Source organism: Dipodomys spectabilis, unplaced genomic scaffold (assembly GCF_019054845.1).
Source record: "Dipodomys spectabilis isolate Male_0828 unplaced genomic scaffold, ASM1905484v1 ptg000175l, whole genome shotgun sequence".
Lineage (NCBI taxonomy): Eukaryota > Metazoa > Chordata > Mammalia > Rodentia > Heteromyidae > Dipodomys > Dipodomys spectabilis.
In genome coordinates, this window is record NW_024870852.1 from 10,782,978 (window position 1) to 10,921,916 (window position 138,939).

General features: G+C 50.6%; 6 protein-coding genes across 6 annotated transcripts in view; 5 read left to right on the plus strand and 1 right to left on the minus strand.

Moving 5' to 3' along the window:
* Positions 1-1,373: 1,373 nt before the first annotated feature.
* On the minus strand, positions 1,374-17,263 carry Sun5 (Sad1 and UNC84 domain containing 5). The gene is made up of 13 exons (XM_042694643.1): positions 17,184-17,263; positions 15,433-15,479; positions 15,186-15,260; positions 14,068-14,134; positions 13,386-13,447; positions 10,743-10,792; positions 9,673-9,707; positions 8,808-8,916; positions 4,472-4,550; positions 3,774-3,889; positions 3,017-3,184; positions 2,456-2,542; positions 1,374-1,493 (listed from the first exon to the last, which is right to left on the minus strand). The coding sequence occupies exons 1-13, from the start codon at positions 17,261-17,263 to the stop codon at positions 1,374-1,376; spliced, it is 1,095 nt and encodes a 364-aa protein (XP_042550577.1).
* A 3,161-nt stretch (positions 17,264-20,424) lies between these two features.
* Positions 20,425-34,024, plus strand: Bpifb2 (BPI fold containing family B member 2). The gene is made up of 15 exons (XM_042694764.1): positions 20,425-20,530; positions 22,782-22,875; positions 25,155-25,259; positions 26,062-26,208; positions 26,691-26,751; positions 28,197-28,257; positions 29,432-29,523; positions 29,775-29,960; positions 30,173-30,226; positions 30,705-30,875; positions 31,301-31,368; positions 31,520-31,565; positions 32,159-32,222; positions 32,537-32,613; positions 33,983-34,024. Exons 1-15 carry the CDS (start codon positions 20,425-20,427, stop codon positions 34,022-34,024), a joined length of 1,374 nt encoding a protein of 457 aa, XP_042550698.1.
* A 10,413-nt stretch (positions 34,025-44,437) lies between these two features.
* On the plus strand, positions 44,438-57,393 carry Bpifb6 (BPI fold containing family B member 6). The gene is made up of 16 exons (XM_042694703.1): positions 44,438-44,465; positions 46,508-46,619; positions 47,986-48,085; positions 49,005-49,109; positions 49,572-49,721; positions 49,867-49,930; positions 50,368-50,428; positions 51,069-51,160; positions 51,809-51,985; positions 53,214-53,267; positions 53,645-53,818; positions 54,468-54,535; positions 54,894-54,939; positions 55,673-55,736; positions 56,569-56,645; positions 57,257-57,393. Exons 2-16 carry the CDS (start codon positions 46,514-46,516, stop codon positions 57,287-57,289), a joined length of 1,371 nt encoding a protein of 456 aa, XP_042550637.1. The 5' UTR covers positions 44,438-44,465; positions 46,508-46,513; the 3' UTR covers positions 57,290-57,393.
* A 6,675-nt stretch (positions 57,394-64,068) lies between these two features.
* On the plus strand, positions 64,069-77,970 carry Bpifb3 (BPI fold containing family B member 3). Its single transcript, XM_042694770.1, has 15 exons — positions 64,069-64,186; positions 64,847-65,003; positions 67,059-67,163; positions 67,484-67,624; positions 68,093-68,156; positions 69,644-69,704; positions 70,448-70,539; positions 70,652-70,831; positions 71,464-71,517; positions 73,062-73,232; positions 73,707-73,774; positions 74,558-74,600; positions 75,417-75,480; positions 76,595-76,671; positions 77,941-77,970. The coding sequence occupies exons 1-15, from the start codon at positions 64,075-64,077 to the stop codon at positions 77,968-77,970; spliced, it is 1,419 nt and encodes a 472-aa protein (XP_042550704.1). The 5' UTR covers positions 64,069-64,074.
* Positions 77,971-84,769: 6,799 nt separating this feature from the next.
* Bpifb4 (BPI fold containing family B member 4) lies at positions 84,770-114,800 on the plus strand. The gene is made up of 16 exons (XM_042694645.1): positions 84,770-84,884; positions 85,716-85,778; positions 86,682-87,225; positions 88,568-88,672; positions 89,327-89,470; positions 92,232-92,295; positions 92,606-92,666; positions 101,676-101,767; positions 102,663-102,866; positions 104,622-104,675; positions 106,729-106,899; positions 108,189-108,256; positions 110,320-110,362; positions 110,553-110,616; positions 113,037-113,113; positions 114,757-114,800. The coding sequence occupies exons 1-16, from the start codon at positions 84,770-84,772 to the stop codon at positions 114,778-114,780; spliced, it is 1,893 nt and encodes a 630-aa protein (XP_042550579.1). The 3' UTR covers positions 114,781-114,800.
* Positions 114,801-125,904: 11,104 nt separating this feature from the next.
* The window catches only part of LOC122120408 (BPI fold-containing family A member 2-like), a 13,918-nt gene continuing 883 nt past the window's right edge, over positions 125,905-138,939 (plus strand). The window contains exons 1-6 of the mRNA XM_042694646.1: positions 125,905-125,986; positions 132,213-132,348; positions 132,991-133,098; positions 134,512-134,664; positions 136,472-136,553; positions 137,677-137,743. Coding sequence (XP_042550580.1) covers positions 125,905-125,986; positions 132,213-132,348; positions 132,991-133,098; positions 134,512-134,664; positions 136,472-136,553; positions 137,677-137,743 — 628 coding nt within the window. The remainder of the gene's footprint in view (positions 125,987-132,212; positions 132,349-132,990; positions 133,099-134,511; positions 134,665-136,471; positions 136,554-137,676; positions 137,744-138,939) is intronic.

A 138,939-nucleotide genomic window follows, 5' to 3' on the forward strand; every position in this document is an offset into this window, starting at 1 on the left:
GCTATGTCGCCACTTCCGGTTTTCTGGTGGTTTATTGGAGATAGGAGTCTCACGGTCTCTCTTGCCCGGGCTGGCTTTGAACCTCGATCCTCAGATCTCAGCCTCCTGAGTAGCTAGGATTACAGGCGTGAGCCACCAGCGCCTGGCTCCTGTTTTTTTTTTTTAAAATAACTTTTACTATTATAAAAGTGATGTACAGAGGGGTTACAGTTACATGTAAGTAAAGAGTACATTTCTTTTTGGACAATGTCCCTCTTTCCCTTGCCCTCCCCAAGTTTTTCTCTCCCATAGTATAGTTCACTTTCCACATAGTATCCAATGAGTGCCAGTGCTACATTTGTTCACCCCTTGTCCCTCCAGTTCTATTAGGACCCTATTTTGGAGGGTAATGTCACCCCCTCCCAGAGAGCTAGTCGTCTTACTTCCTGCTTGGGGCCAGAGGTTGAGTCACCTTGGTGTTCACCCCTCACTGTGGGTCATGCTGTGTGCTGGGATTTTGTGCCAGAGTCATGGCAGACACTAGCAGCAGACACTATTTCTACCATGTCTATATACTCTCAGTACTAGAAGGTGGGGAAATATATAATATATATTTGTGGGGCTTGAACACAGGGCCTGGACGCTATCCCTGAGCTCTTTCATCCAAGACTAGCACTCTACCACTTTGAGTTACAGTGCCACTTCTGGTTTTCTAGGGGTTAGAGATAAGAGTCACGTGGACTTTCCTTGAAGCCAGACTTCAAAACTTGATTCTCAGATCTCAGCCCCCTGAGTAGCTAGGATTCCAGGCATGAGCCACTGGTGCCCAGTGAAGGTAGAAACTTTACACAACCATGACAAAGATCATCCAAACTAAAATATAGTGACTGAAGTTGGGGTCCAGTGAGGGTGTGTGTCTGGCCCCACATCTCACAGCACATTATCCCTAGGATGTTAAAATACTCCAAGATAGATAGAGGAAGACTTATCTGCTGCTATAACAGTTATCACTCTGTCCCTGTCGCCCATCATTCAGGCCCCAGGGGAGTGGAATTGCTGAAGGTCCTGTGTAGGTAGGGACAGTGCTCCATTTGAAAGCATTAGGCTGTCTCCCATATAAGAGCCTGACTGCCTGGGTCTGAAGCCCAAGGCTGCCTTTGTTGGCTGTGGCCTCCAGCAAATCACTTTGCTACTCAGAGCTTTCACTGTGTGTGTGTGTGTGAGGGGAGGGGATTGTTGGCTACTGGGCACCCAGTAGGTGATCAATAATTGCTCATTCTGGACTGATGTCCAATGCTAGGCCACTCTCCCTCACCAGGACCCAGACACATTCAGACTTGGGCTGGGTTAAAGAATAAACTTTACTCTCTCTCAGGTCGGGGTTCTAGTTAGTTCTATTTGGGCAAAGTCACGGAGCCATGCACGCGCACACGGTACATGCAGGTGAAGCGCGAGTTTCCCCAGTTGCTTGAGATCTTCACCTTGACGGCACCAAAGGCCCGGGGTGGATGGTTCTGGAACGAGGAATCAGAGATGCAGCTCACCCATAGGCCCCTCTGTCTCTGGCAGAGAGGCATTGGAGAATGGAAGAGAACTTTCCCATTTCACAGGTAGGAGAACTAAGGTCTAGAGAAGGGAATGAACTGTCCCAAGGCAACACAGCACTCAGGGCCAGGATAGGAAGAAGGACAGATGTAACTGAGCTAGGGAAAACACCGCAGGCTTGGAGCCCTGGTGATGTAAGCGCTGTGAGGCCCTGAGCAAGCCCTCGTTCCTCTCTGGCCTGTCTCCCATGGAAGATGTGAGAGGTAATGGCTACCTCCCAGGACTGCTGTGAGATGAACTGTTGGTGCTGCTAGAGGCTCACCAGCCCCTGGCACGTGGTAGGCACTAAGTGTAATGCTCACCTTTGGCTTCCCCAGCCCGAGAAGCCTGTGTTTATCACACTTCCTCCCCCATACACAAAGAGGCTTGGTTCTCAGGATCTCACAGCCTGGTCGGAACCTCCCAGGGAAATGCAAAAGGGGAAACTGAGGCCTGAGAAGGGTAAAGGCTTAAGGTCACACAGGATTTATGTCTGGGCTGAGATTTAGGCCAGTGTTGCCTGGATTCCCAAGCCTGGCCAAGTCTTCCTCTCTGCATTGTCTTCCTGCCTCAGTTTCCTCACCTGTGATGAGGGGCTGACAATATGGGAAATAAATTTGGAGCCAGCAACCCCCAACAGAGGCCCCTGGTGGCACCTGGGAGGACTCTGGGGGGATTGGGGACAGGAAGGATGGTTTTAGCTGGCTGGATCTTTCTAGGGTGTTTGTTTGTTTTGTTTTTGGCCCAGGATAGCAGCAACATCATTCCAAGGCTTAGTTTCCTTTTCTGCCAAATGGCTCAGTAACAGATGTTACTGGGGTGTAGGGCCCTGGTTACAGCTACACCCTGGGCATGCTCAGTGGGTGTCTGGGCAGGTGGCTTCCTCAGGTACCTGGAGGGGGAACATCTGAATGATGTTTTCTGGCTGAAACTGGAATGCCCCCAGGAACACTTCCTCCTTGGAGGGACATTCAATGCCCTGTGGACCAGACAAAGAGAAGGTGTCAGATACAGCAGAGCTGACACTGGTGCACCTGCCAGGACAGGGGCTCCCCCCCAGGTGGGTAGCACACACTGCATCATGGACAGGGAAAGAGTAGGCCCAGGAGTCAGAGGCTGAGCATCTTCCAACTCTGCTGCTAATGTATAAAGTGGGGGTGCTTCCCTGGCCTTTCTCTGGGCCCCATTTTATTGAGAAAACTGATCATTCTCTCGACCTCCCCCCGTAAAACAGTTTAGTCTCGTCTAGCTCTGAAAAGCCTGGGACTGAATTTGGATAGCTACCTGGTGCCTTTGTTGCAAGGTGACAATTGTCCCCAACCCCATCCTTCCCCACCCTACCCCTGCCCCCTCCCACTGTTCCCCGGGCCTGTGAGAATTGGGGTGCTTTCTGAAACCACAGGTGCCCCTCAGTCCCTTAGCCAAGCTTCGCTTCATGTCGGGGTGCCCTTACATAGATGACGAAGTCCTTGGGGGCAGTGTCCTGGCAGCCGGACAGTGAGATGGTCTTGGGAATGTGTTGCAGGGTGATATTGGTCAGGTAGACCTTCTGGGCCAATCGGATGGTCACCTTTCCGTGGTCACCCGCAAAGGCCCAGCAGTTGCCTGGTGTCATGTTGGGCTGGAAGAGGCAGAGCAAGGAAGGCGATGGTGGGCATGGCTTTCCCAGCCGTGGTGAAGGAGCCAGGCCTTCCCGTCCACAGCCAAGCTCCAGGGCCATGGCCTGCTCTGAGGGCAGTGAGGGCAGAGGCCCTCCCAGGGCTTTCCTGCCTCCGATTGTTCCCCCTGGAACTCATTCATCTATAGTCAGTCATTTACCCAACACACACACACACATAGGGTCTCACAGTCATCTGACCATTGGGCATTGTGTCTGACCCCTCGACTGAGGGGCAGGATTGTGGAGGGGTGAGGAAGCTCAGGTTTGAATTCGCACTCTGCCACATACCTGGGGCCAGCTGTGTGGCTGTAGCCAGCTGACCTGGCTCCTTGAGCCTTGATACTATCCTTTCCAAAATGGAAACAGCCTGGGCCCTAGGGTGGGCCTCCAGGTTGCCATACATTAGCCCTCACCTTCCTCGCCCATTATCCCCGCCATGGTGTTGCCCCATCTCTGTCTCCCGTTCCCCTGCCCTCCTTCCCTCACCTCTACCACCAGTTTCGGGGGTCCCACCCTGCCCTGCCAGGACCCCTCTCCTGCTGTGGCCTGCCTCAAGGATCACGTCCGGGGGCTGAGCGTAGTTCCACAGCCGGATCCAGTTCCAGTAGGAGCGGGCCTTGTCGTGGTGGTAGGTGGGTGATGTGTGCTCAAAGTCGATGCTGGAGCCTGTGCGGGAGAGGGTCTCAGCCTCTGCTGGTGGCAGGACCTGCACTGACTGGGCCCTCCTGGGTCATTGGGCCCTGGCTGGATCTCCATGTCACCCTTGGGAGGTGGGAAAGAGGAGAGGCCCCCGCCATAGCAGGAGTAAGAGCCGCCATCTGGCAGGCTGTGTGTGGACAAAGCTGGGGTTGGCACGTAGCTGGCTGCTCTCTGTATACCCACTATGCCAAGCCCTCGTGGCGGGTTCCATACTCAACCCACCACGACTGGGCTGTGTGCTCCTGAAATCGGCTCCCCCAAACCCCAGGGCTCTGCTGACCTGTGCATGTAGGGAGTAGCGAGTGTGTGAGGTGCAGAGGGGCCAGGAAGAGTTGAGAATCAGGGAGCCCAACCCTCCTTCCCCCCATCCCCACCTAGACCCCAGGAGAGAAAACAAAACTGTAGCAAGAAAGCCAGCTGGAGGATGAATTTCCCTAGCAGCAGCTAGGCCATCCTGGGTAGGCACCATCCAGCTGGGTAGGCACCCAGCCTCTGGAAAGTTTCTGGGGACCCCTGGCATGGGCATGTGGGAGGGAGGCCGCCACTTACCTATTGACTTCAGGGCAAAGTCTGGCTTTTCGATGTAATCCCCTTGAATCATCTTCATTATTTTCTGGGCCATCTTTTCCTGTGAAGGCAGAGAATACAAGCTGTGTCCTGCTGTGTGTGTGTGTGTGTGTGTGTGTGTGTGTGTGTGTGTGTGTGTGTGTGTGTGTGTGCGCGCACGCGCGTGTGCGTGCGTGCACCAGAGGTCAGACTGCCTCAGGAGACATCGTTCTCTCTACCCTGCCCGCAGGGGCCATGGCTGGTCCATGCCGGCCTGGGCACCACACTGCGAGGAGACCCAGCTGGCACAGAGCCACCCTCTCCCTCACTGCGTCTTTGGTGATCATTCATGTGTGCAATGACTGGATGTCACATGGGGGTCCCAGTCTGGGAGGTCAAGGGCCGGGGGGCTCTACAATCAGGCTGATCCTTACTGCTGTGAGGTCTTGGGCCATCGGCGCCTCTGCATCTTGATTGTTTATAAGGTGGAGGTGCCAGTCCTACCTAGCGCCCTCAGTTTGGGGTGGGGATATGGATTAGAGAGATCTTTAAGGCTTCTACTATATGCCAGGACTGTGCTCCTCCAAGCCCCCATGGCCTCCCTAGGGAGTTCCTGCTAGTATCACTCCACTTAGGAGTAACAGCTGAGGAGAGGCAGAGCCCACCGCCCGCTCCCAGGCTCTTAACCCTGCATTGTAGCCTAGTTGGCGCACAGCCAGTGCCAACTACTCTTGCTGTTTAACTTCACAGTTGGGGCTGATTCTGTTTTCCAACAAAGGGTATAACAAGGCCTCCGCCCCACTGTCTTCTTTCATCGCATCTATTTTCCCAGGTGGGCGGGGGAAGTGGGGGGAGGGCTAGCAGATGGGAAAGGCAGCTCATGGAAGTCACTCGTAGAAGCCAGCTCCATGATGTGAGGGTGACATGAATGAGCCACGAGCGGGTTCTTTGGTCCACAGCCTGAGTAGTCAGCTGGCAGCATCAGCCTCTAGATGCTCCCAGGAAGCAGTGAATCCCATGTGGAGCAGCCCTGTCACCTTGCTTGGTTGGTCATGGCCTCTCTGGGCATGGGGAAGTCTTGGGAAGGTTGTCATGCAGGGCAGTGATTATGACTATTTTGTTGATGTGGAAACAGACTCAGAGAGATTGATAACCTACCTGAGGTCACACAGCTCCCAAGTATGAAGCATTAACCTTCACCCTACCTGCCAAGCAAAACCTTCAAATCAGTCTCCTTAAAACCAGTCTCAACTCCAGGAAAGCTCCCCAGTGTTCTCTACCTTCTCTGCCTCTAAGCTTGCTGGGGATTCTGGCATTGGGCCCAGCACACAGTAGGTGCTTAATGACTGCATAGCATTGAGAACATTATTGAGGATTCCATTTACATAAAAATCCAGAACTGGCAGGACTAACCTAGACGTGGGAGTTGTGAACAGTTGTTGCCCCCAGGGCTCTCCTGCCTGGGGAGAGATGCAGGGAGGGCACTGGGGCAGAACTGGTATGGGTGGAGTCACATGACCAGGTCCCCTTTGTTTTATTTTGTCATACAGCTAGGATCTTAATAAAACAAAAGTTGGAGGGCCGGTGCTGGTGGCTCAAGCCTGTAATCCTAGCTAATCAGGAGGCTGAGATCTGAGGATCCTGGTTCAAAGCCAGCCCAGGCAGGAAAGTCCATGAGACTCTTATCTCCAATAAACCACCAGAAAACCGGAAGTGGTGCTGTGTGGCTTGAGTGGTAGAGCTGAAGAGCTGAAGGATAGCGCCCAGGCCCAGAGTTCAAGCCCCACGACTGATTAAAACAAAACAAAACAAAACAGAAGTCAGAGGGTCTCTGGCCCAGCAGGTAGAGTTAGATCGGACCTAGATTAAGTATGTGTGTACAGAGAATGAATGCTAAGACTTCCTCCCTACCATTCTTTGGGGAATTCTTCACTCTAGGGTATTTGTATCAGATATTCACCAAGGAAACACATTAGTATGCATACATTAGTATGCACATATCTTCAGTCTGCATACATTATTGGCATGCACATATTGTCATGCCCACATTAATATACATATATTAACACACATCTTAGCATGCACACACTAGTATGCATGTACATTAGGAGCAGCTAGAGGCTGACGCTGGCTGCCAGCTGACTACTGTAGGCACCGTATGCTGAGGCCACACTTTGAGCTCCCTCTAAGAGTTGACACAAAGGGGTTCTAGCTGAATTTCACCTGGTTACAGCACCATTTCTGGGCACAATCAGTAGCTGAGAATCCAAGTTTGTTCCTGCCAAAAAAGGCATCATTGGTACCAGAGATGTCACATTCACGCAAGGCTGGAAGACAAAATTAGACTTGAGAGCCTCAGACAGATGGTGTTTCCCATTAAGACATCTGCCAAGTTTTTGGGAGCTGTGTGGGCAGGAGTCAAAAGAATTAAGCAGAAAACCTCTGAATAAGCCTTACAAAATTTGACATCCAGGTTTGTGTAACCAGTTTGGTGCGTGTCTGGAACACTTCATCTTCCTTATAGAAAAAGTGGGAGAGGGGACTCTCAGTGGAAGTCATAAAAAAGCATATAGCATTTTTCTATAGACGATGTCCAGAAAATATGAAAAATTATTACACATTAAGTGGAATGAAACAATATGGTGCATACTCAAGAGAAAAACTCCAGAAACTAGAAAGAGATCATAGCCAGTCCAGGAAGAGATTTTTTTTTTCTGGAAAAAAGGCAACTTTTAATTGTAACTGATCATATGTCAACTAGGCAGGCAGAGATTTTTAAAACAGTCATGACTCATATGTTAAGAAAAGGAAATGCTTGATAGTATGGATAAAATAATAGAGAAATTCACCATAGAACTAAAATAGATGAAAAAGACTCAAATGTGGATTCTAGAACTAAGTAATACCTGAAGTAGACAGTAGATTTCACAGAGAATACAGAATTATTAGTGAACCAAAAGAGAGTTCAAAAGAAAATAAAAAAACTTAGGCACATAAAGAAAAAGAATGAAAACACAAAAAACAAGCCAGAGAATAGCATAGGAATGATGTGAGACACATTCGAAAGGTTTAATGTAAATATGATCAGAATCTGAGAGAGATGTGCACATGCATGCACATGCATGCGTGCGTGCGTGTGTGCTTGTGTGAGTCCCGGGGCTTGAACTCAGGGCCTGGATGCTGTACCTGAGGGTTTTTTTTTTTGTTGTTGTTGGTTGTTTTGTTGGTCGTGGGGCTTGAACTCTGGGCCTGGCGCTGTCCCTCAGCTCTTCAGCTCAAGGCTAGCACTCTACCACTTGAGCCACAGCACCACTTTAAATTTTCTGAGTGGTTTATTGGAGATAAGAGTCTCATGGACTTCCCCTGGGCTGGCTTTGAACTGTGTGATCCTCAGATCTCGGCCTCCTGAGTAGCTAGGATTACAGGCTTGAGCCACCAGTGCCTGGCTCCCTGAGGTTTTCTTTGTTCAACACTAGTGCTCTACCACTTGAGCTACAGTTCTACTTCTGGCTTTTTTTTTTGGTAGTTAATTGGAGATAGGAGTCTGATGGACTTTCCTGCCCTGGATGGCTTTGAACTACAATCCTTAGATCTCAGCTTCTTGAACAGCTAGCATTACAGGTGTGTTACTGGTGCCTGGCTAAGAAGCATTTTTTTTTTTTTTTGTCAGTCATGGAGCCTGAACTCTGGGCCTGGGTGTTGTCCCTCAGCTCTTCAGCTCAAGGCCAGCAATCTACCACTTGAGCCACAGCACCAATTCCAGCTTTTTCTGCTTATGTAGTGCTCAGGAACCGAACCCAGGGCCTCATGCATGCGAGGCAAGCACTCTACCACTGAGCCGCCTTCCCAGTCCCAAGAAGCAATATTTTAAGAGATAGGTAAGGAACCAAAAAACCTCCCAACTATTGAAAAGATTCAGTAGGTTTAGCAACTCTTAGTCAGGTTATACTCAGGATTCTGAAGGAAAAAAAATATCTTAGAAGCTCCCAGGATAATAACAATTAGACACAAAGGACTGAAAAAATAATAGCGGTGTTGCACTTCTCCAAAGCAACAGTATAAACCAGAACATGATATTGGATTCCCTTCAAAATGTTCCAAGGAAATTTTCCTTCCTAGAATTCTATATCCAAGTGCAAGGGTATGTAGAATATGGCTGTTTTTAAACATGCAAGTGCTAAAAGAGCAAAACACACTTCTCCTTTTACTCTTTTCCAGGAAGCTACCTGGGAGATATGCTCCATAAAAATGAAACCAAGAAAGACTTGGGATACAGGAACGGCATCAAATAAAGAGAGGTCTGGAGTTTGTGGGAGGAGCAGACTAGCCAGCATCTCACCTCATCAGACATGGCTTCCATCTGCTGCAGTTTGGCAATGAGCAGGTTCAGGCTACCTCGGAGGTCCTGGATTTCCCCACTGTGATATCGAACCTTCTCCTGGTACATCCTTTTCAGGAAGGAGTGAAAGAAAACAAGAACCGACTGCTTTGTAATGCTATTTCCACCCTCAGATCCGCCCTTTGCTACACAACCTTCAAAGAATTAGGTTGTATTCTTCTGTTCTCTTGCTTGTCCTAACACCCAGCAGGTTCCGTGTGTGTGTGTGTGTGTGTGTGTGTGTGTGTGTGTGTGTGTGTGTGTGTCCTGGGGCTTGAACTCAGGGCCTGGGTGCTGTCCCTGAGCTTCTTTTGCTCAACACTAGCACTCTACCACCACTTGAGCCACAGCCCATTTCTGGGTTTTTGGTAGTTAATTGGAAGGGTCTCATGGACTTCCCACCCAGGCTGGCTTCCTGAGTAGCTAGGATTATAGGCATGAGCTACCTGTGCCCAGAAGCCCTTAGCATTTTATCTGTGATCAAAGGTGCTGCCACTTGGGTGACTCCTTGGTTATAATGTCTTCTCAGCAGCCATTACTGAGCACTGACTATGGGCTGCAACTGTTCAATACGCTTCACATTTTCTTTAAATGGTTGACTTCAAAACAAACAAACAAAAACCACATTTGACCTCAACTCACAAAATGAGTCCAAGTTCCAGAGAGGGAAACTGTCATAAGGTGAGATAGGGAGGATCTATGGGAGGTAGGACTTAAGTCCAGATTCTGATCATGCTGCCCACATTGTAAGCCAAAAGACCACAGATTCTTGCTAAAGCTGTGTTTGTAAAAATGATAATAGGACCCATCAGTAGGTTTCACTTACTTCAAGCTCTGCAGTGGACTGTTTATACTGTCATCCTGGGGTAATGAAGAAAGCAGAGATCTCTGTCAAATGGCCTAATCTGGACCCAATAGTGCTTCATCCATCTGTTCTCCCACAACCATCCATCCACTCTCATGTTTGTACTTCCATCCATCTGCTCATCATCTCCGTGCTCCAAATCCCAAGTATTCTCCCTTTAATCTAGCCAGCCAGCCAGCCCAACCCCAACCACCACGCTCCCCTACTCCATCTACAGTTTCATCTTCCCACCTTCTCTACCTTAAATCCGCCTCCCCTGTCTGATCTTCAGTCCTATATACCACCCACCCTCCCACCCATACTCTCTTCCATCCATCCATCCATCCATCCATCCATCCATCCATCCATCCATCCATCCATCCACCCATCCACCCATCCACCCATTCACCCATCCACTCATCTAGCCTGCTATCCATTCTCTCTTCACATTCTCTTCTGGACCCCAGGCACCCAACATTTGGTAGTAGCTGCCCCATGCCTCACACAGAGCTGGACACCCCCAAGGGGTTTCTAGTACAATTGGAGCGGTGGTCACAATCACTGTGAATAGTAGAAAGAAAATGTGGTTCTCTTTGGGCGTTTCTTGAGGAGGTGACATTTTAGTTGGGCATTGAGAGAGCTGAAGGAGTTCATGGGAGATAAGGGGAGAGGGAGAGACAGATCTCTCTGGGAGAGAGAGACAGAGCTCTGGGGAGCTCTGGTTGCTGATTTCCTCCCCTCCCCAGAAAAAGAAATCAAATGGCTCTCATTTCATTTACACAGAAAAGAATAATAATCTCTTTAAGTGGGAGCTTGAGATAGGGCAGTGGGCCACCTCTGGAGTAAATGATAGGACAGCTGTCCACTCTTTGGAAGTCACATTTGCCGGAGAGGGGGTTCTTGGTAGAGATCAGGATGTAGGACGAGTCAGGAATTGAGCAGAGTGCAGATTTGGGGGAGAATAAGAGGACTATGGAGGGCATATTGACTGACTGAGGTGAGACTGGCCAGTCAGTTGTGGGCCTGTGGTGGGCTCACGCTCTCACACTCACCTGCCAGACTTCCATTTTCGATGGCAAATGCATAGAAAACATCCAGAATCCTGTGGGTTACAAGAACAATGCAAGGTTAAGAGCTTGGGGCCTGTGCAATGTTGGGAGAAGTTAATCTCTCTAAATGCACTTTTCTCCCCTGGGAAAGGAGAGTAGCTATCTTGTATTCACATGATATTGTACATTAATGTGCGCCACCTACACAGGGTGGTGCGTTTCTCCTTTCACTCTCCTACCCCAGCCTTGTCACAGACTGATTGTCCAAGAGAAGAAGCAGTCTTTTCTGCATTGTGTGAATTCCAGCGGGTTGAAATCTATTATTTGATTGTTTTTTTTTTTTTTTTTTTTGGGTCTGGTCATGGGGCCTGAACTCTGGGCCTGGGCGCTGTCTCTCAGCTCTTCAGCTCAAGGCTAGCGCTCTACTACTTGAGCCACAGCGCCACTTCCGGCTTTTTTCTTTTTGCTTATGTGGTGCTGAGGAATCGAACCCAGGACCTCTGGCATGCAAGGCATGCGCTCTACCACTGAGCCATCTTCCCAGCCCCGAAATCTATTATTTGAAAGCCTTTAATATGTAACAAAATTGATGGTTGCTGTAGTATGGAGGTTGAACTCAGGACCTCATGTTCACTAGGCAAGCGTGAAGTATGTTCTCCAGTGCTTTGACATTTGGTTTGTTGCTGTTGTTGTTTTCAGATAGGGTCTCATACTTTTGCCTAGGCTAGCCTCAGATTGAGATCTTCCTGCCTCTCTCTCCTGAGGAGCTGGGATTGTGTGCATGCATGACCACTGTCCATCTATTTGTTGTTTTTGATCATATACATAACTAGGAATAAAAGAAAACTTTCTCAACCTGATAAGGGCTGTTAAGAAAAATCCACAGTGAACATCCTACTGAATGGTGAAAAATGAGATGCTTTCCTTTGAGATCAGGAGCAAGACAGGTATGTCTGTTCTTTCTATTAGTACTTAACATTATATTGGAGGTTCTACCAGGTCAGTAAGTCATGGAAAAGAAAGAAAAGACATCCATATTTTCACATAGAAGAGCCAAACTGTCCCTCTTGCAAATGACATGATCTGCATACAGAATTCTAAGATATTGAAGATGAGGCACCCTGCCCTTTATCAGAACTAAGAACTGAATTCAGCAAAGGTTGCAGAATACAAGAACAATATACAACATCAGTTGTATCTATACACATAAAAATATACATCTGAAGTTGAAGAAAACAATTCTGGCTATAATGGCATCAAAAATATCAAAATATGGGGCTGGGAAGGTGGCTCAGTGGTAGAGTGCTTGCCTTGCATGCATGAGGCCCTGGGTTCAATTCTTCAGCACCACATAAGCAGAAAAAGCCAGAAGTGGAGCTATGGCTCTAGTGGTAGAGTGCTAGCCTTGAGCTGAAGAGCTGAGGGAGAGCTCCCAGGCCCAGAGTTCAGGCCCCATGACCAAACAAAACAAAACAACCCCCCCCCAAAAAACCCCAAAACCCCAAAACCAAAAAACAAATATCAAAATACCTAGGAGTAAGCTTAACAGGAAAAATAACAGCACCTGTATGCTAAAGATGTAACAAAATGTAACAAAACATTGTCAGAGAAACTAGAGGAGACAGAGGTATCTATCAACATAGATATCTATCTATTTGTGGATTGGAAAAATGTAAAGGTTGATTGTAAAGCTCATGAAGAGGTAAGGCTCATAGTCAAACCAATCTTGAAAAAGAACAAAGCTGGGGCACCCACACTCTCGATAGAGCGGGACCCAGAACTTGGGAGTCCCAGGGAATCCTCCTGGAGGGCTGTTACTACAGCATGGGGCTCCTCTCATATTTCCTCCCTGGGTTTTGCACTGACTGCTTGATGGCTCGTGCATGTGCCGCCCCGCCTCTTTTCATTGGTTGAGTGGGAACCCAGGGCATGATGGGAAGAAGTGCCATGTGACCTCACAGGAACATTCTGAATCAGAAAAAGGAATGAAGTCCTGATACCTGCTACACCATAGATATATTCTGGAAACATGGCTACATGAAAAGCCACACAGCCCACACTGCTTCATTGACTCATTGGAAATATTCAGGGCAGGCAAATCCATATGGGCAGAAGAAGAGTGTCTGCCTAGAGGCATGGGGGAATGAATGACTACAGAGCGCTTTCTTTCTGGCTTGGTGACAACGTTTTGCAATTTGATGGTGGTAGATGCATGACCTTAAAATAGGCTACAAACCCCTGAATGATATGCTTTAAAAGTGTGAACTCAGGTGGAGGTGGGAAAGCAAAACCATTCTGGGAGGCAGAAGGAGGCTAGACTCAGAGGAGGCTAGACTTAGAGGCTATAATAAATCAGAATAGCATATTATTATTAACATATGATATATGTCATATATTATTAATGATAATATAATAATAATTATGTTATTAAAGTTTGAGGAAAGGCTGATAGTACACAAATCATTTCTTGGCTTTGAAAAAAAATGTTCTTGCTCATCATTTCACGTATCCCTTGCAGTGGCACCCATTGGACAGATGGGAAAACTCACATAGAGGGTCACACAGAGCCCAAGCCCGTGTCTCTCCCTCCCAGGGTGGGCCAGGGCCCCAGATGCCTCCACCCAGGTCAGGACCCAGGAGACATACCAAAAGCACAGAGGACCAGAAGACCAGTCTTCTCCATCAGCTTTTGGCAGAGCTGCTTGCACCTGGGAGCCAGAGAAGCAGGGTCAAGGGTGGCCCCAGGTCCTGGCAGGTGGTTACCCCTCACTTTCTCGCTACCTCCCGCCCCTTCTCCTCTCCCCAGCTGAACCTGTCTGCCCTTCAACAGCAGCAGGAGGTCCTCCTTCTAGGACCTCCAGTGAACGTGCCCAACACTCAGCAGGGCACTGTTGGCTGGGCCTCCTGCTGGTGCAGCCTTGCACCAAGGAAACATTTACAATGTGAACTTCGAAGGAAGCAATGAGGCGTGGGTGCAGCAGGAGCTAAGAATGTACGTGGGCAGGACAGGTGGATGAATGAATAGATGAGTGCTCAGGTGGGGAGAATGGCCTAGAGGACAGGAAGAGAGGGAGAATTCCAGTCTTGCCACCCTGTGGTCCATAGTAGGATGTGAAAGGTAGGCAACTTGGGAAATAGGGATGGGACAGGATCCCAGAGGCTGCAGGCTGAGAAGCTGGAGCAATGGGGAGCCAAACTGGATCCTGGGATGGAGGGATGGACAAAAGGCAGTTTAGGATCTGATCTGGCTACCAAGGATAGACAAAGGGGTTATGGTAGTCACCGGCGGTCTGTTCCCGCACCCCCTCCCTCTACTCTCTCTGCTTACCTGCAGGTGTTGAACAGAACTTGCTGTGCCTGGGTTCTCAGGAAGCAAGCCAGGTAGGTAAACCAGGCTGCAGAGAAGACAGAGAACAGTGAGAAACCACGCCCTTGTTTCTGTTCCACTGTGGGGACGCACTGGCTGTCCTAGAGATGGGGGTGTTGCAGGGAGACCCTTGAACTGGCTGGTGGAGCTCAGCGCAGGACCAGGCTCAGTTTATAGAGGCAGGGAGTTATGGCATGAAGTGCTAGCCAGAGCTGGCCTGCAGCGGGGCCCTGATGGCTAGAAGCAGGTAATACAAAAAGCTGGAGTGTGCTAATGCTCATTCCTAGATGCTATGAGCTTGACAAGGCAGGGTCCTTGTTGGATTTATCTCTAGAGCTCAGTATGGAGCTAAACAAGAAAGTAGGGGTTTAAGATGATGGGAAGGTGGGAGGATACATGGGTAGATGTAAGAATGGAGAAGAGAATGGCTGCTTGACTCAGAAGATAGGGGAATAGGAAAGCAAATGAGAAGAGGGGAAAATGAGATGGGTGGATGGAGAGTACATGAGTTGATCACATGTTAACAAGGTGTGAGTGACATGGTCAATGACTCAGTGGATGGATGGATGAGTGGGTTGATGAAAGGGTGGATGGGTGAATGAATGGGTGAGGTGATGAGTGGATGGATGAATGGATGGATGTGTCAGTGGATGGGTGGATGGAAGGGTGGGTAGATGGGTATTTGGATGGGTAGATGGGTGTGTATAGGAATGTTCGTGTAGATGGGTAAGTAGATGGGTTGATAAGAGGATGAGTGGATGGATAGATGGGTAGATGGATAGGTGGGTGGATAGATGGGTGGGTAGGCGGATGGATGAATGGGTGGATGGATGGGTAGGTGGATGGGTGGGTGGGTGGATGGATGGGTGGGTAGGTGGATGGATGAATGGGTGGATGGGTGGGTAGGTGGATGGATGAATGGGTGGATGGATGGGTGGGTAGAATAGAATTGAGTAGGGTGACTAGAATAGAGTAGGGCTGCTAGCTGGGATGGAAGGGCTCGCCTTCGGCACCATCAGGAGAGCCTGCCTGAAGACTCAGAGCCTGAGGGCTGCTCTGGGTCTTTGGTATATACATACACACATGTCCCAGCATGAACTGAGTCAGGTTGAGGGTTGGAGGGTTGACTTGGACAGGCAACAGAAAGGCATCACCTATGGAGAACACAGGAAGGACTGTCAGGTCACTGCCAGCTTCTGGAATGAGCTTACAGAGCCTGGGTAAGCTTTGCTGCCCTCCCTGTGGCCCCGCCTCTTGCTGGGTATGATGGGTTGCCTCAGCCCCTCTGCTGCCCGCAGCCCGGGATGCAGGGGCACCCTTGCTCACTCATGGCTGGTGAGGCTTGCTCTGACACCCGGATTCGCTGGTTGCCCCTGGAATGACAAGGTTTGAAATCACTTTTCATAGTTTACACAGTAACCCCATGTTGCCATATTCCAGTCTAAGAAACTGAGTGGCGGAGGCGTTTGCTGAGCCTCCTAGGCTATGAACCAAGGACAGGTTTCTTTTAGACAAAAGGGTTCTGGTGGCCGGAGATGGCAGCGGAAGCCTGACCATGTTTTCCCGGTCTAGTCCTACTTAGACGATTCTGATTGGTGGATGACTGTTGTGACCCTCCAATCCTGTAATCCCCCTTGTGGTGACTGGTTCCAACATAGGGGTGGGAGAGGGAAGTCCTGGACTTGAGGGAACGGTTTTCTCTTTGCTAAAGGGAGACCATAGGAAGCAATGGCCCTCTCCTTCCTTCCCAGAAGCCTTCTTGGGACTCAGAGTGGAGGCTAAAAGGAACATACATCTTGAGAAGAATCAGAGGGGGGAATTCATATACACTGATTCCTAATCCCCCCCACCTTCCATGAGCACCTCTTAGTAAGCAAGATTAAAGAAATTTTTTTTTCAATTGTAAAGATGAGGGGGTAACAGTTACATGAGTAAGGTAATGAGTATATTTCTTGTCATGCATTGTTACCACTCTGAACATTTTTATTTTTTAAGGCAGTGGTCTCTGGACAGTATTATGCTCCCTCTGTATGTGTGCGTATTTATTAGGGAATTATATACATTCCTGTTAACGTTTGGATGTTGGGTGTCCCCCAAAGGCCCTGTGTCAAATTCTTTGTTCCCCAGTAGCACTCTTGGGAGGAGCGGTGAACCCTTATGAGGTGGAGCCTGACAGGAGGTGTTTAGGTCATTGGGAAAGCAGTTGGTAGTGGATTGTGGGAGTCTGGTCTCTTCTTTCTCTCTTTAACTCCCAGATATGGCGTCAGTTTGTTTTTCTCTCTCACATTCTTGCCACCATGTACCCACACAAAACACTGAGGCCCCGGGATCATGAACTAGAATTGCCAAGCCATGAGCCAAACATCCTTTCTCTATAACTGTCTCAGGAATTTTGTTATGGTGACAGAAAGCCAAGTCACTATTGCCTAGATGTGCTAACACAACCCCAAAGGTATGGATTTATGTATACTTTCCCGATAATATATACCACATGAAGGTGTCTAGTTTATAACAATTATTTATCTCAAAATAATGAGGAGAGAAGAGCTGGAAGGTCCCCAACACAAAGGTAATGTTCTTTATCCTGATTTTTATCATTACATAGAGTATCATGTTGTGTGCCCATGATCATGTTGTATCAATAAATATGTACAATTATTATGTGTTGATCTAAAAGATTGGCAACTGAATTCTAACAGGTCTTCCCTCTCCCCATAGCTTGTTTTTGTATCTTGGGACACTCCCACCCCCCCTGCCCCACTGAGGAAGCCGGAAGGAGATATCACTGTGAGTTAGAGTTTCTGTCATCTGCAGTTGGAGGCCCCCAGACCTATTAAGAAGCCAAGATGTTTGTTTCCTTATCTGCTGCCTTCACTAGCCTGACCTTTAGGAGGAGCATGTGGGGCTAGGGGACATCGTGGGCTATCTCCTGGACAGGTAACTTTGGAGAAACCACGTCAGCCTCTCTGTCCTCAGATGCCACCTCTCTAAGTGCACATGGACAATGGTGGCCAACTCCCAAAGGAGAAGTTGAAGGATTCTGGGAAAAAGTGGTGAGGAGGGGCTGCTGTCCTCACCTCCTGGGCCTGGTAGCATAGACCACATCTTCTGAGGGGAGGGAACATGGGTCCCCAGGGTTCCTTGAAGACCGTGGCATCTGGGCATTAATGGTGGGAATCTCTGGTAGTCAAGGGAGGAGGCAGTGGCTGCTGCCACCCCTCTCAGTATCTCCTGGGAGGTGACTTGTGGAATCTGCTGGCGTGAGATGGAACTGTGGGCGCTGTGACCTCACAGAGAAGGTGGACAGAGAAGGGTCAGTCTCCAGTGTGGCTCAGAGTCTCACCTCAGAGCATAGTGTGACCATCTATCCATTTTCAGGAGAAGAAAATCGACCCACCTAAGACTTCTGTCACTAGAAATGTAATCCCCTGAACTCATTGCCAGCTCACAGATAATGAGATTAGGAGCTTGGAGAAGAAAATAAAGGTTGATTAATTTTTCCAGGCAAGGCCAGGCACTGGTGGCTCATGCCTGTAATCCTAGCTACTCAGGAGGCTGAGATCTGAGGATCTCAGTTCAAAGCCAGCCCGGGCAGGAAAGTCCTTGAGACTCATCTTCAATTAACCATAAAAAAAACTGGAAGTGCTGCTGTGGCTCAAAGTGGTAGAGCACTAGCCTTGAGCAAAAGAGTTTAGGGACAATATTCGGGCTACTCAAGTTCAAGTCCCACAATGGACAAAAATTAAAATAAAAAAACATAACTGAAAGCATCCTGGTTACTGATTGAGCTAAAACTACAACCGTGAACATATTTAGGCATGATAAATTTGTGTTTGGAGTCATGAAAGGGATGATAATTTGTTAGAGCAGCAACAGGAGACTGATCCAACATGCTTGAGATTATCTTGCGAAGGGGAAACATTCTGCCACTCCATCCATCCATCTGCTCATCAGTCCATCCATCCATCCATCCATCCATCCATCCATCCATCCATCCATCCATCCATCCATCCATCCATCCATCTATCCATCCATCCATCCATCCTACAAACATGTTTAAGCATCCTGTGGCTTCCAGTCCCAGACACAGGGCTCCTGAGCATGGGGCTTGGCAGAGGCACCCTCCATCCCTGGAGATGGCTGTCCGAACATCTCTCCTGTGGCCAGTGTTCAGCAAATGGTGTTCTGCCCTGTGGTGGGGAGGCTGCAGGCTTTGGGAGGGGCTGGTGAGGATCTTCCTTTTGTGTCACCTGGATGTCACCCAAGTATCTTCTGTGCTGCTGGAATTGTTGAGGGAGAGGAACTGTTCGTGGCAAAAGCAAACACCAAGAGTAGCTTTGGTCAATATTTGAGCCTCTACCCACCCAGTGTGCTGAGCAGTCCAGAGGACCTGGCTGGGCTTGGGTGGGTAATGTGAGGAGTGGGTATCAGGGAGCCCCAAACAGGCCCTTCTCTTTCCTCTTAACCTCCAGCGTTGGGGTAGGGGTGGAGCACTGGCTTGTAGGTACAGCTAATCCAGGTGAGTTTGAGCCACACTGGGAGGGCAGTAGCTGACATGGGCACTAGAGAAGCCCTAGTTCAGAGCAGACCTGGGCTCTAGGCCTAGTGTTGGGTTATAGTAGAATTACAGGGAGCCACAGAAGGATCTGGAATGGAGGGAGTCCCCATTCCAAGGATGCGATGGGCTGGTGGCCCAGGTGGGTCATACAGAGTAATAGAAGGGTGCCCAATGCAGCTCAGACATCCCTACACAGGCAGACATGACACCACAGGCACACATCCTTGACAGCAGGAAAGAGTCTACTTACTGCCACACACAAGTGTGTAAGACACATGCTTACAGACTCGCATCTGTGCTTGTGTTGGCATGTATTGATTGGCGCAGACCATCGTGAACCAAGATTTCAGGTAACTGCACACATAACCACACACACACACACACACACACACACACACACACACACACACACACACACACACACACACACAGAGTCCATTCACACACAGGTATCTGCAAGCTCTCTCACTGCACACATGTGGCCCCTTCTTTGGAACCCAAGGTGGGTTCTGGAGCTGGCAAAGTGGGAAGAGGTAGCGGGCTAACCCCAGTGTGAGTGGGCAGTGCACTTGGGGAAGAGCTGGGTGTGTCTGTCAGCTTTCTCCTCTTTTCCCTTTTGGTGAAGGTTCATTATGCCACCAGGGTCAGGGCACAGTCAGTGACTGGGCTGGGGCTCACAGCTTCCTGCCTGTTCTGTGAGGGTGGTGTTTGGGGCACAACTTGAAGACATCATGCTTGAGGGGTCATTGCTACCCTGGCCCTGCCCTTGGGCACCCCTGGGCCTTGGTTGGGGCAATGAGGCGATGCTCTTAGGAGGACACTAATTTTCTGAGATCTATCTCTTGGCCTTTAAGCCAAAGTTGCCTAACTCCAGGGTCTCCCAATGGTTGGCTGCCAGGCCTGGCTACGTGGCAGCCCCATCACACGTGTGACATGAGACATTTTGGCAAAGGCTGTGTTTGCAGAGAAAACACTTGCAACCACAAGCAAACCTGTGGCACCCCAGCCCTTCCCCGAGGCCCCTGAACACTGGAGAGCCTCATAAAGCCGCTATCCACCTGGCGAGGAGACCTGCCTGGGACTGAGCATCCACCCGACTCAGGGACCACTGAGGTAGGGACGGGCTGGGCTGGCTTCTCTAGCTCCCTGTGAGGACTCTCCGTGAACCACCCCCTGCGCAAGGAATTCTGTCCCTGGTCTTGCCTAGGACTGGGGGCCATGGAGACATCTATTTTGGGGGCATTCTTCCCCTGATCAGGTTGAGATGAGGAAGGGAGCCAGGCTCCTTGGGTCCTCCCTTGGCTGAGACTGGACAACTGGACAGCATTTGGGCTATCACACTGGTCTGGACTCCTGGCATCAAGTGACAGAGCCTTATGTTCTGGGGTGCTGGGCTTGGACCCTCTTTTTAGAAAATAAGAAGCAGCCCTCTGTCTCCCCAGCCCTCTTGGTCCATCTTCTTCTAATATGGCTTTGGTCTTGTGCTTGGCCCCGGTCTACTGTGTGACTTGAGGCAAGACCACAATTTCCCTGGGTCTTGGGGGCTATTTTCAGACTAGATTCCTCTAGTTCATGGTGGAGTGGGTAGGGAAAGATGGTGGCTCCCAACACAGAGTTGTAAAGGCTGTTTGTGGGGCCCAGGGCAGGACCTGTGCCCTGGGATATGTTTGGAGCAACTAGGGATAGTCTTTTTGGCCAACCTTCTTGATGTTTGTCCCTATTTTGGCCCACAGATCCTGGGGGCAGTGGCCAGGACAGCCATGTTTGGGTCACAAGGGCTGGGCCTGCTGTTGGCACTGTTGCCCATGGTCCACACCACCTTGCCAGACGCCATGGTCCGACTCAACAAGGCAGCTCTGAGTTATGGTAAGAACTGTGCCACTAGCATGTGAAGGAGAGTCCATGTCTGTGCAGGTGTATCATCTTGGTGTCCACAGGCCTGAGTTGACATTTGCCACGTGTCCCCGGCTCTTAGACACAGTGCTGCCCAATGAGTATTTGAGAAGTGTGCACACATGGCCTGTGGTCTTGCACACATAAGCTGTATCCTCAATGCAAGTGTGTACATGTGACCAGTGTGAACAGTGGCCCCAACGCAAGTGTGTACATGTGACCTTGCTCATGTGCCTTAGTGTCATGGGCATAAGCTGCCCAAACAACTCTTACGAGTGTGTGTCTACTCACACCTTCAGGGCCTCACGGAGATGCATTCTTTTTTTGGTGGTGGTACTAGGGTTTGAACTCAGGGCCTCCTACTTGCTTGGCAGACACCCTATTGCCTATGCTACACTCCCAGTGCTGCCCAGGCATAGTTTGTTTGTTTTGGTGTATGTGTGGGGGTACTTGTGGCATATGCCTGGATATATTCAGGGGTGTGGCAGAACACTCTGGGTGCATGTGTTCGTGCGTGTGCATGCGTGTGTGTGCATGCGTGTGTGTGTGTGTGTGTGTGTGTGTGTGGCCTGTGGTTTGTATCCACCTGTGCTGGGAGAGACATGTCAAGCCCATTGCTGCAGGAGTTTTTTATTTTTTTGCCCATTGTGGGGCTTGAACTCAAGGCCTGGGCACTGTCTCTGTACTCTTTTGCTCAAGGCTAGCACTCTACCATTTGAGCCACATCACTTCCGATTTTCTGGTAGCTAACTGGAGATAAAAGACTTTCCTCCCCTGGGCTGACTTTGAGCCTTGATCCTCAGGCCTCAGCCTCCTGAGTAGCTAGGATTACAGGCAAGAGCCATCAGCGCCCAGCTTACCCGGAATGTCTTGAAGTTAGCTCCCCACAGAGTGTAGCCTTCTCTGGGCCTTTCTTCCCTATGACTCTGTTGCTTGTCCCCATTCCCAGGGATAGGCACAGGGAGAGCTAAGACCTGGTGAGAAACAAAGACTGCAAGGCTCAGGGTTCTAGCCTTCAGGTGCATTGGGGTTCTACCAAAGCTGGATCAGTATATGAGGTCAGCAGCTGATTATGGTGGGCAAACTTTGAGCTAGACAGAAGGAGGACTTTGAAGCCCAGGCCACAAAGCAGCCAGTCCGTGCCTCAGGGAATAGCAGGCCCTCTCCCACCCAGGAGGGCCTGTTTTCGGGCAGATGGGTAGACAATGAAGGCTGTCGTGGTCAGTCATCTGTGCAGAAATGTGACTCACATACGTCAAACGAATGCCTGTGGGCAGGTACCCGAGGGTCACCGCCCCTGGCCACTGTCCTCCCTCTGCTTGTCTTGCACAGACCTTCTTTGTCCCCAGGAGTTGTCCCTGACTCATCTGCCTGTTTATTCTTCTCAGGAACCTGGCAGGAGGGTCCATGTAGCCCGCACTGCTTCCAACTCTGGGCAGGGTGGCTTCTCCCCATATCCTCCCCACCCTTTCCCACAAGTCCCAAGGTTCATGCTCTGTGTCTTGGAGCACTGTGGATAGAATCTGAGGCTGGGGTGGGAATCTCCCCTCAGCCACAGTCAGGTTAGAGGAGAGCATTGGGAGCATGGAGACCACCACCTTTGTCCTCTTTGTCTGGGGAAATCGAGGCCCCGAGGTTCAGTGACATCCCATCATCCCACAGTGAGTTTGAGCAGTGGTCTAGCACCATCTAGCATCGCTTCCCATTTCCTCTAAGCTTGCCCTTCATTAGCACCTGGGGCCCAGCACCCCCATGAGGTAGGAAATCCACAGGCTTTGAGCCAGGTGCCTCAATCCAGAGCCAAGATCAGGCGTCTTCACCTCCCTACAAGCTGGGATTTATTAGAATAAGAGGAGAGCACCCAGAAGAAGGCCTGGGACCGCAGCAGCCCCTGTATGGGAAGCCAGGGTGGCCGCAAAGACCCACAGCAAGAATGGAGCTGGCACTCGGGCTCACCGAGGGTCTGCAGTGGCACGAAGTGACAGATACCATTATAACTAGTGCAGAGGCATAGATAGGGAGACTGAGGCACAGAGCAGCTACCCAGACAGTAAGTGGCAGAGCACAGCCTCCAGCTGAGGCTGCCCCTCACCCTCCATATGGTTGTGGAGGGCCTAGGGTGGACTGTGTTTCTCTGTGGGCTTGTGCGGGGGCCGCCTGTTCTTTCCCTGCGCAGGGAAGATGGCAAGTGCTGTGTTCTCAGTGCCCTGCCCTGGTCCCACAGTGTCTGACATCGGGAAGGCCCCACTCGAGCGAGCCCTGCAGGTCCCTGTGCCCAATTTCCTGGACAGGAGCGGTAAGGTGCTTCAGCCTATCAGGTGAGTGCTGCCACCTTCCAGAGAAGGTGCTCTGTATTAGCTGGAGAGTTCCTGGTGACCAGGTAAGTGCTTCAGTTCCCCAGGAGGTGGGTAGGGGTCCTGAATGAGCCTTGCTCCTCAAGCTAGGAGGGGGAGTGCTCCCATCCACTGGGTATAGTACTCCAGGCCAGAAGTTAGCTGTCGTTGATAGGGGAGCCTCCTCTCCCTAGGTCAGATGCTCCCAGCCACAGAGTGAGGGGTTGTGAAAAGACTTAGGAGGTGTCTAAGATGGAGACATGGGGAGGCCTGGTGTCTCTGAGGTAGTTCTGTCCTCAGGGGGTCTAGTACTGTGGCCCTAAGATCACAGAGCTAACAGGACCCTAGGCTTCTTCCTCCAAAAGCTAGACATGAAATTTAGACACTAGCCTGAGCCCAATAGCCCCACCCCTTAATGCACATAGGTGGGTGGGGTGTCTCAAAGCCAGACACCTCCAGTGGCTGGGCCCGCTGTCCATATTCCATGTGGAGCACAGACTTGCTGCTGACAAGTCTCTAGGTGTCATGGGACTCATCTGTTAGGCTGTCTGTCTACTATCTATCTTTCTATCATCTATCCATCTATTAGCTACCATCTATCTGTCTCTCATCTATCTATGAAGTATCTATCATTTATTGTCTATCTATGAAGTATCTATCATTTATCTGTCTATCGTCTATCTACTATAATTTTGAATGATGGCAACTAACTTTAAGACATAGAAATACCACAGGAGTAAACAGACAGCCACCACCCAGGGGGCTACCAGAAGGAGAAGCTTTTTTTTTTTTTTTTTTTGCTGGTCCTGGGGCTTGAACTCAGGGCCTGGTCACTGTCCCTGAGCTTCTTTTGCTCAAGGCTAGCCCTCTACCACTTGAGCCATAGCACCACTTCTGGCTTTTTTCTATGTATGTGATACTGAGAAATTGAACCCGGGGCCTCATGCACGCTAGGCAAGCCTCTACCACCAAGCCACATTCCCAACCCAAGCGTGAGTATCTTAATGTAGGGCTGGAGTGCAGTTCACAACATGATTATAAAGACCAAGGTGTGAGACCTGCATGGACAGCCAGCCACCAAGAATGTTGCAGAGGTTTCTGAGCTGACCCTGCCGCACCCATTGCCAGGCCTCGGCTGCAGACCTGGGAACACGTATGGGTGGCAGTGGGGTGAATGGAGCAGGTTGGCCTGTGCGTGGAAGACAGTCATGGGTTCATAACTGTCTTGGGTTCAGTCGCCCAAGGCTAGCAGTGAGGAGTGCCAAGGTGGACTGCATGTGTCCCCCTCCCCCACTCCCACCGGCTCTGCAGTGTCTGAATCTCCTCCCCACAGCCACTATGCAGAAGAACTGATTTCTACTTAGCAGTCGGGGAAAGGAGGGCCTGATGCTGAGCAATGGGAATGGCAGCAGTGGTGGGAGGTGTGTCCTTCCGGTTTAGAGGCTCCAGGAGGATTTCTGCCTCAGTCCATCTCAAAGTCTCTTTCTCAAACTTCCTCCTGGGTCACTGCTAGAAATGGCCAGAGACCTACCCATTTCATCTCACTAGATCCAACCTGAGGCTGGGGCCCCGCTGCCTGTCCCCCTCCAACTGTCTGCCCAGCTTTGGCTGGTCTGTCTTCCTTTGCCCCAGAGTGGAGAACTTATCATTGTCCCCTCACTTCATGGCCCCACTTGTCAGAAAGCCTCCCTCCCCCACTTTTTTCCTGCCTATACCGGATTTAAACTCACTCTGCTTGCTTTCTTAGTTGGCACTCTACTGTTTGAAACATGCCTCTAGCCTAGTTTTTTTTTTGGTAGGTCATGGGGCTTGAATTCAGGGTCTAGGCACTGTTTGTGAACTCTTCTGGTCAAGGCTAGTGTTCTACCACTTTGAGCCACAGCACCACTTCAGTTTTCTGGTGGTTAATTGGAGATAAGAGTCTCATGGACTTTTCTGCCCGGGCTGGCTTTACACCATGATCCTCAGATCTCAGCCTCTTGAGTAGCTAGAATTACAGGCATGAGCCACCAGTGCCCATCTAGCTTAGCTTTTTGTTGGTTATTTTGGAAACAGAGTCTCTTGGACTTTTCTGCCTGGACTAACTTCAAACCATGATCCTCTAGATATCAGTTTCCAAGTACTTGGGATTACAGGTGTGAGCCATTGGTGCCCCGCTAGAAAGCTTCTTGTAATATGAATGGTGTCGGTGTAGCTCAAAGCATCCCAGGGCCAAGTCTTTGGCTTCCTGGGGGCTCCCTGCTACCTTGGTTCCTACCTTGCAGCATCCAGATCCCAGAAATTCATGTGTCCAGCCTCCACCTGAAACTCATGGCTGGTTTTGGGGTTCATGTGTCAGCAATGGCCAATTTTACCATCCAGATCTTGCGGTGAGTGAATCTCCTTGTCAATCTTGCCACCTTTCCTGTCTCTGTGTCCCACTTTCAAAAGAGAGTAAGATCAGGAGAATATGTATATATGTATGTGTGTGTGTGTGTGTGTATGTATGTATGTATTCATGCATGCATGTGTGTATTTTTTCCATTAAGCTAATAAAAGAGGACAGGGAGATCTTTAAGATCCCAATCCCTGCCCAACCATTATGTGGTGGGCAGTCACATCACTTCCCTAATCCTCAGTTTTCTCGTCTGACAAATGGGTGAATTTACTGATGGCTGAGTGTGGGGGCATCTGTTGCTGAGGTTAGCTACTGTCCTTACTTGTCCCACGCCAGGCACACACACACAGGTGCTCAGTAGGTGCGGCTGTCCACATTATTCTGCAACCAGGCAGCTTCTGTTAGGCACTCAACATTCAAGCTGTGAGCTGGCACTCCGTGGCACCTCTTGGCTCCACTGGACCCTCAAGCCGTGACGCCGTGGGTGTTCTCTGCCCCCACAGCTGGGTGTTTGCATATGGCGAGCACCTGGGAACTCAGCACAGCCGGTGCCAATCCTGTGTCTATTTCATGGGAGGCTCAGCTTGGCTGGTGACTGGCCCAGAGTCCTACAATTTCTGTCACCATCTCTGTGCCGTGACATTTGTGACCCAGAGTGGAGTTTGGGGGCTCAGAGTCTACCCCAAGTGAGGTTGGTTCACGCTGAGTGGGAGGGCCTGTCTTCATCAAGTTGTAGGCAAGCATAGGCCCAAGGATCTGAGGGTCTTTCATGAGCTGGGTCTGACCTCCCACAGTGCCTCAGAGCCCCTGGAGATGCTGCTGCCTGTGGTACTGCTGGCTGATGTGCGCGTGGCGCAGGCCTCCATCGGGACCCCGGAGGTCGAAGTCTCCTCCTGCTTCTCACTCTTCAGCCCGGCCAGTGTGCTGGCTGGCAGAAACAGGTAAGTGCCTGGATGAACCAATCTCTTATTGAACCAAAGATCCCTGGGCTTCTGTGGGCCACCGGGAATTACCATTGAAAAACCATGGAGTTCAGCCATCCCTCATTGTTCAGATGGGATACCAGGGACAGGGCTTTGCTGGGCAGGTCACAGAGAACTTGAGCCAGAGCAGGAAACAGAGCTGGGATCCAAGCTCGGCCACTGGGCTTGGAGTGGTCACCAAGCCAGTTGGTCAGGGACAGGAGGAGACTGGCTTTTCACTGTCCTCAGTCTCCCCTGAGTCTGGCCTCACTTATCACAATGTGGCCATCTCCAAACCTTATGACAACGAGACTTTATCTTTGAGACTCTGGGGGTGGGGACAACCATCCCAGCCCTGAGTCTGGAGGATGGTGGGCTTTCACCGGACTGCCAGAGGACAGAGTCTTCTGCCCAGATGTGGGGCTTTGCTGAGTCAAGCATCCTTTCTGTGTCTTCCTCAGCTCCTCCCCTGCACTGCTGGTCCTGGTGCAGAAGCACATTCAAGCTGCCCTGCGTAACAAGGTAAAGGACCCTGAGAGGGGGCCCAGGGCGGGGGTGGGGGAACAAGTAAGAGGCTTCTCACCCAGAGGCCTAATGGGCTGGCCACCAGTGGCTCATGCCTGTAATCCTAGCTACTCAGGAGGCTGAGATCTAAGGAGCATGGTTCAAAGCCAGCCAGGGCAGAAAAGTCCATAAAACTCTTATGTTTAATCAAGTAGTAGTATCTAATCAATCCACCCCAAGTGGAGTGAGCTGTGGCTCAAAGTGATAGAGCACTAGCCTTGAGCATAAAAGCTCAGTGACAATGCCTAGGCCCTGAGTCAAAACCCATGACCAACCCCTCCCCCCCCACAAAAAAAAGCCTGATGGAAGAAGTGGGGGATTCAGACATGAGCAGGGTAGCTGTGGATTATGTGCGTGCTTGGTGTGTGTGTGATGCTTGAGGTGGAAGCTGGGACCTCATGTATGCATAGCACATACTCATGCACTATTGCTTCACCCCCAGCTCAGGATTTTTTGTAGAAAACCCTCCATGGGAGCCTCCAGTTTCCCACAAGGGCAGGAAAGAGGTTAATGCCCAAGTGAGGGGTAGAGAAAGCCAAGCAAAGGTAGGGTTTAGGGAGTTGCCAAGGAGGTGGGTTCATACCCTAAGGCATCTCCAATTCCATGCTAGAGGGTGGAGGAGGGGCAGTGTTTCCCGGGGAGACAAGATAAGCGTGCATGAGGGCTTGGCACTGGAGCCACGTGTGGCCGCATTCTTCCAGATGCCGCCTCCGTCCCAGCTGTGTGCTCTGGCAGGGATGGTTGCATTTTCTGCTCTTGTCATTAGCTTCATGTAGCTGACCTGGTACAAGATGATGCCCTGGGGTGCAAACTCTCACCCCTCCACCTCCCCATCAGGAGGAGATAGGAGAGTACACCTACTGTAGGCCAACCCCACCCCAAAAGCAGGCTGCAACACTCCTACCTTGCAGATGAAAAGCTGAGGTTCAAGGGATGAGGTAGGGCAGCTTCTTTTGAGGCTGCCCAAGAGGACCTTGGCCCCATCATCGGCCCCCCCTGTCCCTCGCTCCCCTCCCCCCCAAAGTCTCTTCTAGACCAGGGCTTCAAAGGGCCCTGCAGGAAGGGGAAACCCCGTCCTCTTTCCCCTGCCTTTCTGGCCTGGCCCATGTGTGGGAGTCCACGGACCACAGGCTGCTTCACCAAGGGCACCATGCCCTCAGTTACTGGCTCTCTCGTCTCCGTGGTAGCAGGCTCCTCAGCCTGGCTGTGACTTTTAGTCTAGCTGTGGGCCTAGGCTGCCCTTGCTAGCCTTGAGGATCCATGCCCTGTTTCAAGTGCTGGGAGATGCCCACTGAGGAGTGGAAGGAGGAAAGGGTGTCAGGCCCAGGGGTCCTTGGACCCCTTGCAGCCTCTTACCTCTCTTCCTAAGGGGCTAACCACAGCCCTTCTTTGTCTTACCCCAGCTCTGCCTGCGCATCTCCAGCCTGGTGCAGGATCTCAATGTCCACCTGGGCACATTGATTGGTAAGACCTGGAGCCCAGGGTTTGGGAGGGTTGGGCCTGTGGTGCTGCCAAGACCCTTCACATACTCCATCTCTGGATCAGGGCCGACCTCTGGGAGGGGCCCATCATAGGATGAACTGTGGGCTTCCAGATTGCACAAATATTCATGGAATCCGGGAATTCCAGATTCTTATGCTTTTTGCCTGGGTCAGCCTTTCACTGCAGTCCCTCCTACCTATGACTCCTGTATACACTGGATTAACGTTGTACACTACACACCTGGGGCCTGGGTGCTGTACCGGAGCCTCATTGCACTCAAGGCTAGTACCCTACCACTTGAGCTATAGTGCCATTTCCAGCTTTTTCTGCTTATGTGGTGCTGAGGAATCGAACCCAGGGCCTCATTCATGCAAGGCAAGCACTCTACCACTGAGCCACCTTCCCAGCCCCTGTCCAGGGTGGCTTTGAATTACAATCCTTACATCTCCTAAGTAGCTAGGGTTACAGGCAAGAGCCTTTGGTTCTGACGTGTTTTTTGAGATAGGATCTTGCTTTTTTTTTTTTTTTTTCCGGTCCTGGGGCCTAAACTCAGGGCCTGGGTGCTGTCCCTGAGCTTTTTTGCTCTAGGCTAGTGCTCTACCACTTGAACCACTGTTCCACATCTGGCTTTTTCTGAGTAGTTTATTGGAGATAAGAGTCTCAAGGACTTTCCTGCTTGGTCTGGCTTTGAAACATGATCTTCCCATCTCAGCCTCTTGAGTAGCTAGGATTACAGGCGTGAGCTGCAAGTGCATGGCTCAGACTGGCCTCAAACCCAGTCCTCCCAAGTAGCTGGGATTGTGAGCCACGGGACTTGGAGCTCTTCGTCTTTTTTTCGTTTCCTTTTTTACTATATCAGATGGTATTTGTGTCTAGATTGGGCCTTCTCATTCCTTCTAATTTAGGGTCATTAGTCTGATACCTGCTGGGAAAGCAGAAACCATAACTGTGAAAATGATTTCTAAACCAGGAGTCAACAGCTGTGTAGGAGTGGCTGCGTCTTGGTTGTATACACTTTGCCTGCCTCTCTGCTTTTGGGGCCTGCCTCAAGTTTCTCAGATAATACAGTTTTCTGGCTAGATGAGGTAATTGGTGGGACGTGCTCAATATACCTTTTCTTTTCTTTTCTTTTCTTCTCCATCCTGGTGTTATGAAGGTCTCACCCCTGTGGGTCCTGAGTCTCAGATCCGCTACTCCATGGCAAATGTGCCCCTCATCACCAGTGACTCCATTTCCTTGGAGGTCAAGGTGAGTCAACCAGCTGCTGGGATCTGGGGACCATGGTGGTCCTAGGTGTCTGGGGGAGATTCCGAAAGGAGCAAGGACGTTAAGGGAGAAGGGCAGAATGCTGTTCTGGGCAGAACAAGGCACACAGGCCAGCCAGCATGCGGCAGCCTGAAGGGTTGATTGACATCTAGGAGCCATGTTCTATCCCAGGGCCCCCCCCCCCGCCCCCCCCCCCCCACATACACCTGAGACCCTGCTGCTTCTCCCTACAGGCTGTTCTCTTCCTGCTGGGCAAGCCCATGGCCCCGCCCCTGGATGCTGCCTCCTTCCTGTTGCCATGGCCTGTGGATACCATGGGTGCTATGGCAACTGTGACCCTATCCCAGCAGCTGTTTGACTATGCCCTTCTGCTGATGCAGAAGGCTGGCACCCTCAACCTGGACATCACTGGGCAGCTGGTGAGGCCGGACCTGCTGCTCAGGGCATACCGGCAGGGTGCCCGGTGGCCTAGACTTGGGATATCCCACAAACGCGAAGCCCTGGCAGGGGCCTCAGGGGGGCCGGTGGGAGGATTACTGGGTCTGTGATGGGAGGGTCCCTGTCCTCTACTCGGGGTCCTTATTTGGAGGATGGCTGCGGTAAACCCTGCCCTGGGTGGGGCTGATTTCAGAGCTCCGACGACAATCTGCTGAGCACTTCCACGCTGGGCCAGCTCATCCCAGAGGTGGGTGACGCTCCTGGGGGCAAGTCTGGAGGCTGGGATGGGGTTCTCAGGACCCAGGTCTCAGCTGGCACACAACTGCCCCGAGTAGGGTTCCCTTTCCACGTCTCCTGCTTGTCAGGGCTGGCCCTTCTTCTGCACAGACCTGGGGCTCTCTTCTCACTGCCCCTGAGTGCCTCTGCCAGGGGTGGCCTTCCTCTTTCCGGATCCCTATCTACCTCCGAGATGCAGCTCCGAGCTGGGTGTAGTGGAAAATACTTATAATCCCAGGCACGAGCTTGAGACCACAGCTCTATAGACCCTGTCTCAAAAGAAACAAACAAAGCCAAGATCCAGCTCGGGGATCCCCTCCGAGGAGCCCAAACCCCTTGTCTGGTTCACTCTTTAGCCCGGGCATGTGCAGAGCCCTGCTGATTTGTCAGCACTGACGAGTCTCTGCAGCTCATATCCCAGCCTGCTTCCCTTCTTCCCCACCACCCAGGTGGCGCACCTCTTCCCCCAGCCCAAGCCCCTGGTGCTCAAAGTCCAGCTGGGTGCCAAGCCCATGCTCACCCTCCATACCAACAATGCCACTCTGAGACTGCAGCCCTTGGTGGATGTCCTGGCAACATCCTCTAACTCGGCCTTCCAGTCCCTCTTCTCCCTGGACGTGGTGAGTGCGCTGCTGTGAGGGAGGCCATGGGCTCTTCATTTGCTTTGTTGTGTCCACACCAGTCTCCTAGCGGTCTCTTAATTGAACTTGCCAGGCTATTTCTACCTCAGGGCCTTTGCATGGACAGAGCCCCCTGGCTCCTCTCCATCTTTCAATTTTTCAAGGGCAGCCTTCTTGGGGCCCTCACCTGTCCCCGGGGCACCCCTTCCTCCACTCTCCCTCCACTCTCTGCCTTTGTGGCAGCCACCACCACCAGCAGGATTATTGGGGGGGTACTTGTGGTAGCTTTCCAGAGCAAGGACTGGCACCTCAGTAATGCTCCCCAAACAACTATGGTCAGTGTGTGTGGGGGGGGGGATAGGAGGGAAAATTCCTCCAGACTCTGTGCCCTCTGACCCCACTGTCCCCCCCCCCCCCCCACACAGGTTGTGAACCTGAAACTTCAGTTTTCTGTGTCCAAGATGAAGCTCCGGGGGACCGCGTCTATGCTGGGGTAACGCGGGCCCCTGCTTTCAGCATCCTCCGTGGACTCTTCCGCGCAATGGGTCACAGTGTTGGGGGAGCTTGAGGTGCAGCTGCGTGGCCGGGGGCGGCGGGGCAAGGAGGTGCTGGCTCCACCCAGGGCGCTCTGGCTTCTCTTGCAGGGATGTCCAGATCTCAGTGGCCGCCTCCAACGTGGGCTCCATTGAGGTGAGGGTGGGCTTCCGACTGGCCGGGCCGGCCTTGAGCCCAGGAAGAGGGTGTGCGAGTGTGTGTCTGCACTTGGAGTGCCCCTCCTTTCTGTCTGTCTGTCCCAGCGTGCCCGTGTGTCCCTCTGCCTGGTGGCTAATAATCTCCAACCCAGCCCTCAGGTGGACAGTGGTCCCAGCTGCTATGTATACACTTGTTGCCAAACGCCAGTCTGACAGTCAATATGCCCCAACCTCCTCCTTCCCCCGAGCTGTCAGTCAAGCTGTCTGGTGGTCACGTGGTGCCAGGTGGTCTTCTGGTTGGCCCCCTTGTAGTCACTGAGTGTGAGGTGTGTCAGGCAGCTGGGGCGCATCCCTCAGCCTCACTTGGGCAGGTGCTGCTTCTCAGCCCGACCCTCCCAAGGCGATGCTGTTAAGGGCCGAGCTTGGCTCTGCTGGAGCAGGGACCTGGTGGAGCTCCTCCCCTCCCTCTGCTTTTACTGGGCCGTGCATCTGCCTGGCTGCCTGCTTGTCCATCTGCCTAACTATCCATCTCTCTGGACCCCTCCCTGGGTGAATCTGTGGTCATCCATCCCTCTGTCTCCATGATTATAGATGGATCAGATACACACACTCATGTGTACCGTGTTCGAGAAGCCTCTGCTGTACCACCTCAATGGTGAGCCTGTCCCCCCGCCCCTCCTCACTGCACACCGTGTCTGCATGGGCCCCGTCTTAGTCCCCTCCTTCCTCTAAGCCTCAGGGGATAAGAGGGTGACTGGAGTCTGGAGCCCATGTGGCTTCTTGGCTATTGGGCTTTACCAGCTTCTTTACCTCTCCTGGCCTCAGTTTTCCCTTCTGTAAAGCGGGGGAAGTAATCATGGCAGCCACCTCCCCAGTGCCCCCATGCCCATGAGGACTTGAGAACAGAGCCAGCCCCAGGCCACGCACGATCGACTTCCAGCCCAGTTCCTTTCTCCTTTCTCCCCGCAGCTATCTTAGGCATAGGGGTTGGCCTCCCCAGCATGGTTGATCTCCACTACGCCAGCCCTGAGGTCTCTGTCCATGAGGTGAGAGCCCGGGGGAGTGCTCAGAGGGGCCTCTGGGGTCAGCAAGGCCGCGGTTACCCCTCTCCCTCCCATCCTGCAAACCGGGGAGTGTTGAGGGCAGGCGGGCTTGAGGGTGTACCCTGTCCCTGCTAGACCACGCAGGAGCCTTTCCTGCAAAGAGATGGAAGATCAGGACATCACGAGACCTCCCCCCTCCATCCTCATAACCCACATCAGGGGATTTGGGGCTCCATTTGTGCCATGATTCTGGGTGTCAGGAGTGGGAGACAGAGGGAGCTTTGTAGCCTTATAGACAACTTCTGCAGGTTAGAGAGGCAGCTCTTGGAGCCTCCTGAACCTTCTACAATGATTGTCCCTAGACCAGAAATTATGGGTCCAGAGTAAAATTCAACCACAACCCAGTCCAGAGTGAGATCCTACAACGTTCCCATATTTCACCTGGGCAGGGGGAATAAAAAGAAATTCCTTCAACAAGTACTCACAGACAGAAATCTAGGCCTCTGCCTGAGCCCCCCTGCCCCCCAATCTCCCTCTTCCACCCCCTGCCTCCTGCCCACCAATATCTCTGCAGGGAAGATAACCTTATTCCTTAACCATTGTGGTCCCAAGACCCTTGGGGAAGCCGCTTCCAGAAGAGCAATCAATACCCAGGCCTGTTGATGGGAATTACCCTAAGATACGCCTGGGTGGTCGGCTCACACTGGGTCTCACCAATCCAGCCACTAGGCCAGAAGGCCAAGGTTGCTAGACTAGCACTGGCCATCAGAACTTTTCACAGTGATGGCCATCTACATTGTCCAAAGCAGTTGCTTCAGGGATATGTGGCCACTGAGCAATTAAAATATGGCAAATGCAAGAGAATTGCTGAATTTTAAGGTTAAGCCCCATGTGGTAATGACCGCCATATTGGTTCACCTAGCATTAGACTATGAACTACCTATGGGCAGGACTATGTCTGTCCTGCCTACAAGGATTGGTATGTAGTAGGGGCTGAAGGAAGTTTTGTTGAATGAATGAATAAGAAGAAGCCCTCCAGAATATTTCTACAGTGTAGTGTAGAGTAGGGGAGGTTTGGGGGTACTTGGCCCTGCTGGGCAGGGGATGTGGGTTTGGAGAAGATTCTTGATTCTTGATGAGATTCTAGATTCTCACTGTGTCTTCTCCATAGATCTGGGGGCTGGATGCTAACCACCTGCCTCCTCCGGAAGACAGAGGCCCAAAGTAGCCAGGGTCTCTCCTGGGGGAACAGCAAGAATGGCAAAGCATGAACTCAGAGCTAGGCTGGTGTGTGTGTGTGTGTGTGTGTGTGTGTGTGTGTGTGTGTCCTCACAGGCCTCTGACCTGGTCCGTGCTTTTCTCTGTCCTTCAGGGCTACGTGGTGATATCGAGTGGACTCTCCTACCAGCACTGAAGGAGTGTCACTGGGAGGGCTGAGGGTGAGGCAGCCTCATTGCTCAGGGAGCCCTCTTCCCTCAAGCTGCTGGGGAAACTGAGGCAAAGCCACATGGAGTTATCACCAGCAAGCCAGACTGCCTGGCTAAGCTCTTCAGTCTTCCCTGGGTGCCTGGGTCCCCTTCTTTGCTTCCTCCAGTGCGCTCTTCTTTCTCTCCCCCACTTTCTCCCCGCTTCTGCCTGCATCTCCCAGTGTTTCCTTCTCTTCCGGGCTCCTTCCTCCTCGATGTCCCATTTTGTGGTCCTTCAGGCTGTCTAGCTCCCTCCCCTCTGGCATTAAACTTTTCTGGAGCTGCAATTTGTAGCCAGACATAGCCGTCTCATTGTGTACTTGAGGCCAGCAATTCCTGGGTCCTGTCTTGTCAGAGCCACCAGTGTGCCTGATGGGAGCACACCTCTGATGACCACACCTATTGACTCCGTCACCTCCTTGCCCAGGGAGCTCGTATTTTGAAGGACGACCTTGGAGGACAACTGGGATGAGCTCAAAGTTAGGAACAGCTGGGGGTGATTCTTCAGGTCCTGTGCACTCTGCCGTGGCATGGCTCCTCTTTAGGACCCCGGCAAGTCAGGCAGGCAGGGTCTGGAGTTCCATTTCTTTTCTCTTTCTTTCTTTCTTTCTTTCTTTCTTTCTTTCTTTCTTTCTTTCTTTCTTTCTTTCTTTCTTTCTTTCTTTCTTTCTTTCTTTCTTTCTTTCTTTCTTTTTTCCTTCCTTCCTTCCTTCCTTCCTTTCTTTTTTTTGTCAGTCATGGGGCTTGAACTCAGCCTGGGCGCTGTCCCTCAGCTCTTCAGCTCAAGGCGAGCGCTCTACCACTTGAGCCCCAGTGCCACTTCATGGAGTTCTGTTTCACCGCAAGGGTGGAAATGTACCCAGTGTGCTGGAGCTGGAGGGTGATGATGGCAGGTCCCAAGAGCAATGGCCTTTCTAGAATCCATGTGTATGATGTCCAGTTCCCTTTCCACGCACCCACCCCTGGCTGGACTTGGTTACTGAGCTGCAAAACTTGGGTGATGTGTTCATGGCCTCTCCAAGCTGTGTCTCCATCTTGGATTTGCTCTAGTCCCAACAAGCTTTTGTGTTAAGGGAGGCAGGTTCACATCCTGCTGCTGCTCCCTGCCTGAGCCTGACTCCTGACCTCTCCGCCCAACATCTTCCCCGTCTTTGTTTAAAGAAGCGAACCCGCCTGTCTTAGGTTGGGTGGATCACCTTGTCTGCCTTACCCGTCATCTGGAACTTCTTCAGAGCAAAGCTGAAGGCCCTGTCTTAGGTTGGTCAGACTGGCACCCCCTCTTACCCGTCTCTGGCTACAGTTCCTCTCGGGGGGAATTCATTTATATGGAGCTTGATCTTATGTAGCTGGCTGGCTAAATTCATAAGAGAGTTTTGCAGTGCACGTATAATACAAGAAAGGCATAGAAAAACCATCAGCAAAAGCATTCCCAGGCCAAGCAATGACATTAGCAATCCTTTAACATAAGTCAGGGAAGGGATATAGCGTTGAAATTGTTTAAACAGTTTTTTAGCAGTTTTTGCCACTTTAGAGTCCAGAGGTAGGGCTTGTGTAGTATATGAGCAAGCTGATTAAGATAATGGGCAGTTTGTACATTTTGTGTTAGTACCACAGCAGCTGCCGCTGCAGAGGCAGCTAACGACATAAAGGCCAAAACATTAGCTACAAGTAACCCAGCAAATCGATAAGGCCGGATTAGTTCTTTCAATTGTCTTAACACCTGAATGCCAGAATCTTTATACCAAGTTTCAGAAATATTTACAGGAAGCATAACAAAAGATGGTTGTCTGACAATAAGTATGGATTCACTTATGCCGCTATACAAGCAATTAGTAAAAGAACAATTAGAACAGGTGACATTAAAATAATTAGCTTCTACAGAGACACTAAATGGTCCATACATAATGACATGGGATGGTGATACACAATTCATAATATTTTTAAAAGGGATGAATTGGGTCAGGTCATGTTGTTGAGTGCAGCCACCAGCATCCAAACATGATGTTGAGGATGCCCATTCATCCACCACAGCCCAGGATTGTACTTATTAGTAAGATTAGCTCCAGACCAGTCCATTAATTGAGAGTTAGTTCCAGAAATATTGGTAAAAAATGGCTGTACATGTCTGCACCTTATTGGATGAGGCTCTCCTGTAGATACTACTATTTGTGAAGAATTAATGCAACGGGGTATCATATACGACGGAGTGGAATTTGCATGAACTGGGTGCCCAGTTGGTAAAGATGTCATCTGTATATTGTACATTTGATTTTTGTCTGGGATCCAAATTTTATGGATAGCATTATAATACAGCCTGGAATGGAGCCTTTAGAGCTGGTGGTAAAGCATAAAGGAATTCCAATGTCTGAAGTTGAGATATTTCCCATCTTGGTGTGCTGGATGAAGGGATCGGGAGCTGTACTGTATGCTGATCTATTGACCTGAATGAGTACTTCAACTCCCTCCCAAGTTGTAGGTGCACAATTGGGGGATACGGCATGTAAGCCCAATGTGTCAGCGTTTGTGTCATCTGAATGAGCCTCCACAATCCTAACGCAATGCTCAGGCAACCAGCGGGATTTATTTTCTTCCTGCGAAAAAACACAAACATGTCCTCGACCCCAAGTTAAAACCGAATTGAGCCTGTGCCAATCACCTGTTAAAGGATCCTTCCACTTAACTTGGGCAAAAGCTCTTTGCTCTCTTTTTTTCCCAAAACCGCTGTGCTGTGGAAAGGCCATTATAATCTAAACTTAAAAAATTTAGTACAAATAAAGCATGAGAAGAATATTAACAGGAGAGAAGGGGTATAATTCCCCTTTTTAATTAAAAAATTTGGTGTTTTAACAGCCTGTTGGCTTGTTTAACAATTTCTTGTCCTTGAGGAATGTAGGGAATATCTGTAGAGTGAAAAATCTGATAAGATTTACAAAAAGTTTGAAAAGCTTGTCCAACATATCCCCGACCATTATCAGTTTTAATATGTTTAGGAAGTCCCATAGTGGCAAAGCAGTGTAGGGAATGAGCAATACAATGTTTGCTAGTCTCCCCAGCAAGAGGAGTAGCCATAATAAAATTAGAGTAGGTATATGGTAACATGGACAAAGCGAAGCCATCCAAAAGATGGAATCAGGCAGGAGTTTAGTCTACTTTTTCCACAGTGGAGGTGGTCAGGGTAACGATGTAGATTTCCTCCAGGTGACTGTCAGGCTGTAGCAGCAGCAGCAGCAGGGTCTCTCAGTGGCTCCAAGGGACTGTCACACCTCGTGCTGGGCTGTAAATTTTTACGCAGACTGGTTAAGGATACAAGTAATACATAGGCGTGGCAGGCTGTGGCCCCACTAATTTTTAAGACTATTTAGACAATAGCCCAGGACAAATTACCAAGATGACAACTTTTTTAACTAGATAGTTCTTTTAATAAGGCTGATTTTCTAGGCAGATATAGAGGGCTCAGGCCTGTACTACTATTTTCCATGCCTTTTTCTTCTGTCTATTTTGCCACTTTTTTTTTAAAATGACTCTGGTCCCTTGTTCTAAAAAGGGGATGATAGGCGAAGATTCATCTTCTGTAACTTCTTCAAGCTGACTCAGGGGTGTTGATCCTACCTAGCCAGGAACCTATAATTTAAGTTTATTTTACAAAGAGGTTACCAGGGTTAGATGTCATTAAGAACAATATTTTAACTTTTGACAAATGCACAGACTTTTTCTCCGGCTACAGCAGTGTAGCTTGTTTAGCACTCTGGTTTGTAAAAGCATCTTTAGGAATGTGACCTGTAGTGACCCTAACAATGCCTAAGTCACCTGTGCAGGCCTTTAGACAGATGTTAATAGAAACACACTCTCAGATTTACAAACTTTTTTCTTGAACAGATAAATTTCATGTAGCTGGTGTTAGCTCAAAAGTTACTGTCAATTAGGGCTTTTGGCACATACAGGGGTTGGGATTTAAACCATCCCCCACATTTTATAACTTTAGCTTTTTAGTACTATCACAGATTACTAACAAGTTTCTGTCCCTACAAGGTAGATAGTCATGGACATTAGGCATGCTTACAAACTATCTTCTCATGACCTCCTGGCTCTGCCAATTTTTGAAGGGCCACACACAAACGACTCTAGGATCTGACATTTTTGCCATCCAAGCAGTGGCTTACTGCCTCTGGATGCTCCTCCATAGCTCTTGTCCCAGGAGTGTCTTCTCTACACTGGGATAAATGCCTCATTGGCATTTCCCTTAGCTGGTTGCTAGACTTGAACTCGGGGCCTGAGTACTGTCCTCAGCTTTACAGCTCAAGGCTAGCACTCTGTCACTTTGAGTCCCAAAGCAACTCTGCTGAGTAGCGGTGACAGTCTCACAGGGACGTTTTTCTGCCCGGGGCTGGCTTTGAACCAGTTTGCAGATCAATGAGTCTTATAAAAGGCCACTTTACTCCAATTAAAAGCAACAAAGTGGTCAACATAGAAGTAGCTTTTAAACCATGCTCTTACCTGAAACTTATTAAGAGCCAAAGTTACATCTGACAAACTTATAAGAATCCTCTGTGCTTTGCTCTTGGCTTGCTGGAAACTTAAAAAAACCTCTAAGAGCAAACTGGAATAGCAATTAATTTGGTAATCCTAATTTTTCCACTTTGAGGCAAATGTTAAGAACAATTTTACTTTTAAACTTTATATCCAGAAATCCATTTCTAATTTTTTAAGCCTCCTATAAATCTTTTATTATTTTATATTTTAGTTTTTAGTTACATTAAAAAAATCCCTTAAAATCTTGAGGCCAAGTGTCACTCATTGTCTCTTGGCTGCTTGTTTTAAAACAGATACACATTAAAACTTTTAAACTCAAATGACAATTTTTCCTTAATGCAAGAATTACAATCACCATCACTGTACCAAGAAGCTAAACTTAACACCTTTATGACTTTTAAAAACATATCCTAATTGTAGAACATCATTGAAAGCAAGTCACATTATACAAATATATTTTTAACCCTCTTTTTAAGTTCAAGGTTTAGCAATACTAATCAGATCATCACATCACTAATTTTTACCATCATGTTTCTAGTATTTATCTGTAGAGAAAAAGGACAGAACAAAGCTGGGCCACTTGGCCCCTCCTGTGGAATGGGCACGCACCTAATCTCACTCTTTAGGGTAAGATGAACTGCGTTTGTGCCAGCTTGTCCTCTTTCACCATGCGTGGACTCCTCCCATGGCCCGTCCCACCATGTATGACCAGCTGAACTGCACTTTTGCCTGTTTACTCCTTACCCCTAAAGATAGGTCTTTTGTTGGCTTTTAAGTTTTTTCCTTTTCTTATCTCTTGGTTTTTGAATGAAAATACACAGTTTTAGACAGACAGAACAGGTAATGTCTTTGACAGTGTTAAACAAACTTTTATATTTAAACTTCTAATATTTATCCTCAAATTTTAGACAAGGGAACTAAATTCCAAACAACCAATGCATTTTTGTTAAGCCAGATAACTTGATTACAGTATAAACAGCCTTATGCATTTTAAAATACCAGATTTTTTATTTTTAAGTTAAAGAATCCTTAAAAATCATTTAAAACAATATGAAAATTCTTTAAAATTTTTGATAATGTCCAAACCTCATAACCTTTTGAATTTTAAACTTAAACTCACCCAATTGTTACAGCATGCTGATAATTCTCATCTTAAACATGTTCACAAACACATACAAAACACACACAGATCTTAAAACACGCAAAAATCAAAATCAGTTGTACGTACATTTAAAACTGATACCAATTCTAAAACAGAACTAGACAAGACAACAACCAAAGGCTGAGTTGGGGGCTAATGGGCCCCCAGTTTATCCCTACCTCAGAAAACACACAGAAGTAAACAAGACAGACAAGTGGCCACAAAGACAAAATCAGGTCTCAGTGAATGGGGAAACATCTCACCACCATTCATAAGTGGGACTCAAATCCACTTACCAGGGGACTCGAACCCCCTTTACTCACCTCCGGAGGATTTTTCTTTTAGATTCCTACAAACGTTGACCCCAGGGGTCTTCCAAGGTGGAGGAGAACTCCCAGTCATCTTGGGGCAAGGGAAAGAAGTCCCTAGCGGCCGTCCCCTCAGACTGACAGGTTCTCCCCCATACTCAGACCCCCTGGGCCAAGGCCCGAGGCTAAGATCTTGCTGGTGTCACTTGCAGGTGGTCAGTGGCAGTTTTATCCGGCTGCGAGTTCTCCCTGCCGGCCCTTTTAAGTTATTGTTAGATCCTCCAGGTTTCTCACCCCCCTACCACCCCCCTACTTCTGGATCCAGAGAGGGTGGAGGAGGTGGCAGTGAAGGGTAGAAAGGGGGGTCAGTTTAAAGTGTAAGTAAAAAAGAAGCTGCTAGAGAGAACCAGATATTGAGGGGGTGTTAGGCAGTCTCCTCCGGGCTCTCGAATCAGGATGAATCTGAGAGGAGAAACATTCCAAGAATTCCAGAATATATACACACAAACATTGAGACAAAACACATTTACAGTGTGAGAGTAAATGTCAGACAGAAAGTACCAGACTACAGACAGGCCCAAATGTCCGCACTAGTGGATAGTTTACCCTGATGGGGATCCGGGGGACGTCTTCCACCGGCCCCGTTGGCTGTCTAATAGCGTGTCCGCCAAGACCTCTTGCCAACCCCAATACAGAACCTGCAGGCTACACAGATAACAGACAATAACAGATAACAACAGCAATGTTTTAACTTATAGGCCATTTGCATCATAGTGTTCCTGAATCCTTTTTTCCATTTTTTTTTTTTGCTAAGTTTCTAAACTAATGGTTCCTTCCTCCGGGAACCAGGGGCATACTTCCTCAACAAAGTGAAAGAAACATTCTAACTGACTCTGTCTAACTTTCACTCCTTGAGTGGCTGTTACCTTGCCCCATAATTTCTTACTCCTGACTATACTCTCTCCCGCTCTCTATTTCTGGACATCCTCTTACCTTAGCGGGGTCCTCTGCCTTCATCCCAGGTTTTCAGGTCCCTGTTCGGGTGCCACTTGCTGGAGCCTGCTGGCAACGAAAGGGAATCCTGAGTTAAGGGGCGAGGATGCGGAAAAATAAAGACATAAGGCAAAGGATGGGGTCGGGAGGTCTGCAGCTCAAGACTGCAGCCCCGTTTATTTTTAACTTTCCCTATTATATACTATTAGAAGTCAAGAGGTAACATAAGGTTACCATAGTGCAGAAAAACAAGGAAAATTTTAATAAAAACAAAGTGCAATAAAAACAAGACAAGGTCAACTGGTAGAAAGTAAAACAAACTCTGCAGACATAGCAAAGCAATCCCAGGCACCTGATGTTTTTCTTTCTTTTTTTTTTTTTTTTTAACCAGGGCTGAGAACCGAACCCAGGGCCTTGCGCGCGCCAGGCGGGCGCCCTTCCGCTGGGCTAAACCCCCAGCCCCCCGCCCCGATGTTTTTCATAAAAGCCGGTTCCTTGTACATGCCTTCAAGTGAGCACCAGGGTCAAGATGACCTTAGAGCTTTACTGTCAGCTCCCAACAGGGTGTTCTCTCACTAAGAAGCTGATCTCTTAGCTACTGGAGGATCCCTTTCTGCCTAAAGGCATGGGGTAGTGTTCTGTTTGTTTCTTTCAAGGAGTGGAAGGTGCCTGCATTTCCAGCTGCAGTAAGCAAAGCCTTTGGCACAGTGTGGCACTAGCTGCTCTTCCTCTGAGGGGTCCAGGTCCATCCCTAAAGCCTCAGGTGTCACATACAGAGGGATGGTATTCAGGACAGAGTGGGGGCAGGAGGTGGGGGTAGTCCCAAGAGTGAAAGGAGTGGCCTATAAAATCCAGCCTTGTGCCAGGAGCTGGTGGTTCACATCTGTAATTCTAGTTACTCAAGAGGTTGAGATATGAGGGTCACAGTTCAAAGCCAGAAAACCAGAGTGCTGGCCTTGAGCCCAGGCCCTAAGTTCAAGCCCCACGACCGATAAAAAGATGTTAATAACATGGAGACTACGAGTTCAATATGTAGGATGCATTTGTCTGTCTATCCATCTATTCATCCATCTACCTATTCATCCATCCATCCACCAATCCATCTACCTGTCTATTCGTCCATCTATACTCCCATCCACCTATCTATCCTTCCATCTCTCCAACCTCCATTGGCCCAGCCATACTGACATCCACCCATCTCTATATACATACACACATGTATTCATACACCTGTCCATCTGTCCATCCATTTATCCACCATCCACTTACCCATCCATTCATGCATCTTCCCAGTCTCCTAATGGAGACTCATCCATATTGCCTGCCATCCATCCATCCACCCATCCACCCATCCATCCATCCACCCATCCACCCATCCATCCATCTATCCATCCATCCATCCACCCATCCATCCATCCATCCATCCATCCATCCATCCATCCATCCATCCATCCATCCATCCATCCATCCATCCATTCATCTATACATCTACCCATTTATTCAATAACTTTTTCCAACTGGTCAGGGTTTTTTTTTTTTGTATCTGTGATGCATCTGGTTCTATAATAAGAAACTACCTGCCCAGAAGGAAGCCAGTGCTTTTGCTGAAGAGGGCTAGCCTAATCCCTAGGGCTTGGGGGGGGAGGGTCACTGTTGCAGGGCCCCAGAAGACTTGAGGGCAGAAAGTCGATCCTGCCTCAGGTCTATCCTCATCTCCAGTGTCTAAGAAGTGGGAGTCAGTGGGAGGAAAGTCACAAAAGTAGTCTTGAGTTAGTCTTGAAGGTCTTGGCTGTATTTTGGAGCCCCTTGGATTCCTTGGCTATGTCCACTCACTTGCTGTGTGATTTGGGGCAGATAGCTTGACTTCCCTGAGCCTCAGGTTCATCCTTATTGGGTAGTTCTGAGGAGTAAATGGGCCTGTGCTTCTTAGCAAACAACGTACACAACAGCAGGCCCAAGGAAAGTGCACACGAGATGGCTCCTGTTACTACTCGGTGCTGTGTAATGTTCTTCTCCTATTAAAGGATGACAGCCGCTGGGGGAGGTGGAAGGGGGTGATGGGGCCATATGGCTGGTGAGGGTGGTGGCTGGGACTGGCCTTAAGTGCCAGAACCACTCCAGGGGGCTTCTGCTATCGGATCCCACCTGTGTCCTTCCTGCCCCCCCTCCTTACCTTGTCCTCACCATGGCCCAAGGAAAGAGGGCTGCAGGAATGGGATGGGGGAAGGGCACAGCCCGGGATCTGCAGGCACAGGAGGCTGGGGCTGTCTGCCCTGTTGGTGGGCAGGTCAGCAGGGAAGAAATGATGCTCTCTGCTGCCACTGCTCCAGCTCAGCAGCATCTGGGCTGCAGACTCAGCCCCGCTGAGCGACCTCAGGCCTGGCCCTCACTCTCCTCAATGGCTGCAGGTACGCATGGCACTGTGGCTTCTTCCATCTTCCAGATCTGCAGGCTACCCCGTCCCCCCACCGGGGTTGGGGCTTGCATGGGTAGGGAAACTCAGCCCCCTGCCCCAGCCCCTTGGGGTTGATCAAGCACAGATGTCCTCGCCTGAGATATAACAAGCCTGATCTCCTTGTGGAGCTTCCGGGGAGCCAAGCCAAGGCTGGGCACCCCAGGTCTGGCTTGAACCCCACCTCTGACTGGCTGGTCCTTGACCCTGTACAGTCTGCTCTGCCTCTATGAACACAGAGCCCCTAGGGGCCCAGCGATGTCCATGTCCTGCCTCTCCTCCGTGTGGTCCTTCTGAGGGCAGCCGACTTGGTCCTTGCTCTCTGGAAGGGGGTCTCAGGGACACAGGTCAGAGAGCCAGCCAGCACTTTCCTGTCCCAGCACCTGTGGGCTCGCTGAGCTCCCAGTCCTGCCTGGCAGAGGTGACTCTGCTAGCCCCCAGGGCATCAAAACACATCCTTGGCAAGAGGGCCACTCAGCTCCGAGGATGATCCTACATCCACCTCTGCCCCTGGTTTGGTGGCTCCCACCTTCCTCCCCTGCCTGCCTCCCTCAGGTCCTGTGATGGGCAACCTGCATAGTGCCCGCTTCCCCTCTCAGGGCGGGAACTCCAACAGCTCATCCCAGTGTCTACCCTGGCCCGGCACTCAGTAGGTGCTTAATCAATATCAGCGGAAGGAGTCCATGTGTGCCTTCTGTTTGCTCAGCCCTGGCGGAGAGAGGGGATGTGGAGGGCTCTGATGTCCCCAGTGCCTCCTCTTGTACAGCTACCCTCGCTGTCTGTGCTATTTACATTGGAACAGACTGAACCCCACGTGAGCACCGGGGCCTCTAGATAATTATCTAGCCCTTATTAAACCCTTAATTATCCAAGCGGCTAATCAGCCTCCTGAATATAAGGGCTTCCTCGTCTCAGGGTCAGGAGACAAGGTCAGCCATCTGCAGGACTTCCTTGAGTTTCACAAGGTAAGAGAGATTCTCTCACTTGGGACGCTCTGCAGGGTGCTGCATCCAGACCTGCCATTGAACAGATAAGAAAACCGAGGCCTAGACAGGGGATGAGGTCGCATCTAATTGGTGGTGTGAACAAATGGCTTGTAGGCATGGCCCTGTTAGATGTGAAAAGATCAAGGTGACAGCAGGGCATCGCCCTCCTTGGGCTCCATTTGGGGCTGAGGGGAAGCAAGATGTGGAACCTCAGGCTGTACCAGGGTATCTAGGTACAGGTCGGGCTCCCAGTAGGGAGAAAAACAGGAGCAAAGGCCACAGGTGGAATGGCAGGGGACGCTCACCATGGGTGGGTGGGCTCTATCGATGGTCAGGTTCGAATTGTGGTTTTGAGCATGGCGGCATCTGGAGGTTGAGGAAGGCTTCCTGGCCAAGGAGGTAAGGGCTGAAATGAGGCCTCAAGGGGGAGCAGGTTATGGATGGGTGGAGGGAAGGAAGATGAGGTAAAAGCACAATCAGAAACCGAACCCTGGAATGAACCGTTGCTCCCTAGAAACACCTAGACAACCATGTCCACCTGTCATGTGTCATTCTTAGTGAAAATCCCTGTCCTGTACAGCTGGACCTCCTGCCTGGAGCAGCCGGGATCTTGGCATTAGCTCTAGCCTTGGGAATGAGAGCTGGGGCTGGGTTTTGTAGGCCCCTGTGAGATGGGCCAGGGTGGGAGGAGACCGCAGGACATCTTCTAGCCTGTTGCCCTGAACAGAGCTTTGAAGACATCCTGGAGTTCACAGCTATAAGCAACCCCTCCCCACATCTCTCCACAGGAGCCCAGAGAACACTAAGAAATTGGTTGGGGCAGGAGAAATAGGTCCTGATTTCAGCTAGTGGTTCTTTGTACTTGGGTTCCCTCCTACGCTTTGGGTCTCCCCGTACACACCTTCACCTCTGAGAGTCCTTCCTCCTGACCACCTTGACCCTGACCCCATTCCAGCCCTTCTCACCATCCTCCCTGTCCATACTTTAAGATTCAGGAGAGGCAGGCCTGTGGGAGGGACATCAGGCAGCTCCCCCTGCCTGGCACACAGGAGGCTTCCAGTCAAGGCAAGCTGATGGAGGGTGGATGGGTATGAGGTAGGCTTGGCCCAGGTGGGGCATGGGAAGGCCCATCCTGAGACTCAGAGGAGCTCTGGTGCTTGAGTCTACAGTCGGCTCAAGTCCAGCTACAGCCCAGTCTCTCCAGGCTGACGCTGGCCCCGCTGCCATGGGCCCTCTTTGATTCCTTTCACCCAAAGCTCAAACCCACACTCCACGCTTGGCCCCTGATTGGGAGAATTTCAGGTCTTGGTAAGTAAAGGCAGAGATTTTTGGGGGGAGTTCAAGTGGAGTAGGGATTTTTCTGAGAGGGAAATCTTTGAAGGGTCTGGGGTGGAAGGTGTTTTTGTTGTCCTCCCCCCCAGTTGGCTCAAGGTTCTACCACTTGAGCTACAGCACCCCTTCCAGCCTTTGCTGTATATGTGGTATGGAGGCATTGAACCCAGGGCTTCATACATACAAAGCAAGTACTCTACCACTAAGCCACACTCCCAGTGGGAGGTTTTTTTATTCAGCCTACTGTGCACCGGCTAAGAGACCCTGTACGTGCCTCAGTTTCCATAGTGGTGACACCATGTTTCAGGAGACCTTTGGAAGTGGGTTGAGATTTTGGAGGTGGTGAGGAAGGGATGTGAGGAGGAAGGGGGCCCTGCAGGAGGGGAAGGGGTGTCCCCGGAGCAGGCAGGTTAGAACTCCCCGGTGAGCTGCCTCAAACTCATGCGCACGTCCACTGGCTTGTGTCACAGGCTGGTCAGAGAGGCATCTGGCCCATAGAGACACTGAGGCCCAGAGAGGGATATGCTCTGCTGAGGTGAAAAGCTGCTGTCATTTTTTTATGCTGTCTGGAGTCCTGGGGCTCCTGGACCCCAACTGCAGCCAAAAGAGTCCCATCGGCTCTGAGCACAGGTGATCTCCAGGGCCACAAGTCCTGGTGGACCACACCTAATCAGGGTCCCCGGATCTAGGTGGAGATGCTGCAGATCCTGTGTCTGTGTCTGGCCCTCTGTGGCCTGCTGACTGGCATTCGGGCGGAGCCTGGGGCACTGCTGCGGTTGGGCATGGACATCCTGAATCATGGTGAGATTGCGGGCTTGGGTCGGGGGCAGGAGTGGGCGCAGGGCAGGCGGCAGGCAGTGACTGCTTATGTTTGTTGGGTCTTAGCACCCTGTGGTCGGCAAACCAACTTTATAAGCAATGTGTTCCTATGATTCTCCTATTTTGCTGAGGGGGAAATTGAGGACCAGGGCAAATGAAATGATGTTCCCTAGTGCCCTTACGTTAGGGTTTACGTTAGAGCTATAGAAGTTGCATTTTCTCAGAGTCCCTCCTTGGCTCTGATGACAGGGGTTGATGATCACACATGAGCTATGGAGGTGTCGGACTGGGGATCAAATCCCAGCTCTGCCAACAACTTGCTGTTTGACTTCAGGCAGCTTTCTGTGTTGCTATTTGTCCATCTGTAAAGATAAAGAAATATGAAACAGCTATTCAGGAGGTTGAGAACTGAGTGTTGTGGTTCCAAACCAGCCTTGGCAGGGAAGTCTGTGAGACTCTTAACTTCAATTAACCAACAACAACAACAAAAAAGGAGGAAGTGGACTTGTGGCTAGCCTTGAGCCAAAAAGTTCAGGCATAGTGCCCAGGCCCTGAGTTCAAGCCCCAGGACTGGCACAAAAAAAAAACAAAGATATGAAATAAGGCAGCAGCCTTCACCTGGTAGAATCCAATGAGAAGTTAGCACCCCTACACTGTGAGGAATCCTCAGTAAAATTAATTTTCCAACCTCTTCCATGGCCACCGGGAGATGGACAGAGTTGAGCTCAGGCATGAAAAGCTAGGACAACTCATTTCAGTATTTGTCTCCTTTCTGGAAACAAATCTGTGGCCATCTTGGAGAGGTTTCTGGCAGGGTCTCATCTGGGATTGGGATGTCTGGAGCAGGGGAATTGGCATCTCTAGCTATCTAGAACCTGCCTTTTAACAAAGTCTCAGATGAACCCATTTGGCACCCAGTCTGGGAGGGCTTGGGCCCCAGAAGCCACGGCCTGAGCCTGGCATTCAAGGTCTCAAACTTGGTTCCCTGTGTGTCTTACTTTCAGAATTCTCACTCTCCCAATCTCTCCTCTCCTTTGCCGTTGCCAGCCCTCTGCCCAGGACCCTCCTTCTCTTCCTCCTCTTCTTCCTCTTTCTCCTGCTCTTCCTCCTCCTAGAACCAGAAAGATACCTGTCTTTCCTGTCTGCCTGCCCAGCTCTTCCTTTCTGGGCCTGAACCCCTCTAGGGTTCCTGCAGTTATGGTTCCTGCTGTGGCTCCCACCCCACCCCTCCCTCATTTGTTACTGCACTGCAGTGCTGGGAAGTGGTCTGGGATGCACAAGAGATAGGTGCAGGGCAGCGGAGCAGCGGGGAGCCCAGCTGAGTGCCTCCTGACCCTGTTCCCTGCAGAAGTCCAGAGTGCCATGGAGGAGAGTCACATCCTGGAGAAGATGGCAGCCGAGGCTGGTGCAAAGCGACCAGGGGCCAAACCTATCAAAGGCCTCAGCAAGTAAGCAGGGGAAGGGGATGACTGGACCAGGCAAAGAGCTGGCCTCATTGTGGCATCCAAGGCCTGGAAAATCCACTGGTACAGGCTCAGACCTCTTTTCTGCCTTGGGCTGTCTTGCCATGTGACTATGGTCATCCCCTACAGAGGATTCTTGCCTAGGGTCCCTTTGAGGAAGAAAAGCCAAGCTCTAACTCCCTGCATGCAGCCACTGAATGTTACTGAATGTATTCCAGTTAAGTGAAAAAACCCTCAACTGGTAGAGCCAGAAGGTTTCAATAATCTGCTGTTGTTAAGTGTTGTAGGGGATTGATCCAAAGGGGCTGCCTGGACTGATGTTTGGGGGAAAGCTCTCAGGTACTGCCTGGACTCAGCAGGAACAGGTGTGTGATTGATTAGCAATGTCTGTTCAGAGCTCAGGTTGTATGGGAAGAGGAGGTATGGATGCCACACTTTGCTATCCAGAATCTTTACCGGTGGTTCTCAATCAAAGGCCATTGTGCCTCCAGGAGGACATCTGTCAATATCTGGAGATATCTTTTGGTGTCAAGATTTCTGTGTGAGAGTGCTACTGGCATCCATGGGTCGAGATCAGAGCTGCTAGGAAACATCCTACAACACACAGGAATATCAAGAATGCCACCGTCGATGAACCCAGATCTATGCAAACCTTCCTGTTTTGTTGATCGGGAAAGTGAGGCCCACAAATGGAAACAGAACAGCCCAAGGTCATGCAACCAGCCCTGAGAATAACCTTACCTGTCTAGCCTTCTGTTGATGGCCCTACAAGACAGGCTAGTCTCCCCATCCCTGTGGCACAGGAGAGGTTTACCCACAGGCATCAGCAGAGTGGTAGAGAGTGGGCCGAGGGCCCAGGTGCTGCCTAATCAGACCTTAGAGTTGTGCATGCCTCTCCCTCCAGCGTGAAGGTCAAAGACGTCCTTGTACCCGTCATCACATTGAACTTTGTACCTGGAGTGGGCATTTTCCAGTGTGTGTCCACAGGCATGACCATCACCGGCAAGAGGTGAGCATGGCAGGGGAGGGGAAGAAAGAGGGGAAGGAAGGCCATCTTGTCTCTCCTTTAGATACACATTTACTGTGCATCTGCTGGGTACTATCTGGGTGCTATGTTGTAGACTTGGTTCTTACTTTGATGGGCTCCAGAGCAAGATAACTTCAGGCAGAACAATTGGTCTAAAAATGGAGGGGGAGGAAGGGGAAACGGGGAAGAGGATAAGAAAAGCTTTGGGGAGGTGATAATAGCTGGACAGTTTTGAAGGTTATATAGGAGTTCACCAGAGCAAGAAGAGATGTGCAAGTCTGACTATATGACTTGGAGAGGTCCCATCCTCTTTTCTGTCTTGCTGAGATGGCCCCTCCCTTTCTCCCCCTCTAAGAGATGCTGAGATTTTGGGCACAGAGGGTAATGGGGATGGTGGCCTGAATGGCAGAGAAACTCACAGTGCCCGCCTGCTCCATTCTCCAGCTTCACAGGGGCCAACATGGAGATCACTGTGGTTCTGAACATCACAGCCACCAACCGGCTTCTGCAAGATGAGGAGGCAAGCCTCCCCATGTTCAAAAGCGAGGACTGTAAGATCATTTTGGGCAGCGTGAAGACCAACCTGCCTAGCAAGTGAGGGGCTTGGTGGCTGGGGAGGAAGGCGGGAACTGTCCCCCTTTCTGAGTCTTCGAACTTCCAAAATCATGTTCCTCTATGTCCTCTTCCTCCCTTCCTGTCATTGATGCACTTGTTCATCTTCCTTGCTGCATGTATCTAGCATGATGCCCAAGGTGATCAACAAGTTCATAGACAGCACCCTGCACAAAGTCCTCCCCGACCTGGTAAGTGACCTGGGGTGAGCCCCTGCCTCCCCTTGCTGGCATTGCTTCAGCCAGCGAGGGCAAGGCACTTTCCCTTAGCCACAGATCTGGACTGATTGATGATAGCTGTCTAGCTTAGGGGAAGGAGGTGCTGTGATCATCTAGTGATGTCTGCCATGCACACAGGCAAAGGAAACAGGATCCCATGTGTTCCAGCTTGCTAAACTTGTGTAGCTTGACCAGACCCTGGGGGATGAGTTCAAGCACGTTGCAAACTGTGGTCAGACCTGAACACTAGTCTTGATTTCCATGCTGCTGACTTTCTATGGGACTTGGAGCCTCTGTTTCACCTCTAGTCCCGTCAAGGCTCTCTGGACTCTTCAGAGAGTTCTCCTGAGCTGTGATGAATGTAGACCTCAGGCAGAGCCCTGGCAGCCCAGTGCCTTCTCTGTTTGCAGATGTGCCCAGCCATTGACGCGGTCCTGGTGTATGTGAACAAGAAGTGGGCCAGCATGCACAGTGAGCATCCCTGGCCACACCTGCCCCTACCCAGGTCACTGGCACAGCTAGATACCCCTGCCTTCCTAACCCATCCTCTAGTCCAGCCCAGCCGGTGGACTAGAGGATGGCTGAGATCATGGTGTCTCCTACTGCCCAGTTGTCAAACTGAGGCCCTGAGAGACAATAGGGTCCTCTCCTTCATCTTTGCAACCAGAGCTCCAGCCAGCAGCCACTCTGCCTGTATCCCTAAGCTCTATGTCCTGCCAAGAAATCTCTGAAGTGGGAATGCCTAACAACTGCTGCCTCTCTTATTTTTGGGCCCAGTGTGGGGGAAAGGAAATCTCAGTAGCAGACTCATGTCGCCAGCAATGAAGGGGGGTGGCGCAGGAGAAAAGTCACTGCATCCTCTGAGCCTTGGCTTGCTGTCTGTGGAACAGCCTATCCGCTCCACTGCTCAGTGAGACCCAGGCTGGCAGAGTGGTACGATTTCTTTCCTGCCAGGCGCCATTGCCTCCACCCCGCAGCTGTCCTTCCTGAGGCTCAGAGAAGCTGGGTAGTTTGCCTGGGGTCCCAGAGAGGGACATGGGGAGAAGCAGGTGGCTTTTTGGGCTAGCACCTACTCTGGGGTCTGCGCCTGAATGGAGGGTCCTCTGCACAGATGTCCTGCCTGTGGGCCAGATGGGCACGGTCCAATACGTCCTGGCATCCTCACCGGCCACCACTGCCAGCCACATCCAGGTGGACTTCAACGTAAGTTGTGAGGCTCAGGTGGAAGTGCTGGGCGGGGGCTGAAGAGGGTGGGAAGACATCCTCTAAGGCTGGAACCCTCTGTGTTCAGCGTAGGCCCCTGTGTCTCCACTGATTTGGGGGTTACCATCTCCACATGGGGGTTTCTCCCAGGGCTGTCTGCTTCCTGCTATAAGTGGCTCCTGTGCAGATATTGTTGCTGACTGAGACTCAGGGGAGGTGGGCTTTGGTGCGGACCCCATAAGCTGGAGGCAGATCTGGGCTCTTACTGGGTGAGGTGACAAGGGAGATGCATCTTTTTCTAAGGATGGAGAGTTGAGTCCTGCAAAGTCATCTTCCTGGGAAGTCTCCCCACCCTCCCACTCCACCCCCACCCCTGGCCCGGGACACCAGAAATTGTGTTCTGGAGAAATGAGAGCTCCAGAAGTCAGAGTTAGACCAGCGAGATGGGCAAAGCTCTCCTAAGGGGAATTGCCAGGGGACTAGTGGTTGACTCCCTTGCCTCCTAAGGCTTCGGTCTACCTTCCTGTGTGCCGGGAAGTCCCATGGCTGTCCTGACTTGCTGATGTGTAGCTTGGTTTGAGCCTTTATCAGTCTGGAGTGCGGAGGCCCAGCCCCGCAGAGCCCCTCACCACCATGTCCCTCCCTCAGACCGTGGTGCAGCCTCAGAAGGGCAAGGCCATCCAGGTTGATGGCGACGGGGTGGCACCCGGGTTCCCCGAGGACTCTGTCAAAGACTCGTCACAGCTGCTGCTGTCAGCTGCCTTCCTCACCGCGGAGCTGGCGCTTCTGCAGAAGTCCTTGGATGTGAAAATCAAGGGCAAGAAGGTGACTGTCCAGTGCCTCTTCCCCAACTGCCTAGTGTGTCCCCCAGGGGCTGTGGGTAACACTGGCATTGGGAGATGCCAGGGTGGCTGCAGGTTCTGTGGTCAATTCACCCCTGGGTCCATGTGACCGCCTCTACCCATCCATGCATCCAACTGTCCATGTGGCCACCTATTTAGTGGTTTGGCCAGCCATCACTTTCTTTTCATGTTTTTATTTTCTTTCTTTCTTTTTCTTTCTGTCTTTTCTTTCTCGGGCATGGGGCCTGAACTCTGAGCCTGGGCGTTTTCCCTCAGCTCTTCAGCTCAAGGCTAGTGCTCTACCACTTGAGCCACCTCACCACTTCTGGTTTTCTGGTGGTTAATTGGAGATAAGAGTTTCACAGCCTTCCCTGCCCAGGCTGGCTTTGAACCGTGATCCTCAGACCTCAGCCTCCTGAGTATCTAGGATGACAGGCGTGAGCCCCCGGTGCCCGGCCATCACTTTCTTTTCATCCTCTGTTCATCCACCCTCACCTATCCATTCACACTTAACCATCTATTCACCCCCTCACCCGATCATCCCACAGCTCAGCCATTCCTCCTCCTACTCACCCATTCATTCTCCCACCCATCCATCCTCTCACTCATCCATTCATCTTCCCAACCATCATTCATCTTCTCCCTAACCATCTATCCACCCTCCCACTCATTCACCTTCCCACTCATCCATCCATACTCCCACCCATCCACTCATCCTCCCACCCTCCACTCATCCTCCCACCCACCCATTCCCCCTCCCACTCACCAATTCACCCTCACATCCACCCATTCCCCCTCCTACCAATTCATTCATCCTTCTATCTATCCATTCATCCTTCCACCCATTCATTCATCCTTCCACCCCTTCACTCACTCATCTGTTTATCCACTTCCCTATCCCTCTACAAACCCTCCTATCTACAAACCCTCCCTCCATTCACCATCCGTCTATTCTCACATTTCTCCCCGGCTCTTCCCTCCAATATTCTCTGTTTGACCTTGTGCTGAGAGCCATGGACACTGGAAGGTGTAGGGCGTGTTCTGAGTCACCCAGAAGCTCCTTATCCAGTTGGTCAAGTGGAGAGGTCAGTGTGTGTGTGTGTGTGTGTGTGTGTGTGTGTGTGTGTGTGTGCAGGGATCTTGAGCCAGAGGATGGTTGTTAGGATGGGCTGGGAGCTCCAGTCACCCTCATTTTGACTTTGATTTTGTAGATTGGTGAGCTTCCCCCACAAACCACAAAGACCCTGGCTGGCTTCATTCCACAAGTGAGTGTCCCCCACTTCCCACTGTGACTGCAGCACTCTGGCCTGCCCTCTACATGAAGGGAAAGGACCTGGGAGGTAGCTTTGCAATACCCCACATCACCAGTCCACTGTGGAGACATCTCCATGTCTCCATAAAGTACTCTTTGGGTCTAGCATAAGAAGGCCCAGCCTTCACGGACTATCCATCCTACATCCAATAGAGAATTAGCCAGCGGTGTGATTTGCTCCTTTTGTTTCCTGATGGGGAGCCCTGGCTTGTGCCCACCTTACTGCCTGTGTCTGTGGTAGAAAGTGCCTATTGTAAGAAGGACTCTCGAATGTAATGGGAACCATGGGTTTCAGGACTGGTCCTCAGTGGAATGTCCTGGTTTCTGCAGGTGGCTGAGGCCTATCCCAAGTCAAAGAGCTTGGTGACCCAGATCAGGATAAAGAAGCCCCCCAAGGTCACCATGGAGCCCGGCAAGAGTCTGCTGCACCTCCATGGCACTCTGGAGATGTTTGCAGCTAAGCGCAAGGGCAAGGCCCCCGTGTCTCTTTTTCTCCTGGAGACGGTGAGTGCAGTCTGCTCTCAGCATGCATGTTCCAGGCTAGGAGGGTGCACTTTACTAGACAGACAAGAAATGAATGCTAGGGTCCTTGGTTCATATCCACAGTGTGCCTGACCTCCATACACTCTTACCCGATGCCTGGTCCTTGACTCTGCCGCTGCACCTGTAAACGGCTGGCGTGATCAGCACACCAGGCCCTCTCTCCTCCCTTTTCTCTCTCTCCAACATTCCTTAGCAGCAACAGGGCAGTGAAGGGACCCCAAAAATGGAACTACACAAGCCCAGAGAGGCCCCAAATCTACTTTGGAGAAGTCACAAAGGACTTCCTAGATGAGGTGCTAGCTGAGTTCTGTTTTGAGGAGGAGCAGGTCAGGGGGGACTGACTCGGCTGGGGATACCCCAAACAGAGGGTAGAGCATGAGTAAAGACCTAGAGCCATAGCCCAGTGTGTGCAGGGACCCACCACGGTGTCAGATAGGTTGGGAGGTTTTGTCTTAATCCAGGACAAGAGGGGACAAGGATCCTGGGCTAGGGTATGGGAAGGCTGCAGGGCTAAGTTCCTGGGGCTGGGGGGGGCAGGATGGACAGTGGTGGTCATGATGTCCAGGTGCAGGGAGGGTGCACTGTCTTCTCCCTGCTTCTTCCCTGCCAGCACTTCAGTCTGAATGTCCAGTACTCAGTGCATGAGAATCGACTACAGATGACTACCTCTCTGGACAGGTAGGAGAAGGGGTGCTCCCACCCTGTGACCTGCAAGGACCTGAGGCTGGTGGTTACAGAGCTATGAGCTCCTTCGTGCTTGACATGACAGGGGTCCCCAGGGCAGTGCAGGGCCAGCCTGAGGAGGTGCTGAGGAGTTCAGTGATAGGAGCGATGGAGACGAAATGGGCGCTAATGACAGGTGACCAGTATCCTGTCACAGGTGGCGTGCATGTAGGAACTCAGGAGTACCTGCAGCCTGGGGGTGGGGGTGGGGGCAAGGTTGAGAGCCTTCAGGATCCTCTTTTTCAGCATGGGGTCACTGAGTCTGACCATCATCCCCTCCCTCATCCCCTGCCCGGCTTTTCCTTCCCCACAGATTACTGGGCCTGTCCCGGGGGTCCTCATCAGTTGGTGACTTTAATGTAAGCATTCCAAAGTGCTTCTTCTGCCTCCCCAGTTGGAGGGCAAGACTAGGCCTGTTCCCTGGTGGGCCTGCAGGGGAGAGGCTCTGGGGATGGGAGCGAGAGTGCAAAAGCAAGCCCATCAAGAGGCTTGAGGGAGTCTCTGACTTGCTCTGTGACCTGGGGAAAGGCCTCTTAACCTCTCTGAGTCCCTGTTTCCTTTTGTAGCCAGAACCTGGACATCTCCCTGGATTGATTTTTAAAACAACCAGATGGGTAGTGGAGGGCTAAGCTGGCCTTGGTTGGCCAAGCTGTGATTTTTCTAGGACCCAACACAGACCTGAACACAGCAGGTGTGAGTAATAACACAGCCACACTCACATCACACGATCTGTCTTTTTTTTTATTTTGTACTGTTTAACCCACACGGAAAGCCCATAAGCAGGGGCTACCACATCCCATGCTCGTAGGCACAGACAGGCTGAGCAAAGCCCCGAGCTTTCTATCAGAGTAGAAATGGATCCCTTTATGTCTCCTGAGTGTCCAGATTCTTGCAGCCTAACCCAAGTCCCACAGAGATAAACAGAGATGACGGGCACGGGCCTGTAGCCACACAACCTGGGTTTGATGCTTGCTGGACAAGCCACAAAGCCACAAGACATCTCCAACAAAAGATGTGTGGAGCTGGTTGGACTGCATGGCAGGACAATGGATGCCAGCTTATGGGTGTCTTCTCCCCTTCTTCCTCTTCCAGGCCAAGGACTTAACTGGCTTCACCACTGACTACCTCCAAGAAGCCTATCTCCCCAGGGTGAATGGTGAGCACGCCCACAGGAGCCAAGAAGGGACCCTCCAGAATGGGGAGGCTGAAAATTGGTCTTATTTTTATTTTTATGGTATTATGGTTTGAACTCAGGGTATATTTGCTAGGCAGGAGCTCAGCCACTTGAGCTAGACCCCAAGCCCTCTAATGTAGTTTTTGTGTCCCTTTGAGGGCTTGAGGATGAAACTCTGTCCCATACTTTGTACTCTGATTCTTGACTTCACATCATGATGAGACTTTGCTGGGGCTGGCGTGGGGGTGGGGCAGGGAGTAAACACCTGGCAGATCCCATGCTTCTCTGCTGGTGCTGCTGGCAGGCATTACAAATCAAGCACTGCACTACTTCCCACACCACTCTGCTCTGGGCAGCTTTAAAATAATTTTTAAATTGTTAGTGTAAAGGTGATGTACAGAGGGGTTACAGTTACATAAGTCAGGTAGAGAGTACATTTTTTGTTGTTGTTGTTGGTCGTGGGGCTTGAACTCTGGGCCTGGGCACTGACCCTGAGCTCTTCAGCTCAAGGTTAGTGCTCTACTACTTGAGCCACAGTGCCACTTGTGGCTTTTTCTCCTTATGTGGTGCTAGGGAATCAAACCCAGGGCCTCATGCATGCAAGGCAAGCAAAAAGTACGTTGCTTTTTGGACAATGTCACCCCTTCCCTTGCTCTCTCCCAGTTTTTCCTTCCTGTCCCTGCTCACAAATTGTATAGTTTATTTTTCACAGTGTCCAATGAGTACCACTGCTGCATTTGTTCACCCTTTGTCTGAGAAGCTCTTAATGGTGGCAGAGAAGTCCAGCTGAGATGACTCCTTTTGTATTTCTCAGATGTACTCCAAGTGGGATTCCCACTGCCAGACCTTCTGGCTATCAATTACAACCTGGCTGAAATGAACATAGTAGAGGTGAGGGGAGGGGTTGGGAAGGTCATGTCAATCAACATGTTTGCCCGTGAGTGATGAGCAGGAGTCCGCCTCTCTCAGACAGGAAGGGGTGGGATCAGAGGACAGGAAACCATCAATTCCAATCAATTTGGAGAGCCGGAGCCTGGCCCTCAGAGCCTCCTTGACCAGGAGACTGACACTCATGTTCTGCCACCTGGAAAAATGACATGACCTCTCTATGCTTCCATTTTCCTGTGCTTGAAACAGAGATGGAAATGTAGGCATCCACCCCATAGAGCTGTTAGGAGTTATTTAGATAAGTCACCTAGAGGCAAAAGTAAGTGCTCAATAAGTATAAGCTTTCACTGCATGCTAGGCTTTGCGCCTGGAGTACTAAGTGTATATTTCTCTCATCTAATCTCTCCGCTCTGGGAAGAGGGGTTTTGAGGAAACAGGCTCAGAGAGGTGAAGGGGCTTCCCTGGGTCCAAGGCAAGTCTGCTTCAGGATTTATTTAAACACTGCACTGAATTCCATTTCCCAGCCCTGGCCTGATTCCATCTCATCTCTGGGCCTGGAGGCCTCTGCCAATGCTCCTCATTCATCCCCACCTCCTGTCCCTTTCTCCTATCAGAACGCCCTGGTGCTGGACTTGAAGCTGGACTGACCGCAGCAGGATCCCTGGCCAGCTGTCCACAGCATACCACAGAGAAGCCCCTGAGCAGAGCTGCTGGGCAGGTCTTCTCCCACAGTGGCTGCTTTCCTGGCCAGGTTGTGAGCAGAACAGGCCTGGGTTGGGGGCCTCACAATAAACAGAAGAAAGGCCCTTACCAACATGCCATGTTTCTGTCTTTTCATTGTAGCAAACCAATGTGTGGCTTTTCTGGCCCTTTGGTGGGCTTTGGGGTCTGGGAGGCAGTGGATGCAGCTTGTACTTGATGGCTGCCCAGCTCAGAGCATGCACTAGTCATCTAACCCACACAACCACCTGATGGTGAGGAAATCAAAGCACAGGTAGCCAGTGACCTTGTTCAAGGTTACACAAATCAGAAAGCTGAGGCTCAGAGTGAGCAGACTGGCTTGTGGCCTGAGTTCATGTCTTGACTCTGCCTCCACTCTGCTGTGGCCTGGGCAGCACTTCACCAGTAAGAGCCCGCTTTCCTGGCTGATAAACCTGGGGATGAAGTAGCAATCTCCCAGGGCCATTGTGAAGATTCATCAATGAGATCACAGTTCAGTGTGTCCTTTAGGACAGTGCCTGGCACACAGAAAGCTTGGCAAGTGTTAGTTTGGGTGGGTTTCTGAGGCAGAGGGAGCTATGAACACTTTCTTTATGCCAGGGTGTAGCTGTATACTATATGTGTATGGTGTGTGTTTGTGTGTGTGTGTGTGTGTGTGTGTGTGAGAGAGAGAGAGAGAGAGAGAAAGAAAGAGAGAGAGAGAGAGAGAGAGCCCACTTTCAGGGGCCTGGGAGGATTTAGACACACAGAGGCCGGCGATGGAGGTCTCTGTGTGAGCCACGGAGTCTATGGGCTCCCATGCTCACACACTTACGACCAGGGTGTGTCATGTCTCACACTCATGTGACTGTCAGCCCCCTGACATTTATCTCCTTTGGACACATACCACTATTGTCATTAACTTTTTTTGGCATTGCTGGAGATCAGACCCAGGGCCTCACATCTGTCAGGAAAGTCCTCTTCCTCGAAGCCTGCTGGGCCTAATTATTCTTCAATAGACTCTTCTTAGTCTAAATGTGTATTTACACATAATTAAATTAAATGTAGACCCTGAAAAAGCAGTACCACTTAATAGAATATAAAAAACACACACAACTCATGACTTTGGAAAGCAATGTACCTCAGGGTTTCCTCGAACCAGTGGTCTCCTGCCCTGGAGATGGCCTAGATGGGCCCTGCCTGGTCACACACATACTTGTGTCAGGTCAGGAAACCAGTGCCCAGGCACCTCTAGGATCCTAGCATATGGACTGGGTACTAGCCAGCCTGGCACGAGCCCATGCCACAGGAGGGTGGCCCGGATGCCATCAAGCTAAGCCTGTCAGTTGTCACCGTTCCAGCACTGGGACAATGGCTGCCTTGAGGCAGACCTGGCAGGTAAGGCACCTGGGTAATCTCTGGGTGGTGACACCTGACCCTGGGCACATCGGAGGCTCCCCACCTCCACCCCCTAACCCCCCGCCCCATGCCCAGCTCCACCCTGTATGTTCAACAGTACACTCCTGGCCACCAACAGCTTTGAGATTGAGATCTCTTTGCAGAAGCCAAGTTGTCAGGGAGGGAGACTGAGGCACAGTGCTGTTAGGGAGGGAAAGCCTGTGTTCCTGCCAGACTTTGGACACTGTATGGGCAAGGACAAACTGCAGCTTCTCTCTGGGCCTGTTTCCCCATCTTTACAATGGCAAAGGGGCCCAATGCTCTGATTAAACATTTCAATAGTCATTGAGTGGTCACTACTCTGGACTTACTCTGGAAAACAGGGGCATGGCCAGCACAGCGTCCCCACTCCTTGGGGAGGCCACCATAGGCATTCTGTCCTGGCTCCTGGGCACTGCTCATTTTCTAGGACTTCTCCAGCCCTAGGTGAGAAAGAGGAGGCTCAGAGAGATGAAACAGCCTGCCCTGGGGGCACACAGCACATGTCTGCCCGAATTCAAGTCTCCTCCCAACTCCTTTCCCCTACATTCTGCCCATGACACCATTAAAGAAACAGAGGCACAAGGTCATGGAGGGAGAAAGGAGCAGAGCCTGGACTTCCTTTGGAGACTGCGGCTGTCAACACCAGCCTAAGAAGAGGGAACCATGTGACCTTTTACCTGCCCCCACTCTCCCTTTCCCACCTGCTGTCCATCAGTGCCCCAGGGGGGCCTTCCATAGTGTCCCCCTCCCCAGAAGCTCTCTGGCACTCTTGATGCCCTATAGTCCATAACCAGCACTGGTCGTCCCGCAGAAGAGGTCAGGTGCAGGTGGACATCATCAATATTAGCCGTTCTTTGGCAGATGGGAAGACTCTGTGAGGTATATTACTCAATGGCGAGCAACAGAGTCCTGGAACTCTAGCCCTGGAACTCTGGCTATAGAGCCCCCTCTGGGAAGTAATGCTCAGATGTTTCTCCTCTCTTGTGCCAGTCCTTACCATGACTGCCATTGCCCCCACCAAGCTGCCTACCACCTTGTCCTGGACAGCTGGCCTGGCTGCTCCTCACTTCCCACCAGAGCCTGTTGAATCAGGGTTGCAGCACTAGGGGCTGGTCTGGAAGGAAGAGAGGAGACAGGCAGGCTAGAAGTTGGGTAGCATTTCTCTTCCTTCCAAGGGTCTGGGCTGGCAGTGGCTAGGATGCTAAGTGTAGTCAGATGGCCTGGCTGGCCTCCTTTGTGCTTGTGGCCAAGCCAGGGCTCCTAGGAGTAAGAACAGAACATGATGGTGGTGTTGGCCTCTGTGGGTTGCCGTGGTGACTAGAAGCGATCCCATGTGAGCTGCGATGTACACAGGTAATACTCAATACATGCCAGGCATTAGCTTTCCTTCTTCCTTTTTCAAACAAGTGTTTTCAAAGCACTGGCAGTGCCTAGGGCTGGCAAGGCTGGGGAGGGGAAGCAGTGACCCACGTAGGCCTTCTGTAGGAAGCAGTGTGTGATGGTGTTGGTAGTACAGCTGAGCACACATGCCCATGGTGACCCAGCAATTCTGCTCCTGGCAGCTTGCCCAATAGAAATCAGCAATGAAACACACGTTCCCCAAACCCTTGACAAGATGCACATAGAAGCTTTAATCATCATTGTCAACAAACTGGGGGGACAAGAGCCTCCGGATGGGGGGGTACACACATGCAAGGAATGGAGCCACAGCACTTATATACAGAGACCTCACCACTGTCCCTCACGACCAGATGAATTCTGTGCACATGGAGAACTGGGCATTGCCGAGGCCCCCCAACCACTGTACCCGCATGACTCTTCTCCTTTGTGTCAAGACAGCAGTCACCTTGGGGGGCAATGACCTGGCGTGTGTCACTCCTGCGTACTTCTGGATGCTTAACTGAAACCTCATGGGACCATACACCATGCCCCCTCTCCCACTGCTCTTTCTGTCTGCTTCTTCTATTTCAATAAAAGGTTGATTTTATAGGAAGTTGAGTGGCCTAAGGAGGAGGCTCTGAGTGAGGGGTTCAGAGGCTGCTGAGGGGAATAAGGTGACCGCTATCCTCTCCTTGTCTCCCCAAGCTGAAGCCAGGAGACAGGTATACAGACACCTCCCTCCCCTCTCCCTCAGATACACAGACACAAATAGTGACTGCTAGCCTATCTCAGGTTCCCAGACAGGAAAGCGCAGGAGACCGTGGGGGCATGGAGGGACTCATCTAGATGGGAGCCAGAAAGGCTTCCTGAAGGAGAAAGAATAAAAGACAAACTCCTAGACTACAGAGAGTACGCTGCAGAACCTTTATTTTCTTTCTTTCTTTTCTTCCTTCTTTCTTCCTTCCTCTTCCTTCCTTCCTTCCTCTCTCTCTCTTTCTTTCTTTCTTTCTTTTGTCGGTTGTGGGGCTTGAACTCTGGGCCTGGGTGCTGTCTCTGAGCTCTTAGGTCAAGGCAAGCGCTCTACCACTTGAGCCACAGTGCCACTTCTGGTTTTCTGGTGGTTAATTGGAGATAAGAGTCTCATGGCTTTGACCGCGATCCTCAGATCTCAGCCTCCTGAGTAGCTAGGATTACAGGCGTGAGCCACTGGTGCTTGGCTCAGCTGCTGCAGAGCCTTCTAACCATGTGGCACCCTATTTGCCACTGGCCTCTGGCTGCTCCTGGAAGGACCACTGTAGCTGTCTGTGAATGGCAGTCTCTCCTGCCCCACCCTCCCCCAGGGATCCTTCTGGCCTCTCCCTCTTGTCCTTCAGGGTCCTGCTAGCCCCAATCTAGTTCTACCTTGAATCCCACCCATCCACTGCCCCTGCTCCTGAGCCTCTGTCCTTGCTTCATTTCCATCTCCAGCTTCCCACTAGCCACATGGTGTGAGTTTGTGCTTTCCAGAGCTGGGAAATCACTTGAACCACGGCAAAGTCTAATTTTGAGGGTGCCATAAGCAGATTTGGAAAATTTAACAGGAGAAAATCAACCGAAAGCACTTTACTGATGCTTTGATGTTGGGACTAGGTTAAGTGATAACAGGTTAAACACACTGCAGTATTAACGTGGATTTTACCTTCACCTGGTTCTTATTGCCTATTTAAAAGTATGGCAGACAGGTGCTGGTGGCTTTAAGCTTAGCTACTCAGGAAGCTGACATCTGAGGATTGCAGTTCAAAGCCAGCCTGGGTAAGAAAATCTGTGAAACTTATCTCCAATTAACCGCTAGAAAACCGGAAGTGGCGCCGTGGCTCAAGTGGTAGAGCACTAGCCTTGAGCTGAAGAGCTGAGGGACAGCGCCCAGGCCCAGATTTCAAACCCCTTGACTGACTGCCCCCCCCCCCAAAAAAAAGTGTGGCTGCTAGAAAATTTTAAATGACACCGTTCCTACTGGCCAGTTCCCTCGGGACACAGGCTCATCTTTTGTCACAGGGACAGCCCAGGCATTGGCAGATAGTAAGTGCTCCATAAATGCTGTCCAAAGCATGCAGGAGTGAATTTCTCTGCACTGTGACCTGGACCAGCCTCAGAAAGGTGATGCAGCCTTGACAAATGCTGGGCTTTGAGCGGTGAGGGCTGAGTTGGTGGCTGTCCCCCAAGTTTGCTTGTCTTTCTCTCCAGGCCCTGGGCCACCTCCATGCTAGGCCAGTGGCAGAGGGGCAGAAGGCCCAGGAGACTTAAGCTGTGTTTTTCCTTCCTTGGCCTGTATGGGAGGCAGGTGGATGGCATAGTGGATTTTGTGCCATCAGAGTGGTTCCTGGGGAACCTGGACAGAGCCCAAGAATGGGGGGCATGGGGGTGGCAGAGCACCCCCCCCCCTCACAGCTCATGCTTTTACTCCTGGGCCCCTATCTCAGCCCCCTCCGTCTCCCCCAGAAGGAAGGCTTAATCCATGCCCTCAGGGGGAAAACCGCAGTTTGCTTGTGACATGACACATTGACAGGTTTCTGGCAGCTGTACCCCTTTGTGTCCCCAGAGCTATTGGGGCCATATAAGGGTCACCTCTGGGATCAGGTGGGTGGAGGAACTGATAGGAGGCTGGGAACCCGCACCCACCCCTGTGGAACGGTTGGCGCAGGCTGGTAAGGCAGCCCTGGCCCTGGCTCTGGCCTGTTCATCATCGTGATGATGAACACAGAAAGAATTCACCCTGGGAGAGGGGATGGAGGAACCTGGAGTTCAGCAGGAGTGGGAAAAAAAAGTCATTTTCCACATCTAGAGCAGGGCTGAGGGGCTGGGCACAGACTGTCCCGTGGGTGGATGCATGGCCATCTTCTCCAAGTCTCGGAACCTGGCTGGCTTTCCATAATGGGGGCATTTTCTTATATGAGAGACACCAGGGCTGACAGGGCCAGTTAGTCTTGGTATGGAGATACACATAGTCAAGGTGGCTGGGGGCTTACCAGTGCTTGGAGCATCTTTTGTGCTGAGAAAGTGCCTCTCTGGCAGACCCCGCCTGAACCAGGGCACACAGCTGGCGGGTAAGGTGATATTGGACCCCACTCCCTGGCCAGGTGACATTCCAGCACAAAGCCTCAGATGGTGACTGGAGACACAAGTCCCCAGACTCATGGAGCTTACAGAGATGACCAACAAGACGCGAACACAAACTGCATTTAACCGACACCTTAAAATAGTCTGGGCACTGTTTTTTAGTGAGGGGCAAGATCTTCTAGAGGGGTGGACATGGAATCCCAGAAAGCTGTATGTTCTATGGAGCTAGTAATTATCCACGCTCCACCTCCTACCCCATTCCCCTGTTCAGCACTATTTCAGTAGAGATAGGGAGAGGGGAGAGGTGGGAAGTGTTAAGTTTAAGCGTTTGAATTCCTGACCCGCCATTCCTTCTGAAATGGCCCTCATGAATCAGCAGGAAATGGCCAGAACCAGAGCTCCCGCCTGCTGTCCAGGAGAGGCCTGGCTAAGGCTCTCTCTCTAGACTCTATCAGGCTCCCTGGGTCGGACTAAGATGAATTTGAGCTGGAATTCTGGCCCTGCCACGGACTAGCTCTGTGGCCTTGGGCAAGTTCACTCCGGTCTCTGGGACTTAAGTGTTCCCATCTGGGAAATGACATCTAACAAAGCAAAGTCTTCGAAAGTGGCCTAGAGACCGTGTGTTGGAAGCTGGGCCACACACCACAGGTGCTGGGCACAATGCCCCTGACTAGACCAGGCTTTCCTGGGAGTGAAACCGAGCCTGGGCTGTGCCCTGGGGGCCCAGGGCAGTGATGGCAGTGAGGATGGAGGGAAGGTTGGGACTTAAGGACTCTCAGAGTCCTTGTTTTGGCCCCTTTCAGGTGTGCAGCCAACAATGTTGGGTGTGTGGTCCCTGCTTCTGCTCTGGGGCCTGGTGACTCCATGCCAGGGGCTGCTGGAGACGGTAGGCACACTCGCTCGGATTGACAAGGATGAACTTGGCAAAGGTGAGAAGCTGGAGGTGGGTGGCATGGGCGGGGCCAGCTGCCACATCAGCTTTGTGGACAGGTAAGCACAGGCTGCTTAGGGTAATCTCTGTATGGGGACCTTGGAGCGGTTGGCAGAGCCCTGGGGGTAGTGAGGGGCTGGACACTGTGGGCCCAGACTGTGCGGAGGCCGTGTGGGGCTTGAGGACAGGGTAGGGAGGGGCTAAGGAGGCACAGGGAGCAGGGAGTGTGCTGGCTGGGCCATGCCTCTGTCCTGTGTTTCTGGAGTCTGAAGTTCTGGGAAGTCTGCTGGGGATCTGGTTAGTCAGTCCTCCAGGGCCCAGTGGCCTGTGGCGACAACCTCAGGTTGGGATAGAGCAGTTGTGAACAGGAAGCCCTTGGGAAGGCCATGCTGGCCTGGCCTCACCATCCATTACCTTCTGTAGATGGAGATGGTCAGGGCCTTGCGCGTTCATTCTATGCTCCCGCCAGCAGGGCCGGTGATCACCAGTGCTGGGCTGGGAGAAGGTGACTGGCTCAGTTCCCACTCCTTGAGTGTGATCTCCAGTTAGATCCCAGTAAAAACAGAATGCTCCTGAAGCTCAGAGGGGAGGGGCTGGCCTAGCCCAGCGGGTGGGGTGGACGCATCTTACATCTTCATATCTCCTACCCTCTCTGCAGCCATCCAGAACTCACTGATTGCGGGACCCATCCTGCAGAATGTCTTGGGGACAGTGACATCGGTAAACCAGGGCCTGCTGGGCTCCGGAGGGCTGCTTGGAGGAGGTGGCCTGCTGAGCTATGGAGGGATTTTTGGTGTCGTGGAAGAGCTCTCAGGGTTAGTTCCCACAGGAACGAGCAGATGCCACTTTGCAGGGCCCATGGGAAGGGCCTGTCTTGCCTTTGCTTCAGGGAGCAGGTGGCTGGCAGGAATGGGGAGAGGCAAGGACTCTTGCACACCCGGCAGAGCAAGGATGACTGTGTGACACTGCCACAAAGGGACTGCACCTAGTTACTCACTGTGTGGTGTGGGGGAGGGGGAGGCAAGTTGCTTGGTCTCTCTGGGCTAATGCAGGTTTCTGTATGGTCCCTCCCTTCCCTCCTTCTGGAGCCTGCTCCAGAGAACTCAGGGCCAGCTAGTCCCTCCTAGATTTGTCTCCAAGGTCTCCCGGGACCCGTCACTCCCTGCACAGCATTCATTCTATTGGCTTGTTTTCCTCACTGGGGCAGATGGTAAGCTCCAGGAAAGGGTAGAATTTTTGTTTTTGCCAGTCCTGGGGCCTGAACTTCTTTGGCTTAAGGCTAGCACTGTACCACTTGAGCCACAGCACCACTTCCCACTTTTTCTGTGCATGTGGTACTGAGGAATGGAACCCAGGGCTTCATGCATGCTAGGCAAGCACTCTACCACTGAGCCACATTCCCAGGCTGAATTATTTTTTATCTGTAGTGTCTTCATGTCACAAATGACACATGATGGATTCATTCGTGTGTGTGTGTGTGTGTGTGTGTGTGTGTGTGTGTGTGTGTGTGTATGTGTGTGTAGTGGGGTTTCAACACTAGAACTCCTGCTCTTACTTGGCTTTTTTGCTCAAGGCTGGAACTCTACCACTTGAGACACCCCTCCACTTCCAGCATTTTGCTGGTTAATTGGAGGTAAGAGTTTCTTGCATTTGTCTGCATGGGCTGAGTTTGAACCAAGATCCTCAGATCTCAACCTTCTAAGTAGCTAAGGTTACAGACATGAGCCATCAGAGCCTGGCTTCATTCAAATATTTTTGAATGAATGAATAAAATCACACACTAGCTAATACTTAAAAACATAAGGACCACCTCCAGGGCTTTGTGGCACTGGGCTAAGCGTTGTCAATGAATGAAGGAAAAGATTATTATTAAGTGCACTGAACAGATGAATGATCAAAGTCCAGGACAGAGTGGTAACTTACCACACTCACTTGGCTGGGGCAGGAGGGATGGCAGGGGCATATCTATGTGTCAGTCTCAGGCCACACACACACGGCCTGCCATGGCTGCTGGTGAATCAGAATCAGGGAGGTCAAGGATGGGCCTCAGAGAAGGCTGAAAGCAGACAGGGGTCAGCAGGAGGAAATGGGCTGCTGGAGACACATCTGCCTGGAGACAGGCTGTCTGGGTGATGCTGGGGAAGTGGCCAGTGTCATGGGGGTAGGGAGAGAGGCAGAGCGGCTGGGCCATTTGGCTGGGATCCTCTAGTCAGTAGCAGTGCTGGAATTCGAAGCATCTGGCTGGAGCATTCATCGGACTGGTGCCAGGACCAAGCGAACCCGTGTTATATAGCTAACATACAGCCTGGCACACAGAAGGCACCTTAGATTCCACATCTGTCCCATGGCGGCAGCCTCCTGCTGGGTAAGGCTAGGACCTGAGACTTGAACTTGAAACCAGAGTCCTCAGAGGACATTTGCATAGCCTGAGAACCAAGAAGACTTGAAGGAGGGCACACCCTCACTGAAATCAAGGGAGCTCGCTGGAAGAGGATGTAGACAGGGTTTGGGGATCTGTTTGAATTGCATTGTAAGGGCTTATGGGGCCAAGTACAGATGAGAGACAAGATCAAGGTCAAAAACGGGAGTTCCTGAGCCTCTGGCTGGAATCCCAGGTCACATTTCTACCTCCATCTGCACTGCACCTGCTCTCTTGTCTTCCCCACCCCCTGGGAGGTGGCAGGAAGGGGGGTACATGTCCCCCTCTGTGGATGAGGGTGCCCAGCCTTGGAGAGAGAGGATACGGAGCTTCTGCAGATAGAGGGGGGATGGGGAACCTGCCCAGGACAGAGTCACCACCCTGTGTGGTCAGGGACATCCAGGCTCTTGGGATGTCTGGGAATGAGCAGCCCATCTCCACTCCACCCCAGGCTGAAGATAGAGGAACTCACACTGCCAAAATTGTCACTGAAGCTGCTGCCAGGGTTTGGGGTACAGCTGGTCCTGCACACCAAGGTGGGACTGCACGGCTCTGGGTGAGTGTCTGGCTGGGGACCATGACCATATCCTGCCAGGCTGCCCCCCAGCCCTGCCTCCTTCCCAGAGACCTCCCAATCTACTGTCCCCCAAGACTTCCATACCCACTCTCCAAAGCCTTCTGTATAACCAAGATCACCCAAGGGGCAGGGAAGAGGGGGAGGAGATGGCACTGCTCTGGGGCTGGACCACCAAGGGTCTCTTGAGCCTTCCCTGCAAGGGATCCACCTTCTAAGGGATCAGCAGGACAGAGTGGGCGTGGCCAGTCTGGATGGGTGTGCTCTAACAGGTCGGCCACACCCATTGTCCCATCTTGCAGCCCCCTGGGGGGTCTCCTGCAGCTGGCAGCAGAGGTGAACGTGTCCTCCAGGGTGGCACTGGGCGTGAGCCCCCGAGGGACACCCATGCTGGTCCTCAAGCGCTGCAACATGCTCCTAGGCCACATCAGCCTGGCTTCAGGGTAAGTCCAGCCAGAGCTGGGGGGTGGGAGGGGGGAAGAGCACCTGCTATGATCAGCGCCTGGGCTTCTGGGGGCAGGGCAGGCCCTGAACTCATCCTGCCAGGTTCAACCCCTGCAAACCACAAACCACAGCTTGTGTCACCCACTCCTGGGTGTCCTCCTCCGGTCCCTTTGATGCTCTTATCCTCAGTCCCTGATAGAACCCAGAGATTTTGTTCCCATTTGTAGAAAGGCACTGTTCCAGAAGCAAATGTCCCTTGTCTGCAAATGTTGAGAGAGACAGGAAGTGGACACTTATCAAGCACCGATTATATATCATCCCCTGTCTAATCTGCAGTGCTGTATAAGGCTGGCCTTGTACACTTGGGCTGGCCCCAGGTCCCATGGCAGGGAAGCCCCACCACCCCCACCAAGAGAGGAGGTAGGAGAAATGCAGAGGCCCTACTCCCCGTGTCCCCCTTCACCCAGGCTGCTGCCCACACCAGTCTTTGGGGTCGTGGAACAGACATTGTGCAAGGTGCTACCTGACCTGGTAAGTGGGGCCCTGGGCCCAGCTTGCCCCTCCCTGTTCTGTTCCCTCCCTGGGTTTTGATAAAGCTGGCGCCAGACAAGATTAGGCTGGAGTTTCCTTCCCCACTCTGCTGGCCAGGTGCTACTTGCTCACCTGTGGCACGGCTTGCAGGGTACAGCCCTCCCCAGATCTCCGGTCGGCTGCCAGCTCCTCTGCTCCCAAATCGCAGTCTCTCCTTCCTGGAGCTCTGTATCTGCAACTTGTATTGTAAATGGCATACTGTTTTTCTTTAAGTTTGCTGTGTAAGCCATGGCACGGCGCAGTTAAACTGCTCATGGATGGGCATCCTCGGTCCGCTCAAGGCCACCCTGAGTCTGGCCAAAGCAGCCCCATTTTACCACGGGAGATGGTAGCACATTTGGGGGTCAAGCACAGCCATGGGCAGTCAGGCTGGCTGTCCCTGTGAGTTGCTCCTGTAAGACTGCCCGTGGGGGTAGGCTGGGCCAGAGGAGGAAAGCAATGTAGAAACAGCAGCGTGGCAGTAGAAGGGGCAGTGCCAGCCTCTACCCCTCCCACCCACACCATCTCAGGTAGATTTTAGCAAGGGGGCGTGGTTACATTTGCATCATGGACCCCCAAAAGTCGGCAAGCGGCTAGGTTCCGTGAGATAGACTAGATGTAAGATGAGATTGATTGCCAGCATCCTGAGATTTCTGGCTTCTCTGTGCAGCCACTTCCTGGACTGCCTGGTGTCTCTCTTGGCAAATTTGCTGCATTTCCTGTCCTCCCCTGCCTCCCATCCCTCTCCTCTCCTCCTCTTATTTCTGTGATTTGCCTGACCCCAGAGGCCTGGAATCTGGGGTGAGGAGGATGCCCAAGTTTGCAGCTGCCCCTGTGTGTCTATCTGCAAACAGCTGTGACCTGGGGGCAGGTGGCCTTTCTTCTTTGGCCCCAGTTGTACACAAAGCGCTGGGCTGAGATCCCACTCTGGTAGTGACAGGACTTAGCTTCTGGGTTCCCGGATTCAGACGGCTGGCTGCTGAGTCATTGCTCCCTGTCCTCCCGGGAGGTACAGGAGGTGGTGGCAAACACATGGCAGGATGGCAGCAGACAGCCTGATCCAGCCTGGTGAAGCAGAGGAGGTGCCCCTCTGTGGGCTCTTGAGTCCACACTTCCTGGTACCCACCAGGAATGGCAGGAGGGACCTGTGACCTCTCCCCGAGAAGGGCCTGACCCCATGCTCTGGCCTCTGGAATGTCTCTCGAGTTTCCTCAGCAACCTTTAGAATTTTCTGCTGGAACTCAGGTGATGAAAGGAATGGGTCTGGGGGTCTACCGAGTCCCTCACAGCCCCTTCTGTGTACCCCATCCATCCACATCTCCACACTCCACGTCCTGCCTTGCGTTGGCTGCCCGCATCACCACGCCAACCACTAAGAGTAAAGGCAGCTGTGTGCACCAAGCGGCGTTGGCTTACGTCCCCCATAACATCTGTCTCCTCCCACACAGCTGTGCCCTGTGGTGGACAGCGTGCTGAGCGTGGTGAATGAGCTCCTGGGGACTGTGTTGAGTAAGTGAAGGCCTGCTTCCTCTCCTCCAGTCCCTTCTGCCTCTGCTCCCATGGCCGCAGGGTGGAGGCAGAGGAAAGCCGGAACGGGAGGAACCCTGAGACCTTTTTGCTGGTGGTCTAGGGATGAGCCCTGGGCTGAGGTGTGAAGCGGGTAGACTGGGCGTGGAGGCTCTTTGGGTCATGGAAGCTCAAGGCATCTACAGTCTCCTGCAGTCTCTGCTGCAGAGCAGCATGTATTGAGTACTTGGGGTCAGAAGCAGGAAGGGAACACTTACTCCCAGGTTAGACAGAGAAACCAAGGCCCAGCGGGCTTAAGTAAGGCAGCCAAAGCCCCACAGCCCCAGTGGACCTTCTGGTCCAGCAGCTTACGGGGCAATGGTGTCTTCATGTTGACAGAAGGGCTGTGGGAAGGGTGACAGGACTCCCTCAGGAGGACAGAATGCTGGGGCTGTGTGTTTCCCTCTGGGGTGCTGGTAAAGAGAGGTAGGGCAGCTAGCTCTGGAAGATAGCCATCCCTTCCCCCTACACCCCCACTCCTGCTTGCTCAGCCTTGGGCTGGTGAAATCCTTTGTCTGGGTCTCAGCTTCCTCCTGTGTGAACTAGAGTGACAGTAGCATGCCCCCAAATGAAAAACTGAGTAGAGTGTTAAGCATGCATGGAAGAGGTGCTCAATAAATGCAAATAGAGACTTGTTACTGGGGACTGGGTTCCTGGGATCATTCTGCCCATCCCTTCCCATGCAGGTCTAGTGCCTCTGGGAGCCCTGGGATCCGTGGAGTTCACCTTGGCCACTCTGCCTCTCATCTCCAACCAGTACATCGAGTTGGACATCAACGTGAGTACCAGAAGGCTCTGCCGCATCTTGCCAGCATGGGCATTAAAGGGGGAAGGAGGGGAGACTAGGGAAAGACCTAAGCCCTTCCTGCAACTGTCTCTGGCCCTCACAGTCTGTCGTGAAGAGTGTGGCTGGCAATGTCGTTGATTTCCCCAAGCCACGTGTCCCAGTCAAGGTGCCCCCCAAGGCGGACCACACCTCCCAGGTGACAGTGCCTCTGTACCTCTTCAACACGGTGTTTGGGCTCCTGCAGACCAATGGTGCCCTTGACCTGGACATCACCAAGGAGCTGGTAAGTGTGGCACAGGGGGTCGATCCCAGGACCTTGGTAGCCTCTCCTGTGTACAAGAGAGCTGGGCACATTTAGGACATGCTGCTAATCTTTTTTGTGTGTGCTTTTGGTGCCAGTTGTAGGGCTTGAACTCAGGGCTTGGGTGCTGCCTCTTAGCGTAGCTCTATAGCACTCTACCACTTAAGCCACAGTCCCACTCCTGGCTTTTTGTTTTTTGTTGTTGTTGTTGTTGTTGCTTAATTGGAAATAATGGCCTCACAGACTTTAATGCCCAGACTCACTTTGAACCAAGATCCTCAGACTTTAGCCTCCTGAGGAGTTAGAATGACAGGCGTGAGCCACTGGAGCCCGTCAGTGCTTCTAATCTTCAACATCCTAGGGTCTATTTAAACCTCAGTGGAATCTCCTGGCTGTCACCATTGCCAATTAGTGTCCTTAGCCATGAAATGGGGGTGCGTGGCGCTCCTGTCTGTGGAGCTGGTGAAGTCAGAGAAGGCATGGAAAGTCCTTACTGTGTGCCAGGCGTGAGCGAGGGTTCGGCGGGAACTGGAGCTTCTGTGATGGCAGGAGGGATGGAGGCGGGCTCTGTGTGTTTCTTTGCCAATCCCTCTTCTATTTGTTCTCACACCTAGGTTCCCAGCAATGTCCCTCTGACCACCACAGACCTGGCAGCTTTGGTTCCTGGGGTAAGTGCCCATTCAGGAGGCCTTCAGCTCTGTAGTTCTTTCCTCGGGAACCTGAATGGACTCCAGAGTGTCTCTCAGTACAGTTGATGTTGAGTCCAAATTCACATCAAGGTGTGAATGACTATCACCGTGTCCTTTCCTGAGAGCAGAGCCGGCTTAGAGAGGAAAGGACTGGGGATCTGGCCCATGGCTGTTGCTGCTCTAGCTTGGGGCTTACTCCATCTTGATCATAGTCTTTTCTACCTCCAGAGAGAGAAGGGAGGAGGGGGAGGGACCCCAGCCCCCCACCCTCCACCCCCCTGCCTCCCCATTCATTTGACTGAAGCTGGACCAGCCAAGTTCCTGTGAGGGTCAGAATTCAACCTGAGGGAGAAATGACTGCTATCAGGTCTTTAATGGGACAACAGATTCTGAAAGAGGTGGGAGAGGGGCCTGAGCACTTACCAGAGAAGAGGTGGGTGGTAGTTGAGTTTGGGGTGCAGAGGACAAAGTCTGAAGTGTTGTGAACCTGTGAGGCTGGGGCTTCCACCTGTCAGAGGCCCTGCAGGTGAGGGCGGAGGAGTCTAGGGGAGGGCTGGGACGGGGTTCTCACAGGACGATGACTAAGGGCAGGATTGCAAGATGGTGGAGGGGGCCCTGCCTTGCGTCTGGGGAGGCTGCTGGGATGAGCCCTGCCCCCAGGGCGGGGAGGCTGGAGTCCCAGGGACCTCTGGCCTCCTCTGGCGGGCCTCGCCGCTCTGGAGCCTCTTAGCTCCAGTTGTGTGTCCAGCTCTGTGGCTTCAGATTCTGTGGAGCCAGGAGGGTAGAATGTGCTGATGATTTGGCAACTCAGAGAGACTGAGCTTGGGGCTTTGGTCTCCAAAGTCCAGCGAGGCAGGGTGCCGAGGGCCTGCTTCTGGGCTCTAAGCTATTGTGCGCCCACGGTTTCCATTGCTGTCTGAGGCTAGGGTGTCAGGACAAGGGACAGAATGTCCATTCTGTGATTCACTCAGTTGGTCAACTAACATCCATTGAACACCTACTGAATACCAGGCCCTGCGTTGGTTCAGGGATATATTTCCCACTCTTGATGCCAAAAGAGACCCAGTGGATAAAAGCCCCTGTGTTCGGGGGCTTCCTGTTCTAGCAAGGGTAGCAGACATTGTACAAATAAACAATCACAGGTGGGAGGAGAGTGGAAGTTAGAGGGGATTGAGTGGCAGACAGGATTGGACACCAGGGTGTGCTTTTTATGTGGGGGGTTCTGCACAGCTTCCCAGAGGTGCCATGTGAGCAGAGACTGAAGGTGAGGGACACAGCTTCCAGGCAGTGGATCAGCAGGTGCAAAGGCCAGGTGGTAGGAGCAAGGCTGGAGTGAATCTAGGGGTGAGTGAGCAACCACAGAAGGAGGGAGAGGACATGTGCACAGGAGGACTGGCCTCTGTGCGAGCAGGGAGAGAGGCAGCCTCGTGGGCTGTAACTTCAGTGCCCAGCATAGACTGGCTGACTGACTCTCCTACACCTAAGCTGTACTCGCCAACCTGTTCTGCTACTGCCTCTTCCAGGCCCTGGGGAAGTTGCCCCCAGACCGGAATCTGATACTCTTACTGAGCGTGAAAGAAGCTCCCCTGGTCACACTCCAGAGCAAGAAGGCGACTGTATCCATCCCGGCTGCCATCCACATGCTGTCCTCTGTCCCGCAAGGGAGCCCCGAAGCCCTCTTCCAGTTAAACGGGGTGAGTAACTGAGCGGGGTGGGTTGGCCGAGCCAGCCCTGATATTCTGAGGGAGCCCCATGCTGGGGTGCTGAGCCTAGCACCCACCCAGACTCCCACCTGCCCCTCCTTGCTGCTCTAACCCTGCCCAGGCCTGTGCACGCTGCCTCCTGGCATCCCCGCCTCTCAGCTCCCTCTGTCTCTCCCCAGCTCCAGGGCTGGCCCTCCCCCAAGCCCCCTGCCTCGGTTCGTGACCTCTCCTCCCAGCCTGGCTGGGAGGAGCCCTCTGGCCAATCCCTTCTGTTTCCCTCCTTGCACCTCAGGACCCACGTCCTGCGTCTCCCCCTTAGCTCTTTGTATGGTCCTTGGAGGTGCAGCCCTCCCCCACCGCCTGGCACCCGGGAGGGGCCTAAGCAGGCTCATGGAGGGCGGAGGTGACTGAGACTCCCCTGCTCTGTTGAGTCCAGCACTGCCCTCTGCTCGCTCTTCCCATCAGGTGCTGACTCTAAATGCCCAGCTGGCGCCCTCGGCCACCAGGCTTCACATCGCCCTGTCCCTGGAACGGTGAGGTGGGACCCTTGCTTTGGGCGCTAGGAACCAGGATCAGGGACTGTCTAAAACAAGCCCGGCCTGAGGTGCATTGAGTCGTGACTGAGCCAGGTGTTTCTCCAGCACCTGCCAGTCCTGGCGCCTGCTGGAAGGGGGCAGTGAGGGAACGCTGGGGGGACACTAGAGCTTCCCACAGCCCCCTCTCTGCTCAGACCTCTGCTCAGAGCGTGCCCCAGGACATTGAGGCCATGCCCCGTGGCGTCACCCCAAGAGGATCATGGAGCAGTGTTGGCAATTGCTTTATTCTTTCACCCACACTTGGGCTGTGTGTGATTCCTTAATGGAATTGTGGCTCTGGTGAGCATCTGCTGTATGCAGGACTCCTGTGTCTGGTGCTCAGGCTGGGGCGCACCACTCACTTACCCAGAGCAGACAGCTGGGAGTAGGGTCAAGGCTCTGAGCCCATGGAGCAAACGCGATGGTCACAGTCTCAAAGGGGGTTGATCCCTCTTTTGTCTCTTTTGCAGGTAGGAAAACGGTCTGGGCTGGCTTTGCACTGTGGTCCTCAGAGCTCAGCCTCCTGAGTAGCTAGGATCATAGATGTGAGCCACCAGCATCTGACTGGTCTCTGAGTCAGAGCCTGGTAGAAGAACTAGGCCTGTATCACCATTTCCTGACCACACAAGAACCATGGCCGCTGCAGGCCAGGGCAGGCTAGGGGTGCAGTGAGCAGAATGGCTTTAGCAAGGGGGTGTAGTGGCTGTCTGGGATACCTCAATATTTCTCTTCTCTCTCCAGGCTCAGTGTCAAGCTGGCCTCTTCATTTGTGCAGTCCTTTGATGTAAGTTTTGGGGGTGCAGAGAGAGCCTTGGTTGCGGGGGTGAGGGTCTTCAGGTGTGTGGGAGGAGCTGGGGGCTGAGTCACAGCTGAGCCTCCATGTGGGCTCTGCCTAAGCGAGCCAGAGCGGGCACATGCGAGGGTACATATGTGTATGCACAAGTGTGTGTGTGCATATGATGCGCATGTGCTTGTGTGTATGCGTGTGTGTAAAGCCGCATCTTAGGAAAGTAGTGAATCTTCTCAGCACCCTCACAAAGAGGTTAACATCTAGAACCTCATGAGGGTCCAAAGCTCTGGAATTTCACACAAGCCCTAAGGGCCTGAACTCAGAAAGTTCTAGCATTTCAGGGTACACACACACACACACACACACACACACACACACACACACACACACACATACACACACACACATTATGAACTTTCTGCTTCTCACAGAGTTCTAGGCCCTGGCATCTCCTCTTGGTCTCAGGTTCTAGAACATTTGACTGAATCTTAGGTCCCACTTCCCAGAGTTCTACTGAAGCCCGGCACCTTCCTTCCCTCTGTCTTAGACACGGCCTCCTGTTAGGCCCCATAGATTCTTTACAAGGGCTACTCTTAGACCAAGGGTGAAACTAGCCTAAATCAGAGTCCCCTCTAGTATCACTGGTGGACAGCCTACCGTGAGGGATCCTGTGACTTCCAGGAACTGTTTCCTGGGGTTGTGTGTGTGTGTGTGGGGGGGAGTAGCTGGGGGATAAAGGCCACTGGGCCTCTGTCCCTGGGAGGGTGGGGAGGCTCCCTGCAAAGCCCCTCTCACCTTGCCCTGTTGCAGGTGACCCGCTTGGAGGAATGGCTCAGCGACGTGCTCCGGGCTGCCTATGTGCCAAAGCTCAATGGTATGGCAGACTTGGCTATCTTCTTAGACACACAGAGTATCTAAATTTGAGACTGTGAGTCAAATCCTCTCTGTTTATCTGATGGGGACACTAAGGCCAGAGAGGAATCCATCTCCATTAGTAAGAGATGAGAGAAATGGAGGAGCCAGTGTTTCCATTCAAGGCACCCACATCAGGCCACACTCTGGACCCCAAAGCCAGATGTGTCTTGGATCCTGAAAACCAGTGGGGAATGGCCACTGTGCACCAGTGCACAGTGCACTGTGCACTGAGCACCAGAGTGAGCAAGGGGGTGAGGAGGCTCTCAGAGGCCTGGCCCAAACAGAAAAGAACCCTTCCAGATTTGAGTGTAAGAAGTGAAAAGTTTGTCAGTAGAACCTAGGTCACCCCAAGGAGAGAAACAGTTGCTTCAAGCGTGGTAGAGCATGGAAGTGGCACTGTGGCTCAAGCGGTAGAGCGCTCGCCTTGAGCTGAAGAGCTGAAGGATAGCACCCAAGCCAAGAGTTCAAGCCCCATGACCGACCAAAAAAAAAGAACTCAAGAGTGGTAGAGCAAAGGATGAACAAAGGCAGCATTGGTAGTCACTAGATACTATGTTGAAAATGAACTATATAACTTGTGGGTGGGATGGGAGGGAAAAACTAAGAGAGAGAAAGGGAAGGGGTTACATTGTCCAAAAAGAAATGTACTCATTGCCTGACTTATCTAACTGTAACCCTTCTACACATCACTTTTATAATAGCAATTTTAAAACATAAAAAAAGCCGGGTGCTGGGGGTTCATGCTTGTAATCCTACCTACTCTGGAGGCTGAGATCTGAGGATTGAGGTTCAAAGCCAGCCCAAACAGGAAAGTTCATGGGACTCTTATCTCCAAATTAATTACCTGAAAACTGGAAGTGGTGCTGTGGCTCAAGTGGTAGAGCACTTGCCTTGAGCTGAAGAGCTCAGGGACAGCATCCAGGCCCAGTGTTCAAGCCCCACTACCAACAAAAACCAAAACAAACCAAAAAAGTGGTATAACAGAGCTGGCAAAGTGAGGAGGTCCCCAGTATCTGAAACTCCCAATCCCCTTTCCTGGTGTATGTTCGATTTCAACCCTTCTCTCTTTACAGTGGACCTGGAGGTTGGGATTCCTCTGCCTAAGATTCTCAATGTCAATTTTGCCAACTCAGTTCTGGAGATCATTGAGGTGAGTTTCCCCTGAAGATCGTACTCTCCCACCCCCTCCCCCCTCCCGTCCTCGCCTCAACCATGGGTCTTACACTTGTATGTGACCCTCTTCCTCTGCCCTGCCCCCAGAGAATTATAAATTACTTAGCTCAAGAACAGCAAATATGAGCCAGGCACTGGCGGCTCATGTCTATAATCCTAGCTGCTCAGGCTGAGATCTGAGGATCACAGTTCAAAGCCAGCCAGTCAAGAAAGTCCATTAGATTCTTACCTCTAAGAAACCACCAGAAAACTGGAAGTTTTGAGCTGCGGTTCAAAGTGGCAAAGCACTAGCCTTGAGCAAAAGAGCTCAGGGATAGAGCCCAGTCTTCAAGCCCCATGACTAACAAAAGAAAACAAAACAAATGGAAAAAAAAAACCAAAAGAATGACAAATACATGGCCCACAGATTTCTACTCTTTCCTTACTTAGCCATGCATGTAGACATTGTCAATCAACGACAGAGTTTCATTTTTTCCTGTTGAATCCAGATACTTCTGGTCTGTAGAATGGAACTTCAGATGTACCACAGTATGATATTTTAATTTCCCTGGTCCTCAGACAGTAAATACTTGTGCTGTCCCTGCTTTATCCTGTGGTAGATGTGGCTGATAGACAAGTGACATTTTTTCATGCAGAATATCGAGGTGATTTCACTAACAATCCAGTTTAAACAAGTACAACTTCGAGTTGTGCAATAGTTCTAGGAGGGGAGCAGAACAGAGAATTTTGTAACCCCCCCCCCCCTCCTTTTTAAGGTGAGGACCAAGGATGAGGAAGTTCAGATTTCTGACCTAAGGTTCTATAATACATTCTTGTGCTAGACATAACACTTGATTGTATCTCAAGCTCTCTTTGTTGGGGGAGGGCACAGTACTGGGATTTGAACTTGAGGCTTCCCACTTGAGCCATGCCTCCTGGATATTTTGGAGATGGAGAAACTTTTCTAGCCAGGTTACCTCCAAGTACAATTCTCAAGGTCTCAGCCTCCTGAGTAGCTAGGATTACAGGCATGAGCTACTAGCTTGAACTTGTCTCCAGTCAGCAAGCTGACCCACAGTGGACATCACCTGTTTATTACTCTCCCTCTTGTCCAAACATTCATTCATGAGTGCCCTATGGTGTCCAGGTTGCTCCCAAGGCAGGGTACAGGTACAGATGGCCAGGCTCAGGGACGAGCCGGGGAATGTGGGGGAATGAGGATTCAGATGATAGAAGGGAGGCTAATGGACAACTATTGTCCTTGCAGAATGCTGTTGTACTGACTGTGGCTTCCTGAAGCTGGCCATGACCTTCTGTTGACTACAGAGCCCTGTTCATCTGTCTACTCTGCCTCAGTTTCCCTCCCAGTCTCTAGTCAGCATTGGTGACAGTATAAAGTTTCCCTTTTCCATTCAGGTCCTCTTCGTCTCTGACCTTGCAACTCTGCCCCATTTTGGAGTGGGGCCTGTGGGGTTAGCCACAAATCGACTTCGGAGAGTTTTTCTGGGCCTCAGCAAAAGTCCTGACTGTTAATAAACTGCCTCTTGTGCCAAGTGTCAGTAAATCAGTAAATATACCTCCTCCTGGCTGGTTTGTGCCCCTTAGCTGCCAAGGCCCACCCAGCTCCAAGCAGGAGCTCCTGGGAGGTGAGGGGACTTGGGGCTTAGACATTGAGGCATTGAGCTTCAAGCCTATCTAGCTAGTACGGGGAGCCTCAGATTCCTCCCTGTCCTGCCTTCCTCCCTTCCTCTGCTCCTACCTCTTAATAACTCTTTTTGTGTGTGTGTGTCAGTTGTGGAGCTTGAACTCTGGGCCTGGGCATGGGCACTGTCCCTGAGCTCTTCAGCTCAAGGCAAGTGCTCTACCACTTGAGCCACAGCGCCACTTCCAGTTTTCTGGTGATTAATTGGAGATAAGAGTCTTATGGACTTTCCTGTCCAGGCTGGCTTTGAACCACAATCCTCAGATCTTAGCCTCCTTAGTTAGGATTACAGGAGTGAGCTACCAGCACCTAGCTTAATGTTTCTGTCTTTAACTCTGCCCCCAGGAATCTGCCTGAGTCTGATTCTCTGTCTCAGATTTTTGAACCTGTCTCAGGAGGGGTATGTAAGTGGCACTTTGGTGGGTTGAGGAGTTTTCCTAGGATGGACAGGAGCCGCTGGTCCTGCGGGAAGCAGCGAGGACCAGGGAGACTTTTCCACCTCTTAGGCTGATTGCACACTTGGAACAGAAGAGCTATGCCTCATGCACCAGTGCAGATGGAGAAGCTGAGGCTGAAGAGGGGCCTGCTAGCTAGCACAGTGGCAGGGTTGGGATGAGAGACTGAGGGTCCTTGTCTTTCCATCTTGGGCTCCAGTCTGTCGGTCAGATTGGGCCTTAATGGTGAGGAATGGTCCCATGTTGTCACTCAGGGGTGGCCCACATGAAGAGATGAGTCTCAGAGCCTCATTTAGGACCCAGGGCAGACAGCAGGGCTGGAGCCTATTGATGATCTGTCCACCTGTAGAAAAGACCCTGAGGTCATGCTCCCAGCTCCTCCCCTCCTTCCTTCCCACTCATCATAACACATTTCCCCACAACACTTCTGCCCCTCTCTCTCCTGTTTCCACACGGGAAGCATCAGCTGCCTGAACCCAAGCTCTCCTTGCAGCTGCTGCCTTTCATATAGCTCACGTCCCAATCTGTCTGGAAGACAGAGTAATGGAGCTCTAAGGGTTAAACCACTTCTCAGGATAGGACTGTGTGCATGAGAAGTGGTTCTTGTCACTGAGGTATGGTCTTACCTTCTTCCTCTTCTACCAACTCCAGGTGGCTCCTTAGTCCCTCCCTGGCCTCCTGCCTGACCTCTTCTCCCTCTTCCTCTTCCCATCCATTCTTCACCACATCTGACTAGTTCATTGCCCCCAGCCCTCGGTGACTGATCCTCAGTGCCAATAAGAAGTCATTCAAAGCTGGGCACTAGTGGCTCATGCCTATAATTCTAAATGTTCAGGAGGCTGAGATCTGAGAATTGTAGTTCTAAGTCAGCCAGGGCAGAAAAGCTGGTGAGACTCTTATCTCCAATTAACTACCAAAAAAAAAAAAAAATGCTTGAGCTGTGGCTCAAGTGGCAGAGTGTTAGTCTCACAAGGAACAAGTTTCCTGCAGAGGTACTGAGGGAGACTCATTCATACATAGTCGGTGCTTGTGTGGAATGGCAACATGATTGCACTCATACAGGGCAGAGCCGTCGAATGCTGGGCACTGGGTCTGGCACACGACAAAGAACAACTCACTGTTTGCACATGGCTCACTGCCTGGATCCATCTCCCTGAGCAGGCATGCCCAGCACAGGCCTTCTGTCCCTCACACAGCGTCCTTGGTCCAGGCAGAAGGCAGGGTCATGGCTGCATTTGCCAAATGAGCCCTGCCCTGGTCTCATTCTTGTCCTTGACCCAGGACTCCTCAAATGTAGGAAAGGCTTGCTGCGTTGTAGTGAGCTCTGCTGCGTCTGAGTGAGCTCTGTAGCTTCATGGTAAATTCTGCTTTACCATGGCGAGTTCCTGAAGAGTTAAACTAACACCATTTTGAGGCAGCAGCCATTCTGTCATTTATGTTAAACTATGAGTGACCCAGAGCGAACATAAATTCTAGGAACTGACCTGTCTGTGTCAAAGTTAACCAGAGTTCACATAAATCCCAAGGACAGAGTTATCTGTTTGTGTGGCCACAAACTTCCCTCACTTCACAGATGGCCCAACCAGTCTGATAACCCCCTACTGCTCTGTATTGCCCTGGCCCAAAAGGTTTGATAACTCCCTATCATCTCTTATTGCCCCAGAATGTCCTGATAACACATCTGGTTGCTGTAACTCTGTGGTTTTTGCCTTTATAAGCCCTGTGAAATTTCAGCTCAGGGCCTTCCTCCTAAGCTCCGCTGTGTCGGTGTGTAGGATGAAGCCCGAGCTGCAGCCCACCTTGCTTTTGCATTTCAGAATGTCTGATTCTCAGTGGTCTTTCTGATGGTAGTCCTACGACGTGAGCATTACAGTTTCCTTGCTTTGTGGTGAGTTCTGCTTCTTCTTGATGGGCTTTGTGGGTTTTCTTTTCTTTTCTTTTTTTTGGGGGGTCCGGTCGTGGGGCCTGAACTCTGGGCCTGGGCGCTGTCCCTCAGCTCTTCAGCTCAAGGCTAGCGCTCTACCACTTGAGCCACAGCGCCACTTGCGGCTTTTTTCTTTTTGCTTATGTGGTGCTGAGGAATCGAACCCAGGGCCTCATACATGCAAGGCAAGCGCTCTACCACTGAGCCACCTTCCCAGCCCCAAGGGCTTTGTGGTTTTATGGTGAGTTCTGTGGCTTTTGGTAGCTCTGCGGTGTCACAGTGGGTTCTGCTGTGTCACGGTGAGCTTTGTGGCTGTGCAGAAAGTGCTGAGAGCAGCTAATGTTTATCAACGGCTTCCTGTAGATTGGTATTACATCCATATCTAACATTGCACTGGACACTGTGTTCCACAATGTCCTCAGGCCATTTCTATCCAGTTAGGGTTTGAATATAAAGTAGTGCACACACACACACACACACACACATGCCACATATACACAAAGGCTCATGTGTTGATATCCTGGTCCCCAGAGGTGGCATTATTGAGGGTTGATTGGATCAGGAGGCACTAACTTCATCAATGATTTACCTTGGATATGTTCATGGTTGAAAGGGCTCAGGGGAGACAGATTTGGTTAGACAAAGTGGGTTAAAGTGCCTCTGAAAGAGATACCTTGTCCTTGGCCCCCTGTCACTCTGTCTGTCTGTCTCTGTCTGTCTCTCTCTCTCTGTCTCTGTCTCTCTCCATCTTTGTCTCTCTCTCTCTGCTTCCCCACTGCCATGAGAGAGCTGCTTTTCCCCACCACTTTCTCCTGCCACCATGTTCTTCTTTTCCACAAGCCGAAAGCAATGGAGCTGGCAAACCATGAACTCAAGCCTCAGAAACCACGAGCCAAAATAAAGCTTTCCTCCTTTAAGTTGTTTCTCTCATGTATCCTATGTCATTCACATGTATGGATGCGGAGTCTGAGAAATGGGACTGCGCAGCCACGAAGTAACAGAAGCATGTTTGCAACGCAAACCTAATCCGAATGACTCTGATCTCCCAAGGCAAGCCAAAGTACCTCACTTTGATGCTGCAAGTCTTCCTTGCTTTGCTTTGCCAACATCCATGGTGTCATACACTGCTGCCTGGGCTTTATGTCTCTTACGTTATCGACTCCTTGAATTCATCCGGCTTCTAGGAACTATGGGGAAAACTGAGGCATGGCAGAGGGGTTAAGTATCGTATCAAGCTACATAACTAGTGACGTGATCAGGATTTGAGCCCAGTTCCTTCTCAATTTCCAGCCTAAAACCACATTCTGAACCCCTACCCTTAGGGCAGGGGCCAAACAAGGCATTAAGAACCCCTACCATGCTGTGGGAAGCTGACTATTACATGAGGGAGACAAAGGCAGACAGAAGTGGTTGATGGCAGGCTTCCTGACCTCCGCAGTTCCTGTGCGATCCCATACGTACCTACACACTTGGCCCCCTGGGTGGCAGAGTCACCTTTAAAGCATCTCTCTCTCTTTCTATCTACACACACACACACACACACACACACACACACACACACCAGGACTCTGGGTGTCCTTACATTGCTGTAGCTCCAAACAAAGGGGCCTTTTGGACGCTAAGCCCAGGTGATCTCCTTGGTGCCAGATAGCATTAAGCCTTTCAGAATGGTCAGGACAGCCTCAAGGGAAGTTAGACTCCAGGCTGAGGATGGGCAGAGAGCTTAGGGACAGACTCCAGACATCTATGTGTGGCCATTGCCTTCTGCTGTTAGCAGTGTGTGTTAGTCTCTGCTTTTGGATGGAGAGAGGCACAGTGGACTTTTCTGCCTTTTATTTCCATTTAAAAGGCAATATATTTGTCAAATAAGCATTTGTAGCACACATCCCAGTTCTGGACAATGGGATAGCATAAAGACTCAGGAACCAGTGACTCAGTATGGCATCATGTGGGCCTGGTGCACAGGTCTGGGCCCATTTTGAGGCTTTAGTCTTCAAAGCAGTGGGATAGGCATCAGACAGTAATGGGAAGCTGGAAGAAGGGCAGTGGAGGGCACAAGGTCATACCAACTCAGGGGTTAGCAGGATGTGGTCCTGGTCATGTTGGGCTGAGCCCCACAGAACCCCACAGAGCCCCAGCCTGCCCCTTCCCAGGCCCCTCAGAATGGGATGTCCCTGCCTTGGGGCTTGAATCTCAATGTGTCCATCTGGGGAACCTATCTGGAATCTCCAGTCGAGCATCAGACCGGACTGATTAAGCCCCAACTCGTGTGCCGCCATCCGGGCTTGAGCACACTTCTTAGAATTAGCCACAAACCACAAACACGTGTGGTTTGGGGGCTCAATGCTCAATTTCCAGAGAAAATCTGAATTCCGGTCTCTTGTAATTGATCTCTCAGAATTACACAATGCTTCCCTATCTGAGTTCCCAGCTCAGCCAACAACTGCTATATAAGGGTGAACTGTGAGCAGCCAGTCAAAAGCAGAGGGGCTGGTGACCAGGACCCCTCAGAACGGAGCTGCGGGACCTCCTGGGGGTAAGGAGGACCCCCTTCCCTACTCAGCCCTGGCCCCCAGGGGGGAGGCTGAGGCCTGGGGAGGTGATGAAGAGAGACCTGCCTGCCTAGGGGAGCCCAGATGCCTTGCCTATAACATTGCCTAGTCAGGAGAATCCCAAGAATATCCTTAAATAGGCCTGAACATGTCAATGCCAACTGTGCACAGGCTGCATGCCGCTCTTCCAGGAAGGCTGACTGAATCCCTTCAGTCTCTGCTACCCCGTGACACCACTCAGTTGCTTGCAGAGATCAGAAATGTCTTCCACTGGTGTCCATCTTTTTCACTGAAGCCATAGTTCTACTTCTGGATTTTTCTGAGTAGTTTATTGGAGATCATGGATTTTCCTGCCTAGGATGGCTTAGAACCACAAATCCTCAGATCTCAGCCTTCTGAGTAGCTAGGATTACAGGTGTGAGCCACTGGTACCCAGCTATACATGCGTCTCTGAGTGCCTCCAGAAAGTCTGCTCGGAGTAGGTGGGAGTGGGAAGTTTGGGGAAGCAAAGGAAAGAGAAGTTGGTACGTGATGTAAATGGATGAGGGTTGAAGAGTGACTGGATGAATGGATGGATGAGGATGGATGTTGGATGGACAATGAATGGATGAATGAATGGGAGGATGAGAAGATGGATAGATAGATGGATTAGTGGTGAATAGGAGGATGGATGATGGATGGACGGATGGATAATGAATAGGAGAATGGAGCATGAATGGGTGGATGATAGATGGATAGATAGGAAAGTGAGAGGATAGATGGGTGGAAGTAAATAGATGAACACATGGATAGGTGCATAATGGGTGAATTTAGTTGAGTAGATCCTAGAACAGTTCCCATCAAACCCACCTGCTACTAGTTTACATTCATGCTGGAATCCATCACTCCTCTTCTTGTTTTCTAAATTCTCCATTATCTGACATCTAGCTTTTGGACAGTTTGTTTAATGACTCTACTTTGTGTCACCAGATTCGCTTCCATTTGAAACATTCAAAAGGTGGTATCAAGAATTCTGACATTGCTGGGTGCTGGTGGCTCACGCCTATCATCCAGCTACATAAGAGGCTGAGATCTAAGGACTGTGGTTCAAAGCCAGCCAGGGCAGGCAAGTCCATGAGATTCTTATCTCCAAAAAGCTACTCAGCAAAAAGCTGGAAGTGGTGCTGTGACTCAAGTGGTAGAATGCTAGCCTTGAGCCAAAGAAGCTCAGGGACAGTGCCCAGGCCTTGAGTTCAAGCCCCAGGATTGGCACACACACACACACACACACACACACACACATAGTCCAGAATATGTTAGAATTCACTATGTGACCCTAGTCCATTCCCTCCTGTGCCTGGATCTTAGTCTGCTTTGACACTCGGCTGAGGATCCCCAATTGTGCTGCTGGCCAAGGTGATAGCACCTGGGCACAGCCATGCAGAATGTCATCTCCTCAGCAGAAGCAGGGAAGCAGTGCCAACATGTGGACGGCATGGTTTGCAGCTGTTCTGTTCGCGGTGGCTGTGAGCGTTGTCCACACGCAAAAACCAACCGTAAACACTGTCCTCAGAGTTACAAAAGATGTGCTGAGCAGTGGTGAGTTCATACCTGAAGCGGGTGGCTTGGGGTGGGGAAGACGGGTCAACCAGTTCCCAAATACTCACAGACTCTCCCTGCTGGATCTCCCATTTAGGGGCAAGGTGACTTCTCTCCTTTGGGTCTTAGTTTCCCCCTTTTCCTTTCAGCTACCATTCCTGGGCACTTATGGGCTCCCCTGGGCAGCAGGCTGGGGACTTGAGGCCACAGGAAGAGAGATTAGGAACTTGAGGTTCAAGTCTCGATTGGCTGACTTGTCTTCTTGGAAAAGTGGGCTAACGTAAGAATCCAATGACCGATGGCGGCCAGCATGGTTCCCAGTGCACAGAGGCCATCAGATTCGAGGCTGACATTCTTCCTGCCTCCCATCCTTACTTAGGGCCTCACTTAGTTGTTGGGCAGTGAGGAGTCTCTCCCTGCCCCACCCCTGCCTGCAGCTACAGTGAGGGTAAAATGAAGATTAGTTTCTCTCTGAGAGGCCGCCCTTGTCTTCAGTGTCTTCGTCAGGCCTCAGTGTCTTCACCCATAACGTTGGCCCTGACTGTCTTCTAGCAATTGCTAATGCCCGAGGAAGTAGATGTTATAAGCAATCAAGTGAGGAACAGGGGGAGAGAAGGCTAACAAAGAAAAGTCCGCCAAGGATTGACTGATGGGTGTGAACCAGGCAAACCTAACCCTTAGTGCATTCACTACAGGTTAGGGTTGCATGGACCCAGAGAGATCTGCCTTTTACTGGGGGTGGGAAGTGAGCCACCCCTGCCCCCACCCCCAGGTCTGGCTACGTAGGGTGGAGGACAGGGAGGCACTGACAGATATCCCCCCCTTCCACAGCCATCTCCGACACGCTGCAGCACAGAGATGTTGTCCGTGCAGCCCTGAGGGAAGTCCCCATGGGTAAAGCCCGTGGTGATGGTGGCGGACCCCTCCTGGGGGGGCTGCTTGGTGGAAGTGGAGGTGGCGGTGGTGGGGGAGGAGGGCTTCTCGGGGGCCTGCTTGGTGGCGGGGAAGGAGGGGGTGGTGGCGACCTGTTGGGTGGAGGCTTACTAGGTGGTGGTGGCAGTAGCAGTGGGGGCCTGCTGGGTGGCAGTGGGGGACTGCTGGGTGGTGATAGTGGCGGCCATGGTGGGGGACTGCTAGGGGGCGGTGGGGGGCTGCTGGGTGGTGGTGGTAGCCATGGTGGGGGGCTGCTGGGTGGTGGTGGTAGCCATGGTGGGGGGTTGCTGGGTGGTGGTGGTAGCCATGGTGGGGGGCTGCTGGGTGGTGATGATGACCGTGATGAGGAGCCGCTGGGTGACAGTGGGGGGCTGCTAGGTGGTGGTAGCCATCGTGGGGGGCTGCTAGGGGGCGGTGGGGGGCTGCTGGGTGGCAGTGGAGGGGGGCTGCTGGGTGGTGGTGGTAGCCATGGTGGGGGGCTGCTGGGTGGCGGTGGAGGGGGGCTGCTGGGTGGTGGTGGTAGCCATGGTGGGGGGCTGCTGGGTGGCGGTGGGGGGCTGCTGGGCGGTGGTAGTGGTAGCCATGGTGGGGGGCTGCTGGGCGGTGGTGGGGGGCTGCTGGGCGGTGGTAGTGGCCATGGTGGGGGGCTGCTGGGTGGCGGTGGTGGGGGGCTGCTGGGCGGTGGTGGTAGCCATGGTGGGGGGCTGCTGGGCGGTGGTGGGGGGCTGCTGGGCGGTGGTGGTAGCCATGGTGGGGGGCTGCTGGGTGGCGGTGGTGGCCATGGTGGGGGGCTGCTGGGTGGCGGTCCCTTGGGCGATGGCCAACACCACTACAGTGACTACAGACGCGCTGAATTTCCCCGAGGTGTCGGTGGCGTTCCCTACAACGACTTCCATGTTCGAGAACCTCCCCCCATGTATACCAATGGCAAACAGCTCGGTGGTAATTACAGATACGGTCTCATTGAGACCAACGACAACACCGCCCAGCTGGGGGGCAAATACCGCTACGGGGAGATCCTGGAGCCCGACGGCAGCATCCGAGACCTCCGCAGCGACCAGGACCACTACTATACCCACAGCCCCTATGCCTACAGCGCCCACAGGGACTACGGGCGGTACAGGTCGGCCGCTGGCTCGGGCACCGGGCCCAGGCGTCGCCGCCGGCGGGATCTGCGGCGGGATCTGCGGCCTGGGGAGCTCCCGCCGGGTCTGGCCACGGGAGCACTGGGCCCTGGGGGCTTGCTGGGCACCGGGGGCATGTTGGCCACGGACGGCATCCTGTCAGGCCAAGGTGGCCTGCTCGGTGGAGGTGGTCTTCTTGGCGATGGAGGACTTCTCGGAGGAGGGGGTGTTCTAGGAGTACTCGGTGAAGGTGGCATCCTGAGCACTGTGCAAGGAATTACCGGGTAAGTAGGGGCTGGGCTTGGCCTGGGGTGGGGCCCCACAAATGGGGGAACATCACTTCCTGAGGCTTCCAGGGAGAGGTGGCCTTCAAGAGTGACTTTAGTTCCAGTGTGGGTGGCTCACGACTGTAATCCTAGCTATTCAAGAGGCTGAGATCAGAGGTTCAAAGCCAGCCTAGGCAGGAAAGTCCAAGAGACTCTTACTTCCAGTGATCACCAGAAAACCCAAAGTGGCACTGCAACTCAAAGTGGTAGAGCGCTAGCCTTGAGCAAAAGAGCTCAGGAGGACACACAATCTCTGACATCAAGCCCCATGACTGACCAAAGAGAGAGAGACAGAGACAGAGACAGAGAGACAGAGAGAGACTTTAGCATTCTCTAAAGAGGCCTCTGTGGCATGGTTTGAATTCTTGGGTCATTCTTTCTATCTCTCTGAATCTCAGAGTCTTACAGTGTAAGTAGGAGAAGCCCAAAGATTTCCATTATGCCACATACATAGCTTACCGTCTAATTTCATATGTTATAGGAGAATCTATTATCATTATTATCTTATTTCAACTATGTCCAACCATTGTGGCCTACTCATCAACTATGACATGCACTTATTGTTGGCAGTGGGGACAGAGCTAATGGTCAGCGGAAAAGACACAGCCCTGGCCTGAGGAGCTTGGGGCTTAGATGGGGCGTGGATAAAGGGAGAAGCTAGCTGTCCAGTCATGGGTGGGGAGAACATGCAAAAGGGGGGAGGTCAGATGGCCTCCTGCAGGAGGCTGTCATTGAAGTGTGAAGACCCAGGTGGGACCCAGGTAGAGAAGCAGACACAAGTCGGGGAGGGGGACATCTTGGCAGAGAAAAAGGATTCAAAGGAGCTGGGCACTAATAGCTTACGCTTGTACTACCACCTGCTCATGAGGCTGAGATCTGAGGATTGTGGTTTGAAGCTTGGGCAGGAAAGTCCATGAGACTTATAACCAATTCACCAACAAAAAAAAAGCTGGAAGTAGAGCTGTAGCTCAAGTGGCAGAGCACTAGTCTTGAGCAAAAGAAGCTCAGAACAAGGCCTAGGCCCTGAGTTCAAGCCCCAGGACCTGCACCATAAAAACAAAACAAAACACAAAAAACGAGTTAGAAGGAAATATGTAAGAATGCAAGCAGTGGGTCTCAGGCAGTGAGTCGATGGATGGTACCATGTTCCACCCTTAACCTCTGTGGATTCCATAGGTCCATGAAGCCAGGTGTCGCTGGAGTCTGAGGGAAAGCCCAGGAGCAGAGAAGGGGCCCAGAAGGAGGCCCTGGGGGTGAGCGAATAGTGGCAGTGGCCTTCTCACCACTCTCCTTCCCACAGGCTGCGCATCGTGGAGCTGACCCTGCCCAGGGTGTCCGTGCGGCTCCTGCCTGGCGTGGGCGTCTACCTGAGTCTGTATACCCGCGTGGCCATCAACGGGAAGAGGTGAGGGTCTTTCCCTCTCCAGGGGGTCCCAGGGACCCCTTCCCCCCCCCCCCGCCTCCCCTTCCCTAGAGCAAGCAGTCTCCCCTCTCAATGCTTGGTGTCTGCACCTGCAATTCAAGGACCAGGAAGACCCAGCCGCTTGACCCCAAGCCAGTCTTGGGACACTGTTAGCAGGGCAGGCAGTTAGACTCAGGGGCAGCCTTGGCTTTGTTCCTGATTCTCCCAAACTGTGACCTTAGAACCATCTCCCAATGTCACTGAGCCTTAGTGGCTTCTCCCACATGGGGGATTCTCTTCTGGGCAGTGAGGGCTACAGGCAGATTGTCTGTAGCACCTGCCATGTATTACTACTACTATTATTATTATTGTTATTTATCATTATTATTAGCTGGCATAGGTTTGCTCTCAGGGATCAGGCTATGTCTACAAAGTCAGGTGCCTGGCTGGTTCTCTGGGATACCAATCTATACGGACCCATCTCAGTCTAGGCAGAGAGGGAGAGACATTTTCCCACTCGTGCTGCCTCTGTAGACACACAAGGTCTGACAGGTGTCAGAAAGAGCTGGACCCTAGCCTGAGGTGCCAGGCAGATCCGTGCCTGGCAGCTGGGGTGTGACCCGCCATCTGGCTGGCTGGCCCCTTGGTCTCCCGCAGTCTCATTGGCTTCCTGGACATCGCAGTGGAGGTGAACATCACAGCCAAGGTCCGGCTGACCATGGACCGTGCAGGCTACCCGAGGCTAGTCATCGAGCGCTGCGACACCCTGCTGGGGGGCATCAAGGTCAAGCTCCTGCGGGGGTGAGCATCCGCGGGCCACGGAGGGCCTGGGAGAGGGACAGAAGAGGTCCCTGGCAAACACAATGGCTCTCGTCTCTTTTGCCATGGCCCTGACAGGGTGGAGGCAGTGATGACCTACACTGGACTACCCTCTCTCCCTCTGGCTCTGGTCTGGTCCACCAGGTCCAAGACCTGGGCCTTTGAGGGCAGGATGTGGGTTTCAGCCAGCATAGGTCTATATGCTCAGGCACATATTGGGTTCAAGTCTTATTTCCGCTATTCTTTGCTTTGTGACTGTGGGCAATTCTGTTGCCCTCTCTGAGCCTCTTTTTTTTTTTTTTTTTGGTCTGTGAAATGAGGGCAAATTCTCTCACTCCCCTCACTCCCCCTTAAGAACTTAAGAGAATGGAAAGCTGCCAGTGCAGATTCTGCTATGTTGTAGAAGTTTAGGGAAATATGTCTAGCAACAGTTATGTGTCTGTCCATCAATGCCCAGAGCTTGCAGGGATTTCTCTACTGGAGTCTATACCATATATGTCAGAGCTACACATCCTCTGCAGAGGGATGAGACCACACCCTCTGTCCAGAGGGCTTTCAGGTGGGTGGGCATTTCCCAGCATGCCATATTCAGGTGGTGGCCTTGTGTTCTCAAGAAAGCTCACATCGGGGCTGGGAAGGTGGCTCCGTGGTAGAGCGCTTGCCTTGCATGCACGAGACCCTGGGTTCGATTCCTCAGCACCACATAAGCAGAAAAAATCCGGAATTGGCACTGTGGCTCAAGTGGTAGGGTGCTGGCCTTGAGCTGAAGAGCTGAGGGAGAGTGCCCAGGCCCAGAGTTCAGCCCCCACCGATCGACAAAAAGAAAGAAAGAAAGCTCACACCCCAGTTCCTTCCTCTTCCTCCCCTGACCCTCATCCAAGGAGGGCCCTCTCCACCTCTGCCTTTGGGATCTCTTGTCCCTCTCCTCCCCCTCCTCTCTTCCCCTTGGCCCAATCCTCCAGCCTTCATCTCAGCTTCAGGAGCAGAAAACTTCACTGATTAACTTGGACTCCAGTTTTTCATATTCTCTTGGGCATCACTTGGTCTTTGTTTCTGCTTCAATGTTGGGCAGGGCAAGGAAAATGAGGCCCCAGGGTCCAAAACTAAAAAGCTCAGACTCTTCAGTTCACTAGGAAACATATTTGGTAATGTGTGGCTCAAAAGTATAAAAGGAGCCGGGCACTGGTGGCTTGCACCTGTAATTCTAGCCATTCAGGAGGCCGAAATCTGGAGCATCATGGATCTGAGGTCAGCCTGGGCAAAGAATGCAAGACTAAATCTCCAAAATAACCAGCAAAAAGCTGGGCTGCAGGTATAGTTCAAGGGATAGAGTGCCAGATGAGTGAGTTCAAGGTACTGAATTCAAGCCATAGTGCTGAAAGGCACAGGGAGAGCGAGTCCTTTCTCTGCCATCTCTTCTGTTCCCTCTCCACCAAGCTCATCCTGATTCATGGCTTCCTAAGTCTTCTTCTAATTTCTTTGTTCACATAAAGCAAACTTAAGTAGACTACCATTTCTCTCTCTCTCTCTCTCTCTCTCTCTCTCTCTACCTCCCTCCCTCTCTCCCTCTCTCTCTCTCTCCCCCTCCCTCCTCCCTCCCTTCACCTCCCCTCTCTCTCCTAGGACTTGAATTCTGGCCCTCCAACCTGCTAGCCAGGTGCTCTACCACTTGAGCCACATTCCCACTTCTCCCTCACCCCTCCAATCCCACCACCTTTTTGAACAAATACACAACTGTTCTAAACAATTTTGTACTTTGCTTCTTTTATCTCCTTTCTTTGAATTTTCTAAATATCAAATGTGTCCTGTTGCTTAACTTTTTATGGCTGCGTGCTATTCCATTGCTTAGGTGAACCACCCCTGTTTTGCCCAGCCCATTATTGCTGGCACATCCTACTGTGACAACAAACGATCTTTTATAGATGTCATTGCACACAGACCCAGTGTACGTGACAATTTCCAGAGAGAGAGAGAGAGAGAACTCTATATTCAGCCCCCTTAAGACAAATCCTCTTTTAAAAAGAGGACCAAAAACATGTGGTCGGATTTGGGGACACACTCTAAGACTTTACCTCAAGCAATTCTTTGCTTTGTCAGCCTGGAACCTAGCGTGGAGATGCCCAGGGGGCTCTGGAGGGGGATGGGGAATGGTTTTTCAGGAGCGAGTGCAGCAGGGATGCTTAAATACTGGCCTGGTCATGCTTCTCTCTGAGTTCTTGGATTTATGTCCATTCGCCCATTTGTGTATCTTGCCTCTCAGAGGTCTACCCTCCTCCTTTGCTAACAGCTTTGGAGAAGTGTTTAAGGGCCGGACCTCAGTTTCCTTGCCTGTAAAATGGGCCATATCCCCTAGTCTTTTTAACACCCATCCTTTCCTGCAACCTAGAGTTCTCCGCTGTATCTTCTACAAGCATTTATGGAGTGCCCTACCCCCTCCAGGTACAAAGCTGGATAAAGCCACGTGCTCCCTGCCCTCTGGGGACAGGAAGGTGGCTGCAGCATGTGGCACTATTCAGGGGACTTGGCAGCAACAAGCCATCAACATTCCCACTCCACCCCTGCCCCCGCCTGCTGGAAGCCTCCGCACCTCTTCTTTGTTGAATGAATGAAAAGCCTTTTTTTTCTTTTTGCTGGTGGCCTGTCCTGGGGGAGCAGGGGGGAGTATACTGTGTGTGGACCCAGCACTGGGGCGAGGACAGCCCTGGGCCCCCCCATGACCCCTAGCCTGCTCCTCTCTCTCTAGCCTTCTCCCTAACCTCGTGGACAACCTCGTCAACCGAGTCCTGGCCAACGTCCTCCCTGACTTGGTAAGAACAAGCAGGCAGGGCACTTGGATCTCAGACCAGGGGGCCATGTTCCCCGGAGAGCACTGGTGTTCTAGAAGTCTGGCAATTCGTGGGGGTTTGGGAGGACCCTGGGGAGCACGAGGGGACAGAGCTCTGGATAAGGAGGAGGTGCATGAACTTCAGGGAGCTCTGGCCAATCCTACGAGGTAGGTGGCAACACCTCTGGAATGAATCTATTTCCCATCTGAGAGCCTGGGCCCCCAGACACGCCCTGGACAGGCCAGCCTGGTCCGGCTGCCACTCACCAGAGCTCCACACCCTCTCCCCACAGCTCTGCCCCATCGTGGACGTGGTGCTGGGACTTGTCAATGACCAGCTGGGTCTCGTGGACTGTAAGTGCCCCCACAACGTGGCATGTCACCAGTGTCTGCCCAGACACAGGCCTTTCCTCTTGTCCCCCATCTTCCCACCACACCCCAGGGGAGGTGCCCTGGGCTGCAGGGGGGCAGAGACTCTCTGATCCCTTTTTTCTTTTTTTTATTGTGAAAATACCGTACAGAGGGGTTACAATTACATGAGCAAGGTAATGAGTACATTTCTTATCAAGCATTGTTGCCTCCTCCTTTGTTTCTCCTTCCCATCCCTTCCCATCTTCCCCCCTCCCCCGTCCCCCCTCATCCCCCCTCTCCTGCCAAAGTTGTAAAGTTCGCTTTTTCGACATAATGATTTGTACTTCCCATTGTTGCAATGGGTCCACCTGTATCCCTATTTAAACGGTTTGTTTTTTCCCCTTCCCCTCCACAAATTATACCAACATCAAATACAGTGAAAGCAGGGGTTATACTGTGGGGGAGGGACATACAAAGCAACAAAGAAATCATCTTATAAATATATTAGAAACAATTGCATGAAAGCAAAAACATTTGAATACTTATCTTGGGGTTCATTTCACCTAACATCAAATTATCTGACCTTTACTGCTTGTCTCAGACACATACTAGTTATTGCAAATAAGGGAAACCATGGGACCTATGTTTCTTTGGGCCTGGCTTACTTTACTTAATATAATTTTTTCCAAGTCTTTCCATTTCCTAACAAATGGAGCAATGTCATTCTTTCTGATGGAGGCATAGAATTCCATTGTGTATATATACCACATTTTCTTGATCCATTCATCTACTGAGGGGCATCTGGATTGGTTCCATATCTTAGCTATGGTAAATAATGCTGCAATAAACATAGTTGTGCTGGTAGTTTTAGTATGGTCATATTTGTGATCATTTGAGTAAATGCCCAAAAGTGGGATTGCTGAGTCATAGGGGAGCTCTAAGTGGAGTCTTATGAAGAACCTCCAAACTGCTTTCCAAAGTGGTTGAACAAGTTTACACTCCCACCAACAATGCAGTAGGGTTCACTTCTGGCCACATCCCCTCCAGCATCTGTTGTTATTAGAGTTCTTGATTATAGCCATTCTAGCTGGGTGAGGTGGTATCTCAATGTTGTTTTGATTTGCATTTTTTTTTATGGCTAGAGAGGTTGAACATTTCTTCATGTGTCTATGGGCCATCCTTTTCTCTTCAGAGAAGTTTCTCTTTAGCCCACTTATTTATTGGGCTGTTGTTTCTTTGAGGATTTGTTGTTGGGAGATTTAATTTTTTGACTTCCAGGTATATTTTAGATATGAGACCCTTGTCCGTTGTATGGCTAGTGAAGATCTTCTCCCAACCTGTGGGCTTTCTATTGATCTTGCTAGCTATGTCCTTTGCCATGCAGAAGCTCTGCAATTTCATGTAATCCCATTTGTCCAACCTTTCTTTGATTTGTTGTGTTTCTGGGTCTCTATTAAGAAAATTTCGGCCTGTGCCAAGGAGACCTAGGGTTTCTCCTATTCCATCCTGTAATGTTTTCAGAGCGTCTGTTTTGACTCCGAGGTCTTTCACCCATTTGGAGTTGATTCTGGTGCAGGGTGATATATAAAGATCTAGCTTTAAGCCGGGCGCTGGTGGCTCACGCCTGTAATCCTAGCTACTCAGGAGGCTGAGATCTGAGGATCGAGGTTCAAAGCCAGCCCGGGCAAGAGAGACTGTGAGACTCCTATCTCCAATAAACCATCAGAAAACCGGAAGTGGCGCTGTAGCTCAAGTGGTAGAGCGCTCGCCTTGAGCTGAAGAGCTGAGGGACAGCGCCCAGGCCCAGAGTTCAAGCCCCACGACTGACAAAAAAAAAAAAAAAAAAGGATCTAGCTTTAGTTTTCTGCAAGTGATTAACCAATTTTGCCAGCACCATTTACTGAAGAGGCTGTCTTTCTTCCATTCTATTTTTTTAGCTCCCTTATCAAAGATTAGATCGCTTTAGGTCTGTAGGTTCATTTCTGGGTTTTCAATTGATCCTGAGGTCTGCTCTTGTGCCAGTACCAAGCTGTTTTGATTACTATGGCTTTGTAGTAGAGTTTGAAATTTGATATTGATATTCCTCTAGCACTGTTCTTTCTGTTAAGGATCGTTTTTGCTATATGGGGTCTTTTATTGTTCCATATGAAGTTTTGGATTGCCTCTTCTATTTCCTTGAAAAATGAAGTTGGAATATTGATAGGTATCGCATTGAATTTGTAGATAGCCTTGGGAAGTATTGCCATTTTCACAATGTTGATCCTTCCAAGGAGCATGGGAGGTTTTGTCACTTTCTACGTTCTGTTTTGATTTCCTTTTTCAGGTTTTTTAAAGTTTTATCATAGAGGTCCTTCACTTCTTTGGTTAAGTTAATTCCTAGGTATTTTATTTTTTGTGGGGCTATTACGAATGGAGTTGCTTTCCTGATTTCAGCCACGCTTTTCTCATTGTTGGCATACAGAAAAGCCATTGATTTTTGAGGGTTAATTTTATACCCTGCTACTTTGCAAAAGTTTTGAATCAGCTTGAGTAATTTGGGAGTAGAGTTGTGGGATTCTTTAAATACAAAGTCATGTCATCTGCAAAGAGGGAGAGTTTTACTTCATCTTTCCCTATTTGGATCCCTTTTATGTTTGCATCTTGTCTTATTGCAATAGTTAGGCATTCTAATACTAGATTGAAGAGAAGTGGAGAGAGTGGACATCCTTGTCTCATTCCTGATTTAAGAGGAAATGGCTTTAGTTTTTCACCATTAAGTATAATGCTGGCTGTAGGTTTGTCATATACAGCCTTTATTGTATTGAGGAATGTTCCCTGGATTCCTAGTTTTTCCAGAACCTTCATCATAAAGGGGTGTTGGATCTTGTCAAATGCCTTTTCTGCATCTATTGAGATAACCATTTGGTTCTTATCCTTGCCCTTGTTGATGTGATGAATTATATTAATTGCTTTGCGTATATTGAACCAGCTGTGCATCCCTGAAATGAATCCTGTTTGATCGTGGTATATGATTTTTTGGATGAATTGTTGAAGTTGATTGGCCAAAATTTTCTTGAGAAGTTTTGCATCAATGTTCATCAAAGAAATGGGTCTATAGTTCTCTTTCTTTGATGAGTCCCTGCCTGGTTTGGGGATGAGGGTTATGATGGCTTCATAGAATGAGTTCGGTAGTGAACTTTCTCTTTCAATTTCATTGAAGAGTTGGAGGAGTATTGGTGTGAGCTCTGCTTTGAAGGCCTTGTAGAATTCCACTGTAAATCCATCTGGTTCTGGGCTTTTCTTAGATGGGAGGTCTCTTATTGCTGTTTCTATTTCAATGCTTGATATGGGCCTGTTAAGATGGTTTAACTCATCTTGGTTTAGTTTCAGCTTGTCGATATTTGCTAGGAAAAGGTCCATTTCTGCCAAGTTCTCAAACTTATTAGCATAAAGGTTTGAGAAGTATTCCCTTATAATGTTCTGAATCTTGGTTGTTTCTGTGGTGATGTTTCCATTCTCATCTCTGAGTTTATTTATTTGGGTGTGTTCTTTTTCTGATAATAGTCTGTCAATTTTGTTAATTTTTCTAAGAACCAACTGTTTTGTTGATTCTTTCTATGGTTTTTTTAATTCTAATTCGTTTAATTCTCATTTAATTTTAATTATTTCTTTCCATCTACTGGATTGTGGTTTATCTTGCTGCTCTTTTACAAGGAGGTTCAGATGTCTCATTAAATTGTTGGTTTTAGATCTCTCCAATTTGTTGATGTAGGAACTCAGAGCTATAAACTTGCTTCTGAGTACTGCCTTTGCTGTGTCCCAGAGGAGCTGGTAATTTGTGTGCTCATTTTTGTTGAATATCATGAACATTTGAATTTTGTTTCTAATCTCTTCCATGACCCATTGGTGATTCAATAGTGTGTTGTTCAGCCTCCATGTGTTTCAGGACTTTCTTTGGTGGCTTTTGGTATTGAGTTCTAATTTTATTCCTTTGTGGTCTGAGAGAATGCAAGACATAACTTCAATGTTTCTGAATTTGGACAAGTTTGCTTTGTGACCTAAAATGTGGTCTATTTTGGAAAATGTTCCATGTGCTGCTGAGAAAAACGTGTATTCTGATGCTGCTGGGTGAAATATTCAGTAGATGTCTGTTAAATCTAGTTGATCTATGCAGTTGTTTAGATCTGTGGTTTCACTGTTGAGTTTTTGCTGAGTTGCTCTCTATCTAGTGGGGACAGTGGTGTGTTAAAGTCCCCAACAATTCATGTCTTTGGGTCTATGTGAGATTTGAGGGAAAGTAGTATTTCTGGGATAAATTTGGGTCCTCTGTTGTTTGGCAAATAGATATTTAGAATTGTAATATCCTCCTGAAGGAGAAATCCCTTAATTAGTATGTAGTGACCTTCTTTATCTCTTCTCACTAATTTTAATTTGAAGTCTATTTTATCTGATATTAGGATTGTAACTCCTGCCTGTTTATAGGGGCCATTTGCTTGGTAGATTTTGTTCCAGCTTTTCACTTTCTAAATGTGTTTGTTTTTTGAGCAAGGTGTGACTTCTGAAGGCAGCAGATAGAAGGATCTTGCTTTTTAATCCAACTAGACAGTCTATGTCACTTAATTGGAGAGTGAAGTCCGTTAATGTTGCGAGATAGGACTGAGAGGTATTTGGGAGTTCCTGCCATTTTATCCACCTTCTTGGGGACTGCGGCAACTGGGTTCTTCCTATGGTTCTTAGATTCTCAGTTTGGGTGAGGTTTCTTGGCCTTTATTGTGGTCTTGTTGGTTTTCTATGTGTAGGACATCTTTAATTATCCTTTGTAGGGCTGGTTTGGTGGAGATATAGTGTTTCAGTTTTTCTGTGCTATGGAAGGTTTTTATATGACCTTTGGTTATGAAGGAGAGTTTAGCTGGGTACAGTATCTTGGTTGTTTGTTGTTTGTCTTTAGGGCATGGCATACATCATTCCAGGCTCTTCTTGGTTTAATTGTGTCTGCTGAGAAATCTGAGGTGATTCTAATTGGTTTCCCTTTATAGGTGATTGATCTTTTCTCCTTGACAGCTTTAAGGATCTTTTCCTTGGTCTGAATTGATCCTATGTAGATTATAATGTGACACTGGGATGTCCTGTTCTGGTCTGGTCTATTTGGCGTTCCAAAAGCTTCTTGTATCTAAATAGGCCTATCTTTTTGCATGTTTGGGAAGTTCTCTGCTAGGATCCTGTTAAACAAATTTCTTAGACCATTAACTTCTGTCTCTAGGTGCTCCTCTACACCCATTATCCTCAGATTAGGCCTTCTGATGTTGTCTTCCAGATGTTGAATAGATCTATCATATTTTTGGATTTGTCTTGGATAGTTGTATGTGCTTTCTCTATAATATCTAGGCTGTCTTCAATCCCTGAGATTCGATCTTCTGCATGGTCTAACCTACTGTCAAGACTTTCTACTTTGTTTTTTATTTCTTTTCCTTCTAATTGGTTGGCTCTGATGGCTTCAAATGTTTTATTGGAGCTTTGTTTTAGATCTTGTATGAACTTCTTTATTTCCTTAATTTGGTGTTCAGTGTGTATTCTCAAATCACTTAATTGATTGGATGGTTTCCTTGGACTCCCATTCCTTCTGTTGGGCTCCATTCAGCATTCCCTTTGTGGTCTCCCTGACTTCTTTCAGCTATCTGTTTATGGATTCCATTAATGCCTCTATTGATCTTTGTCTATTCTCATCCTGCTCTGGAAATTCCTGTATTACTCTTTGATTAGCTTCCTCATGTTCATGTTATTCCTGTAGTTCTCTTTGACTGTTCTCAGCCTGCTCACACAATTCCTTTATTTCTCTTTGAGTGTTCTCACCCTGCTCATGCAATTCCTGTATCAATCTTTGAGTAGCTTCCTCATGCTCATGATACTCCTGTATTGATCTTTGGTTTGCTCCTCTCTCTCCCTATCATGCTCACACTGAGTCCTTTGCAGGTTTTCAATCTTTTCATTCACCATGTTTACCAGTAGTGTTTGTAGAGCTTTTGGGGAACTCTCCTCTGGATTATTCATCATCTGTTCTGTCACCTGATTATTATGAGTGGGAGTTGAGATACCTGGACTTGCCATTTTTCTTGTGTTTTTCCAGCTTGTTCTGCCCATTTGATATGAAAGTAATACTAGTTTTGTGGTAGAACACTATTTTAAGGCAAGCATCAACTAAAGTCCTGTAGTTGCACAGTCAAAAGTCTGCTGATACAATCTAGTTCAACAGATACACTCTATTCAACATCAAACAATTATGTATTAATGGGCTACAAATAGCAAAGAGGAATTTGGAAAACCAGAAATTATTAGGTTTAGGGAGAAATGTGGGGAAAAATAGGATTAGAGGGATGTGGAAAGGTAAAAGGAGAGTGAAATTAACCAAGTCTTAATCTCAAAGAGGGAAATGGATTGGACAGAATGGTAGGAGAGAGAGAAGAGGAAAAAAAGAGACAAGAAAAAATGGAAGAACAAACATTTAAATTTAAAAAGTGAAACACTTAAAATTATGCAAGTTTAAAGAAGTAATATTGAGAGAAGAACAGGGGTAGGATGAGAGGAGAGGAAGGATAGAAAGGAAACATGAAAAACTAAAAAATAAAAATACTTAAAATATTATATAGGTATAAACAGACAACACTGCTATTAAGGAATTTAAGCCTAAGAGTTTTTGAATTGAGAAATAAATTTCTGAATTAAGTGTGTACACAATGGAGGATAAGGTCTGGCAATCGATGATGGGTATATCTGAGGATGAGCAGAACAGCAATTAAGTCATGCAAAAAAAGAATGAAAGAGAAGAAAAAGTAAAAAGAATGAGAAAGAAAGAAGGAAAGAAAGAAAGAGGACCAAAAGGTCAGTAGAGATTTTTTAAAAAAGCACCCACACACATATATACCTAAAATAAAAATTATAAGAGGAAGAAAAAAAAGATTAATAGAAAACAATTTAATTTAAAAAAAATTTTTAAAAGGTACAGAAAAAAAGTTCTTTGATTTTTTTTTTTTTTGGAGGGGGTGGATGGTAAGATCCTATATCTCCCTTGTGTCCGTAACCAATCTCTTGGTGGAGTCTCTGGTCTGCTTGTGGTGTTTGGTTTTCCTGTGGCTTGATTGGTTTCTTAAGTCAGTTTGTTTGAGTAGGCAGAAAAATGCTCTGCTTTACCCAGGATTTTGTGATCCTCTTCCCAGGCTAGTTCAGTGGGATGGAAATCTGCTTTGAGTATCACAAAAGAGGGAGATGGCTGTTTCCTCTAATTTGGAGATGAGGCTAGGTTCTGGGTAGAGTTGAGGCCTTTCAGCAAACAGAAACTTTTCCCTGAGGGGCTAGCTTCTGAGACACTCACAGAGCCCAGCCTGGAGCCATTCTCAGGGTTTATGTTTACTGAATTTCAATTGATTGTCAAGGCTGCTGTAAGGAGGGGCAGCCTCTGGCTCTGTTTACCCAGTGAAGAAAGCCACCCCTCCAGGGGCAGAGCTTTCTCTGCCTGGGTGGGGTGACTTTCCCCTGGGTGTAGCTGAGCCTGGCAGGTCAGGTCAGGTTCCGGTGACCTGCTAAAAGACTCTTTGGGGACTGGGAAGGTGGCTCAGTGGTAGAGCGCTTACCTTGCATGCATGAGGCCCTGGGTTCGATTCCTCAGCACCGCATAAGCAGAAAAAAAAAAGCCAGAAATGGCTCAAGTGGTAGAGCACTAGCCTTGAGCTGAAGAGCTGAGGGACAGTGCCCAGGCCCAGAGTTCAAGCCCATGACCGGACTCAAAAAAAGGAAAGACTTTTGTTTTCTTCCAACGCCTGAATTGGAACTAGCTGCTCAGCCAGGCCTTTGTCAGTATCAAAGATGGAGATCTCCGGTAGTGGGGGGAGGGATGGTTGGCCTTCCCTCCTCTGCTCCCTGAGAAGGAGTGAGGATGTCAGAGTTCTACACTCACGGGAGTGTTGGCTCCTGGGTCATCTCTGGTCTGTGATCTGCAGGATGAAGATATCTGCTCCTTGTCAGTTCTTGCTGGTGTTAAGTAGAATCCGCTCTGCGTCTGGCACCTTTGTCCCAGACTTTCTGTGTTGTAGGTATGGCAGTTATGGCCGCCGCAGCCACAGCCACAGCTGCTGGCAAGTTCTCAGATTTGTCTCCTTGTCTGGATTTTCCCTCTCTGGCCAAACTCTCTGTACTGTGATGTCACCTTGGTGTAATTCTCTGGCCTAGGACTGTTCACTGGAACACTAAAACTTCTTTCTATGTGAGAGCTTGTTTAGCCTCCAGCTTCTCCTCCGCCGTCTTCCAGGAACTCCTGTAACTTCCCTGGTCCCTTTGTCTCCAAAATCAACTCACAGAAGGAGGGAAGAGTAATAGCAACACAGAAGGAGTTCTCAGAGCCAGGCTGCAAAGCCACGTCCGATCCCGGGCTTCTGTGTGATCATTCCTGGAAGCAAGGCTGCCCTGTACGGTTGTGCAACTTGGGCACTGCGGAATTCCCAGTCCCACCTTGGAGTAATGAGGACACCCCAAGTTGTGCTGTGCTTACTTAGTCTCTGCAGCTGCTCAGGGCAGCTCGCATGGACAGTGAGGCCAATGATTAGATGTCTTTCCCAGACCGCTAAACTCTCCTTTCCTCACCGAGGGAGGAAATGCCAGATCTAGCTAAGTACCACATCATGGAGCCCAGAGTGTCTTCCAGGTACACTGCCCTTCATAGTTTACAAATCTCATCAACATCCAGGATCTCACCACCACCACTCCGCACACACACCAACCACAGAGTCCAAGAGGTTACATGAAACCCATTTTACAGAGGAAACTGAGGTCCAGAGGCATTCAGTGATCTGCCTGAGGTCACACAGGAAGCAGGAGGCAGAGCTGGAATTGGACCTCAGAACATTCCTTTATTCTTTGAGCCTGGAGCTGGAGCCTTGCTTGCCTATTTCTCCCTCCCGCCCCCCACCTGCATCCCCACCCCGAGGAGGAGGGAGGGTGTCTGGTGGGGGCAGGGTGCCCGGTGACCCTCCCCTCTGCCTGCAGCTCTGGTGCCTCTGGGCATCTTGGGAAGTATACAGTACACCTTTTCCAGCCTGCCACTGGTGACCGGGGAGTTCCTGGAGCTGGACCTCAACGTGAGTGTCTGCTGGGCTTGGCTGGGAAGTGTCTCCATCCTAGATGGAGGGACGGGACTTGGGGGGTGGGGGACAGGCAGCACTTACCTAATCTGCTCACTGGATAATGGGGTGAATTCCGCTGGCCTCCCCAGCAATCACGCGAGAGAGAAAGGTGGCTTCCTGAGGAAATGGAGACACTGAGGTTTCACCACTTACCCAGGGCCATATAGATAGTGAATGTGGAGCTGGGTGCTGAAGCCAGGCAATCCGGCTTTCTGCGGCTACATCTGCCCACCCCCCAGGCATGGGTCTGGGGGAGGAACAGCTGACCACCAGCCCCTGTGGTCTTCACCAAGCCCTGACAGACAGCCTTTGCTGCTTTCCATGCTTAAATGTCCACCATGGCCAAGTTCAAGTTCCCAATACCACATGGCTGAACATGAACAGGTAGAGAGGTGTGGAATGGGGGTGTTGGCTTCGAGCCTTGATCTTCAGATCTCAGCCTCCAGAGTAGCTGGAATTACAGTCGTAAGCCACCAGGACCTTGCTGTCCAATTAACTACCAAAAAGCCGGAAGTGGAACTATGGCTCAAGCAGTAAAGCTCTACCTTTGAGTCAACAAAGCTCAGGGACAGCACCCAGGCCCTGAGATCAAGCTCCAGTATCAGCACAGAAGGAAAGATCTCCATGTATGTGTGAACTTGTAACCCTAAGTGATTGTAGGGCAGGGACCACCAGAGGTCCCCTCAGCCCCAGCCAGAGAAGAGTTGGGGCCACAGCAACTGAGACCCCTGGGTCTTCTATACCAAGACCCCTGAGGTTGAGCCGGGCAGGAGGTCCAGAGGCCTGTGTGTGGCCCTCAGCTCTCCCCGTTCCTTCTTGCCCCCCTCCCCCACCCTCTCCACGGCTGCAGACTCTGGTAGGGGAGGCGGGAGGCGAACTCATTGACTACCCGCTGGGCCGGCCAGCTGTGTCCCACCGGACAATGATGCCAGAGCTGCCCCCGATGGGCGACAACACCAACTCCCAGCTGGCCATCTCTGCCAACTTCCTGGGCTCTGTGCTGACCATGCTGCAGAAACAGGGTGCCCTGGACATCGACATCAAGGATGGCATGGTGAGTCGGGGCCCCAGCAGGGCCAAGTGGGAAGGAGGTCCTGCAGCCGGCCAGCCCCTGTCATCTTCCTGGGCCATGGTCCCCGGGGGAACTGTGGACAGACAGCCACCGCTGCCTCGGCTCCAGTTCCTGGTGGGTACCTGAGACCTCACGCTTCCCAGAGCCGGTGCTTGGGGGGCTGGCATGGCTCACAGGTGGTACCACGGTCCCAGGGAGGAAACCGCTCTCTGTACATCTATCTAATTCCGTCTATTTCCGTGTTGGTGTATGTGTCTGTGAGTACTGAGGCGTAAACATAAAGGTCTTATGCTTCTTTTTCACCTAAGGCTGATGTTCTACCACCTGAGCCACGCCTCCACTCCAGGCGTAAGAATCTCTCAGATTTGCTTCCCTGGATGGCTTTGTACTTGGGTCCTCAGATCTCAGCTTACAAGTAGCTAGGATTAGTGGCCTGCGCCACTGGTGCCCAACCGCCCTTTTGTTTCATTTTTCAGTTAGGATTTCAGGCAGACTTTATCCCAGGTTGGCCTTGAACTGTGATCCTCCTACTTTAGCTTCCTGAGTAGCTAGAACCACAGTCATGTGCCAGCATGCTCAGCCCTACAATTTCAGAGTTTTTTTTTTGTTCTGTTTTGTTTTTTCTTTTTTGTCAGTCATGGGGATCTGGATGCTGTCCTTTAGCTCTTCAACTCAGCCCTCCACCACTTGAGCCACAGCATCATTTCCGGCTTTTTTCTGCTCATGTGGCGCTGAGGAATCGAACCCAGGGCCTCATGCATGCAAGGCAAGCGCTCTACCACTGAGCCACCTTCCCAGCTCCGATTTCAGTTTTTTTGAGACGTGGTATTTTGCTCCACTGATTTCACTTTCTCCTAAGAATGAAGTGTTCTTCAAAGTAAAATAGGACACACATTTCGCCAGTCTGATTCCACTGAGCCGACACTCTCTACTGAGCCCCGGCACACAGGGTTCCCCCTTGCAATTTAAAGTGTCCCTTTTGGTTATGAGGAAACAGAACCCACGGCTGGAGCCATCCCCAGAGATGTCGGGGTGGCAGGTGACAGCCTTGCTTTCCCCGACGACACTGGCCCACGGCTGCCCCTTCTGCCAGTGTGCTGTCTTCCCATCTGTTAGCATCTAAGCCCTTAAAAAAATGAGTGGATTCAAGCAGGGTTCAAATCCCACTTCTAGGCGGGTCACACCTGTAATCCTAGCTACTCAGGAGGCGGAGGCCTGAGGATCAAGGTGATGCAAATGGACTTGACTATGCTCATCTTCCTTTAGAAAAGAATGACTGTTTTAGAAAAGAAAGATTTGGGAGCTGGGAAGGTGGCTCAGTGGTAGAGCACTTGCCTTGCATGCATGAGGCCCTGGGTTTGATTCCTCAGCACCACATAAGCAAAAAGAGAAAGGCCGGAAATGGCACTATGGCCCAAGTGGTAGAGCACTAGCCTTGAGCTGAAGAGCTGAGGGACAGCGCCCAGGCCCAGAGTTCAGGCCCCACGACCAGACCCCCCTCCCCCAAAAAAAAAGAAAGAAAAGAAAGATTTGAGCACCTATGGCTGGCCCTGTCCACTTAGCCAGGAAACGGCCACGTGGCGCTGACAGTGGCTGCTGTTGGGAAACGGGGCTTCCCGAGGGCTGTTCCAGGAGGGGAGAGACTGTCTTAGCTGTGGGCTGTCTTAGCAAGCGTCAGCAAGTCCTGTCTGTCCCTGTCACCGGGATCTCACCTGACGCTGTGTCCTTGCCCCACAGTTTGAAGAGCTTCCTCCACTCACCACGTCCACGCTGGGGGCCCTCATTCCCAAGGTACGTAAGTAAACCTGAGGAGGTGGGGGGCTTGTGGTCAGCCATTTTCTCTTCATCTAACGGCCCCAGAAACCCCATGGGGTACGGTGACAAAGGCGAGGAGGCAGCCCCCACCCCATGAGGGTACACACAGTGGGGAGGGCCGAGGCACATATAACCTTGACTTCTGGCAGTGGGCCCACCTGCTCAGGTCTAATCCTGACCTGAATACTCCTCTGCTGTGGGACTTTTGAAAAATGTCTTAACATCTCTGAACCCTAGTCTCCTCATTTGTCAAAAAAAAACAAAAAACAAAAAACACTAACACCCTTCTACAGGTAGGTTTCCTCCCTGGGGAGAGGGACATGGCAGGTAAAGATGCCGCCCACAGGCCAGGCACACACAGGCGCAGGGGAGATCAGAGGTCTTTGGAGATGACAGGCGTGGCTCAGCATATCCCAGCCATATTGCCACAGTGGAATGAGTCCCATGCCTGAGCCTCAGTTCCCATCTGGAAAATGGGTACAAAGTGTTCACCCTGCAGGGCCGCTGTGGACCTGGAATCTGTAACCCAGGCCCAGAGCAGATGTCTGGCAAACGTTTATCACTGTTGTTGATGGTTACATTCACACACACACACACACACACACAGCACATATGCTCTTGTCCACGTAGTGGCAATATACAGTGAAGCCAAGGCCTTCACTGCAGGTTGGCTCCCTGCCCATTACCCTGCAACCGGCGGCGAAGCGCTGTGTGTGTAGGAGGTGCCACCTGGCAGGGTGAAGGACGCTGCAGTCCGCTCCCTCGCTTTCCTCACACCCTGTCTAGTTCAAGGAGCAGAAAAGGAGCCTCAGTGGGATGCGAGGTTTCCCTCCTCCCCTCCCCCCATGTCTGAGACCAAACTGGACTAGTGGTCACTATCGCCCCCATGTGGTTGAAACAAAAATGGCAGAAACGCCGGTCTCTGCAATCAGAAAGTAGCTGGGGGGGGGGGGGGGGGGGGGGGGAGGGTGGACCTCTTCCTCATTGGGTCATTTCCTATGCACAGGGCATTTTACAGCTTAGGATCTTCTAGAATCCTCTCTGGTTCTCACCTTCCTTTCATGGGGCCAGGAGGGACCAGAACGCCATTGAGAGATGAGGCCAGTCATGGGGCTGTCAGGCTGAACTGGAGAAAGGTGTTCTTCAGGCTCGGGCTGAGTGGAGGCTTGACTGACATGAGGTTGCTGTGGGACTTCTCTGGTCCCATGTGGGGACAGGGCAAGGTGTCCGGGTCAGGGAGGGGGGAACGTCTCTTCAAAGGCAGGAAAAGTGCTTGGTCCAGTTTGGGGAGTTGGGACACTTAGACCACTCCTGAGAAACATCTCAAAGATCCCCTATGAAAAGCTGATGCATCTAATCGTGTTTGTTGAAAGCCAATCTTTCAACTAAGGATGAATCTGGAGAATGATCAGATGGCTGTATTGACTAAATTGTCCAAGAGCTGGCCCAGGATTTCAGCTTGCATGTGTGCGAGAAAAAGAGTCTTCTTCTCAGGGGCCAGCCCACCCAAGCAGAAACACAGTTACAAAGCTTCTGTATAAAGAGCTTCTTTGGTTCCCTTTAAAACTAATTTCGTGGTTTTGTGCACCTGTGCTCATTTGATATATTTAAAAAGAGTATGTCTTAAAATTAATGCTTTTTGTAAGCCCGTTGTTCAGTACGTAGGGCACTCTGGTCATGTGGGAGACACTGACCCCTGAGCAAATCGCGTTGGGAGATCCCATGTACAGGAAGGGCTCAGGCTCCCCACCGTGGCTCCGGAGGGACCTGGTGAATGTGGTGACAGGGCGGCCTGGGCCATCTCTTCGCTTTTCACTGTGTGGTGTGCAAGGTGTGGACTTCCTTTTCCCATGTGTGGCTCAGCAAGCACAGCCCTCACTCCACATGACAGCACGAAGCAATGCTTTGGGATCTGAAGGTTCCCAGTGGCAGAGCCCCGGGCGCTGTGGTTGGAGGTTAGCTGCCTACTGCCCCTCCCAGGAACTGCCAACTGCGCAGAGCCCCGCCCACCGGCTGGTGCTGTCCACAGGTGTTCCAGCAATACCCCGAGTCCTGCCCGCTCACCATCAGGATCCAGGTACCCAAGCCACCGTCGGTGACACTGCAGAAGGACAAGGCACTAGTGCAGGTGTTTGCCACTTCTGAGGTCATAGTCTCCCAACCCAACGATGTGGAGACCACCATCTGCCTCCTCGATGTGGTAAGTGGATGCAGGTGTGCACGCGGTGGCCAGGCCAGACCCCCAGACCCCTCCACAGATTCCCTGTCTCCCAGCCTGCTTTTGTTTTCTTCTCTACTATGTGGGGTGGCAGCAGGGCAGTCATGAGATGGGGTATAAAGGCCCCCCCCCCCGCCCCGTTAGCTGTTTTCAGTTCTAGGCTGTGTCTTCGGTGCTGTCAGAGCGGATCGTGGTCGTGTGTTCATTTGTTGGGAGGTGTTTAGTGGGCACTTCCTGTGTGAGAAGCTGAGGAACAAGGAATACCAGTGCATGGTGCTTGCTCTTCTCCCTGGTACCTAGCAGGGGACCTGCATGCCAGTTCCAACAGAAGAACACTATTTCTTTATGTTCTTCATGAACACATAGGGACTGCAGGTAGCTATGGGGTCGTAACTTTCCATTACACTCTAAGGGCAGAGCCCTGCCTTCTTGGGCCCAAGGTTGGGCCCCATTCAGCTGCAAAGAAGCCTCTAGTCTCCTTGTTTTCTCTGCTCCTTCTAAAGTCACCCCTTTCTTGCCTCAGGATCTTTGTACATGCTTCCAGCCCCACCCCCCCACCCCCAACTGCCTGGGTTACATTCTCATCCACTTTTTCATCTGACAAATGCAACACTCAGCCTTCAGTCCTCCATTCAAACACCAAATCTCAAAGACCATTTCCCACAGCATCTTGAGTCCCTGCCACCGACACCGGGGGCCCTTGGTCTTTTCCATGGTGATAATTACTGTTGTCATCACTAACAATGGCACCTGAATTTGTTGGGAGTATACTTTTATTTTCACAAAGCCAACTTTTTATTTTATTTCATCCGATTTCTTAGGTGAGGCTCGAGGGAACAAAAAAGGGATTTTTTTTTTCCCTTACAACAAAGCCTCTGCTTAAAGAGAAGGATGCATCTGGGCCTTTTAGACCCTCCCTTAGTGTGTGTGTGGGGGGGGAGGCAGTTATGATTGGCAGTAGTGTTGCCCAATCCCAACTGCAGAGGCTCATCTCAAGCAAAGTTCATAGGTTGCGAGCCACCCTCCCCTCTCTGAGGGACTTGGTCTGTGTTCCCGGGGGCCAGTGGCATTTGTGTCTGAGAAATGTTCACTCATCCTTACCGTTATCTACTTGCAAGTTAATGACAGCCACGTCTTTCTCCTCTGGAGGGGAACCTATCTGCTGAAGGGGTCTCACATTCATCAGAGAAACAGGGAACGAACAGAACCCTGCCCTGTTCAGGGTTACTGGTATGATGGCGTGATGTCTTGCTCCCTTCCTTTCCCCCCAGAATACAGACCTTTTGGCTTCATTTTCTGTGGAAGGGGACAAGCTCAAGATCGATGCCAAGCTGGACAAGTGAGTGAGCTTCCTGCCCTGGGCTCCTGCTCCTCAGAAAGGCTCCCATGGCCCTGCTCCTGTGGTCGGTGCTGGCTCCCAGAGAGTCACCGAGGACAGACTGGGCCCAGGGCTCCTGTGGCCATCGTAGGGGGTAAACAAGAGGCTGCAAAGGTGAACAAGGCAGGGACTCACCATGCCGGGAAACTATGAACCAATGGGGACACCCAAGTTCATTGAGAAGCGGGCACTGAGACACACAGCTGCTCCGTGCCCTTTACCCCTGCATCGGGTCCTCACCAAGGGGCCCGAGAACCAGGGATAGGTGCATTTCCTTCCTTGAGGTCACACAGCAAACAGAACGGCTGGCAGGCATGTGTGGCCTGCCGCAGGCACTGGCTTTATTGCTCAGCACTAGGAAGTCAGGCCCTTGATGTGAACCACTGATGCTGGCCAATGACTTCCCTTCTAAGCTTCAGTTTTCCTGCCCAAAAATGGGGGCAAAAGCCCAACTTCATAAGATCCATTAAAAACAAGCCAAGTATAGTGACACACACCTGAAATCCGAGCACTTGGGAGGCTGAGGCAGGGGGATTGGGAGTTTGAGGCCTGCCTGGTAGTAAGACCCTGTCTCAACAAACAGACCAAGAACTGTTAACTACTGGATGCCTTCTTTGTGGAAGACACTAAGCTAAGAGGCAGCTTCACTTAATTCTTGACATCAGCTACAAAAATAGCTCCATCTTTAGTCCTACTTCAAGATTAATGGGATCCCACAGGAAACTTTCAGCATGTGCTTAGATCATTGTAAAAAAAATTTTTCCTTTTGAATTCAGGGCCTTGTGCTTTCTGGGCAGTTAGACAATCCTCCAACCCTTTTTACTTTAGCTATTTTTTGAGAATAGGGTCTTCTGTTATCCCTGGGCTGGCTTGGACTGTGATCCTATTTACAGTCCCTGCTTCATTGAAATGGCAAGGGTATGCCACTGCAGCTAGCTTTTTATTGGTTGAGATGGAGTCTCCATAAGTTTGTTTGTTTATTTATTTGCTTAGGCTCACCTTGAACCATGATCTTTCTGATCCATGCCTTCTAAGTAGATGAGATTTCCAGTTGTGAGCCACTGTGCCCAACTAAGTTTTTCTTTTAACAACGAATATTTTGAAGCCCCAAAACAGGGAATGCTGATCAGATGGTGCCTGTCAAGCCAGCCAGCTTCTATGCAGAAGTGGTCAGCTGAGGCGTGGATGAGGAAAAGGGGCCACTGAGGGAAAGAGGGGGGCTCCAGCAGGGAGAGAGTGTGGCCAAACTTTGCAGAGAGGGAAAGGAGTTGGGAGGTGTAGAGGGAGAGGGATGGACAGGGGGTAGGTGTGGAGGTCAGGAAGGAAGTGGAGGGTCTCCCATGAGTAGGCTCCTGGGGTCTCGCTGGATGCTGACCCCCTCCTTTGGAACCACCATCAGTGATTTCTACCCATAGATTAGTCTGGTCTGGTCTCCCAGGTAGAGGTAGGGTGAGGTGAGACCTCCCACCCAGGCCTCCCTCCTCAGATTAGTGCAGCAGGACAGAGAATGCAGTCCCAGGTTGTGAGTCCTGAGTCCCCACCTGCCTTCAACTCTGTGGCTGGGCCACTTATCTCAAAGCCTCAGGGTGTCTGATCCTGAGGTGCTGGGAAGACTCAGTGAGGCAGTATTGATTGCTGTCCATGCAGGGCGCCAATTGCTCATGGTTCCAAGGACTTTGTGAACGCTTCATTTAGTCCCAGAAGCCACCCACCCTGCAGATGAGGACACCGAGGCCTGCAGAGAAAAGCAGCTTAGCTAGGGTCAAAGCTAGGTGGCAAAGCTACAGTTGAAGGCGTATGCAGGGTGTGTAAAAAACTCTTGGCACGGCGTGTGCATGGCGTGCCTCTGAACCACAGTCAGTGCTCAGCTGGGGAAAACCAGCCTCGTTTTTATGAACTCCCAGGACAAGAGCCTCCTGAGGGTGTGTGTCCGTGGAGGGTTTCAGATGGCTGGTTCAAACGCAAGCGCCCTCTGACTCCCAGGTAGTTGTTGCTTCTAATGGACTGCCAATCTTTACCCACAGGGCAGAACTCAACCTCAAAACCTCAAATGTGGGCAACTTCGATGTAAGTACCTGCTCAGGGCCAGCCCCTTGGGCATGGTGCCCAGTGTCCTGTGGGGTTAGCTGGGCCCAGCAAGGTTGCAAATTCCAAGCAGTGGGCATGACTGTTGCCAGGTGTGGTTTTATGAGGGCAGATGGAGAAACTGAGGCTGCATGGCCCCAAGCCAAGGCCGGTTCTCTTTCTTCCTCTGCAGGTGTCCATCATGGAGAGACTAGTTGGCAAGATTTTTGACCTGGCCTTTATGCCTGCGATGAATGGTGAGAGTGGGTACCTGCACCTCTCTGGGGACCTGTGGCTGGGGCTTCTGTAACTACTGGTTTGTTGGGAATGGGGGGGGGGGCGGTTGGCGCGTACATGACTGTATGATGTCGGTAGCAATCTGAAAACTTCAGCCAATGTTATCAATTTTACTGGGGCTGGAACTCGAGCCTCATGCTCGCCCAACTTTCTTGATCATTGCTCTGCTCTACCACTTGAGCCATGCCTCCAGCCTGGATTTTTGCTGGTAAATTAGGGAATGGAGACTTGTGGACTTTCTGCCCAGGCTAACATGGAACTCTAATCCCCCAGGTCTTAGCTTCCTGAGTAGCTAGGATTATAGACATGACCACCAGAGCCTGGCTAATGTTTATTGATTTAAGTCACTACACTCACACATGTGCTCTGTGTTTAAAAGGAATGAATTCATTAAGCCAGATTGACTGGCTTATTCCTCTAACCCTAGCTACCCAGGAGTCTGAGATCTAAGGACTGTGGTTTGAAGACAACCTGGTAGATAAGCCAGGGGGATTTTCATCTCCATTTAACCAGTAAAAAAGCTGGAAGTAAAGCTATGGATCAAGTGGTTCAAGTAGTAGAGCACCAGCCTTGACTGAAAAAGCTAAGGGAGAGTGTTCTAGCCCTGAGTTCAGTCCCAGTACCAGCACTAGAAAGTTTTGTTTTAGTTAAGTTTTTTTTTTAAGGCCGGGTGCTAGTAGCACATACCTGTAATCCTAGCTACTCAGGAGGCTGAAATCTGAGGACTGTGGCTCAAAGCTAGCCCAGGCAGGAAAGTCTCTGAGACTTTAACCTCCACCAAACAGGAAGTGGAGCTGAGGCTCAAAGTGGTAGAGGGCTAGCCACTATACTAGCATTCAAACCTTTATCGTTTGTTTCGTCGTCTGGGGACTTGAACTTAGCCTGAGTGCTGTGCCAGAGCTTTTGTGCTCAAGGCTGGTGCTCTGTCACTGGAGCCACAGCTCTGCTTCCTGCTTTTTGTGGTTCATTGTTCTCAGTCAGAGGTCAGCTGGCTTACTTCCTGAATGGGACTGACTAGGCCTTTGTTCTCCCAATGCTTTCTGGCAGCTACTTGTGGACTGTGGGTTATCAGGAGGGTGAAGCCCCTCTGAGTCCCAGGATCTCAGCCCCACCTCCCTCCCTACCCCTGCTTCAGGGAGGAGAGGGCAAGGAAGCTTGGTATGGTCCCACTGACATCATTGTTTATGCCAATCAAACCCCTTTGGCAACCTTGATGTCAAACCAGCTCTTATTGTGGGACCCATTGCCAGGGAAGCAGGGACTCCATGGGAAAAAGAGCTGGTGGCAAGGCCTGTGCCCATCTCTGAGAGGCTAGGCTGGCCTGGAAGGCAAGCCCTGGAAAGCCTGACCAGGCCTGGACACTCATTGTTAGTGGACACTTGAGGCAAGTGATAACCATCTCCCAGAAATGCAACTTCTCACTTGCAACTGTGAGAGTGTGGACGAGAGCCATGATTCCCAAGGTGGGGTACCTAAAACAGTAATTGCACCAAATGCCCTGAGAAAGGGGTTCCATGGCCAAACAAGATTGAGAAATGCTCATTAGATTCACAAGGTCCTTGGCTCTTGGCAAAGTCTTGCTTGGGTCAAGAAGTCTGTTTCGGTGGGTGCCGGTAGCTCACACCTGTAATCCTAGCTACTCAGGAGACTGAGATCTGAGGATCGCAGTTCAAAGCCAGCCTGGGCAGGAAAGTCCATGAGACTCATCTCCAATAAATCACCAGAAAACCAGAAGTGGCGCTGTGGCTCAAGTGGTAGAGCACAAGCCTTGAGCTGAAGAGCTGAGGGACAGCGCCCAGGCCCAGAGTTCAAGCCCCATGCCTGACAAAAACAAAACAAAAATGAAGTCTGTTTATATCCTCAGTCTTCACCCCCTCATCCATTTTCCTTCCCCCTTCCTCTTCTCCTCCCGAATTTCTAGAACTTGAGCCAGCCAGTGGCTCAAGAGCAGACAGCCAACCCCGGGGCTCTCATGCCTCAGGCCACGTGTGCAGCAACTTCCCTTCACTCAGCACATGTCCTCACTCTTCTCTGTGCTGGGCCGAGGGCTCCAGGAAGCCAGGGATTCAGGGAACAGAGAGAGGCTAGGGGCAACAGCCCAGTCACAGAGGTTAGTGCTTTGTTGTCTCTTTCCCAGGAGAAGGTCAGGGCTGGGAGGGGACACAGCTAAGCTGCCCAGGGTCAGAAGCCCCACAGAGCACAGGACAAGGCACAGGGCCTTGGTGAAGGCTTGGAATTCATCAGAGCGGCCACGGTGATGACTGTTAATCAGGGTGCTCCCGGCAGGAGATCCTGCTGTGACAAAGGCTCAGAGGCTGAGGAGAAATCGCGACATCTCTTGGCCAAACTGACCATACCTGACATTTTTTTTTCTTTTCAGCTGTGCTGGGTTCTGGGGTCCCTCTCCCCAAAATCCTCAACATTGACTTCAGCAATGCTGATATCGACGTATTGGAGGTAAGGGAAGGTCTAGAGCTGGCTCTGAATCCACTCTCTCCCCTTTGCCCTCAACTTTGGCTACTATAAAAGGTCAGACCTGCCTGGTCCTGGTGGCTCATGCCTGTCATCCTAGCTACTCAGAAGGCTGAGATCTGAGGATCATGGTTCAAATCCAACCCAGGGGGAAAGTCTTTGAGACTCTTCTCTCCAATTAACCACCAGTAAACGAAGTGGTACTGTGGCTCAAAGTGGTAGAGCACTAGCCTTGATTGTAAAAACTCACAGTGCCCAGGCCCTGAGTTCAAGCCCCATGACTGACAAAAAAAAAAAAAAAAATGAGCAGGGGGGGAAGTTAAAAAATGTTAGGCAGGGGGCTGGGAAGGTAGCTCAGTGGTAGAGCGCCTGCCTTGCATGCATGAGGCCCTGGGTTCGACTCCTCAGCACCACATAAGCAAAAAGAAAAAAGCTGGAAAGTGGTGCTGTGGCTCAAGTGGTAGAGTGCTAGCCTTGAGCTGAAGAGCTGACTGACAGCGCCCAGGCCCAGAGTTCAGGCCCCACGATGGGACCCCCCCCCAAAAAAAAAAAAGTTAGGCAGCTTGCCCAGGGCCACCGGGCTGGCAACGAGCAGAGGCAGGATTTGGACACGGCAATGTGCTCCAAGCCCTCATTCTATACCCCTGCGTTCTCTTGACCACCTGCCACCTGACATCTAGACCAAAGCCATGTTTAAAGATAAAAGCCGGTGTTGGTGGTTCATGCCTGTAATTCTAGCTACTCAGGAGGCTGAAATCTGAGGATAGCAGTTCAAAGCCACCCTGGCAGAAAGGTCCGTGAGACTCATCTCCAATAAATAACCAGAAAACTGGAAGTGGCGCTGTGGCTCAAGTGGTAGAGGGCTCGCCTTGAGCTGAAAAGCTGAGGGACAGTGCCCAGGCCCAGAGTTTGAGCCTCACAACCAACAAAAAAAAAAAGGAAAGAAAAAGAAAATTCTAGAAAGACTGGTGCGTGCAGAAGATACTGTGGCTCAAAGTGGTAGAGTGCTAGCCTTATAAAAAGAGCCAGTCATAGCACTTAGCCATGGGGCTGCATCAAGGATAACGTTTCTCTAGATACAAAGTGCTTGCACAGGTCCTGGAACATGGTAGGCATTCTGGAATCCTCCACCATTACCAGTGTCACCATGATCAAACACACTGCCAGGAACATCTTGGTGCCCCAAACTGCCTCTGAGTCCAGAGTTAACTTCCTTGGAACACTCCAGAAATGAAATGGAGGGAACTTGTGCAAATTAAACTCAGTGCCCAATGACGAGGCTGTCTCGGTGGCTTGGGGCTCGGCTTCTTGCTCAGGCACTACACCTGGACCCCTGCCCGGGAACCTTCCTGTCCCCCACCCCCACCTCATCACAGGAGCAGCCAAAGGAGGTGGGCAGTGAGGGCCGGGGCCTGAGCCCCTGCAGGACCTTCATCTCCTCACGTGACACTGGGGGACAAGGGAGACATGAAATGGCGCACATTTCATTGCCTGCTGGCGACACTCCTTTAAACAACAGGATTGGGAAATCAGAACCAGCCTGGCATACAACAAAGGCAGGGGTGTGTCTGGCCCAGGCTGTAGCCACAGCCCCCTGCTCACCTGGTTCTCTGTTCTTACCCTTCCAGGACCTTCTGGTGCTGAGCACTTGAGTGACAGAAACAGTCGCTGTCAAAAGAAGCCAGAATAGGCCCAGGAGAGGATCGGCTGGCCACACACACACACACAGTCCTTGGCCTTGAATCCCTGTAGCGCCCACGCCAAGTCCCTCTCCTGCCATCTCCCCTTTTCCCCACCTGCTCCCACCCCCAGAAAGGACCCAGCCACTGTGAGGCTGGCAAGCCTTGTCACGCTTGGCGCTGGGACTGAGCAGCAGGGCCTATGCTGATCCCGGGCTGAGCTGCTTAGGCTTTCAATAAAACCTCCCACTTTGCCCTGCAGTTGGTGAGTCTACGTGAAGCGCCTTCCCTGTGGTCTCGGGGTTTTCTTCCTTCCTGGGCTGCTCCCAATAGGGAGCTACATCTGGCTGGAGGGTGGAACATACAAGATTAAAACATGTCCTGTGCATCCAGCGACCCCAAAGATAGACGGGAGGGGACTTCCGTTCAGCTCTCAGTGCCTTCATTGTGGTAGTTGATCCCTCTTGCCTCAGTTTCCCTCTCTACCTCTCTAGGACTCAGAAACACCAAGTTCAAAGTCATCAGACATCACACTGCCGGGGCTCCTCATAGCCTAACTCCTGGGTGCCATTATGATGAGGGTCTGCCCCTCTCCGTGGTCTTCAGTTATTCTCTCCTCGCCCAATCCTTGTGTTTGCCCAGGTCTAGAAGGGTAGATGGGTCTACCCCAGAGGACAGGTGAAAGAGGCATAAGACAAATTCCCTAGACAAAACCCCTTTTGCTTCTATCCTATTCTCCTGAGAGCTAATGTCTGCTGAGGGCTTACTACCTGCTAAGCCCTGTGTGGAGACTATGAGGCTCCATCTCATTTAACCTTGGAGCACTATGGGTTAGGCATCAGGATTCCCTGTTTCACATATAGCGAAACTAAGACACTAGGAATTGCAGAAAGGGGCTCTGGTCACAGAGCTGAGGGTTGGACCTTGTGGTTTTGCCCCCAGCATGTGTACTAACCACTCAGCACCCAGCTGCTCTGGTCACTTATAGCTGGGGAAGGTGGGGGGGGGGAGCCTCCCTGGGTTGAATTTGGCCCACACTTACATAGTTCCCAGAGCAGAGCAAAGCACTGAGAACCCCACCTGAGCCTCCATCCAGAAGCTTCTGCCAAGGAGACAGTCAAATGAACTTAGCTAATGCTTCATGAGTCAGAGCAAGTTGTAAGAACCCGCCTGAGCTGCCAGGCAGGGGAGGAGAACCAGAAACATCCGTGGCCCTGTGGGATCTCCCCAAGGTATTCTCCTGGGCAAGGAGAAGTTGGGGACTGGCTGATGACCTGGACCTGGCTGCCATGTAGATTCTGCAGACATACAAGGCTCTCCATCCCTGGGCGTCTAAGCTGGTGATGCACAGAAGGAGCAGTGCCCCAGAGAAGGTTCAGGATACTCCCAGATCATCTTCTATATGGTGAGCCTGGTTCTAGAAAAAAACCAACTGTTTACACTCAAGAAGAACAAGGAGCCGGGAGCTGGTGACTTACACCTGTAATCCTAGCTACTCAGGACGCTGAGATCTGAGGATGGAGGTTCAAAGCCAGCCCAGGCAGGAAAATCTGTGAGACTCTTATCTCCAATAAACCACTAGAAAACCAGAAGTGGCGCTGTGTCTCAAGCGGTAGAGCACTTGCCTTCAGCTGAAGAGCGCAGGGACAGTGCTCAGGCCCAGAGTTCAAGCCTCACAACCAACAAAAAAAAAAGGAGAAGGAGGAGAAGGAGAAGGAGAAGGAGAAGGAGGAGAGGAGGAGGGGGGGAGGGGAACGGGGAGGAGGAAGAAGAGGAGGATGATCCTGGCCGTGGAGCTGTCTATTCAGAGCACCCCCTATCCCTCAAGGCTTCTGGAAAGCTCATCTGCCAGATGGGAAACGACACAGTGCCTTCATGTTCACAGTGGTCACACAGTGTTTCACAAGTGTCCCATGCACACAGGACAGCCTGTACTCACTGAAGTCAACTGGGCCCCCAGGTCCATTAAGGGATAAGAATTTTGACATGAGGAAAAGTGATTAAAATTCCATCTGTATTCCTTGTTTGGTTGACTCAGTGAGGCCCCTTGCCCATCTGTGAAGTGGACAGTAACTGCTTGCTAGGGTGAGTGTGAAGATGTTAAATAACATCTTGTTTTCCTCAGGGGCTTAGCACTAAGGCTGATACAGTAGGAGTTCAGTATATGCTTGCTGTGTTAGTAATAGACCAGGCTGGCTCCTAAGGCCTTTTAGACTCCTTACCTTGGAGCAGGGGTAAACTGAGGACAAGAGGAAACATTGGTTCTTCTCTTTGCCAATCCAGGGGTCCAGAGGTCAGCCCAGGAGCAGAGACATGGGTGCACCCAGACCACTCAGGCTCTGACAGCCAGTGCACCACAGGGCAGTTTGAGGAGTATTAGATCCCAGCTTCTGGCTTTGAAGGATGCAGAAATACTGAAGTCTCGGCACAGAAGACTTTTTTTCCCCACTCCTAGTGTTAAAAAAAAAAAATTGTGTCAGTCCTGAGACTTGAACTCAGAGCCTGGATACTGTCCTTGAGATTTTCTGATCAAGGCTAGCACTCTACACTTACGCCAAGCTCCACTTCCCAGTGTGTGCGTGTGTGTGTGTGTGTGTGTGTGTGTGTGTGTGTGTGCTACATTGGAGATAAGGGTCTCACAGACTTTCCTACCTGAACTGGCTTTAAATTGGGATCCTCAGATCTTAGTCACTTGAGTAGCTAAGATTACAGATGTGAGCCACAAGTGCCAAGCTTCTCCTAGTGATTTTTTAAAAGACCTTTTTAAAAAAAAAACTTTTATTTCATTTAAATATTAGGAAGCTAAATTATAGGAGTGTCTGATTGAGTATTTGATTATGAGTTATATCATCCATTCATGCTTTCATTCACTGTATGCCTACCAATGTTTTACACACTAGGGGCTCTACCCTTGAGCTGTTGCTCACACTTGTAATCCCAGCTACTTAGAAGGTGTAACAGGAGGATCAAGGTTTGAAGCTGACTACTGGGCAAAAACTTGAGTTTCCATTCCAAAATAACCTGAAGTAGGTTATTTAGCCCTCCAGAATGGCTAGGGTCATGGCTTAATAGGTAAAGATTCTGAGTAGCAAACAGGAAGCTAAGTTCAAACCCAAGTAGTTTTTTAAAAAAAAGGAAGGAAGGAAGGAAGGAAGGAAGGAAGGAAGGAAGGAAGGAAGGAAGGAAGGAAGGAAGGAAGGAAGGAAGGAAGGAAGGAAGGAAGGAAGGAAGGAAGGAAGGAAGAAGAGAGAAAAGAAAAGAAGAGGGCTAGGTGGTAGAAACCATTGTGAGGCTTGACCCAAGTTCACAAAGCAGATCTTAAGTAACGGGATCTCAGTACACAAGTAAACACAGAGGCTGCTTTGAAATTGCATTAAAGGCTGTGAAGGAAAGAAATTGGAAGGAAGGGGCCAGGAGGAGCCATCACTGAGGGTCAGGGAAAGCGCTCTGGGAAGAGGTCGCCCCGTCCAGGCTCCTTGGTCTCCCTGGCAACACCCAAATACCAACCCCCGGGAGTGGGAGGAGCTAAGCGGGCGGGACTTCCTGCCCAGCCTGCTGGGGAAGGGCCGGAGAGGAGGAAGTCCCGCCTCGAGGGCGGAGTTTGGGCAGGGCCGTCGCGCTCCCCGTCGCCTCCAGGATTAGAACCCGGTGCTGGCAGTCCTTCCGAGCCTCGGTCTCTGTCGCTGCCCCGCCCCGGCCCGGCCCAGGGTGAAGCGCCTGCACATCCTCTCCGCGCTTAGTTTCCTGGGCCGTTAAACCCCTTCTTGAGCTGCTCCCTGGGCCTTAGGTGTGAGAGGGAAGAACGCGGGTTCTCATCGTACCCCTCCACGGACTCCCCGGAACTGTCTCCTCCCTGCCCCCGTCTAAACACTCAGGGCCGGGCCCTGGAGCCGCCGTGTCGGGCGGCCTGCAAGCACCAGGCCGAGGGAACAGCTCGTGCAAAGGTGCGGGGTGGAGAGGACCTCAGGGGCCGTGAGAACCCGCCGCCGACCTTCCCCTCACCGCTGCTCCCGGGGGAGAGCCCTGCAGGACGGCTCGGCCGGAGACCGCAACGGCTGCCCCGGACCCGGGCTGCGGCACGGAGCGGGCAAGAGCGGGAGCCGCCCGGGCGCCTGCGCTGGCCCGTCGGGCGGGCGGGGTGGGGCGAGGGCGCGTGCAGTTCCCAGAGTGGCCACTGGGTGGCGCCATGACCCTGCCAATCACTTCTCAGGCTTAGACTCTGGGAGCATTTGTATAAGGATAGGGAAGCTTTTATATATACATGTATATAATATAATTTATATATTTATATATAATTTATATATTATATAAATTATATTATATATTTATATAATATATAATACATATTTATATATATTATATATATATATATATATATTGCCGGTCTTGGAGCTCTACCATTTGAGCTACAGCTATACTTCTGGCTTTTTTGTGGTTAATTACAGTCTCATGGACTTTTCTGCCCCTTTTCTGGCTTTGAACTGCGATCCTCAGAATTCAACTTCCTGAATAGCTAGGATTACAGGCGTGAGACACTGGCATCAGTCGCTGAGCTGGGCACTTGGCTTTTAAAATCTACTTCTTAAGTCCGCTTTAATTTTCATGGTGCCCACTCTCAAGGTCAGTAGTGTCACCATCTCTAAGATGAAGAGGCTGGGAGTCACAATTTTTGAGTGCCAATCCCATTCTTGGGGGTGGAGTAGGATATTTAACTTCTCTGTGTCTCGGTCTTCCCAGTAAAAAGGGGATTCATGACTCAAGAAGCCAGCCATGGGTTATTTCCTTCTGTCCTCCACAGCAGGTGACTGTTCATTCTCTGTTTTATTACAGTTGAGCGAGCCATAGCTCAGAGAAGTGTAAGAGCCTCATCAGAGCTAAACCACAGCTCAGGTCTTCTGGCAGAAGGCAGGACCTGAAAAAAGTGCTGGCCTTGCTCTGTCCTTATGGAACCCCTCATGCTGCTCTGGCCTGTTTCCCCATTAGTACTTCATGGGTGGATGGATGGATGGATGGATGGATGGATGGATGGATGGATGGATGGATGGATGTCACCCCTCTGGGGGGAAGGGTTTGGTGTTTTAGCCAACAGGCTACACCCTAGGCATTCCTGGGGCTGGGCCTTGCAGTAAAAGGAGTCCCACCCCAACCTTACATCTGTCAAAGTCACACAGATATTTTCTCAGCTTCCTTTTATCAGGACTGTCTTCATGAACAACCCCAGAGCCCACGCAGACCTGAGGGAGAGACATGGAGCTGTGTGAAGACGAGAGAGAAGAAGTAGCTGGGTTCACCCCCAAAGTCTCCCAAGAGCCCAAGAATAGAGGCTCAGGTGGAGGAGGCGGCCTGGGGGCACCCAGGAATCCCAGGGGGAGGACCCAGGAAACACCTCTCCTAAAACAAGTATGTTCATGCTTTGAGCCAGCAAGTCAGGCCAGGTCACACTCCATGGGCATTCATGGCCTTTCACGCTATGAGCAGAGCACTAAGTGAAACAGACCCGTCCCCCCTGTTCTCCAGTGCTAAGAGGAAGAATGAAGGATTTGCCTTGATCATTGGCCCTTCACTCCACTCCTCTCTTCTCCCCTTCAACACAGAGCCTCCAACTGCCTGGGCTCTTGTTAAACTCAGATTGAGGCCCCCGGAACTGAGCAGGGAAGAAGCTGGTGTCTCCCACTCCTCGGTGTGCTTCTTGGAGATGTGTCCACCCTTCTGCCTGTCTGGTGTCCGCTGTCACTCCACCTGGCCAGCCTCAGCAGGTCCTCAGTGTCCGCATGTGGAGAAACAGTGGGTCCTGGTCTGGCTCATCTGTCCTGGCCAGAGAGATCATGGACACCATCCCTGCCAGCATTTGTCTTCTGTGTGCCCTGCCCCTACCCTGTATTATACAGTTTTCTCCTTAAGAACCCAAGTTCTCAGTTCGGTCTAATTCCGGGCGTAAGAAGGGCCTGCATCCCGACTGGGCCCCATGCCAGAGGCAGCAGCTGGAGTAGCGAGAGGATGTCTGGTCGTTCCTCTGAGGCTGTTAGCGTGCAGCACATCTTCTGCTCTGGGGTGTAGGGCACTGTGTGGGGCCCAGAAGAGAAGCTCCATAGTTGGGTGAATGAGGGGGTGTTAGCAGGAGGGGTCTGGGAGGGGCTCTTCTTGCTGGATTCTGGGTTGCAGCTCTGCATTCAGCTAGGCAGCCAGCCCATCGTCCTGCTGATCAACTTGCTCTTGTCATTTTTAATTCAATTTAGTGTTGTTTGGGACCCACCAGGCAGCCCCAGGCAGGCTTGCTGGTATCCGCAGCAAAGGGTAGAATCATGACTCCTGACCTTAAAAGAGCACCAGGATAGCATAGCTGAACACATAGCTCTTCAACCAACTACTTTTTCCCTTTAGTTACTTTTCAGATTAGGGTCTTACTAGTTTTTGCCTGGGGCTGGATGCAGACCTCAATCCTCCTATCCTCCTATTCATATCTCCCATGTGGCTTGGGTTATAGGCAAGGTACTACCAACACCCAGCTTGTGATTGAGATGGCATCTCTCTTAACTTCCCCCCTCCCACAAGCTGGCCTTGAACTCCCATTTTCCCTATCCATGCCTCTTAAGCAGCTGGGATTACAAGTGTGAGCCACTCCTCCCAGCCTCCAGTGACATTTTCTTAAGGAAATAAAATGTATAGTGGATATTTACATATACAATATGGCATTGTGGGTAAAAGTGTTACCATGGTGATAAGAATTAATATACTCAGTCATCTCACATGGATGAGGACACAGGAGGCTGGGATCTAGGAGCCAGGACCTCAGACACACATGCTGTATTCACAAATAATCTGATTCAGAGCACACAGGCACTCATTTCTTTGTTTTAAGCCTCACACCTCAATTAGCTGCAACATTTAGTGGGTAGGGCAGAGAAAAAATGGCATTTCTCTTCCTCCGACCTTATCCACATGCCCAAATAATTAGTGTGCTCTGGGAACTGAACTAGGATATCTTCATGAAAGACACTTATTCTTGGAGGGAAAGAAAAAGTAAAACTCTTGCAAAAAATGACTCCTCTGAAATGGTTATCATTCTGGACAGCACCTTAGTAATAACAATAAAACTATATATATATATATATATATATACACACACACATATATATATATATATACACACACACACATATATATATATATATATATATATATATATATATATATATATATATATGTTTTGTTCATCGTGGGGCTTGAACTCTGGGCCTGGGCACTGTCCCTCAGCTCTTCAGTTCAAGGCTAACACTCTTATCACTTGAGCCACACTGCTACTTCTGGTTTTCTGGTGGTTAATTGGAGACAAGAGTCTCAAGGACTTTCCTGCCCAGGTTGGCTTTGAACCTTGACCCTCAGATCTCAGCCTCCTGAGTAGCTAGGATTACAGGTGTGAGCCACCGGCACCCAGAAAAATAATATTTTTTTAAAAAAAGATTCCTCTGGGCACAAAAAAATGCTTGCAAAGGAAAATTCATAATCTCAAGAATGGATTTCATCTTGGGGACTGGGAAGGTGTAGTGGTAGAGCACTTGCCTTGCATGCATGAGGCCCTGGGTTTGATTCCTCAGTACCACATAAGCAGAAAAAGCCAGAAGTGGGGCTGTGGCTCAAGTGGTAGAGTGCTAACCTTGAGCTGAAGAGCTGAGGGACAGCGCCCAGGCCCAGAGTTCAGGCCCCACGACCGACAAAAAAAAAAAAAAAGAATGGATTTCATGTTGATGGGGACCTGTGGCAGAATCCATCCAGTGTTTGAGGGGACACCCAGAGAGCTGTGCCCCAGGGTCCTTAAGCAGGCCAGTCTTGAAGTCTCAGAGCCTGGCTGACAAAATGGTGTTGCAGCAAGAACAGTGAACATGGGAGAGAGCAAGGAAGGGGTGATATGGTCCCAAAAGAAACGCACTCTTTACCTGACTTATGTATCTGAAGCCCCTCTGTACGTTAGCTTTCTAACACCAATAAAAAGAATTCAAAAAGAATGATGAATGCACCAGCCATCAGAACAAAGGGGAGCACTTCTGAGATGAGTTGGAGCCACACCCCCTGTTCTCCTGATAAATCCCTATGATGGTGCCTGTCATCAGGTGTGCCCGCTCCCTGGGCTGGCTTGGCTCTGCTTTGCTCTACTGATGAACTTCCTGGATCTCTACCTGGATGTGGCCTCAAGTTCTTTCTGCAGGAATGTGAAGACCTTGAGGCAGCCTGTTCCCCTTTGCCATCTTGTAGTTCCCATAACAGCTTCTCATTGGTGTTTGTGATGAAGCAGCTAGAATGTACTTACTTCCCACAACGCCCCTGCCCCAGGACCCTGTCACCTCACACATCCCTTCTCTACCTGTCCTGCTCACCTGCTACTTCCCCACCTCTGTCCTCCATGCCCAGTGTCCTGCCCTGTCCTGCTCCCCCCTGGTACCCCCCAAGCTTTGTTCTCTGTGTGTTTGGGATTTTTTGTTTGTTTTTGCCAGTCCTAGGGCTTGAACTCAGGGCCTAGATACTGTCCCTGAGCTACTTTTGCTCAATGCTAACACTCTACCACTTGAGCCACAGCACCACTTCCAGCTTCTTCTGTATATGTGGTACTGAGGAAGGAAACCCGGGGCTTCATACATGCTAGACAAGCACTCTACCACTAAGCCACATTCCCAGCCTCATTTTCTTTTTTGTAGATTTCACACATATGTGAGATCACTCATTAGTTGTCTTTGCGTGTCTGGCTTTGTGTGAGGTAGCACAAGTTTTGCTTTTGCAGTGCCGCAGTTTCCTCATCTATAAAGTGAGAATGAAGGCACCTGGCCCTATTGTGGGGAGTGTGTGATGAGACTGTGCTTTTCTCAAAGCCACAAGCTGACCACCCTGGAGGTTGGGACAAGAACCAACTGGGCTGGGCCTCAGTGTGGGATCAAAGGAACAGATACCAGATAATTTGTTAAAGGAAAAACAAGGGGCCAGGAAGGTGGCTCAGTGGTAGAGTGCTTGCACTGCATGCATGAGGCCCTGGGTTTGATTCCTCAGAACCACATAAAGCAGAAAAAGCTGGAAATGGCACTGTGGCTCAAGTGGTAGAGTGCTAGCCTTGAGTAAAAAAAAAAAAAAGCAGCTCAGAGACAGTGCCCAGGCCCTGAGTTCAAGCCCCAAGACTGGCAAAAATAAACAAAACAAAACCCAACAAGGTTTCCTCCGGGAGGCACTGGGCCCACAGAAAAGTCCATCTGTACATCCCGTTTCCTTTGAAAATTTTGGAGAAAATGCTTGGTGAGCCATCTGAGGGACAGGAGGAAGGAAGCCCTGTCTACCAGTTAGCTTGTGGGAAGGGGCGCCCTAACTCCTGAAGGGAGCCACGTAACTCCATGGTGGCTCCAGCAGAGCCCAGGGCCTAGGGAAAGGTTTGAGGAACCAAAATAAATGAAATAGCATCACCTTCAAAATAAGAAAAGAAGCCATCAATGTGTAAGCTGCTCAAGGGGCAATCAAAGGTCTTCAGACTAACTGTGACGATTTCGTTACTGTTACAGATAGCTGTTCTAAAAAAAAAAAAGGAAAAAAGGCAATATTTGAATGCAGTTTATCGCCTTCTTTGTGTTATACACAAAGAATTCCTCCATAGACGTTTCCAGCTTGAGAAACCAGGGCCTGTGTGAATTCTTCACACCTGACTGATTTCAAAAAGAAAGCGATGATTACTCACAAAAGGAAGAAAGTTCATTGGGTGGGTGAGCTGGGGGCACCTGACTACGTCTGTCATCCTGAGGGAAGGGCTGGGAGCTGCCTCTGTCCTGGGGGAGAAGGGTACCTGGGTGGGTGGGGTGCAGAGCCCTAGAACTACCGTCAGCAGCCAGACCTGGTTCCAGCGACCTCCCCAACCTCCCCCAACAACACACACACACTAGCCTTCTCTGATCTCAGTCGCCTGATGACTTTGCACCCAAAGAGCTGACTGCTATCTGGAGAAAGACAGCAGCTCAAGGTCCCTTAGGGTTGCTGAAGGGCCAGGCCAGTAGGAGCAGGAAGCTGCATGGCGGAGGATTAGTGGTCACACCGGGATGTCTTAGCTGGGACAGCTAATCCTTAATGCCTCACTGGAGATTCTCAATGAGAAATTCATCCCACAACCCCTTGAGGGCCAAAGCCTTTGTCCCCAAGAGACAGGTACCTTTCTGTTGGGGGAGACTTCCTGGAAGGTAAGAGGTGGTGGCTGTCATGGCTTCTTTCCGGAACATCTCAGATCTGCTTGCCTGGGCCTCCCATGACCTGGGACAATAACCAGCTTCACCAGAGTCCTTTCTGTCTGTTACATAATCTCACTGCCACTGTAGCTCCGGGGGTTTTCTCCTCCCCAGGATCTTAGAGTCTGCTCTCACATGCTGCTTCACCTCACCCCCACCGCATACAGCAGGAAATCGAGGCTCCACCAGGCAAAGCCCTGGTGCAGGTCCCACTGCCCAGCAACACAGAGTGAGGGTTTGAACCCAGGCCTCTGCTGATGTCCCCGACTTGCCTGCCACTGAGACCCAGAGACAAGGTGTTCACCTCATTTTACAGATGGGGCAACTGAGGCCTGGGGCCAGCTGACAGGTCAGAGGTTACCACATGCTGCTCAGCCACCCTCCCCAAAGCTGTGTTCTTGGGGTGCAGAATACCCTTGTCAAAAGATTTCATCCACCCTACCCACCCCCAGCACTGAGCCCCACTGCCAGGGAAGGGGGTATCATGGGTTTTTGGAGCTTGATGGCAGGCAACTAAGAGTCAACTGAGGACTGGTTGAAGCCACGGCCACAGCCAGGCTCTGACAGGGGCCTGGCTGCCACCTTACTCTGTGCTCTAGTCCTAGGCTGTGTTCCCAGAAGCACAGAGCTGCCCTCCCTTGTCACACTCCCTGGTCACACTCACATGGAGGAGAGGCCCAAGGGTCCTGGCTAAGTTGCAGAGGGAGAGCAGAAGGGGCCCAGACCACTCTGCCCCAGCCCAAGGCCTTGGGGACTCCCACCTGAGTCTCTGTGCTGTTCTGGATGGACACAGGCCCCGAACACCCAGAATTAGAATCAGCTCAGACAACACGGCCAAAGGAAGCACGACATGCAAACCCGAGGCCACCACTGCTCTGCCAACTGGCCGCAGCCCACTGTGGGTGCCAGGCTCTTCTCCAGGGGCCAGACTGGTAAGTCATTCCTGCACCTCTTTTCCTCAACTGGAAAATGGCTCTCCAAATCTGTGTGCTGGAATCAATAGGAGGCCTGCACTAGCAGGCATGTGTATCTGAAGCACCATGCCCATCTCTAAGGCACCAAGCAGCTACCAGCCCTTTCCCCCTCACCCCCTCACCTCCCCCTGGGGTGGGGGTGGGAGTGGGGAGAAGAATATGACTCACTACTGCCCCCAAGAGGCTGCACCCTGGAACTGCTGTGCTCACATTTGGGGCACCAACACATATCCCAGCCTTTCCCTTCTTGTCTGTGAGGCCTAGAGTGAGCAGTCCTCTCCTCCTTCAGCCTCACTCTGAAAAGGGGGGAGCAAAACTACTGCTCCTATGAAGCTGATGGGGGATGCAATGGAGTGAGGTAGAAAACGGCCCTGGTTAATTTTTTAAAAAATGGCAGCTATCATCAGCTGAGGGCTCTTTGCGTATCTACCAAGTGCTGTGCCCTGGCCATGTAGGGGTGGCAAGGTGGTGTGGAGGATGAGCTGGCTCTGGAGGTCTGGGTGGGGATGAGCCCCTTGGACTCAAGGGGAAAGACACCTGTGAGTCCTGAGGTCCAATCAGCCCGTCCCTGGTTCATCACTAGCTAGAGCCCCTGAGCTAGATGACCAAGGGACCAGACTTAGGCGCCCGTATTTCAAGCCAGCCTCCTGAGTGGTTTCAACTAATCTTGATCTTGTCTTGATCTTCGTGGGACAGGATCACACCGCGTGGCAGCATGGGCACAGGCAGCTCTGCTGTGCACTTGAGAGGAGGAAGCCAACTCATGTTGATTTAGAGGAAGAAAAAAAAGCCAGGCATGGTGGTGTACACCTGTAGTCTTAATACTTGGGAGGCTTAGAAGTTCAAGGCCAGCCTGAGCTACAGAGCAAGACCTTGTCAACAACAACAACAACAACAACAACAAATAGCAGTAGCAACAATAAAGGAGGAGCAAGGGACACGTTTTATTTGAGCTGAAAACTCCAGGGGCATCTCTTCGGGTATTTCTGGATCCAGGCCTCAAATGATATACATTCTGTCATTTTCTGTGTTTTGACAGATAAATTATATAACAGACCCAGGCGTTCTGGGAAGTCTACAATCCCCCTGGCATGAACAGTCATTTTATTTCCCTCAGGGAAGAACCAACTAGATTCTGTGAAATGAACTCCTCAGTGCAGGCCAAGAAGTGTGTGTTTTCTTCATGTGAGTCCAGTCTTATTCGTGTATGTGTGTGTGTGTGTGTGTGTGTGTGTGTGTGTGTGTGTGTGTGTGTGTGTGTGTGTGTGTAGTGAAAGAGAGTTATACAAGTATATAAGTCCAGAATGTGCTTATTCAAGAATTCTTCACAGGACCAAGCATGGTAGCAGATACTTATAATACCAAGTACTCTGGAGGTAAAGATAGAAGGATTATAGTTTAAGGCCAGATCAAGCAAAAAAAAATCTCTGAAACCTTATCTCAAAAACAAACCATGTTGCTGGGTGCTGGTGGCTCATACCTGTAATCCTAGCTACTCAGGAGGCTGAGATCTAAGGATTGCAGTTCAAAACCAGCCCAGGCAGGAAAGTCTATGAGATTCTTAGATCCAATTAACCACCAGAAAACCCGAAGTGGCACTGTGGCTCAAGTGATAAGAGTGTTAGCCTTGAGCTGAAGAGCTCAGGGACAGCACCCAGGCCCAGAGTTCAAACCCTACAACTGACCAAAAAAACAAAGTATAACAAACCAAGCATGGTGGGCTCATGGGTGTCATCCCAGCGCAGAGGGAGGTGGAGGTAAGAGAATAGTTCTCTGCAACTGGCCTGAGCAAAATTTCAACACCCTATCAAAAATAAATGAAACAAAGACTGGGACTCTGGCTCAAGAGCGCTTGCCCAGCAAACGAGGGCCTGAGTTCAAGTCCCAGAATCACCAAAACCAAACAAAATAACAACAACAACAAAAATTCCCTACACTGTCTGTGGAGTAAACCCAGAGCCTCTCAAGAAGAAAGGGGTGTAGTTTCTCTCCACAAAGGTGAGCTTCACCTAGGAGAGGCCAGACTGGGAGCTCTCAAAGGGGTACAGCCAAGGCCTGTCTCCACGCAAGCTGGGGGCAGAAGGGCTAGTGACCTTGAGAGCCCGTCTCTGTAGAAATCAGGTCATAGATGCTGTTTACAACCAGCCCCAGGGGGACTAGAGCTCTTCATTCTCTGAAGTCAGCTGGGAGGGTGTGCCAGGGGGAAAAGCTTACTTTGTTCTGGGTGGGTGAGAAGGGAGTGGAGGAATGGCCATGCTGGGGTCTGGGAAAGGGGAGGAGAAGAGAGGAGTCTGGGTGCCCAGGAGGAGGAAAGAGGAAACAGGAGGTACAATAGGATCTCTGAACTCTCAGAAGCATGGCTCGCTGTCACGTGGAATACCCCCCTTCCCTCCCCCCAATCTTTGTAGCCTCCTGTCCAGTTTCTGAGATTGCTGCTGATCGGGCCTCACTGCCTCCTCAGGTAGAGGCTGGCTTTAATCAGACTTCCCGGAGGGAGAGGGTGTGTCTCTGTGGGACCCTAGGGCACAGGATCTGCCCCCCTCACCTCTAAGGAGAAACAAGTCCAGATGTGAGGAAGCTGAGGCTGGAGCAGTGGGAGGTGCCAGCTCAGATGGGCACCTGGGAAGGGCATGAGGTGACCCAGACCACTGGGAAGGAGAGTTCCACCCCAGAGGAAGTGGGATCGGCTTGTGTGAAGGCCAGAGGAGAAGAGGCCGGCGTCTTCCAGGAAAGGAGGCTAGCAGGGGCTCAAGGGTGGAGACTAGGTTAGGATTAATCGGGGAAAGGACAAGGTCCTGAAGGACATGGAGGTCTTTGAAGCTGGAGGGATGGGAGTTGGGGGCGGGGGTAAGTCTCAGAGGGATACCCTGGCTTGGAAGTAGGTTATCTCCTGATGCTGGCCACACAGCATCAAACAAGATGCCACCTTTCTGGACTTTTCTGTGGGCTACAAGTGAGACTAATGCAGAAACTTACCATGCTCATTCTCACATTCTACCCACAAGATGGAAAGGGAAGCTTTTGGGGTTCCTGGTCTTCCCATCATCACAGATATCACACTGAGGCCCTGGAGAGAGGGAGGATGGGATATAGGGACTTGTGAGCTACTGTTCTATTTCCATCTTGCCAGGTGACCTCAGCTGGCAGCTTTCCTCTTGGAGCCTTGGTTTCCACACCAAGGTTTCCAGGTCCTCTCATCAGAACCTTCTCCAGTTCAACCTGTCCTGCATGTTCCCCTTACTTTCACCCCTGACCTCCTCCTGGGCAGCTACGAGCTCTGTGCGACCCAGTCTTAGTCTTGGCAGAAGGCTCCCCCCAACATCCATCACTGTAACTCCCATGTCTGGGGTGACCTTTACATTGGGTGTCTCTTGGCCCAACCTAGGCTATTTTCTTTGGAGTCTCCTTGGATGGGACGGTCCGGAAGCAGGAATCGCCTCTCATCCCATCACCAGCATATAAGGGCCACCAGCATCGTCAGAAACCCAGAAGAAGGTGTGGGGGAACAAGCACCTGCGAGCACCGACTTCTACACCTGTGAGTGCTGGGCTCTCCCCTCATGGCTGCCCACATTGGTAGAGAGGGGTGTCTTCACAAGACTTCGAGGGCTGTTCGGATCAGAGTAGACCAATTTAGAGAAAGATAGATTCTGAGACGTATCAGATCAATGAGCAATGCAATGGTGTCATGTGGAATCCATTGATTAAACCTACACTTTGTTCAAGATAGTTTGCCTACTTGCTTATAGGCTTTTATTGGGATCTTGGGGTCCAAGAGGGATGTCTCAGTTCTTGTTCTAAGGAGAGAGCTTACAGTCTGGTAGCAAAGGCAATAGGTAATTGATATGCACTAGTCAGGGAATGAAGGCAGTCGGGTGGTAGGTTAAAGATGCTGGGGAAGGGCTCAGGTGGGCCATAGTGGAGAATTGGAAGGTGAGAGTGAGCAAGGAGAAAGCCACTTCAGGCCGAGAAGTCAGCATGGGTAAAGTTCCTATGTCATCCCAGGCTGACCACAGTGAATCCCAGCCCCTCCCTCGCTGGCTAGATGGCTCTAGGGCAGAGGCTCTGGACTTTCTGACCTGGGCTGTCCATCTGTCAACCAGATAGCCACATGTGCTTTACAGGAAGGTTAAGCTGGGAATGACAGGTTTTCACTGACCATTCTTTTTCCTCTTGTTTCTCCAATGACTATCCTGGTGTCAAGACTGAAGATGTTTCAGCTTTGGAAACTTGTTCTCTTGTGCGGCCTGCTCAATGGGGCCTCAGCGTCTGTTCTTGGAGATTTCAGTGGCACTCTGAGTAAAACTGTGGACAATCTGAAACCTATTATTGAAGGTGATAATCTGAAATCTGTTGTTCAAGGTGATAACAGTGTGCTTCAAGGTGAGTCAGTGAGAATGTGACCATCAAGTACCACTCAGACCTTAATACTGTGCCTGCAATACTAGAGGCTACCACCAGGAGATGCCCTTCACAGCTGATTTACTTAGATGGTTCTTCCGTTTTTCATTTTATTATAATAAATAAGGGTAAAATAAATATCCTCTTACATATTTTATCCTGATAAACTTTTGACAATATGGGCATAGGATAAGTTCCTAAAAGTGAGATTTCAAAAATTCAAAAAGCATGTACATTTTTCAATTAAATACTGGCAAATAATTCCTATATTAACATTTTCTCCAGCTGAGAGAGTTTCTTTTCTCCATCTTTCTTCCCCCTTCTCTCCTCCCTGGTCTGGACAGCTTTAAATCTTTTGCTAGTCTTGTAGATGAATTGAAAGTTACTTCTCTTTGCATGTCTTTAAATATGAGAACTTTCTTGTTTTTTGTTTTTTGGGTTTTTTTTTGGTCCGGTCGTGGGGCCCGAACTCTGGGCCTGGGCGCTGTCCCTCAGCTCTTCAGCTCAAGGCTAGCGCTCTACCACTTGAGCCACAGCGCCACTTCCGGCTTTTTTCTTTCTGCTTATGTGGTGCTAAGGAATCGAACCCAGGGCCTCGAGCATGCAAGGCAAGCGCTCTACCACTGAGCCACCTTCCCAGCCCCACTTTCTTGTTTTTTTAAAAAAATGTATTTATTGTGCCTTCACATACTTTAACGAAAACATTTTGTCTGTGTTCTTAGAATATTCTCCGGTTGGTGATTGACTCTATCCTGCTGATCTGTATTAATTTGTGAGAATTAAAGGAGTCCTATTTCTCTATAAACTTACCCACTTACCTTTAATTATTCTTCCATTTTATGTTTTGTAAAAGAACTTGGCTTTTTCTTCATTTTTCTGGAAATTCTTACAGGACACTGAAAATCAGTTCTGGTAGGAGGAGGCAACTTCTGCAAATGGCTGCCTTTCAAACCTTGTCAAGGATTAAGCAACCTTCAAAAAATAAAGACAGGACTTGTTCTGGAATTTCACAGCTGAAAACTGAAGCCTAGCCTCTTTCTTTTTTTTTTTTTTGGTGGGGGGGTCCAGTTGTGGGGCCTGAACACTGGGCCTGGGCGCTGTCCCTCAGCTCTTCAGCTCAAGGCTAACACTCTACCACTTGAGCCACAGTGCCACTTCCGGCTTTTTTTTACTTACGTGGTGCTGAGGAATCGAACCCAGGGCCTCGAGCATGCAAGGCAAGCGCTCTACCACTGAGCCACCTTCCCAGCCCAAGGGTAGCCTCTTTCTTTCTCTGCTCTCTCCTTCCCTCTCCAATGCTTTGTTTCACCTTGAATTAGTAATGCTTTGTTGTTTCTCACTTGAATTTTCTACACATCTTTAACTCTTTCACAGGCAATCGCCAACATCTGTGGTGACTTTTTTTTTTCTTCATTTTGTCCCTGGGTTTCCAGGGCCTCACAGGTTTGTTTTTTTTTCTCAAACTGATGTATCTCCTTTAAAGCCATAGACCTCAGTCACCATAGACAGACATACACACAATATCAATGGCTAATGGATCGATTGCTTTATTGGTAAATGATGTGTGTTAGTATGAGGGCAGCATGGGGAGGAAGAAAGGCTCCCTTGCTCTGGGACTAGACACAATGTTTAACCTTTGGACCTTTATTTCTTCATCTGTCAAATGAAAGTAATACCAACATCTGTCTCCTTGGGTTGTCATAGAAATGACTGTCTTCCCTGGTAAGCCTGTCTGTTTTCTGAGTGAGTGGTATATGACACTGCATGATGACTTGTCTTGGCAGGTGACATCCTGAAAATCAATGACAAACTACAAGAGATCCAGCAATCCCAGTCTTTCCTACAGATCAAAAATCAGCTTCTGGATACCACAAACTTGTTGCAAAGTCCCTTGTCTTTGCTGACAGCAAATGGAATTCAGTACGTTGGTACTTTACATTGTTTCGCCCACAAAAGAGGGACATTACTTTTTAAAATATGTCTTTAAAGAAGTCAGAGTAAGATCAAGCCATATTTTCCCCAGCTCCACCACAGTGGTCTGAGGCCAGCCCTCCCCCCATCCCTCACCCCCACCCCCACCCCAGCATGAGTAGATTAGGTCAGCACTCAAGAACCTGTCTGAGCATCTCATGGGGTTGAGTTTTTCAGGATGAATCATTTTGTTCATCCTCAACTCCACCTGTTTTCTGGTTCCTATAGATTTTCCCAAAGAATAAGGCTATTCTCTAAATACAGCTAAAGACAAAAGTTTGAAACCCACTGGGGAAAGAAACAGGAAATCCATACCTCTTCCGAGTAGCTGGCGCCATGCGTGCATGGACTTTTGGAGACATGAAGTTCTGGGTTCACATTCTGGCTTTGGCACTTATTCTCGGGGCACCATCCTATCAGTCTGTACTGGGAGGCAGACAGTAGCCTTTCTGAGCAGGCACAGTGAGGCCTGGGAGGAGGGGGCAGAGGTTGGTGAGGCCCAAATTCTTGGCAAATCACAGGCCAGAGAGTGTTCCCGCAAATGGCTGCCCCAGGAGATAATAAACCATCAATATTGTGGGTTTTGATCAGGCTGAAAATCACCGACATTGCCATGCTGGGTATTAAACCTGAGTTGTCTGCCAACGGCAAAGACCTTCAGCTGCGAGTCCCACTTACTGCCAAAGTATCTGTGGTCCTGTAAGTACTGATGACTTAGACCTGGGTTGGGCTCCTGTTGGGGACTTGGGGCTGAGATGTGGCCGTTAACCTGTTTTCCAATCTGTAAATAAGGGGAACTTTCTCAGATTCAAACTCCCGATCTTTAAAAATAGTCTAGTAAGCTTTGACAAATCTCTCTGAATACTCCATCTAATATACTTTTGAAATTATGACACTTTCATTGGGCTGGGTGCTAATTACAGCTCATACCTGAAACCTAACTACTTAGGAAGCTGAGGTTGAGGTTCAAAACTAGCCTGGGAAGAAAAGTCTGTGAGACTCTTTTTTTTTTCCCCTGATAAATATTATTCTTTTTTTGGGGGGGAGGGGGTCTGGTCGTGGGGCCTGAACTCTGGGCCTGGGCACGGTCCCTCAGCTCTTCAGCTCAAGGCTAGCGCTCTACCACTTGAGCCACAGTGCCACTTCCGGCTTTTTTCTTTTTGCTTATGTGGTGCTGAGGAATGGAACCCAGGGCCTCAGGCATGCAAGGCAAGTGCTCTAGCACTGAGCCACCTTCCCAGCCCTGATAAATATTATTCTATATGATCAGATGCACATAGGCATTGTGCCTTTGTGTTCCTCTCTTAAGGGATCTGTGAGACTTTTTTTTTTAATTGTGAAAATACCATACAGAGGGGTTACAATTACATGGGCAAGATAACGAGTACATTTCTTATCAAGCATTGTTGCCTCCTCCTTTGTTTCCCCTTCCCATCCCTTCCCATACTGTCCCCCCTTCCCCCCCCACCTGATCCTCCACCCCCCCACCAAAGTTGTAAATTTCATTTTTTGACATAACCACTTGTATATCTCATTGTTGTCTGTGAAACTCTTATCTCCAATTAATCAGCAGAAAGCTGTGGCTTGGGTGGTAGAATACCAGCTTAGAGAAAAACAAAAAATCCAACCAGCAGCATCTTTACAATAATTTTTTTAAATCCAATCAAGGGCATGAGGACTGACTCAAAAAAAAAAAAAAAAGAAGGGAGGAAGGGAGGAAGGGAGGGAGGGAGGAAGGAAGGGAGGAAGGAAGGAAGGAAGGAAGGAATACCTAATTGGAAAACTTGAGAACATTCTTTGGCAAAATTTCTCCCAGCATTATTTTATACCTCCATAGTCTCTAAATAGCAGGGAGTATTACAAATAAATGCACATTATAATGTGCACTATATCCTAAACTGCCTACATATAAAATGTAATTTTAATTTTAAAAGAGCTACACAGGGAAATCATTAGTGAGACACTGAATAAAAATTTCCTATGCGCTAAACCCTCATGGCCTTGATTGTGTAACATGGTCCATGTAGACATCACCCACCCAGGCAGAGGAAGGCAGGGAACGAGGTGGAAACAGTCTCCATAGCTGATCACTGTGATTCTCATTTCCTTCAGGCCTCTCCTTAAGCAGGTGTTGGACTTGTCAACCACTGTGGATCTTGTGGGCGGACTCGCAATTGAAAAGGATCCCCAGACCCAACAGCTGAAGGTAGCCTTGTCAAAATGCTCCATTGACTTAGACAAACTCTCCATCTCCTTACTGAACAGGTAAGACCGCCTTCTGTCTCTGCAAAGATGAGGCTCATGGACTTGGGGATCCCCTAATTCCACTCCTGTCCTAATACTTGAGAGGTCAGCTCTCCCAATAACTTAGAACTATATAACTAGCTGAATCTTTTGAAGTCTCAGTTTTCACATAGGTAATGTGGGGACAATAATGGTGCTTACTCATAGCCTTCTAAAAATGGAAGGCCAGAAAATAAACCTTTAACAAGAGCCTGAGCTATCTCAAACTCTCAGCAATCATCCTAGCCAAGCTGACTCAAAGAAGGGTTCAACTCCATCACTGAGGCAAGAGATGTTAACCATGATCATGAATCTCAATTCTATCAATGTCCATGTTACTTTATGCCTTTGAACCTCTCTTGTTAGGTGCATGCATGCATAAGAGGCTGTTACATCTTCCTGGAGAATTAAAATCTATCTATCCTTACAGAATGATGGATATGTAACGTGATATTTAAATTGCATCTGCTTTCTTGCCTTGCTTGAGTGGGGGGTGGGGGGAGCAGCTGGGAAGTAAATGCCCATCAGGAGCTCTCATTTCACATTGGTCTCCACCCACTAGCAAATAATTGCAATAAGAGTTTGAGATCCTAATCTGTCTCCATTGAAATCATTCATCCCTGTTAATCCACAAAATCTACATCTTAAACTATGTGTTTGAAAAGCAGGTTTGGCTCAGAAAAGAAGGTGGAGGGAGAGGGGGTGGCTCTGGCCCTGACTGGGAGAATAAAATTTGTCTAGCCAAGGCCTAGCGCGGGTGGTCAACCCCGGTGACCATGGCCAGAGGCTCCAGCCCCTCCCAACCACAGCGTGTGATCACAGTTGGCCCAGAAACCTTCTAAAAACAGAAAGAATGGATCCTGCCTCCTGCCATGTTGGATCCGTGTCTCTATCTGTAGAAGGGGCTGCCGCTCCACATTCTCTCTGAGCTTCTTTTCTCACTTTGGGTCCAGTCCGGAGCCCTCTCCCTAGTCGTGTAGCCCACCCTCGTTCTGCTCCTGACACACTGGGCTTTTGCTCTATAATTCGGACAAGTTTTATTCCTACCACAGGACCTTTGCAAGCCATGGTCTAGATACCTGGAACACCTTTCTCCTCACTCCAACTCAATGTATCTCATCATCCTCTTAGCAAAGTTTGTCTATTCTGACTCTTAATAGTCTACTCTGGCCCTTCAGAGTTCACATCATAGCTTTTTATTTGTTTGGTTGCATATTTACTTTGCTCATTCTTTTAGCCCAAAATGTGTGTCATATCGGCTATATGTAACTTAATCACTACCCTAAACTTTGGAGAATTCAGGACCAACAGAGTCCATCCTGAAGTTCCTCCTAAGGGCAAGACAAGCAGATAGGCATCCAGACCAACAAGGAAAGGGGTGAACCCTGCACTGGGCATTACACTTAACAGGACATGGTGAGAGTCAGGCCCTGCCTTAAATGATCAGCCCGTGAGGGCTGCCTGGAGGGAGTGACAGTTGTACTGAAAGTTGAAGATGGACAACATGGCATTGGCCAGGTTCACTTCATTTTGCCCAGTTGGATGCCTGGCATACATACATGGCTGACAGCATGGGTTGAAGGGAGGAATGAATGATGAGGTCTCAGAGTTGTGAGGAGACTCTCCAGACGCCCTGAGTAAGGAGCTGTCGGGGTGGGTGATAGGTGACGGCCCCTCTGCATGAGGGTGCCCTCTGTGGCTGGGAGGGCAATTCAGAGTCCAGGGCACATCTGTCTTCAAGGTGTTCTGCCCACTTGACCAGGTTTTGTTGGCTCTTCATCTTTTTCAGAAGAATCTGGCTGCTCAACAACTTACTGGATGTGACCTCTGGTGTCCTGAGGACAGGAGTGTCCTTCCTGCTGCAAAATCTTGTGAGTCTCTCCCCTCCCCCACTCACCTCCCACCACTCCTTATACCCAGAGCTAGGTCAGAAGTGGCATTCACTGGCCTGATCTGGCTCCGGTGGGCTCCTCCTCCTCAGTATCTCAGCCTAGGAGCACAGGGGCCTGGCATTGCTGAGATCATAGGACCCATATCTTGCGTGTTGCCCATTGCCTTTGGGTTTTGTTTTGTTTTGTGAGCCTGTCCTGGCCCTTGAACTCAGCCCTGACTTTGAACTTTTATCCTAAAAGCTAGTGCTCTACCACTTAAGCCACATGTCTGCTTCTGGCTTTTTGGTGGCAGATTGGAGAAAAGAGTCTCACAGAGGCTGGGCACCTGTAATCCTAGCTACTAGCTGTAATCCTGAGCTCTGAGGATCTCGGTTCAAAGCCAGCCCAGGCAAGGAAAGTCCTTGCGACTCATCTCCAATGAACCACCAGAAAATTGGAAGTGGCTCTGTGGCTCAATTGGTGGAGTGCTCACCTTTAGCTGAAGAGCTGAGGGACAGTGCCCAGGTCCAGAGTTCAACCTTCATAACTGACCAAAAAAAAAAGAGTTCCAAGGACTTTTCTGCTTGGGCTGGCCTCCAACCACAATCTTCAAATCTCAGCCTCCTGAGTAGCTAGGATTACAAGGATGAGCCACCAGCACTCAGGTTGTCTTTATAGATAGGTTGATGAAGAGAGAGAGAGAGAGAGAGAAAGAGAGAGAGAGAGAGAGAGAGCAGGAAAAGAGGAGGAAAGTTCACTCTCAGGCCCTGCCCCAGTTTTCTCATAGGCCTCCGCAGGTGATAGGATGAAGGCATGCCCTAAGAACAGCGCCGATAGTACCTAGGAAATACGGGAACCTTCAAAGATCCCTGCGTTTCCAAGTTGAAAGTTTCTGAGAATCTGCTTCTGGACTCTTGAGATTCTAGACTTCTAGTAGTTTGAGGTTTTAGACTTGGAGCGCCTGAGGTGGGGGGTTCCATTGTTCACAGATCCTGAGGTCAAAGTTTCTCAGATGAGGAAGCCAGCCTCGGTGGGGTGGCAGGCATGCATTTCCTGTTGAGAACCATCTTTCTTTCCTCCCCCCCCACCCCCCCCCTGCCCCTCTTCCCTTCCTGTCTGTTAGGTGTGCCCACTGATCCAGACCCTGGTCAACAGTCTGAACTTGTCTCTCGGTTCTGACATTCTGAGTGGTAAGTCACAGCCCGGGGAAGGGTGCATGCGAACACACAGCCCTGCACCTGGCCTGGTCAGGCTTGGTTAGGAAGTCCAGCATGCAGGGCAAGAAGGGGATGGGGTTGTCTTTCTGCTACTCAGGGAAGCTCTATGGCCTTTAGGTGACCAGGTATCATAGGGCTGGGGGCACTGTGAGGAAATAGGAGGGGGACACTGAAGGCACCAGGGCCCTGGAGGTAGCTGTATGAAAACGGCCTTAGGCAGTCACCTTGGGTCCTGTCAGCAGCCCTGCCCTGCGCAGTAGGGACTGTCATTATAGCCATTTCACAAGAGGGGAGCTAGGACACCCCTGAGGTCCCACAGCTGCCACTGGCCCCTGGAGGGTAGTAGCTAGTGGTCTCTGGTCTGTGCCGTTTTCCATGGCAGAGACTGAGGCCTGCTCCTGATTTTGTCCTTCAGCTGTCCCTGCTGACCTGCAAGCCATCCTCTGAAGAGGAAGCACAAGGAGGACTGCTGTGGTGCCACCTGCTGGTAAGGGCCGGCTCTGCACCACCGTGCACAGAACCTGTGGGGAAGCAAGCAAGAACCAGGCTGGGCTTTGCTTCTTTTTCCAGCAAAGACTGAGCCCTAATCTGAGTTCCAATCTAAGTCCCCATCCTGGCCCCAGACTGAGCCCTGATTCTGGCTACCATCAACTATGAGCCTTGATCACACACCTAGACTGAGCCCAGATCCTAGGCACAGACTGAACTTAATGCCTGCTATTGGCTAAGCCCCAAGCTTTGGTTACAGACTGAACCTTGACCTTGATCTCAGACTGATCTACAGTCCTGATCATATTTCACCTTGATTGTGGCTCAAGTTCTGGCTGCTTTCCAGTCTGTTTCCATCTCCCATTATTCTAGAGAAGGGGAGAGGAATGAGGAAGAATGGGGACTAGGTGTCAGAAAAAGACCTCAGATTCCAGGTGCCAAGGGGTGCTGTGGGAGGGCTGGGACAGATCAGGGTCCCACAAGGGGTCCCGAGAATGGCAGCCCCCACTGTATTATGACTCCCAACATCCAGACACCCTGTGATCTCATTCCAGGACAATGACCCCGGGGTCCACTTGAATCCTGTGTCATCTCCCTCTGGAAAGTCCCAGGAGAGAGGAAGGCCCAAATCCAGCTCCACAGACCTCCCAGACAAACTCTTCACAGTAGGACAGTGGCAT

What these genes read in the sequence shown, in the direction of transcription:
- Sun5 (XM_042694643.1), bottom strand. Translation starts at nt 17,263, where the DNA reads ATGCCACGGTCTTCAAGGAACCCTGGGGACCCATGTTCCCTCCCCTCA. An exon ending in AGTCCACTGCAGAGCTTGAA is followed by an intron (nt 8,917 to 9,672) that starts GTAAGTGAAACC and finishes CTTCCTGAAAAG; the next exon opens with GATGTACCAGGAGAAGGTTC. An exon ending in CTTTGCCCTGAAGTCAATAG is followed by an intron (nt 3,890 to 4,471) that starts GTAAGTGGCGGC and finishes TCTCCCGCACAG; the next exon opens with GCTCCAGCATCGACTTTGAG.
- Bpifb2 (XM_042694764.1), top strand. Translation starts at nt 20,425, where the DNA reads ATGTTTGGGTCACAAGGGCTGGGCCTGCTGTTGGCACTGTTGCCCATG. An exon ending in TCTGCTGTACCACCTCAATG is followed by an intron (nt 32,223 to 32,536) that starts GTGAGCCTGTCC and finishes TTCTCCCCGCAG; the next exon opens with CTATCTTAGGCATAGGGGTT. An exon ending in CTGAGGTCTCTGTCCATGAG is followed by an intron (nt 32,614 to 33,982) that starts GTGAGAGCCCGG and finishes TCTGTCCTTCAG; the next exon opens with GGCTACGTGGTGATATCGAG.
- Bpifb3 (XM_042694770.1), top strand. Translation starts at nt 64,075, where the DNA reads ATGTTGGGTGTGTGGTCCCTGCTTCTGCTCTGGGGCCTGGTGACTCCA. An exon ending in GTCGTGGAAGAGCTCTCAGG is followed by an intron (nt 65,004 to 67,058) that starts GTTAGTTCCCAC and finishes ACTCCACCCCAG; the next exon opens with GCTGAAGATAGAGGAACTCA. An exon ending in GTGGGACTGCACGGCTCTGG is followed by an intron (nt 67,164 to 67,483) that starts GTGAGTGTCTGG and finishes CCCATCTTGCAG; the next exon opens with CCCCCTGGGGGGTCTCCTGC.
- Bpifb4 (XM_042694645.1), top strand. Translation starts at nt 84,770, where the DNA reads ATGTGGACGGCATGGTTTGCAGCTGTTCTGTTCGCGGTGGCTGTGAGC. An exon ending in TCGACATCAAGGATGGCATG is followed by an intron (nt 102,867 to 104,621) that starts GTGAGTCGGGGC and finishes CTTGCCCCACAG; the next exon opens with TTTGAAGAGCTTCCTCCACT. An exon ending in CAAATGTGGGCAACTTCGAT is followed by an intron (nt 110,363 to 110,552) that starts GTAAGTACCTGC and finishes CTTCCTCTGCAG; the next exon opens with GTGTCCATCATGGAGAGACT.
- Bpifb6 (XM_042694703.1), top strand. Translation starts at nt 46,514, where the DNA reads ATGCTGCAGATCCTGTGTCTGTGTCTGGCCCTCTGTGGCCTGCTGACT. An exon ending in ACATCCAGGTGGACTTCAAC is followed by an intron (nt 51,161 to 51,808) that starts GTAAGTTGTGAG and finishes TCCCTCCCTCAG; the next exon opens with ACCGTGGTGCAGCCTCAGAA. An exon ending in ATGACTACCTCTCTGGACAG is followed by an intron (nt 54,536 to 54,893) that starts GTAGGAGAAGGG and finishes CCTTCCCCACAG; the next exon opens with ATTACTGGGCCTGTCCCGGG.